The following is a 112,203-nucleotide window of genomic DNA, read 5'->3' as shown; positions in this document are numbered from 1 at the left end:
CTGTTATTTGCATAGAGGTTTGGAACTCTCTTTATTGGTCTATTAACTAATTTACCACCTGTTGATGTCATCAGGCAGGCCAAAACTCCATCCCACCAAAACCGACTGAAATTCAGAGGTAATCTGTCCTCCAGCCCCTCTGAAGAGGACAAACAGTAGAATTACAGGCTCTGGGGTCTCCTCCTAACAGTTAGTTCACAGTAAATTACAGCACAGGCGGCACAAGCGTGCTATAATGGTGGGTTTAGTAGAACACACTGGCTTATCTACAAATCACCAACTCTAAACTGCAAGCCGACAGAACAGAGGTCTCTGTCCTGCAGCCAGCAAGGACTTTGTCAGACATGCTTAGTTGGCAAGTTGGAGCTTTGATACCGTCAAAGCTTTGGTCAAATTTTAGGAAGTTCAAAATTAATTGTTGTTTCTCAGTAGTTACATACAGTACATGCACTTAAATAAGTTACTTCATAAACGTAAGAGGCATTAAGCTTACAGATGTTTACAAACGCAAACTTTGCAAGTAGAAAAGTTATATACTTGTTATAAACACTGAACAAAAATATAAAACAATTTCAAAGCTTTTACAGTTCATATAAGGAAATCAGTCAATTGAAATAAATAAATTAGGCCCTAATCTATGGGTTGATGACTGGGAATATAGATATACATCTGATGGTCACAGATACCTTTAAAAAAAGGTAGAGGTATGGATCAGAAAACCAGTCAGTATCTGGTGTGACCAACATTAGCTTCATGCAGTGCGACACATCTCCTTCGCATAGACTTGATCAGGCTGTTGATTGTGGCCTGTGGAATGTTGTCCCACTCCTCAATGGCTGTGCGAAGTTGCTGGATATTGTCTGGACCTGGAACACACTGTCGTACACATCGATCCAGAGCATCCCAAACATGCTCATTAGGTGACATGTCTGGTGCGTATACAGGCCATGGCAGAACTGGACATTTTCAGCTTCCAGGAATTATGTACAGATCCTTGCGACATGGGGCCATGCATTATCATGTGGAAACACGAGGTGATGGTGGTTAATGAATGGCACGACAATGGGCCTCAGGATCTCGTCACGGTTTCTCCGTGCATTTAAATTGACATTGATAAAAATCCAATTGTGTTCATTGTCCATAGCTTATACTTGCCTATACCATAACCCCACCGACACCATGGGGCACTCTGTTCACAACGCTGATATCAGCGAACCGCTTGCCCACATGACGCCATACGTCTGCCATCTGCCGGTACAGTTGAAACCACGATTCATCTGTGAAGAGCATGCTTCTCCAGCGTGACAGTGGCCAGTGAAGGTGAGCATTTGCCCACTGAAGTCGGTTACGATGCCGAACTGCAGTCAGGTTACGACCCTGGTGAGGATGACGAGCACGCAGATGACCTTCCCTGAGACGGCTTCTGACAGTTTGTGCAGAAATTCTTTGGTTGTGCATACCTACAGTTTCCTTAGCTGTCCGGGTGGCTGGTCTCAGACCATCCCACAGGTGAAGAAGCTGTATGTGTAGGTCCTGGGCTAGCGTAGTTACACGTGGTATGCGGTTGTGAGGCCAGTTGGACGTACCGCCAAATTCTCTAAAACGACATTGTAGGCAGTTTAGAGAAATGAACATTCAAGTCTCTGGCAACAGCTCTGGTGGACATTCCTGCAGTCAGTATGCCAATAGCACACTCCCTCAAAACTTGAGACATCTGTAGCATTGTGTTGTGTGACAAAACTGCACATTTTAGAGTAGCCTTTTATTGTCCCCAGCACAAGGTGCACCTGTGTAATGATCATGCTGTTTAATCGGCTTCTTGATATGCCACACCTGTCAGCTGGATGGTTTATCTTGGTAAAGGAGAAATTCTCACTAAAAGGTATGTAAACTAACTTCTGTGTAAAATTGTAGAGAAATAAGGTTTTTGTGCATATGGAACATTTCTGGGATCTTTTATTTCAGCTCATGAAACATGGGACCAACACTTTACATGTTGCATTTATAATTTTGTTCAGTATAGTTGCAAACTATAGCTTTGAGAAACTTGTAAAATAACACAATTTAACCTGTTATGTTCATTGGATGAGATTCGGTTTACACTATGTAATTTTGGCATAGCACCTCATAATAAGGTATGTTTCGGTTCGAACAGCTAAACACACTAGAAATTCCAAAACTGTTGATCTGCTGACAAGATAATTGAGGGAGTTAATGTATAACTTTAAAGGTGATACTTGAGGAATTGAGGGGTGAAGTGTTCAGGACAACTTTAGCCGAAGGTCAATGTAAACCTACAACATGTCACGCCTTCTAACCTCTCCTGCATTAGCAGCTCATTTTGTTGTCTGAAATGGTTAATGTTGGCTTCTTTCACCTATAAAGTAGTTCAGGGAGCTGGCAGTTCATGGGAGATGGTCAAACAATTTAGGCAAAACAATTGCAATGTGCAAAACACTATAGAATTCCCAATTCGTAAGCATTTCACTGTAAGGTCTACACCTGTTGTATTCTGCTCATGTGACAAATAAAATGTGATTCATTTGTGAGGATTGACTGGTATGTAGCCAACACACTCCCTTCTCCTTGGCCAGGGCCAAGGGGGACTTGTCTTGGAATAGGAGAACAAACGACATGATACCTCAGCTTGAGATTAGACATTTGGCATTATCAGGGAGCTTTCAGGGGATGCTCAATGAGATATTCCCTTCTTTGAAGGGAACTGGTCTCACGGACTAGCCTCTGTTTTATCCCACTCTGTTCACAAAGTTGGTGATGAGGCAGAGGACATTTATCAGGAATTCCAATATCTTATTCTGTAATTTCATCATCGCAAAGCTTTTGATATGTAGGATGCAAGTAATGCCTAAAAGCAAACACTGCACATTCTATGTTATTGTCACGTGTGCTCCCTCTCTGGACTCTAGGTCACCAGCCTGCTCGTTATGGCGCACACCTGTTACCATTGTTACGCATCATCAGACTCACCTGGACTCCATCACTTCCCTAATTACCTTCCCTATATATGCCACTCCCTTTGGTTCCTTCCCCAGGTGTTATTGTTTCTGTTCCTGTGTCATGTCTGTGTGTTGTTCGTGGTTCTTATGGTGTATTTATTTAAACACTCACTCCCTGAACTTACTTCCTGACTCTCAGCGCACATCGTTACAGTTATGTCCTCTGTTGGAGCTATAGGCTTCAATCATTCCACAATAATTTATTTTGTCTCATCCAAGAAGGCCCACTGTGCAATTACATAATGTATTAATCAGGATCATACTTAAGTTGATGTTATTAATCAAAAGTATAATCATTACTAATCTACTGTTTGGTCCTCTTGGATCTGCAAAAAAATAGAGATAGGCCGAATTGTCATTATAGGGGTAGGCCTAATTGTCAGTAAAATGTAAGACGGAGGCTACAGTGGATAGAAGGTGTTTTATGGGCTCCTGACCAATTCTGCTATTTTGTGTTTTTTTACAGTTATCTTTTTTTTAACCTTTATTTAACCAGGTAGGCTAGTTGAGAACAAGTTCTCATTTGCAACTGCAACCTGGCCAAGCTAAAGCAAAGCAGTTCGACACATCCAACAACACAGAGTTGCACATGGAATAAACAAAACATACAGTCAATAATACAGTAAAACAAAAGAAAACAAAAAGTCTATATACAGTGAGTGCAAATGAGGTAAGTTAAGGCAATAAATAGGCCATGGTGGCGAAGTAATTAGAATATAGCAATTCAACGCTGGAATGGTAGATGTGCAGAAGATGAATGTGCAAGTAGAGATACTGGGGTGCAAAGGAGCAAGATAAATAAATAAATACAGTATGGGGATGAGATAGGTAGATAGATGGGCTGTTTACAGATGGGCTATGTACAGGTGCAGTGATCTGTGAGCTGCTCTGACAGCTGGTGCTTAAAGCTAGTGAGTGAGATATGAGTCTCCAGCTTCAGAGATTTTTGCAGTTCGTTCCAGTCATTGGCAGCAGAGAACTGGAAGGAAAGATGACCAAAGGAGGAATTGGCTTTGGGGGTGACCAGTGAGATATACCTGCTGGAGCGCGTGCTATGAGTGTGTGCTGCTATGGTGACCAGTAAGCTGAGATAAGGCGGGGCTTTACCTAGCAGAGACTTGTAGATAACCTGTGGCCAGTGGGTTTGGCGACGAGTATGAAGCGAGGGCCAACCAACGAGAGCGTACAGGTCGCAATGGTGGATAGTGTATGGGGCTTTGGTGACAAAACGGATGGCACTGTGATAGACTGCATCCAGTTTGTTGAGTAGAGTGTTGGAGGCTATTTTATAGATGACATCACCGAAGTCGAGGATCGGTAGGATGGTCAGTTTTACGAGGGTATGTTTGGCAGCATGAGTGAAGGATGCTTTGTTGCGATCTAGGAAGTCGATTCTAGATTTAATTTTGGATTGGAGATGCTTAATGTGAGTCTGGAAGGAGAGTTTACAGTCTAACCAGACACCCAGGTATTTGTAGTTGTCCACGTATTCTAAGTCAGAGCCATCCAGAGTAGTGTTGCTGGACGGGCGAGCAGGTGCGGGCAGTGATCGATTGAATAGCATGCATTTAGTTTTACTTGCGTTTAAGAGCAGTTGGAGGCCACGGAAGGAGAGTTGTATGGCATTGAAGCTCATCTGGAGGTTAGTTAACAGTGTGCAAAGAGGGGCCAGAAGTATACAGAATGGTGTCGTCTGCATAGAGGTGGGTCAGAGAATCATAGAGACTGCCAGAGGTCCAGACAACAGGCCCTCCGATTTGACACACTGAACTCTAGCAGAGAAGTAGTTGGTAAACCAGGCGAGGCAATCATTTGAGAAACCAAGGCTGTCGAGTCTGTCAATAAGAATGTGGTGATTGACAGAGTCGAAAGCCTTGGCCAGGACGATGAATACGGCTGCACAGTAATGTCTTTTATCGATGGCGATTATTGTGTCGTTTAGGACCTTGAGCGTGGCTGAGGTGCACCCATGACCAGCTCTGAAACCAGAATGCATATCGGAGAAGGTACGGTGGGATTCGAAATGGTCGGTAATCTGTTTGTTAACTTGGCTTTTGAAGACTTTAGAAAGACAGGGTAGGATAGATATATGTCTGTAGCAGTTTGGGTCTAGAGTGTCACCCCCTTTGAAGAGGGGGATGACCGCGACAGCTTCCCAATCTTTGGGAATCTCAGACGATACGAAAGAGAGTTTGAACAGGCTAGTAATAGGGCTTGCAACAATTTCGGCAGATAATTTTAGAAAGAGAGGGTCCAGATTGTCTAGCCCGGCTGATTTGTATGGGTCCAGATTTTGCAGCTCTTTCAGAACATCAGCTATCTGGATTTGTGTGAAGGAGAAATGGTGGGGGCTTTGGCGGGTTGCTGTGGAGGGTGCCGGGCAATTGACCGGGGTAGGGGTAGCCAGGTGTAAAGCATGGCCAGCCGTAGAGAAATGCTTATTGAAATTCTCAATTATAGTGGATTTATTGGTGGTAACAGTGTTTCCTAGCCTCAGAGCAGTGGGCAGCTGGGAGGAGGTGCTCTTATTCTCCATGGACTTTACAGTGTCCCAGAACTTTTTTGAGTTAGTACTACAGGATGCAAATTTCTGTTTGAAAAAGCTAGCCTTAGCTTTTCTAACTGCCTGTATATTTGTTCCTAACTTCCCTGAAAAGTTGCATATCACGGGGGCTATTCAATGCTAATGCAGAACGCCACAGGATGTTTTAGTGCTGGTCAAGGGCAGACAGGTCTGGAGTGAACCAAGGACTATATCTATTCCTAGTTCTACATTTCTTGAGTGGGGCATGCTTATTTAAGATGGTGAGGAAGGCACTTTTAAAGAATAGCCAGGCATCATCTACTGACGCGATGAGGTCAATGTCATTCCAGGATACCCCGGCCAGGTCGATTAGAAAGGCCTGCTCGCAGAAGTGTTTTAGGGAGCGTTTGACAGTGATGAGGGGTGGTCGTTTGGTCACAGACCCATTACGGATGCAGGCAATGAGGCAGTGATCACTGAGATCTTGATTGAAAACAGCAGAGGTGTATTTGGAGGGTGAGTTAGTTAGGATGATATCTATGAGGGTGCCCGTGTTTACGGATTTGGGGTTGTGCCTGGTAGGTTCATTGATAATTTGTGTGAGATTGAGGGCATCAAGCTTAGATTGTAGGATGGCCGTGGTGTTAAGCATGTCCCAGTTTAGGTCACCTAGTAGCACGAGCTCAGAAGATAGATGGGGGGCAATCAATTCACATATGGTATCGAGGGCACAGCTGGGGGCAGAGGGAGGTCGATAGCAAGCGGCAACAGTGGACTTGTTTCTGGAAAGGTGAATTTTTAGAAGTAGAAGCTCGAATTGTTTGGGTACAGACTTGGATAGTAATACAGAACTCTGCAGGCTATCTTTGCAGTAGATTGCAACACCACCCCCTTTGGCAGTTCTATCTTGGCGGAAAATGTTATAGTTAGCGATGGAGATTTCAGGGTTTTGGTGGTTTTCCTAAGCCAGGTTTCAGACACGGCTAAGACATCCGGGTTGGCAGAGTGTGCTAAAGCAATGAGTAAAACAAACTTAGGGAGCAGGCTTCTAATGTTAACATGCATGAAACCAAGGCTTTTACGGTTACAGAAGTCAACAAATGAGAGCACATGGGGAGTGGGAGTGGAGCTAGGCACTGCAGGACCTGGATTAACCTCCACATCACCAGAGGAACAGAGGAGAAGTAGGATAAGGGTATGGCTAAAGGCTATACGAACTGGCCGTCTAGCACGTTCGGAACAGAGATTAAAAGGAGCAGGTTTCTGGGCACGATAGCATAGATTCAAGGCATAGTGTACAGACAAAGGTAAGGTAGGATGTGAGTGCATTGGAGGTAAACCTAGGCATTGAGTAATGATGAGAGAGATATAGTCTCTAGAGACGTTTAAACCAGGTGATGTCATTGCATATGTAGGAGGTGGAACAACAGGGTTAGTTAAGGCATATTGAGCAGGGCTAGAGGCTCTACAGTGAAATAAGACAGTAATCACTAACCAGGACCGTACAGGATGAGGCATATTGATATTAGAGAGAGGCATGCGTAGCCAAGTGAACATATGGGTCCAGTGATTGGTTGGGCTGACTGGGGACACGGAAATTCAGACAGTTAGCAGGCCGATGCTAACAAGCTAACAGTTAGTAGGCCGGGGCTAAACAAGCTAGCAGTTAGCAGACCGGGGCTGGCAAGCTAGCAGTTAGCAGATCGGGTTAGCAAGCAAGCTGTTGGCAGACCGGGGCTGGCAAGCTAGCAGTTAGCAGACCGGGGCAGGCAAGCTAGCAGTTAGCAGACCGGGGCAGCGCGCGTACGCCAGGGCAGCGTTAGCCTTTGGGGGACGTCGCGATGTGGGTAAGTCTGTTTTTGCCTCTTCGTGCGGTGACGTCGATAGACCAGTCGTGGAATTAGTAGGGTTCCAAGTAGCTCTAGGTAGCTAGCAGGCCACGGTTAGCAGAATGGGCCTTCAGCGGACATTGCGCATGAGGGGGCTGTTGGAATCCTCGGGCAGATTATGTCGGTATTCCAGTCGTAGAGGATCGGCGGGGTTCCGTGCCCCATACCGGCAGTAGAAGGGGTCCGGATATTGTAGCCCAGGAGTGGGCTTCGGTGGTAGCACAGGAGCCCTGGAAGGGCTAGCTTCAGGCTAATTGGTGCTTGCTCCTGGATGGAAACGCTAGCCAGGAGTAGTCACCCGGGATTGTGGTTAGCTAGTTGCGAAGAACCAGATGAAAATGTTCAGAGTTTGCTGTAGGAATCCAGGGATATGGGGCGAAAAAAAATATTAAAAATTATAATAGGTCCGTTATGCTCTGGTCTGAGTCACGTTGTTCGAACTGGCGAGAGCTTTCCGAGCTAAAGGTTAGCTGATGACCGCTAGCAATGGTTTGATAGCTGGTAGGTAGTTAGCTGGCTAGCTTCAGTTGAGGGATTCCAGATCCGAAGTAAATAGAAATACTTTAGAAAAAAACAGATCCACGCCACATTGGGTGAGGCGGGTTGCAGGAGAGTATTTAGAAGTTGAGGTTTAGGAAAATATTTTTAAAAGATATGCAAAGAAAAAGATGTAAAAAGACACGACAGGACAAAGATAAAGATGTCTGACTGCTACGCCATCTTGGATGTCTCTGCCATCGATCTAAAATGGCTTCTGGACATCAGAACAGCGATCACTAACCTCGATTTAGAAGAAAATGTCTACTTCAACGAGTAGTCAGCTCTGGATGTTCTGCTTACTCCGGACTAGTCCCGAATCCAGGGACTTGAAAGAGGAAGTGGGGGTGAAAGAGAGACAGGTGAGGCAGCAACCTGACAAGACTACGTCCGTGAGCAAATAGACCGTCAATACCCTCAGTTCTATTGGCCAACGTTCAGTCACTGGAAAACAAACTGGATGCCCTCTGTTCTATTGGCCAACGTTCAGTCACTGGAGAACAAACTGGATAAGCTCAGACTATCCTATCAAAAGGACCTGAAAAACTGGAATATCCTATATTTATCAGATTCGGGGCTGAACGAGGACATGGATATATAACTCGCTGGTTTTTCTATGCATTGTCAAGACCGGACAGCGTAATCGGGTAAGATAAAGGGAGGAGGGGTGTGTCTCTTTGTTAACAACAGCTGGTGTGCGATCTTTAGTTTTTGTAGATTTCTATTTACCACCACAAACCGATGATGGCAATAAGACCGCACTCAACGTGCTGCATAGGGCCGTAAGCAAACATGAAAATTCACATTCAAATCAAATTGTAATTGTCAGATGTGCAGAATACAACAGGTGTAGAAATGCTTACTTACAAGCCCTTAAACCAATAATGCAGTTTTAAGAAAAATAAGAGTAAAGAAAATATTTACTAAATAAACTTAAGTATAAAAAGTAAGACAATAAAATAACAATAACTAGGCTATAAACAGGGGGTATCAGTACCAAGTTAATGTGCGGGTGTACAGGTCAGTCGAGGTAATTGAGGTAGTATGCACCAGCATGACAATGACCCAAAACACACGGCCAAGACAACAAAGGAGTGGCTCAAGAAGAAGCACATTAAGGTCCTGGAGTGACCTAGCCAGTCTCCAGACCTTAATCCCATAGAAAATCTGTGGAGGGAGCTGAAGGTTCGAGTTGCCAAACGTCAGCTTCGAAACCTTAATGACTTGGAGAAGATCTGCAAAGAGGAGGGGGACAAAATCCCTCCTGAGATGTGTGCAAACCTGGTGGCCAACTACAAGAAACGTCTGACCTCTGTGATTGCCAACAAGGGTTTTGCCACCATGTACTAAGTCATATTTTGCAGAGGGGTCAAATACTTATTTCCTCATTAAAATGCAAATCAATTTATAACATTTTTGACATGCGTTTTTCTGGATTTGTTAGTTGTTATTCTGTCTCTCACTGTTCAAATAAACCTACCATTAAAATTATAGACTGATAATTTCTTTGTCAGTGGGCAAACGGACAAAATCAGCAAGGGATCAAATACTTTTTTCCCTCACTGTAACTAACAAGTAATCTAACAATTCCCCAACAACTACCTAATACACACAAATCTAAAGGGGTGAATGAGAATATGTACATGTAAGTATATGGATGAGCGATGGCAAGGTGCAATAGATGGTATAAAATACAATATATACATGTGATAGGAGTAATGTAAGATATGTAAACATTATTAAAGTGGTATTATTTAAAGTGGCATTGTTTAAAGTGACTAGTGATTGGGTCTCAATGTAGGCAGCAGCCTCTCTGAGTTAGTGATTGCTGTTTAACAGTCTGATGGCCTTGAGATAGAAGCTGTTTTTCAGTCTCTCGTCCCAGCTTTGATGCGTCTGTACTGACCTCGCCTTCTGGATGGTAGCGTTGTGAACAGGCAGTGGCTCGGGTGGTTGATGTCCATGATGATCTTTTTGGCCATCCTCTGACATTGGGTGCTATAGGTGTCATGGAGGGCAGGTACTTTGCCCCCGGTGATGCGTTGTGCAGACTGCACCACCCTCTGGAGAGCCTTGCGGTTGAGGGTGGTGCAGTTGCCGTACCAGGCTGTGATACAGCCCAACAAGATGCTCTCAATTGTGCATCTGTAAAAGTTTGTCAGGGTTTTAAGTGACAAGCCAAATTTCTTCAGCCTCCTAAGGTTGAAGAGGCTCTGTTGCGCCTTCTTCCCCACACTGTCTGTGTGGATAGACCATTTCAGTTTGTCTGTGATGTGTACGCCAAGGAACTTAAAACTCTCCACCTTCTCCACTGCTGTCCCTTCAATGTGGATAGGGGGGTGCTCCCTCTGCTGTTTCCTGAAGTCCACGATCATCATCTCCTTTGTTTTGTTGATGTTGAGTGAGAGGTTGTTTTCCAGACACCACAGTCTAAGTGCCCTCACCTCCTCCCTGTAGGCTGTCTCGTCGTTGTTGGTAATCAAGCCCACTACTGTTGTGACGTCTGCAAACTTGATGATTGAGTTGGAGGCGTGCATGGCCATGCAGTTGTGGGTGAACAGGAAGTACAGGAGGGGGCTGAGCACGCACCCTTGTGGGGCCCCAGTGTTGAGGGTCAGTGAAGTGGAGATGTTGTTTTCTACCTTCACCACTTGGGGGCGGTCCGTCAGAAAGTCCAGGACCCAACTGCACAGGGCGGGGTTGAAACCCAGGGCCTCCAGCTTGATGATGAGCTTGGAGGGTACTATGGTGTTGAATGCTGAGCTGTAGTCAATGAACAGCATTCTTACACAGGTAATCCTTTTTGTCCAGATGGGTTAGGGCAGTGTGCAGTGTGATGGCAATTGCGTCGTCTGTGGACCTGTTGGGGCGGTATGCAAACTGAAGTGGGTCTAGGGTGGCCAGTAAGGTGGAGGTGATATGATCCTTGACTAGCCTCTCAAAGCACTTCATGATGACCGAAGTGAGTGCTACAGGGTGGTAGTCATTTAGTCCAGTTATCTTTGCCTTCTTGGGTACAGGAACAATGGTAGCCATCTTGAAGCATGTGGGGACAACAGACTGGGATAGGGAGCGATTGAATATGTCTGTAAACACACCAGCCAGCTGGTCTGCACATGCTGAGGACGCGGCTAGGGATGCCATCTGGGCCAGCAGCCTTGCGAGGGTTAACACGTTTAAATGTTTTACTTACGTCAGCCACGGAGAAGGGGAGGGCGCAGTCCTTGTTAGCGGGCCATGACGGTGGCACTGTATTATCCCCAAAGCGGGCAAAGAAGGTGTTTCGTTTGTCTGGAAGCGTGACGTCGAGGTCCGTGACGTGGCTGGTTTTCTTTTTGTTGTTCGTGATTTCCTGTCGACCCTGCCACATATGTCTCGTATCTGAGCCGTTGAATTGCGACTCCACCTTGTCCCTGTACTGGCATTTCGCTTGTTTGATTGCTGTCAAAAGGTGTATTGGAAGCGAAGTCAGGTGCAGTAGAGCAGAGTAAAATGAACAGGCGCACTTTATTATAGTTCCAAAACGAGAGCACTAAATAAATCAAACGTGCTCAAAAAACTGAACATAAAAGTAAAGCGCATAAACTAACACCACATAACATGAAACAATTACACACAAAACATTATGGGAAACAGAGGGTTAAATACAAGTAGCTTAATTGGGGAAATGAAAACCAGGTGTGTATGGAAACAACACAAGACAAATGGATATATGGAAAATGGAGCGGCGATGGCTAGAAAGCCGGTGACGTCGATCGCCGAACGCCGCCCAAACAAGGAGAGGAGCCGACTTCAGCGGAAGTCGTGACAATTACCTTACGGAGGGAATAACCACTGTTTATATTAGTCATATTCTCAGACCTCTTTCTATGGTTAAATGCGGTGGGTCGCGCTTTCAGTTTTGCGCAAATGCCGCCATCCATCCACGGCTTCTGGTTAGGGTAGGTTTTAATAGTCACAGTGAGTACATCTCCAATGCACTTCTTTATAAATGTACTCACCAAGTCAGCGTATAGGTAGATGTTGTTCTCTGAGGCTGACCGGAACATATTCCAGTCCGTGTGATCAAAACAATCTTGAAGCGTGGCTTCCAATTGGTCGGACCAGCGTTGAATGGTTCTCGTCACTGGTACATCCTGTTTGAGTTTCTGCCGATAAGACGGTAGGAGCAAGCTGGTGTCGTGGTCAGATTTGCCAAGGGGAGGGCTTTGTATGCATTGTGGAAGTTAGAGTAGCAGTGGTCGAGGGTATTGCCCATGTGCGTAGCGCAATCAATATGCTGGTAGAATTTAGGTAGCCTTGTTCTCAGATTTGCTTTGTTAAAATTCCCAGCTACAATAAATGCAGCCTCAGGATATATGGTTTCCAGTTTGCATATAGTCCAGTGAAGTACTTTGATGGCTGTCTTGGTGTCTGCTTGAGGGGGAATGTACACAGCTGTGACTATAACTCATGAGAATTGTCTTGGTACTGTAGGTAAAATGGCTGGCATTTGATTGTAAGGAATTCTAGATCAGGTGAGCAGAAGGACTTGAGTTCCTGTATGTTATTATGATTACACCATGAGTCGTTAATCATGAAGCATACACCCGCGATGCATGGAGAAGCCCGGTGGCCTAACCGATTCCGACAACATATCCCGAGAGAGCCATGTTTCCGTGAAACAGACCGTTGCTCGAATTTCATTTACCTTTGTTGTCAAGAGACTGGACATTGGCTAGTAGTGTACTCGGGAGTGGTGGGCGGTGTGCACGTCTACGGAGCCTGACCAGGTGGCCGCTTCGTCTGCCCCTTCTGCGGCGCCGTTGTTTTGGGTCGACTACTGGAATTAGATCCATTGTCCTGGGTGGTGGTCTGAACAGAGGATCGTCTTCGGGAAAGTCGTATTCTTGGTCGTAATGTTGGTAAGTTGACGTTGTTCTTACATCCAATAGTTCTTCCCGGCAGTATGTAATAAGACTTTAGATTTCCCGGTGTAACAATGTAAGAAATAATACATTAAAAAACGAAATACTGCATAGTTTCCTAAGAACTCGAAGCGAGGTGACCATCTCTGTCGGAGCCATCATCAATGTAGACTTGGTGCTCCAGTACCACCTGCCATGCGGTAGCAGAGAGATCAGTCTATGAGGCATCTTTTTTTGTGGCTGGTGATTTTAATGGGAAACAGAAAACCATTTCACCCCATTTTTACCAGCATGTCACCTGTGAAACTAGAGGCAACAAAACTCTAGATCATCTTTACTAAGGGTTGGGGAGTAACGGATTACATGTAATCAGTTACATTAAAGGGATTACAAAAAAAAACAGTAAACAATGCGTTACCAGCAAAAATATTGCAATCTGATTGCAGATACTTTTGAAAAACTAGATGATTACTTTGAGGATTACTTTTAAATTCAGAAAGGATGTGTAAGGACCGACGCCCGAGACGAGAGCAGGTACGGGGAGTCAACATTTAATAAGGAACAGGTATGAAACAAGACAGGCACAGCGTCAGCACACGGGCAACACGACAACATTTGACAATCAATTCAGCCGCGGGGAACAGAGATGGGGAACTGACAAATATAGGGGAGGTAATAAACAGGTGATTGAGTCCAATAATACGCTGATGGGCATGATGGGGAAAGGCAGGTGTGCGTACTGATGGTGGCAAGAATGTGTAATGCTGGGAGCCTGGTGCCTTCGAGCGCCAGGGAGGGGGAGCCGGAGCAGGAGTGACAGTACCCTCCCTCTAGGGGCACCACCCGTCATCCCACCTGGGTGAGCCTGACGGCCCGGCCGAGGTACAGGTTCTGGACAAGCCGGCTGGGCATGAAATCCCAACGAACCGGCAGAGGCGTGAGAGTCTGGCGAGCCGGCTGAGGCATAGGTGCCTGACGATCCGGCTGAGGCATGAAGGCCTGTCAATCCCGCTGAGGCATGGGAGTCCGATGATCCGGAGGAGGCGTAGCAGCCTGATGAGCCGGCCGGGCGTAAAAACCTGATGATCCGGCTGATGCCTGACATGGGATGGGCGCCTCCGAGCCAACCGGGGCAAGAAACCTCTCGAGCCAGCTAGGGCTTGACAGCCAGCACTCCCCCGATGCTTCATTTGGTAGTGGCTGCATTCTGTAAGGACCGACGCCGGAGATGGGAAGCAGGTACGGGGAGTCAACATTTAATAAGGAACAGACATGAAACAAGACACGCACAGCGTCGGCACACAGGCAACACAACGACATAAGACAATCAATGCAGCTGCGGGGAACAGACAAATATAGGGGAGGTAATAAACAGGAGATTGTGTCCAGGTGAGTTCAATAATACGCTGATGCGCATGACGGGGAAAGGCAGGTGTGCGTACTGATGGTGGCAGGAGTGCGTAATGCTGGGGAGAAGGAGTGGGAGCAGGCATTGCAGGATGTTTGCGCAAAAAAAAAATCTTTGACACTTCTCTGTTTTCTCAACGACATTCAAATCAGCATTGAAAAAAGGCGCACGTTTAAGTTTGTTCCACCTGATCGAGTCTGACCACAAGTCAGACACCACTATGATGACACACCACGTGTTTGATAGATCGTGGGGAAAGAGCCGGAATAGGCTTTTGTAGGCTACAGTCCAAGCTATGTCTTCCAATGGTGCGGCTGCTTTTGGCATCCAAAGATTATCCAACTTGAATAAACGTTTGGAGGTAAGGATGACAGCAGTGGTGTAGTCTATGGCGATGTGGATATCACTTATTATTGATATCTACATAGCGCATTGATGTGAATCACACTGCTGCTCTCTCATTTAGCTATTTGCGCCTTACGGATTTTGGTTGGTGTGGATGGCTGTTCACAAATCTAAATATGTATTTGAACACAATAATGGTTGTATTCAAGAAGTTTAAACTGCCTGTCAATCATTGTTTTTTAAACTAGCGGACAGCCAGTGAAAAATGCACTCTTGCAACTGCTGCATAGTGCGGATCCCAGCCTATGGATTAAAAGTGGGGCTTTAATTGCTCAATCAAATTCCTGGGGATAATTATTTTTAATCTTCACACTCCTTGAGAACCCAAAATATGAAAGTGTCTTTCTCCAATGTTTGTAAATGTAAACAAACACTGTATAGCCTCAAAACACGGTTAAAGCATACATTTTGATATCATGGATGGTCAGTCCTTGCATCCATAGCTCTGTCTATTGCCGTGTCTTTGCCCTCTTCAGTACCTGCAAACTGAGACAAGGATATCGGTCTGTGATATCGCAAAGTGTTTCACCAGTGGGAGTCATCGGGTCAGTTGCTGGACTGATGCCATTAGTGTCATTGTAAGTGTTGACAGTCCCCTACAAGAAGGTGTATCATCAGAAGCAGAGTATACTCTGCGCATCGATGTTTTTCTTGCTGAGACGGCCGCAGTGCTTGCAGAAGTGTCCGAAGGGCACGAGAAGTTCAATTCAACTACCGTATTGCACGACTGCAAGGAGGAGGGAACTTGCTCATTCACAGAGACAGCTGGCTCGAAATCATGAAAAGAATGGTCAATCAGATTGGCTGATAGAATATGTCGAGATATCGTAATATCTCCTTGGATTGGATTCTGCACCAAGAGGCTTCTAAACGTCTTTTTCCCAAGCGGTGCTTTTGACAGATACTCGTCATGAATGACTGCTTTGCAGCTAGCGTTAGGGGAAGACAGTGTGGTCGGTGGAGAAGGCACTGTAGCCTATGACCATACCTGGTTGGTTTTCCAATCCATCAATGGGAGTAACCGATCCATCAAGTCTGCTCCCAGTAGCAGGGGTACAGTTTCGAGGCTGGTAACATACACAGGGTGAACGAGCGAGACGTCCTGGAAGTGTAGTTTCAGCATGACTCTCAATGTGAAAGGCGAGGTAGTCTGAGTGACCCCTCTAAGTGTAGTGTCGCATCGTTCCACTTTTAACCAACGTTTAGTTGGCTTCAAAGCTCTTTTGAGATCATCGAACAATGTTTGAGAGATGTGTGATATTGTCGCACCCGAATCAATTAGTGCATGACAAGTTAAGCAGTCTTCCAGGACTGTTTCCAGGTATGGTCGTTTCGATTTGTGTTTAGTGGACATATTCCCCACAAAGTGGAGTGGTCGTTCGCAACGACGTGATGTGTCATTTCTGTTCAAGGTGGAAGCAGATCGACTTTTCAGATTTTGAGTGGGCTTGGCTTTAACAAAGTGTTTGACCTTTTTCTTCGCAACCATTGTATCAGAGTCTATAGACATAGCCCATGGGCTTGTTTCTTAATCAAGCGGGCCCCTGGATAGGGTCTCGAGTGAGAGCGGGAGAGATTTGAATTTTAACGTCCTTGCTATGGGTGTTAATTCCTGCGGATCTGGTGTCCGGTAATTCCCCGTCCAGTCCTTGTGACTTATCTTTTACCCTTTTCTCAAATGTTTCTCGCTTTAGTTCTTCACGTAGTGGAACTTCTGGAGAACATTGGTCATCGTTTTGATCATGCTTCAACCCTTTGTTACCCTTGTGCTCTGACACTTTGTGTGGGTTGGGTGCAGGAGCGTAGCGAACAGGTCGATTGTAGAGGTAGTCGTTTTGATGGCGACGTACTTTACAGTTATTTCGACAGCAGTGGTTATTGGATTCGTGGTTTCGTGGTAGAAACCGTTGTTGTGCCTCATCTCTCAACGGTCCAATACCTGATAATGCACCCTCTAACTGGAGTGAGTGCTCCTGGTCAAACTTCAAAACCGAGTGGTCAGGGCTCTTAGCGTTGCGAGCTTTTGATGCCTCAAAAGCTGTGCTTGCAAGCTCTCTGAGTTGTAAGATAGGCAAGCCATTGTGGGCTGCAGGGCCCAAGTAGGTAATGAAGGTGGGATACATGTTCGACAAGAACATTTGTGTCACGATTCTCTAAAGCTGAACCCAGAAGCAGACCAGGACAAGGTGAGTAAAATGAAGGTGAGTATTTATTTACAGTCTCGAGGTGAAAATAGAATAATCCAGGAGACAGTGCGGCAGCGGAGGTGAGTTGATGAGAGTGAATAGGCAGATCCAATGATGTCACTGAAACCACCGACGGCCAGGCAAGGGAGTTGAATGTTCCGGGAGGATGACTGTAGACAGAGTAAACGGGGGTAACCGGCAAAAAGTACAGAACAACAAAACTAACTCTGGTAACATGAGGCTGACACAACATACTGTTCATTGCTAACGATCCGGCAGGGAATGGATGTCAGGTCAGGGCTTATGAAGAGAAGAGGTGATGATCAGGACCAGGTGTGCAGATGGCTGATGAGATGCAGGTGCGGGTAATCAAGAGTTCTCCCACCTAGCTTCGTCGCCTGGCAACCAGACAGGGTGTGTTCAGGAACCTCAGGAAAGAGACTCCAAAACAAAAAACAGGCAGCTCAGGCAGAAAACAGAAAACAGTTAGCCAGTGACCTATCATGTTTGCGAGTCGCAGAACCACTGAATTCTAATTTCAAAGCTGTGGAAAGTTTAGTGTAGTCATTTAGCACGTGTTGCTGTTGTAGGCGAATGAACCTCGTCACGTGTCTATTCGACGTTCGCTTCAACAGGTAAACCCTGTCAGAACCCGTAGTGTTCGAGTAGCCACCCAACGCGTCCTCTATGTCAGCTAGGAATGTCTCAGTATCATTTGGCTGACCAGGAACGGGGTCAAAGGTGGGGAAATTCTTGACGAGTTTGTCAAGGTATTCCGTGTCAAGCGGGCGGAGAGGGTTGGCTTCATCCTGTGGGGAAATTGTGGCCGAAAGGCCAAGAGGAGAAGCCGAGCTTTGGCTTTGTTGGCCAAGAGGCGCCATATTACTCAGTGCCGAATGGCCAAGAGGGGAAGACTGAGGGACACATGATGGAGGCAAAGTCTGAAACCTATCGTCTTCACACCTGTGAGTAGCGGGCTTCGGTTGCTTGGATGGATAGTCACGCTGTAGAGCGTGACCATTCTGGACTTCCTCCAGATGGTACCTAAGGGTGGTATTCTGCTGCATTGCAGAGTCTACTTGAGCACTTAGAGTCCTGATTTTGGACACGTGAGTGTCGCACTTGCTCCTTTCATTCTCAAACTTATCTGTCATGGTTTGCAGATAGAGGTCTTGAGTACGGAGCGAGAGATTCAGTGATGAGATTTCTTCCGCTTGCTTAGAAATCAAAATTTCCATCTTCATCACCCGAGTTCTCTCAACATTCAAATAGGTCAGCGACTTCAATGAGATCTGCTGATTTGTCATCCAACTTAGTCATTGTGTTCATCAAGTGATCGTCTTTGGTCTGCAGAATTTGGAGTAGAACATTGTTACCTTGAGTAACGTTCAACAAAACTGCCTGCATGTTATCAAATTGCTCTCTCCTGTTTGTAGATAACTCGACAGATTTATCTAGTTTGGAGTGGACTACATCGTATTTAGTTTTGGCTAAATAGAGTTGTTCCTGGAGACAACGATTTTGTTGAAGAGTTTGTGCTCGTTTATCGTCATGAGTATTTGCAATTACTTTTAATTGTTCAGATTTCAAACGCAGTTCCCCGACTAGCAGAATGTTTTCATTTCCTGCTTTTGTCAATAGTTGCTCAGTTCTCTCCACCTGCGCCCTCATGTTAGCCATGTCTTGCACGTGCTTCAGCTGTGCACTGTGGTATTGGACCGATGCCAACCTTTGATGGCGATACATAAGTGCTAAAGTGGAGAGAAAATCACCAAGCCTGTGTTTGATGGTTGATTTTGGAGAGCGTTCGCAATTTCGGCAGTTTTTCCGTTAATGGCATAATTAGGGTTGGTATCGCTGCTGAGGTCAGAGATCAATCCTTTTATGGGTGGAGGTTCACTAATTAGCAGAGGAGTGGTGACCACCTCCTTTGATAGGTTGCACATTATTAGAACATTTTTTAGGAAAAATGTTCCTATTCTTTTCAAAGTTTGGGTTTGGAATTCGTTGGAAGATGCAAAGACAAGTTTAATCTATTTATAGATGTTGACAAACAATCAGTACCGTACCAGTAATGTGGAAGTTGGACGTGAATGAATTTGCAAAAGCGAATTGAATTAATGAATCAATGCCAATGATTAATCCTACCTGGGTATGCTATCTGGGTATTAAACTTTAATTAACCTGAGAGGTTGCTTCATCCAGGTTAATATGAGAAGTTTAAAAGTGTCTCATTTGATTGGAAGAACATTAAGTTATGTTCAACAATTTAACTTATTAAATTGAATGAGACGATAATCCATACAATCTCCATTGATTGGATATCATAAGTGTAAACAGTAGATCAAATGTTGGGAACATTCACCACTATGGTACACTTCTCCCTAGGGCCGAAGCCACATGGGATTCCCACTGGGGCGGGACTTCTGTCAGTACTGGATTACTGAATGGGTTTGGCAAAAAGCAAATTTTACTGATTAATCAATTTAATGATAAATCAAACCTGTATAGGCTATTTGGGAATTAAACTTTAATTAACCTGAGAAGTTGCTTCATCTAGGTTAGTTTGGAAAAAGTTTACAATGTCTCATTTAGAAAACTCACCAATTTGGATATTATTTAAAAGATCCACTTGAGAATGTAAATCTGGCAATTTCACTTATTAGTTCAATTGAATAAGACATTGATATCCGTCTGGATATCATAAGTAACAACTTGAGTGTCACCTGACTAATTCTTCTTGAAGGAAAGTACTGGTGACTTCTTCAGAGGTCCCTGCTGGCACACGCTGAAATCAAGAGGAAGTACCTGGGGCGGGACTTCCGTTCCGCAAGGCGGAGGAATTTCAACGTGGCCCAGGAAAACAAAATGGCTGTTTTCCCTTTGTTAGCTTAGCATCTCATGCAAGCTAATCCTACTTTATGCCTGAAAAATGCACAACATTTTGTTGTGGGAAAGGTTTTACTCATAACATATTATGTTCAAACCCTTTTCAGCATTATTTGACGATGTTTTAACCGGAACTCGCGGCAAACAACGAAATGCACCGTGGTCTACTCGCGTGGAAACGCGCGAGAGACAGAGAGACAATTATCGCTGGTCAAACTAATATCTCCTGAATTTCAATCAGCTGGTTCTTTGTCCTCGCTCGAGAAATTAACAATGACCGAGCCTACACACGTCTGAAACGCGCGAGGCAGAAATAGCCCTGCGTTTGGCCAAACGCTCTATTTCTCAGATAGCTTTATCAGCCTTCATACAGGAATGTATAGCTTACACTACCCACTGACTACGTCAGAGCACAACACGGAGGCATTTCTCCAGAGCACACACGCACCAATAATTACTGTCTCTAACTCCCATGATGTGTATAATAAACTTGGTATATTATGTAATCTGCTTTTAAATTTTATATAGGCTGAATCAAAATGAAAGCGTCATCCTATTGTAGATTCCTCACACGGGGCACCAATTATGTATTGTCTTTGGCTATGCCGGATTAAGTGATATGACATGCTATTCTATAAAATTCTTTCTTTGTAATTAATATTACCTGATTGAGCTAATCATGTAAATGTAATTAACTAGAAAGTCGGGGCACCACGAAAGAGTGTTTATAGAGCTGTTATCTTCCGAATAAACTCTCAAAGACCTAGTAATATTTTACATCAATAGCAGTCAATATTAATCGTCACCTTATTTCAGTCTCATCTGAAAGTTGTAAATTCTTGGTAATCTTCACGAACCCTGACTAACAAGTTGAATCAGCAGTACAAAATTGGGTTTAATTATTTATTTACTAAATACCTAACTAATCACACAGAATTACATATACACAGAATGCAAATGATGTCATACAGAAAACGACCCTGGTGGACGAAGCCGACATGACGACTGGTTACACAAAGGAAAGGGGGTTGGGTTTGAGTGAAAGAGCGGGAAGACTGAGGAACAAAGGGAGAAGCTCTGCTATCGTAAATACAGTATCTTATGCATTCTAAAATTACCACCCATTTGGAAAAAGGAAATGCAATAAATATTTACTCTGAGCTGCGCTTTGGTAGGTTGGTCGTAGATGCTGGCCGTGTTGCCCAACAGAGATCTTGCTGTCCTCGGAAGAATGTCTCTGGTGGTAAATGGTATACGTTGTAGTATCGTCGTTGTGTGTTAGACTGGATCCGTCGTCCGTCCTTTCCTAGCCCATGTTTACAGCGGCCGCTGCTAACTCAACGGCTAGGAGGTATCACTTCTGTAGTGAATAAGAGTTCAAAGTTCATACCATTCGCAACCAAAGCTCACGCTGAAGTTGGCTTAGTTCTGTAGATATTATCTGAATCCTTCTGACATCGGACCGTCGCCCTAATGTACCCGGAACAGAAAGTTATTTGCCCTTTTAATGCAGAGGCTGCAGGCCTCGCGTACTCGGAACAGAACGTTATATTTTCATCAAGGGCTTATATAGTGGAGGGAGAGAAGGGTGTGTTTCATAGTTTATAATCAATGTCTCTTCACAGGGGCGGGCCACTGATTGAGCAGAGCTCTAACCTTATGAAAACCCAATTCTCTCATTTGGAAGCTAAAATTACATTTCATCTTTTCACAAATAGTTTCATATTCAAACATTTAAATTGCACAACAATTCCATGTGAATCTGATAACTAGAATGTGTAAACTTTCCCAGATACAGTTTATGTTGTTCTGTCATCAGTCATAATGTCTCAGATGACAACCGAACTGACATCATATTCATTAAGTACCAACGCATATTTTCAACTGGTTCTATTACCGAAATATGGTTCCTTTCCCCCCACTTGTTTGATGTTCCCAGACTCTCTATGTTTAACAAAGGCTATTCAAGAGTCCTTCAGTAGAGTCAGAGAGAGAGGGAAGGGAGAAAGGTATTTATGGGGGGGTCATAAACCTTACCCACAGGCCAACGTTATGACACTATTAATCTGAGAGTGGTTACATTTTTACATGAACATCCCTCAACTTTTTACCAAAACAGAGGCAGGGCGACCGTTTTATTATAGTTTCATCTGGATTTTCAATTTAAACAGCTGCATATTATCAAGATATCAAAGTGTCACCAACAAAAAGGTAAACAATAGGCCTATAGCAAATGCAGCATATGGTATTCATTTTTCACATGTAAATAGCACATTTCAGTAAGTCCTCAGTTTTGGGGTTATGCTCAGGTTATCATGACACAAGGCGAGACCCAGGAGGCAGATGTTTGGAGTCTTACAGTATTTATTAATCCAATAGGGTAAGGCAAGAGAATGGTCGTGGACAGGCAAAAGGGTCAAAACCAGTTCAGAGTCCAAAAGGTACCGAAGGGCAGGCAGAATCAAGGTCAGGGCAGGCAGGATGATCAGGCAGGTGGGAAAGTAGTCCAGAGTCAGGCAGGGGTCAAAACCAGGAAGACTATCAAAATGAGAACGGGGAAAACCACACTGGTTGACTTGACTAACATACAAGACAAACTGGCTCAGAGAGACAGGAAACACAGGGATAAATACACTGGGGAAAATAAGCGACACCTGGAGGGGGTGGAGACAACCACAGGAACAGGTGAAACAGATTAGGGCGTGACACAGGTAAAACAATTTGGCTAATCTATACTTCCATATTTCCAAGTCCTATTCTTGAAGATCAAGGGGTATAAAATGTATTGGAATGACTGGAAATCTGAGACTTTGGTTTTTAATGTAAAGATATAATTTAATCTTATTATTATATGTAGTAGGAAGCTGATGGGTTAGAAGAAGCCTACATAACCAAACCATAAAGTAAAATGGAACATCCATATATGGCCAGATATGTAAACCTTAACGTTGATTTTCCTGCAATAGATGTCGTTCAATTGGTAACATACATTTTTGTCTTCTTCTAATGCCTCTTAAGGGGAAAGTAATCTAAAAGTAACGGAATGTAATCAGATTACGTTACTGAGTTTGGGTAATCCAAAAGTTACATTACTGATTACAATTTTGGACAGGTAACTTGTAACTGTAACGGATTACATTTAGAAAGTAACTAACCAACCCTGCCTTTACTCCACACACAGAAATGCATACAAGGCCCTCCCTCATCCTCCCTTTGGCAAATCAAACCATAACTCTATCCTTCTGCTTCCTGCTTACAAGCAAAAACTCAAACAGGAAGTACCAGTGACACGCTAAATTCTGAAGTGGTCCAATGAAGTGGATGATAAGCTACAGGACTGTTTCGCTAGCACAGACTGCATCATCCGATAACATTCACTGGTTAAAAAATTTCCATATCAGGGGATGTCTTTATATGACACATGTTTCATATTCTACAGAATATAGACCATTTCCTATGAATGTTTTGTGGATATGTACCATATCCTGACAAATTCTGAATCTGTATGTGTCTTTTCAACATTTGATATAGGGATTACTCCGAATAACACACATGGACATTTCCTATGGCCGGAAATGGGCTCATTCAATATCTTGAAGTATGTGACATGCTATTTTCATGTGGACAAATACTGACAGTAGGCCTACATAGTATATTTCCTCAGCATATACAATGCACATGCTCTTGACTGAGGACCATATCAGGATTATTATATGCATTTTGATATGCCTATTAAGCACATGTTTTTTAATGCTTATTTGAATTTTGAGGACATGTTCAATAATTTGACAAATATTTAATCAATATCATTCTTTCAGACAATAGCTATACTTTTTGTATTCCTTCTGGATAAACACGCTCAAACCATAAGCTAAAACCACAGTAACTGGTAGCCTAGCAACAAGAATCACATCTGCTGTGGAGTCCAAACTGTAATTTTTACATTTTGGCGCCACAAATGAGTGTGTAAACGGTGTGTGCTCGAACTGACGACTAGAGTAACAAAGAAGTGAGAAGCTGTTCAGAAAATACCACAAAGAAGTTCACGCTGAAGTGTATAGCTAATTTGAGATGTTTTTTTTTTTATCTTAGTAACTAGAATCAAAAACTTTAGCTAATTTGGCCAGCAGCCAGTAGGGAAAGCTAGCTAGCTAGGATTGATAGTGGGGTAAAAGCTAACTGGTAGCCTAGCTAGCTAACTAATAACAAAATTGCCTTCCCATCAGGAATTTTGTTTAACCCCCTATCAAGCCTCAAGGTGACAGCTAACGTTTTAATGCGTTTAGGCGTATTTTGTATTACTAGTTAATATTAGATAGCCAGTTAACTAACTTAGCTAGCTAGGTAATTAGCAACTTAGCTAGCTAACGTTAGCTTGTTCCAGTTAGTTTTCTCATTATGAATGAAGCAGGTAATATGTGGTAATATGTGGTAATATGTGAAATGACAATATTTTTGTGCAATATTGACACAATTTTTATTAATTATTTATGCATTTTCAGTTTGGAGTGGATCACAGACCAACACTACCACCACATTGGGTCTGGACTGTGAGGGACCGCCGCTGATGACCCAATCTGCACCCATCGCATCCATCGTCCATAACAAACAGGGCAAGCAGAAGGATTTAGGGTGTGAATACAATACGTTTTTTTAGCAAAGATTGACCTACGTTTGCATCTTTACAGAAAAGATGTGTTGTGATTGGAGTTCTGGATTTCCGATGCTGCATTTTTAAACAGAGATAGCAGAGATGTGCTTTGGAAATAGCAACTTGGATTAAATATGACGATGTTTTCCTTTCAGTGCCTTGTATAGCCTACTACTGAATGTGGTGCAAATGTATGCGGTGCCTGAAAAGGTAAAATAATTTGGGTGTTGGACATTTCATGAGTCAGATTTAGCCTATTTTCTATCATACATATGAGGATGAATATTACATATCATGTTAGGATATTTATTGAAATTATACATTTAAAAAAAAAGGATACATAAATGATAAGGTAACTACAGATATGATACATTTCTGAAAATATGTGGATTTGTTCATGCCTAAACATAAACAGGCATTGAACAGGCAGAATGCCAATACAGGACAAATATGGAATCCTACTACACCGGCTCTGACACCTGTGGCAAAGCTTGCAAACTATCACGGATTACAAAGGGACACCCAGCCACCAGCTGCCCATCGATGCAAGCCTGCCAGATGAGATAAATGCCTTCTATGCTCGCTTAGAGGCAAACAACACTGAACCATACATAAGAGCACGAGCTGTTCCGGGCGACTGTGTGATATCGCTCTCCGGAGCTGATGCGAATAAGATCTTTAAACAGGTTAACATCCGCAAGGCCGCAGGGCAAGATGGAATACCAAGACTCATACTCAGAGCATGCGCTGACCAGCTGGCAAGTGTCTTTACTGACATTTTCAACCTATCCCTGACCCGGTCTAAAATATCAACTTGTTTCAAGCAGACCACCATAGTCTCCCCTGCCCAAGAATGCTGAGGTAACCTGCCCTAAATGACTATCGCCCCATAGCACTCACATCCATAGCCATGAAATGCTTTGAAAGGCTGGTCATGGCTCACATCAACACCATCATCCCAGACACTCTGGACCCACTCCAATTTGCATACTGCCCCAACAGATCCACAGATGACGCAATCTCTATTGCACTCCACACTGCCCTCACACACCTGGACAAAAGGAATACCTATGTAAGAATGCTGTTCATTGACTACAGCTCAGAATTCAACACCCCCCCAAGCTCATCACCAAGCTCAGGACCCTCAGGGGTGTGTGCTTAATCCTCTAATGTAATCCCTGTTCATCCTAGACTGCGTGGCCGCACATGACTCCAACACCATGACCAAGTTTGCTGACAACACAATGGTGGTAGGACTGATCGCCAATGATGATGAGGCAGCCTACAGAAAACGGAGGGGCGAGCACTCCCCCATCCACATCGATTGGGCTGTAGTGAAGCAGGTCGAAAGCTTCAAGTTCCTCAGTGTCCACATCACTAAGGAATTAACATGGTCCACACACACCCACACAGTTGTGAAGAGGGCACGACAGCGCCTCTTCCCCTGAGGAGGCTGATAAAATGTGTCATGGGCCCTCAAATCCTCAAAAAGGTATACAGCTGCACCATTGAGAGCATCTTGCCTGGCTGCATCACCGCTTGGTATGGAAACTGCAAGGCACCCGACCTCAATGCGCTACAGAGGGTGGTGAGTACTGCCCAGTACATCACTTGAGCCGAGCTCGCTGACATCCAGGAACTCTATACCAGGCGGTGTCAAAGGAAGGCCTTAAAATAATTCTAAGACTCCAGACACCTAAGTCATAGACTGTTCTCTCTGCTACCACACGGGAAGCGTTAGAGTATACCAAGTCTGGAACCAACAGGACCCTGAACAGCTTCTACCCCCAAGCCATAAGACTGCTAAACAAGACTGCTAAATAGCTATTCAAATTGCTTACCTGCATTGACCCTTTTTTGTACTAACTCTTGCACTGACTCTATGCACACACACTAGACTCTACCCACAAACTCACACATACTTACACTGACACCCCAACACACACACACACAAAAGACATACGTCCACACACATATAACATGCGCACACATGCATACTGATCCCACACACACACACTCACAAAAACTTTTACACTCGCCACATGCACTGCTGCTACTGCTATTATCTATTTTGTTGCCTAGTCACTTTACCCCTACCTATATGTCTATAGCTACCTCAATTACCTTTTACCCCTGCACATTGACTCGGTACTGGAAAACCCCGTATATAGCCATGTTATTTTTTACTCGTTCACTGTGTATTTATTCCTTGTTTCACTATTTCTATATATATTATTTTTTTATCTTTTACTCTGCATTGTTGGAAAAGGACCCATCAGTAAGCATTTCACTGTTAGTCTAAACCTGTTGTTTACGAAGCATGTGACAAAATAGCATTTGATTGATTGATGCCTTGAATCTGTTTTGGAGAGATAGGCATCACAAGGAGAGGTGAAGGTCAGACTGTAAAAGGAAAGTATGTTGCATTACATCGTGTCAAATAATGTGCTCACACCTCCAACTGGTTTCAGTAAAAAGAGGGTGCTTGCAAAGTCCAACTTGGCCCCTCTGACCAAAACCTTTTAGAGGTCTGTCAGCATTTGCTTTATAAAATACTATCATCATCAAGTATATATGTTCATACAGTTATCTTTTAATTTTATTTTGTAATCAAGCTTTTGTTTGTTATTGAATGTTATGTCATAATTGTAATCTTATTTTTTTTATTGAATCTTTATTTTATCAGAGTCATACTGAGACCAATGTGTCTTTCAAAGATGAGCCCTGAATTACATAAATTACAGAAAATACATCAAAATATAAATACAAGCAGAAAGAATAAACTGAAAAGAAAGAAAAATGATGATAATAAGAAATAAACACCATGCAACTTTAACAAACCCCCAAAAAAATACAGGCAGCTTCTGTACAAAGGTCATATACTGTGAGATGCATGCATTGATTCATTATCATATTGTCAGAGTGCAGTAGACAGACAGCAGAGGTGCCAGTAAATACAAGCCTGAGGCAGTGAACAGGGTTGACTGTTGACAAAATAAAGTGTCAATGTGTCCCACAACTGTACAGTACTACACCTACAGTACATGTTCTGTACTACCCCATTTTAGACACAGATCAATAGATTTATAGATTTTTTCAATATTGTGATGTTTTGTGGATTGTATGAATGATCTATTCACTCACTGGCATATTTAAAATAACAACAATGACAGAGTTACTACTTTGATTAGGCTACGTGAGAGCAATGACAAGCCTATAACCTTCTGTGTAATATCTTGGAAACCCAGAGAAAAGATCTCTTGACTAGTAGGTTATTTATCACATGCCCTGTTAAGCCTTGTTGTCACAGGAGTTGGTGGCACCTTAATTGGGGAGGGCAGGCTTGTGGTAATGGCTGGTGCGGAATTAGTCTAATTGTATCAAACACATGGGTTCCATGTGTTTGATGTCATTCCATACGCTCCTTTACAGCCATTATTATGAGCCGTCCTCCCTCAGCAGCCTCCACTGCTTGTTGTAGTCTGTCAGTGCTGTGAAGTTGACCATCTGGCAGGAGCTCTTGTGGTAGCCTAGTGACAGGTGTGATGGGGGGCTTATATACTTTTTACATAGGCCTACATGGCTTCACAATTTACAACACTACACTGAGCTTACCAACTCTGTTAATTAAATATTTAAAATCTTTCATATGAGGCAAGAGGTTATAGCTTAAATGGTCATAATCAAAACATTCATTTTGTGTGTGTTATTTAGCCTACACTAAAAGTGTCACATTGGACTACTAATTAAATATTTAATAAAATGGGTATCTAATTAAACGCAGAGTAAATCCATAAAAATGAAATATTAGGCCATATATATATATATGAGAAACCTCTGTATTTTATACGACACGCATAAATATATATATAAGTATATGTTGCATAAAATACAGAGGTTTCTCATACTGACCACGTGTGGTTGTTTTAGTGGTTATTTTGGCGCAACATTGGATACGTTGTGGGAGGCAACCGTCCGCCTAGGGAGTACACGATGCGCAGCATGAAAACGCATTCCATCTATTTTGAATTTTGTCTCGAATGCTAAAGTTGAAAGGACATATTGCGTTGCATGTTACCATTGGTTGGTTGAAGTCACGTTAGTTTTACATATTCATGAGCGGCCATATTCGTCAAGCCTGCTTTCTTTCGGTTGAGACAAAGTAAGATACTTGCATGAGCTTTGCGGCTTTCTTATATTTCTAACCCCATTCCACCGCCTGCCTGCTTTATATTGCTTTATGTGAGCTACTTTTGGTTTACTTCCTTCTGTTGTGAATTGATATATTTTGTAGCCTTTTATTTTTTTTGCTTAGGTTAGCGGATAGGCGACCTGTATTTCATGTCCTACAGCTTTGCCGTGGTCATAATTTTCCCACCGTTTAATATATATATATTTTGTCGTTTTTAAACCGTATTTAATTGAATGTATATTTCTCTATTTGATTCAGCATTTTTGCTTCATAATGGCAACCGCAACTTCAACTCCGGCCGGCCAAAGAATAAGCACCCGCTCTGCCGCCGGTAGCACTCCATTGAGCCCCACGAGGATATCCAGGTTGCAGGAGAAAGAAGACCTCTGCAATTTGAACGACCGTCTAGCCATTTATATCGACAAAGTCCGGAGTCTAGAGTCCGAAAACAGCGTTCTTCACCTGCAGATTTCTGAGAAGGAAGACGTAAGAACCCGGGAGCTTACTGGTTTAAAATCACTGTATGAAACCGAGCTCGCTGACGCTAGAAGATCTCTCGATGACACCGCCAAAGAACGCGCGAGGTTGCAGATTGAATTGGGAAAGATCAAATCCGACCATGAGCAGTTATTGCAGAAGTAAGTAACATTTTATTTACGAGAACATTTGTTGAAATTCGGCCTATGTGAAAATATGCCGATTTGTCGCCGAAGTGTTGTACACTTAAAACACAGTGAATTGCAACATTGGAGCCAAGTGGTTGCAACATCAGACAGATAACCTCGGTAAAGTTGTTTCAAATGTATCCAATTTCTTTACTGTTCACGAATGGTCTACCCAAGAGAATGTGAACAAGTAGCCTACATTGAAAACACACCGTTGGTTTGTTCCCTTTTATAACTGGTTTTAGTAGAACACTAATGTATACAAACAGTACAACTTTTATTCGTTTTTGTTTTTCTATTGAGTCCGTTTAAGTGCAAGCATGGGTGTTACTCTGACTTTTCCAAGTGCCACACCTTTTTGATAGGAATTAAGGTAGGCGCCCCTCCCCCATCCTAACGGTTGAATGGATTTCATAACGTCATTGTCTCAATCTTGAAATCTGAGCCGTTCCAAGCGACCACTGCCCAGTCAAAATACAACTCAAGTGTATACAAACTCATTGTTTGTCATTTGATTTCTATCAAAAAGTAACATGATACAATATAAACTCTTATACAACATCATTTATATAGTAGCCTACTAAAGTGGACTCCAAAATCATGACTTTTCAAATCAAATTTTGTCACATGTGCCGACTACAACAGGTGTAGACCTTACAATGCAATGCTTAATTTACAAGCCCCATCTCATTTGACATATGAGCCCTTGGTGCTGTAAATGCTTTTGGGCTTGGTCACTTCACTTTCTACTTTTCTCTCTACTAACTTCCTGCCTATAAAGTTGTAAGCTGTAAAAAATGCAGGGAATTTTGTGGTAAGGTGTAGATGGGTGTGTGTAGATGGCCCAGAGCTATTTGAGTCTGGGAGAGGATTCAGAAGTAGTCATTCCCACAACAATTATTCATAGTCATCGAAGGAAGACGGGAATGAAATGAGCCAATGATTATGATGAATGTTGTAGGAATTTACTACAGTACCACATGAACTGTCCACTATCCTTATCCACACTCTGGCTGCATGTATATGCTGTAAGTCAATGGTACGAGAGGTGGGTAGAAGTCACTTGACAAGTCTGAATGACTGTTTATGCTTGCTTCCCATGAACTTGTTTTGGTGTTAAGGGCGAACAAAGTATCAGGTACATGTGACTTTAAAATCAGTACGACAAATTTCTACCAGCTGGTTACAGTTAGAATATTAGAGGTTGAGACTCATTTGGATAGTATCCAAACACTTACAATCCTTGAGTTTGTCTAAGAATAGAAACAACCACTACATTCATATCAATTAAAAGTATGATTTCTCCCATCTCAGAGTTTACAGTAAAACCCTTTCTGTGTTTGCAAACATTGTCGCATGAAGGCGGCAGATCAAGGAGGAGTTCTTAGAAAACCAGCAAAAATAGCCTCTCTTTTTATTGATTGATTTATTTTATTTCAACATTATTTAACCAGGTAGGCTAGTTGAGAACAAGTTCTCATTTGCAACTGCGACCTGGCCAAGATAAAGCGTAGCAATTAGACACATACAACAACAGAGTTACACATGGAATAAACAAAACATACAGTCAATAATACAGTAAAACAAAAGAAAACAAAGTCTATATACAGTGAGTGCAAATGAGGTAAGTTAAGGCAATAAATAGGCCATGGTGGCGAAGTAATTACAATATAGCAATTAAACACTGGAATGGTAGATGTGCAAGTAGATATACTGGGGTGCAAAGGAGCAAGATAAATAAATACAGTATGGGGATGAGGTAGGTAGATGGGCTGTTTACAGATGGGCTATGTACAGGTGCGGTGATCTGTGAGCTGCTCTGACAGCTGGTGCTTAAAGCTAGTGAGGGAGATATGAGTCTCCAGCTTCAGAGATTTTTGCAGTTCGTTCCAGTCATTGGCAGCAGAGAACTGGAAGGAAAGACGACCAAAGGAGGAATTGGCTTTGGGGGTGACCAGTGAGATATACCTGCTGGAGCGCGTGCTACGAGTGGGTGCTGCTATGGTGACCAGTGAGCTGAGATAAGGCGGGGCTTTACCTAGCAGAGACTTGTAGATAACCTGTAGCCAGTGGGTTTGGCGACGAGTATGAAGCGAGGGCCAACCAACGAGAGCGTACAGGTCGCAATGGTGGGTAGTGTATGGGGCTTTGGTGACGAAACGGATGGCACTGTGATAGACTGCATCCAGTTTGTTGAGTAGAGTGTTGGAGGCTATTTTATAGATGACATCACCGAAGTCGAGGATCGGTAGGATGGTCAGTTTTACGAGGGTGTGTTTGGCAGCATGAGTGAAGGATGCTTTGTTGCGATATAGGAAGCCGATTTTAGATTTAATTTTGGATTGGAGATGCTTAATGTGAGTCTGGAAGGAGAATTTACAGTCTAACCAGACACCCAGGTATTTGTAGTTGTCCACGTATTCTAAGTCAGAGCCGTCCAGAGTAGTGATGCTGGACGGGTGAGCAGGTGCGGGCAGTGATAGATTGAATAGCATACATTTAGTTTTACCTGCGTTTAAGAGCAGTTAGAGGCCACGGAAGGAGAGTTGTATGGCATTGAAGCTCATCTGGAGGTTAGTTAACAGTGTCCAAAGAGGGGCCAGAAGTATACAGAATGGTGTCGTCTGCGTAGAGGTGGATCAGAGAATCACCAGCAGCAAGTGCAACATCATTGATCTATACAGAGAAGAGAGTCGGCCCGAGAATTGAACCATGTGGCACACCCATAGAGACTGCCAGAGGTCTGGACAACAGGCCCTCTGATTTGACACACTGAACTCTATCAGAGAAGTAGTTGGTAAACCAGGCGAGGCAATAATTTGAGAAACCAAGGCTGTCGAGTCTGCCAATGTGGGGAGCTGGGAGGAGGTGCTCTTATTCTCCTTGGACTTTAGTGTCCCAGAACTTTTTTGAGTTTCTTTTTACATGTTTACATGTTGCTTATGAGTGCATTTCACACTACTTTTGGATTTTAATGCTGTACTGCTTAATGTTTGTCATCGCAAATTATTATACTTAAAAAACACTTCAACCAGTAAAATGGCTCTTTGTCTGACTTTTGCTACAGACAATATAAATGAGCGTTAGCATTCTAGCTAACAACTGCTGGATCCAAAATAGTTATTTTGCAAAGATCACAACCAAATATAATCTTAGCGACTGAAGCAAGAATCAAAACATCGTAAGCGTATGAGAATCCCAAAATTCTTTTTAGAAGTAATAAAAATGTAAATCCCGGCTATGTTGAATGGGCACAGATGGCGGTGGTTGTCTTACTGCCACTGAGAGTTTGCGCGCATATCTGCGTGACGTCAGTGTGTTGTGAACTGGATAGGGGTCTATAGTCCGCAAACCACCTTGCCTCTTATTTCTTCTACTATACAAATTTGATGCTTTATCCAATTATTTGCTCATTTGCATACTCTGTTGCCAGATAAAAAAGGCTTGGTTTTTCTGGGCAGCACTAGGCTGGGGTCAGTTTGGAAGACTGACCAGATGGGCTATTTGAATATTCAGAAGTAATTAAGCTCTGTGTACTACTCCTGATCATGTGATTATACAGTCACGTGGCAGGTTTTCTTAGCCTATAAGAGGTAATTTGAACAACAATAAAGGGAATAAGTTCACACAAATACTACTATTCCATATAGATATCTATTGGGGAGTGTTAACACATGGTACTTCCTGAACAGCAGGCTACTGTTGACAAAATGCATTTACAGTACACATGGTAATGTAGTTATCTCTAAGGATGCATATTGCACGTGTTCCATTTGAAAAATATGAACAATATTCAAGGGTCTCTAGTTTCATTTTATGGACCAGGTTGCAGTTTAGAACTTAATACTAATATTGTACCTGCACCACACATGCATTTAAACTCAGCAAAAAAACAAACGTCCCTTATTTAGGACCCTGTCTTTCAAAGATAATTCGTAAAAATCCAAATTACTTGAAAGATCTTCATTGTAAAGGGTTTAAACACTGTTTCCCATGCTTGTTCAATGAACCATAAACAATTAATGAAAATGCACCTGTGAAACGGTCATTAAGACACTAACAGCTTATAGACGGTAGGCAATTAAGGTCACAGTTATGAAGATTTAGGACATTTAAGAGGCCTTTCTACTGACTCTTAAAAACACCAAAAGAAAGATGCCCAGGGTCCCTGCTCATCTGCGTGAATGTGCCTTAGGCATGCTGCAAGGAGGCATGAGGACTGCAGATGTGGCCAAGGCAATAAAATGCAATGTCCGTTCTGTGAGACTCCTAAGACGACACTACAGGGAGACAGGACGGACAGCTGATCGTCCTCGCAGTGGCAGACCACGTAACACCTGTACAGGATCGGTACATCCGAACATCACACCTGCGGGACAGGTACAGGATGGCAACAACAACTGCCCAAGTTACACCAGGAACGCACAATCCCTCCATCAGTGCTCAGACTGTCCACAATAGGCTGAAAGAGGCTGGACTGAGAGCTTGTAGGCCTGTTCTAAGGCAGGTCCTCACCAGACATCACCGGCAACAACGTCGCCTATGGGCACAAACCCTCCATCGCTGGACCAGACAAGACTGGCAAAAAGTGCTCTTCACTGACGAGTCGTGGTTTTGTCTCACTTGGGGTGATGGTCGGATTCGTGTTTATCGTCAAAAGAATGAGCGTTACACCGAGGCCTGTACTCAGGAGCAGGGTCGATTTTGGAGGTGGAGGGTCTGTCATGGTCTGCGGCGGTGTGTCACAGCATCATTGGACTGAGCTTGTCATTGCAGTCAATCTCAACACTGTGCGTTACAGGGAAGACATCCTCCTCCCTCATGTGGTACACTTCGTGCAGGCTCATTCTGATATGATCCTCCAGCATGACAATGCCACCAGCCATACTGCTCGTACTGTGCGTGATTTCCTGCAAGACAGGAATGTCAGTGTTTTGCTGTGGCCAGTGAAGAGCCCGGATCTCGATCCCATTGAGCACGTCTGGGACATGTTCGATCGGAGGGTGAGGGCTAGGGCCATCCTCCCCACAGAAATGTCTGGGATCTGCAGGTGCGTTGGTGGAAGAGTGGGGTAACATCTCACAGCAAGAATGGGCAAATCTGGTGCAGTCCATGAGGAGATGCACTGCAGTACTTAATGCAGCTGGTGGCCACACCAGATACTGACTGTTACTTTTTTGATTTTGAACCTCCCTTTGTTCGGGACCCATTATTCCATTTGTTAGTCACATGTCTGTGGAACTTGTTCAGTTTGTCTGTTGTTGAATCTTATGTTCATACAAATATTTACACATGTTAAGTTTGAAAATGAATGCAGTTGACAGTGAGAGGATTGTTTTTTGCTGAGTTTATTTTTGATGGTAGGACAAGTGTTGAGCAGACCTGCTAATTCAAGGCAGAACCAGCCTTCGATGTACCTGCACCTGGAATTTTTTGCATAGCATTCCACCACATGACCTGGAGTAATGGCATAAAAACAGTTTCTCTTATGGATCTGGTCAACCACCCCTATTCATATATAAAGGGTCAAACTGTGTATAAAGCCATCAATTAAGGGATGAGTCTGCTGATGGAGGGGTGCAAAAAATGGCTCAGAATCCAAAATGGTGGAAGGTTGAGTTAAGACACCTTAATGTCTCCCAGCCCTCCTGCCTGCTTCTGTTTGGAATAGGTTTATTGTTCCATGCCATTTGAATCAGAGGTTGGCTAACAGTGTGTCACTGTAATTGATTAAGCTTTAGCACATTGCAAAAAACACACTTATCAACATGCCACATGTTTTTGAAAACCTGCATGTTGGGGATGGAAGAGACCTAGCTTTGGTTTGAAAGGGATGATCGTTTAGGACTAAATAGACTAAGACTAAAGAGGTGAAGACGGTCAGTTAGCATAAAAGGGCAAAAATAAGCTTTTGATTTCTTTAGTGCTTGAACACCTGTGCTCCATAAAAACGATGGTGGCCATATGTTGTCATTTTGTAGTCTAGACTAACGTTAGAACGTTACTCGTTCCACTATGAAGATTTTAATGAGTTATCGCTGAAGATGACGTAGCTGGCAGTTGCACTGAAGTGTGTGCAAACACATGGTTTACTGGTTCCTCAGAACATCTGCCTAGTGGCTTTGCACAGCTATGCATATTTGCCCTCAAGACTTTGGGACGTAGCAATTTAAGAAATGCAGTTCTACTTGTGATTCGCAAAGGGAACATTCCAGAACTTCTCCTTTCACACACAACTTGGAAATGTACCACATTTTCTACAGCCTAGGCTAATCATTTTCTTTCTCCCTCTTGGCAAAGTATGGCAACACATGTGAAATCTTTAATTGAACTAGGAAGTGTTGTTGGAAGCCATTTTGATTGACTGAAGCATAAAGCACAGACTCTACACCTGTTGGAAGATTACATTGAACAACAGATGCCCATTATTTGCCAGTAATCCTGATGCAGCATGTGCGCCGTTGACTCCAGTCTCCAACGGTCTCTTGCCAACCCAGTACCCTCTAGATCTCATGAAGCATAGTTTTGGGTTTGATATATTTTTAAAACGAATTCCCCCCAAAAAACTGTGTGTGGACTTGACCTACCACTCTCATTATAGTGTAATGTTGACAAACTTCTAACAAATACCCCACATCTTGGGAAAATCAAACTAGACTAGTTGAAAGTTACATTTGCTCAAAATATAGTGTTTTGCTAAACTATTGGACTACCCTTAAAAAGATTGCAGCAAGTACTGCGTCTAAAATATATATATTTTTTACTGCATTAATTTTGCACTGTAACTGCAGTTCAACTGCAGTGTAACTGCAGTTATTCTGTAATTACTGCATCCAAAATACCACAGTCGACTGCAGTTACTGTGCTTTTACTGCAGTTTCAAAACGGCAATATTTTTTGTGTACTGTGCACTCATGTCATAGTATGGCATGTTAATGAAGACATTTTTGTTCTGCCCAGTCAATGCATGCATGAAAGTCCTCTGACACGAGTCATATTTGACCAGTTCTGAAACAGGGTCTGTCTGAAGTTTTGCTACTCTAATGAATTCTTCTCTCCAGTACTCTGGGTACTTTCAGTGGATGGCATGGGTGGGTTGGAGGTTGTGTGCTGTGGTGGCAGGACGTCTTGGATATATAATGGCTTTTCAACCCTCGGCAAAGAGTGACATGGCAGCTGCAAGATGTCCGTGTTCAGTCCCCTTCTTTGAACCAGTTGTTCAGTCCATTTCCTACAGAAAGTGGCCTTTTGTCCAGCTCTGCCAACCAAGCAAGCAAGCAGCTGCTTTGCTTGCATTTAAAACAGTAGTGCTTGGCCACCTCTCGTGTACTTTTCAACGTGTTGCATTTGTTGGGTTATGTCAGTGGAATACTCTATACTGAACAAAAATATCAACACATGTAAATTGTTGGTTTCATGAGCTGAAATAAAAGTCCCCCCCCAAAAAATTCATATGCACAAAAAAAGCTTATTTCTCTCAAATTGTGTGTACAAATTTGTTTAAATCCCTGTTAGTGAGCATTTATCCTTTTGCCAAGATAATCCATCCACCTGACAGGTGTGGCATATTAACACTGATTAAATAGCATGGTCATTACACAGGTGCACCTTGTGCTGAGGACAATAAAGCCCTGTTTCCACTGGCACTTAAAATTAGGGCCAAATTCGAGCTGGGTCAAGGGAAACCTAGGCCAGTGCAGCCCAGTTTCACGACTGGTGCCAACTCGATTTAGAATTCGGTCTAGTGACGCCATTACTATGCAACCACCAAGCTGATCACTGCTGGATGCTGACACAACGTTTATATAGCTCGTCTGGACTTGTTGCTGTTAGCTACCACATGGACAAGCCGTACTGCAGTAGTCAGACATGACAGAAATTACCACCATAGCTGGATCCTTCCTTAATTTTTGCACCACACAAACTTATAAGAAGTCAGCCCTCAAATGCTAGTTATGTTAGCTAGCAATAAGTTTAAACATGCTAGCTAGCTAACGTGAGCTAGCAGGAATTTTAATGGCCAGGTCATATTGAAAGCTAGCTATATATCAAACCTGTCATCTGGTTTGCTTGGTTAGCTCGCTAGCTAATGCCATGGCAAACAAGGTAGAAGTTATGCTAATGATGACGTCAGAGCGTACAACCTGCTTCAAAACCACAGACCGCGTGTAACCATACCTGCCCAGGACCTCCACATCCGGCTTCTTCACCTGGGGGATCGTCTGAGACCAGCCACCCGGACAGCTGACAAAACTGGGTTTGCACAACCAAAGGTTTCTGACAGTTTGTGCAGAAATTAGTCTCAGGGAAGCTCGTCGTCTTCAGCATGGTAACCTTTGATGGCCACTGGCACGCTGGAGAATCGTGCTCGTCATGGATGAATCGCGGTTTCAACTGTACCGGCAGATGGCATTGTGTGGTCGAGCGGTTTGCTAATGTCAACGTTGTGAAAAGGGGGCCCCATGGTGGCAGTGGGGTTATGGTATGGACAGGCAGAAACTGTGGACCACAAACACAATTGCATTTTATCGATGGCAATTTGAATGCACAGGGATACCGTGACAAGATCCTGAGGCCCATTGTCGTGCTATTCATTCGCCGCCATCCTCCATGTTTCAGCATAGTGCTCGGGCCCCATGTTGCAAGGATCTGTACACAATTCTTGGAAACTGAAAATGACCCAGTTCTTCCATGGCCTGCATATTCGCCAGACATGCCACCCCTTGAGCATGTTTGGGATGCTCTGTATCAATGTGTACGACAGCGTGTTCCAGGTCCCGCCAATATACAGCAAATTCGCACAACCATTGAGTAGGAGTAGGACAGCATTCCACAGGCCACAATCAACAGCCTGATCAACTCTATGCAAAGATGTCGCGCTGCATGAGGCAAATGGTCGCACCAGATACTGACTGGTTTTCTGATCCACGCACCAACTTTTAAGGTATCTGTGACCAACAGACTGTGACACCCCCCCCCCCCCCCCCCCCGACTGTTTTTCTCACAGGCCTGTGTCTTTAAGACATTTCCCCCCTGCATTCAGCTGTGTGTGAAATACCTGACACCCCCCCCCCCCGTATTCCAGTGTTTTCTACCTACGCATACCTCATGCCCCAAGTCGAGAGGGAGAATATTATTGACACTAGTCTACCCCCAAAACCGGGTCACCCAACAGCCAATCTTTTGCTTGATACTTTTTGAAAAACCCTAAAAATGCGAAGTCAGTGAAAAACCCCAACAATGCGAAGTCAGTGAGGTCGAAGAATATTTTAGATTTTAGATTTTATGAAAGCACTCCCTATTTGTAGTTGTGCTACAGGGAAAAAAGGTATGTTTACCACCGACACATGCATTTCTAACTTAACCTCTCTAGGGTATGTGGGACGAAATCGTCCCACCTACTTAACAGCCAGTGGAATCGAGTGGCGCGATATTCAAATACCTTAAATGCTATTACTTCAATTTCACAAACATATGACTATTTTACACCATTTTAAAGACGAGACGCTCCTTTATCTAACCACATTGTCCGATTTCAAAAAGGCTTTACAACGAAAGCAAAACATTAGATTATGTCAGAGTACCCAGCCAGAAATAATCACACACCCATTTTTCAAGCTAGCATATAATGTCACAAAAACCACAGCTAAATGCAGCACTAACCTTTGATCTTCATCAGATGACACTCCTAGGACATTATGTTATACAATACATGCATGTTTTGTTCAATCAAGTTCATATTTATATCAAAAACCAGCTTTTTACATTAGCAGGTGACGTTCAGAACTAGCATACCCCCCGCAAACTTCCGGTGAATTTACTAAATTACTCACGATAAACGTTCACAAAAAACATAACAATTATTTAAAGAATTATAGATACAGAACTCCTTTATGCAATCGCGGTGTCAGATTTTAAAATAGCTTTTCGGCAAAAGCACATTTTGCAATATTCTGAGTAGATAGCTCGCCGTCACGGGCTAGCTATTTTGACACCCACCAAGTTTAGCCCTCACCAAAGTCAGATTTACTATAAGAAAAATGTTATTACCTTTGCTGTTCTTCGTCAGAATGCACTCCCAGGACTTCTACTTCATCCACAAATGTTGTTTTGGTTCAAAATAATCCATAGTTATGTTCAAATATCCTCTGTTTTGTTCTTGCGTTCAAGACACTATCCGAACGGTGATGCGCGGACGCATGTTGCGACAAAACATTTCAAAATATTCAATTACCGTACTTCGAAGCATGTGAAACGCTGTTTAAAATCAATTTTTCTCGTAAAATAGCGATACTATTCCGACCGGGAGACGTCTTTTTCGTTCAAAAACTGAAAATGTAAAATGGACTCTTCACGTGCACGCGCGCCCCGTCTCATTGTTCTCAGATCGACCACTATCCAAATGCGCTACTGTTTTTCAGCCTGGGACTGCAAAGTCATCATTCAACATTCTGGCGCCTTCTGAGAGCCTATGGGAGCCTTAGAAAGTGTCACGTTACAGCAGAGATCCTCTGTTTTCAATAAAGAGGGTATAGAAGGCCAAGAAATGGTCAGAGGGCACTTCCTGTACAGAATCTTCTCAGGTTTTGGCCTGCCATATGAGTTCTGTTATACTCAGACACCATTCAAACAGTTTTAGAAACTTTAGGGTGTTTTCTATCCAAATCAAACAATATATGCATATTCTAGTTTCTGGGCAGTAGTAATAACCAGATTAAATCGGGTACGTTTTTTATCCGGATGTGAAAATACTGCCCCCTACCCGAGAGGTTAATCATTAAGGTTCCACCGTTCTCAGAACATACCATGCAGACGGGCATGAATGGATGAACAAGATGAAACAGACACTTAATTTAACCAGAAATGTCCATGTGTAACATGGATGTCATGGTTTGCCAGTCAGGCAAGAGGCCACACTGGTTGAATCCAGACACAAAACACCTGCGCTTGGCTGGAATGCTTCCCTCCCACTGACGGATATACACCTTGCCTCCCTTTTTTTAAAATCTTAATTTCAAACACACCTGGCATCCGCAAAGCTTTACACCTACGTCATGTGATGTTTGTAAAATCCTCAGTGGCTACTGGTGAAAACTCCACACCCGTTTTCCCTTGAACTCTCTACTGTTCCAGAAGCACCATTACATTGACCTTCAGACACGTATTTACTCCTATGATCCTAGTCAGTACTAGGGTTAAATATTTTCTTGTTATTTTACAAATCTTCCGTCCTTAGAGTAAATCACTTTTCTCCCGGGTTTTATTAAAAAAAAATATTTGGCCTTTATTTAACTAGGCAAGTCAGTTAAGAACTAGTTCTTATTTACAAACCCGGACGATGCTGGGCCAACTGTGCGCCGCCCTATGGGACTCCCAATCACGGCCAGTTGTGATACACCCTGGTTCGAATCCAGGTTGTCTGTAGTGACGGCTCTAGCACTGCGATGCAGTGCCTTAGACTGCTGGGCCACTCGTGTAACCCAGTATTTCCCGCCAAAAACCGGAACTGTCTTTCAAAAGTATTATTAAAGTACACAACATAAAGTATGTGGACAAACCTTCAAATGTATGGATTTGGCTATTTCAGCCACACTCGATGCTGTCAGGTGTAATAAAATCGAGCATGCAGTCTCCGTAGACAGTGGCAGTAGAATGGCCCGTACTGAAGTGCTCAGTGACTTTTAACGTGTCACTGTCATAGGATGTCACCTTTCCAACAAGTCAGTCAAACCCTGAGCGTTGATGATTCATCATGCAGAGGCTGTGGAGAAGCCAGTTTTAGACATCACGTATCATTTAACAGTTCCATTTCACGCCATGCTGTTCATATAAATAATTTATTATAATTTACCGGTTTCTCTGTTATTTATCCCAGGAAAAGGGAGTGGTTTTGGGCGTTCAACCCGTCAGTACACAGCGTGAACTCTGCAGTATTGTATATGGAGGGCACGCCCCAGAGAAGGACTGCTATGTTCGTCTCATCTGGAGCCTTCATACAGAGCGGTCTAGATATGAGCCTCAACAAATAGCCAGTAGAATAACCTCACCCTGTTTCCCCTTCTGCTACTCAGAGCAGTCAGTTGTGTGCACAGGAACTCCAGATTAATATCAAACTCCACATTCAATCTCAAACCAAATATGGCCGTCCACTGCGCTTGAATTATGGCATGAGAAATGGCAGATTTCCTTTCAGTGAAATCACAGGATAGTTTATGCAATACATTGAGATGCTGTTTACGTTTGACAGTTTGTTTATATGTAGCCTGGGTAAACACGACTAAAATCTACGCTCATTATTAACATTGTCGGCTTTAACCAGGCTAGTTTTAAATGGTTAGTTCACCTAAATGTCCAATTTACTGTGACTTTATGGTTTACCAGTAAGAAATCCTTAGATCCAATGGACTTTTGCAACCCTACTGTTTATGCTATTTCAATTGAAGACAACAGGCCTCGTGTCTGATCTGATGACATCACGACTCTCGCCATCCTAACTAACCAACTCTACAAGGGTATGGTATGCAACGTTGCCTGACGTTGCCGATATGTTTCACGTGTGTTTACTCAAAAGGCACCTTATGACGATTATTTATACAAAACAATGGACTTCAGTCATTGAAATCCCCTCTTGGCGTTTTTAATACACACACACATTTACATTTACATTTAAGTCATTTAGCAGACGCTCTTATCCAGAGCGACTTACAAATTGGTGCATTCACCTTATAATATCCAGTGGAACAACCACTTTACAATAGTGCATCTAAATCTTTTAAGGGGGGTTTAGAAGGATTACTTTATCCTATCCCAGGTATTCCTTGAAGAGGTGGGGTTTCAGGTGTCTCCGGAAGGTGGTGATTGACTCCGCTGTCCTGGCGTCGTGAGGGAGCTTGTTCCACCATTGGGGTGCCAGGCTCCCTCACACACTACCACCATGGCTGGGCCGTACTCAATGCTGCTGTGCCTCCACTTATTCCTGCAGCTTTGCCAAGAAGGAGTCTGATGCGGCTGGCGCCCAGGCCCGGCTCAGGGACATGGAGACCCAGCTGAACTCAAAGGAAGCGTTGTTGGCCACCACACTGTCAGAGAAGAGGGCCCTGGAAGCCAGCCTGGCTGATCTGCAGGGAACCGTCCAGGAGGTAAACCATCATCTGATGATGATAACGATACTTTTAATTTGTAACAGGCTTTCCTCAAAGTGATGGCAGTATGGATCAGGCAAAGATAAGTTACTGTTTACGTTGTCTTTAACTTTTTCCTATCGTCAAGATTGTGATTTGTCATGGCAGCTGTTGGTCAGCCTATTGATAACTAGCTGCACTGAAATTGCCATGTTTAAATTCAATCATCTTTATACAATTTGTTTTCAAAATGATTACATTGAATAGTTCAATTGCTGCTTGAGTGAAACTTACTGTTGACGAAGCCAACTATCGTATGTATGTATGTATGTATGTATGTATGTATGTATGTATGTATGTATGTATGTATGTATGTATGTATGTATGCATGCATGCAGCACTTGTAAGAAATGCACCTGGAAGATGAGTTGAAACAGATCTCACAGCAGCTGAGCACATTTTGATAGACATTTGGATGGAGACCTTATCTGAGGAGATTTTGCATCATTAACCAGAAGGGGGCAATCCAACTCTCCTCCATCTTAATTACATTGTTAAAAGAAGCTATAGGAGGATGGGCTCAGTGTAATGGCTGGAATGGCATTATGGAACGGAGTCTAACACATCGAACATATAAAAAAAAGTTTTAATCATTTCATTCCAGCCATGAGCCCATTCTCCTATAGCTCCTGCACACACACGTACCCAGTCTTGTTCTTTCCTAAGCCTTATTCAGTATATCGGATTTCAACTTTGCAGAATTAGAGATCCTCTTTGCCATTTACTATCTGCAACATTTTGAACATCGCACGTTACTGACAGTCTTTTATTTTGACAATTTGACTCCATCGTCTTTTCATAGTCCACAACTTCAAAACATCCAGTAGATTAGAACTCATTCACGTATTAACCCTCTTGTTCTTCTCCTACAGTTGGATGCTGGCCTGATCTCCGCCAAGAAGCAGCTGGGAGAGGAGACTCTGCTTCGCATCGACCTGGAGAACCGTTACCAGAGCCTGTCTGAGGAGCTGGAGTTCCGCAAGAACATGTTCGAGGAGGTCAGAGAACTGTCCAACACCTCCATTAGCTATATACATGTTCACATTCGTATGCCTGTTTTTATGTTCACCATTTAGTTATAGCACAGCTGTCTTTTAGTGGGAATGTTTGGTGCAGCAAATGCAAATCTCACAGTATACACCACTGCAGGTTGACGTGGACAGTTTTCAGTATAAAGACTGCTTAACAAGGGTAACTAAGGGGAAAGGTGACAATGTATATGCTGTTTTTCTGATCAGTTTGAGGTTATTTTAAATGGACATAAGATTTGCTTTAATTTAAAAAAAAATCTAAGTGACACCAAACTTTTGAACGGTAGTGTTGTAAATGACTATTATAGCTGGAAACGGCTGATTTTTAATGGAATATCTACATAGGCGTACAGAGGCTCATTATCAGCAACCATCACTCCTGTGTTCCAATGGTACGTTGTGTTAGCTAATCCAAGTTTATAATTGTAAAAGGCTACTTGATCATTAGGAAACACTTTTGCAATTATGTTAGCCCAGCTGAAAACTACTGTTCTGATTAAAGAAGCAATAAAACTGGCCGCCTTTAGACTAGTTGAGTATCTGGAGCATCAGCAATTGTGGGTTTGATTACAGGCTCAAAATGGCCAGAAACAAAGAACTTTCTTCTGAAACTTGTCAGTCAATTTTTGTTCTGAGAAATGAAGGCTATTCCATGAGAGAAATTGCCAAGAAACTGAAGGTCTGGTACAACGCTGTGTACTATTCCCTTCACTGAACAGCGCAAACTGGCACTAACCAGAATAGAAAGTGGGAGGTCTAGTTTGAGAAATGGACGCCTCACAAGTCCTCAACTGGCAGCTTCATTAAATAGTACCCGTAAAACACCAGTCTCAACGTCAACAGTGAAGAAGGCGACTCCGGGGTGCTGGCCTTCTAGGCAGAGTTGCAAAGAAAAAGCCATATCTGACTAGCCAATCAAAATACAAGATTAAGATGGGCAAAAGAACTGACGCTGGATAGAGCACGATTGGAAAGAAGTGTTATGGAGAGATGAATCTAAGTTTTAGGTGTTCGGATCACAAAGAACAACATTCGTGAGACGCAGAAAAAATGAAAATATGCTGGAGGAGTGCTTGACACCGTCTGTCAAACATGGTGGAGGCCATACCCTGCCATACCCTGTGGTATGGCATTTTGGAGCCAATTTCCTCCTACAACAGGACAATGACCCAAAGCACAGCTCCAAAATTTGCAAGAACTATTTAGGGAAGAAGCAGTCAGCTGGTATTCTGTCTATAATGGACTGGCCAGCACAGTCACCGGATCTCAACCCTATTGAGCTTTTGTGGGAGCAGCTTGACCGTATGCTACGTAAAATTTGCCCATCAAGCAAATCCAATTTGTGGGAGGTGCTTCAGGAAGCATGGGGTGAAATCTCTTCAGATTACCTCAACAAATTGACAACTGGAATGCCAAAGGTCTGCAAGGCTGTAATTGCTGCAAATGGAGGTTTCTTTGACGAAAGCGAAGTTTGAAGGACAATTATTTCAATTAAAAATCATTATTTATAACCTTGTCAACTTCTTGACTATATTTCCTATTCATTTTGCAACTAATTTCATCTGTTTTCATGGAAAACGAGTGACCCCCAAACTTTTGAACGGTAGTGTATCTTATGTGAACCAGGTATAGAAATATCGTATACAGGGCTTAACGCTTGTCCTAGACAAGTGATTTAAAAAAAAAAACATATATATATATATATATATGTATGTGTGTGTGTGTGTGTGTGTGTGTGTGTGTGTGTGTGTGTGTATATATATATATATATATGTGTGTATATATATATATGTGTGTATATATATATATATATTGCTCAAAAAAATAAAGGGAACACTAAAATAACACATCCTAGATCTGAATGAATGAAATAATCTTATTAAATACTTTTTTCTTTACATAGTTGAATGTGCTGACAACAAAATCACACAAAAATAATCAATGGAAATCCAATTTATCAACCCATGGAGGTCTGGATTTGGAGTCACACTCAAAATTAAAGTGGAAAACCACACTAAAGGCTGATCCAACTTTGATGTAATGTCCTTAAAGCAAGTGAAAATGAGGCTCAGTAGTGTGTGTGTGTCCTCCACGTGCCTGTATGACCTCCCTACAATGCCTGGACATGCTCCTGATGAGGTGGCGAATGGTCTCCTGAGGGATCTCCTCCCAGACCTGGACTAAAGCATCCGCCAACTCCTGGACAGTCTGTGGTGCAATGTGGCGTTGGTGGATGGAGCGAGACATGATGTCCCAGATGTGCTCAATTGGATTCAGGTCTGGGGAACGGGCGGGCCAGTCCATAGCATCAATGCCTTCCTCTTGCAGGAACTGCTGACACACTCCAGCCACATGGGGTCTAGCATTGTCTTGCATTAGGAGGAACCCAGGGCCAACCGCACCAGCATATGGTCTCACAAGGGGTCTGAGGATCTCATCTCGGTACCTAATGGCAGTCAGGCTACCTCTGGCGAGCACATGGAGGGCTGTGCGGCCCCCCAAAGAAATGCCACCCCACACCATGACTGACACACCGCCAAACCGGTCATGCTGGAGGATGTTGCAGGCAGTAGAACGTTCTCCACGGTGTCTCCAGACTGTCACGTCTGTCACGTGCTCAGTGTGAACCTGCTTTCATCTGTGAAGGGCACAGGGCGCCAGTGGCGAATTTGCCAATCTTGGTGTTCTCTGGCAAATGCCAAACGTCCTGCACGGTGTTGGGCTGTAAGCACAACCCCCACCTGTGGACGTCGGGCCCTCATACCAGCCTCATGGAGTCTGTTTCTGACCGTTTGAGGAGACGCATGCACATTTGTGGCCTGCTGGAGGTCATTTTGCAGGGCTCTGGCAGTGCTCCTCCTTGCACAAAGGCGGAGGTAGCGGTCCTGCTGCTGGGTTGTTGCCCTCCTACGGCCTCCTCCATGTCTTCTGATGTACTGGCCTGTCTCCTGGTAGCGCCTCCATGCTCTGGACACTACGCTGACAGACACAGCAAACCTTCTTGCCACAGTTCGCATTGATGTGCCATCCTGGATGAGCTGCACTACCTGAGCCACTTGTGTGGGTTGTAGACTCCGTCTCATGCTACCACTAGAGTGAAAGCACCGCCAGCATTCAAAAGTGACCAAAACATCAGCCAGGAAGCATAGGAACTGAGAAGTGGTCTGTGGTTACCACCTGCAGAACCACTCCTTTATTGGGGGTGTCTTGCTAATTGCCTATAATTTCCACCTGTTGTCTATTCCATTTGCACAACAGCATGTGAAATTTATTGTCAATCAGTGTTGCTTCCTAAGTGGACAGTTTGATTTCACAGAAGTGTGATTGACTTGGAGTTACATTGTGTTGTTAAAGTGTTCCCTTTATTTTTTTGAGCAGTATATATAGACGGACAACAAGAATATATATTTGAGTTGTCCGAATGTGGTTTGTTTTACTTGTCCAATGTCAAACAATCACTCTGATCAGACTTGACTCTGTGTCCTCTGGACGCAACAATTGAGTATGCGATGTTGAGTACGGCACAATGTTATGGTAAAACAAGCCACCCCTCACATGTGGTCAGTCTCAACATGCCTGTAGCGTTATATTGCTAAGCACATCCTTCAGAGTGCCATATGGTCACACACCTTTCCCTGAAAGTGCGTGCACTACCTTGAACCAGAGCCATGTATTTAGAGTTGGGCTAACTTTTAGAATATGGTTCTAATTATAGACATTGTTACATATCTTTTTGTATTTTTATGTTCCCCATGTAATGTTAATGGGGAGCTAACATGGCTGCCATAGAATGTTGTAGTGTCATTTAACTGCATCATAATGCAGAAACCTCAATGTCCCTACTCTCTAAATTCATGGCTCTGCCGTGGACCATCTTTTGTTTTTGTCTTTGTCCAATACTGACTGAACTTTTGAGGCACCAAGTTGTAGGGTTTACTTAAGCAATAAGTATACCACAAACCCCAAAGGTTTGATTTATAAACTGGTTACCAACGTAATTAGAGCAGTAAAAATACATGTATTGTCGTACGTGGTATATGGTCTGATATACCACTGCTTTCAGCATTGAGTTTGAACCACCCAGTTTATACTATGACAGTATTAACAGGGCAACAGTCCTTTCTTGGACAAAGTTGGTCTTCAAAGAAGGCTTGACTTGAGTTATTTACAATAACTTGAAGACTAAAATTAGAATAATGGTAATAATTATTACTCTGAAGGTATGAATTGATTAACACTAATCAAAAAACTTTACTTTTCACGATCATTATGTTTGTAAAGTGAAGACCTGGAGATCATGAACATGGCTGTGTTTGTTGGCTCATTTGTTGGGCTGCTCTTTATTTAACTAGGCAAGTCAGTTAAGAACAAACTCTTACTTACAATGACGGCCAAACCCTCCCCTAACCCGAACGACGCCCTATGGGACTTCCGATCACAGCCGGTTGTGATACAGCCCGGGATCGAACCCGGGTCTGTAGTGACGCCTCTAGCACTGTGATGCAGTGCCTAAGAGCGCTGCGCCACTCAGGTTCCCTTTGGGTTGTTTCTTATTGCTTCCTCTGAGATGCAGAGGCTGAGATCTAAAAAGTGTTGTCTTCTCCTTTTCATGAAGGTGAGTTTGTTAGGTAACGTTCAGGCTACATTAGCTCTTTTTAAAGTCACATGTCTTCGTCTGAGACTGTTTTTAGTGTATGGGCTCTTCTGTCACAATTCCCATACTGAATAGGTACTATTTCCTTTAAAAAGGGTCTTCTGAGGAATGGAGGAACCCACAGCAGGGCAGACGCATCGCTACAATGACCCCTAAACCCCCCCCCCCCCCCGTCTGTGTTGTAGGAGATCAAGGAGACACGGAGGAGACACGAGACGCGTCTGGTGGAGGTGGACTCTGGCCGGGCTGTGGAGTACGAGTTCAAACTGGCCCAGGCCCTGACTGAGATGAGGGGGCAGCACGACGAGCAGGTCAAACTGTACAAGGACGAGATGGAGAACACTTACGTGGCCAAGGTGAGACAGAAAACACACACACACCTACCTGTTAACTTGTCGCCAAGGTGCAAGGCAGAAACACAACATCCTTGATGCAGACTGGAGGTCCCATTTATTGTTTGGTCATATACCAAGGCTTTTAGGAGATTCTGTTCCTGACTTGCTGTGGAATTGACCATAAAGTAAACCTCATTCCAGTGGGTCTCGCCATGCTGGGGTGACCTATTGGGAACATTGCATGTAAATCTGTATCAAACTTACTAGTTGTTGGATACCAATAAAGTCACGTCATCAAGCGCAGTGTTACACAGCAAATCTAAAAAGACCCATTTCTGGTGTTGCACTTCCTCTCTGGCTGGTCAGGAAGCCCTCTCTGTGACGTTCACTTCCTCTTTGTGAGGCGTTGCACTATCCATCCTTCCGTATGTGTGAAATGAACATTGTTTGTACCCACATAACCCATTTTAACTCTGCTCTGTCCTCCTGTGTACCCGGGGGCAGCTGGAGAACGTGCGCCTGTCGTCGGAGATGAACAGCTCGTCGGCCAGCATGGCCCGTGAGGAGCTCCGGGAGTCGTGCCTGCGTGTGGAGAGCCTAGCCGCCCAGCTGGCCAGCATGCAGAAAGAGGTGAGACCTCATCAATCAAATGTATTGGAAAGGTGTTTTTACATGATTTGAGGTGACGGTTGTACCATTATTACTATCTACTGACAATGGTTATGATGCTATCCAATTACTTTTTAGAGGTTGATGATTTGGACTAGAGTCTGATACTTAAACTAGCCAGAATGCAAAAAGGGGTGAGATGATATGGAGGATACAGGAGTAATGTTACACAGGAATAAAACAGGAATAACAATGTTCAGGTGAAAGGAGGTACTACCTGAACACATAATGTGTTTAACTTGTGTGTCCCACTGAACACAACCCTAACCTGTAAAATATCTCTCCTCTAGACCCGTGGATGGCAGGACCGGATCCACGAGCTGGAGTCAGCCCTGGCCCAGGAGAGGGACACCAGCCGCAGGATGCTGGGGGAGAAGGAGCGGGAGATCGCGGAGATCCGGTCCAAGATGCAGCTGCAGCTGGATGAGTACGAGCAGCTGCTGGATGTCAAATTGGCCTTGGACATGGAGATCAATGCCTACAGGAAGCTACTGGAGGGAGAGGAGGAGAGGTGAGGGTGAAGAGAGACACATACAGAGATCAATGCCTACAGGAAACTACTGGAGGGAGGAGAGTGACTCATACATGTACTTATGCTGACTCATGCAACAGTCACACTTGTATACACACATAAAGTTCTGCATGAATGTGGATGTAAAAATTGACTTTAGGGTGAGCACAAATACAGAGAGGGGGGGAGGGGAGACAACACATAATTCAGATACAATCAGTGTCATCTTCTCTTTGGAGTGGAGCGCTTCAACGTTTGGCTCCTCTCCTGTTCTGGGTCAGGTCCCAGGCTGATTTGTTGAGTTTAAAAGTTGTGTAGGTAGTGTTCCAACTGGCCAGACATGTACACATGCGTACACGTCTATGTAGATTCTTCATGCAGGAGAAATGTTAACTTCCTAGCTTGTCGTCTAGCTGTTACCGAGAATATAATGGTGTTAATTTGATGAATCTCTCATACCCAATCTCTCTCTCCCTTCACTAGACTGAAGCTGTCCCCCAGCCCGTCGTCCCGTGTCACCGTCTCCCGTGCCCAGTCCAGCTCTCGCAGCGTGCGTACCGCCCGGGGAAAGAGAAAACGTGTGGATGTGGAAGAGCAGGAGGCCAGCAGCTCCGTCTCCATCGCCCACTCTGCCTCGACCACCGGCCCGGTGTGCATTGATGAGCTCGACACTGACGGGAAGTTCATCCGCCTGCACAACACCGCCAATGAGGTGAGGGTGGCAGATGAGTGGGATGCACACACTCGCACTGTGCTATCGAATGTTCTCGCATACATTTGAATGTTTGCATTTGTTCTCAAACATTAGTGTGCGCTCAGACAAATGTTGCTTTTGTTTGACAGCAGAACTTCACCGGTAATGTAACCTTTAACTAGGCGAGTCAGTTAAGAACAAATTGTTATTTAATAATGAAGGCTGTGTTCCAGATCGTCTATAAACCATTTGTGCGTCCGATTGCAATATCCTATCGATGCTGTCACTGACATTTGAAACGCTTATCCAGGTGTGAGAGGGTGCATGACTTTGCAGATTGTCTGGAACACATCCATAGTGTTGAGTATGTGTGGTGCAGACATGACAAGGTGCTCAACTGCATCTAAGCCTAACAACTCCCACTCGCTGCGGGGACCCCATTTCTTTCTCCAGCATTTCTGGTGACCCCTCCTCCCTCCCCAAATCTAATGTCACAACCTTAAAATTAAGAGAACCAGTATACATTTTCAATTTTATTTAGAATCATCTTTTTCAATAACATTTAATTTTGTCTCATACAATCTGTATTATTGTTGTTCCACTGCAATTCCCCAACCCTGACTGCAAATACTACAGCTTAAACCACAGCCTGTGGTATTATCACTTTAACGCTGAGTGTATAGTTTATCAACCTCATGGCTCCCTTCAAAAAGAGATTAATGTCAGTGGTACCGTAAATAAAGGGTACATATAGTTATTATAGTGAACTCTGTTTACTTGTGTCCTCTTCCCCAGAACCAAGCCATGGTGGGCTATGAGCTGACCAGGACCATCGGAGAAGTCTCTGCCACCTACAAGTTTACCCCCAAATATGTCCTGAAGGCAGGCCAGAAAGTCACGGTAAGACTGCATTTTCTGCTAGTTAATACACAGGAAAGCAGATATTATGTTGCTTCACTGTGGTATAACACTGTAAAGCAGAGTTAGAAAAATCTATGTTGAGGAGGAACAACAAGCAGATATTTGATAGTGGCTGTATGGTCAGATTTCTTGGACATGGACTAAAGAGCACTTTCTATGGAGAATATCTCATTTTAGAATTGTAGCCTGTTTAGTTACTTTACATCACATTCCCGTAACCTTGTAACTTGTGTTTTCTCTCTCTCCCAGGTGTGGGCGTCCAATGCGGGTGTGGCCTCCAACCCTCCCACAGACTTGGTGTGGAAGAGCCAGGTGTCCTGGGGCACAGGGGAGGATGTCCAGGTGCTGCTGCTGAACCCTCAGGGAGAGGTACAGAGCCTTTAATCCACCTTATGTAGCATTTATACAAGTCTTATAAAGGACGTATGGAGGCCTGAGTTGTTAAGTTGTCTCTTTAAAGTGGGCCCCATATGATATTTCTGTCTTTGGCCCCGTCTATAAACAACCCCTAGTCTGCTGTAATAGTTATTTTTTTACCAGCAGGTGGTGCCCTGTTCCACCTTTTACTGCTGTTGTCAGAGCAGTATTCTAATCAGCTTTCCTTAGTCCCCTGGATCAGATGTTATGGGGCATAACGCACCTACGTTCCATAGGGCGCACTGTAGAATTGTTTTACTTTTTTTTTTACGGAATCGAATAAAGTATTTCTTGCTGGACATGTTCCTGTTCGTTTCAGTCAATTTTCTTCCGTTGGGTGCCTAATGAACACAACCTTGGTTTCTTCCTGTTTCTAGGAGGTGGCCAGGAGGAGCACCTCGTACAAGACGGCCATGGAGGAAGATGAGGATGAGGATGACGAGGGAGTGGAGGTCATTGAGGAAGATCTCTTCCACCAGCAGGTAAATGGACTTTATTGATAACATAGCTATTTTCAGCAATTAAATATTTATTTGGATTAGAACTGTGAGTAATTATGGACTGAAAGAAAATAACTGAGAAAAAGCCCACGCAAAACTGTTGTAAAAATCGCCATGTTTGATAGTAGTTTTAGACTGACCGAGAATATACTGTGGTATTGGCATCCAAGTTTTTTCAACAAAATATTTTTTGTTTATTGTGTAGATAGACTGAAATGTGATTGTTTTCTGGCTTTCCAGGGAGACCCACGTGCCGCCAAGAGGGGTTGCTCCATAATGTGATCTTACCAGTACACCCCCACCCCTTCACAACCCCCCCCCCTCTCAACCAGTCTCAGCTGCCAACCGAACTACCACAGAACTATTTTGTATCTTTTTAGTGTATTATAAGAACCGTGTGAATTTCTATTCTGCTCTTTTTAGTTTGAAATTCCTCATTTCTCAAGATTGTAGAACTTTTTTTTTCTCTATACATTATTTTTTATGTGTAATCTTAAAATGAACCATCACTACTTGCATTTTTTCGGAACCAAATAATGTTTTCTAGTCCCGGTAGTTTCTTTTGTAGAGTATTACTTTGGACAGCTCTGTGCAGGAGAGGCAGCTTGCAGAATGAATCTGTACCTCGAGGTGCTGTGACTTTGTTTTGTTTTTACATCTGATTTTCGATAAATATAACATTTTAACGGCCTCTTTTATAGAAGGTAATTTTATTCGTGTTTTTTTTCCCTCTCGCTCAGATACTAGTTAGACAGCCAGGTTGTTGCATACTTCGGAATGTAGTTAATGTTTGTGAAACTCTAAAGAATAAAGCTTTCCAATTTGAAAGAAGCACGCAGCTTTTCTAAATGGTCCTGCATTCATCTACTTATGGATGACCACTTTTGGTATTGCAGGTATTGGCAGTTTGTCTGAACGTTACACACTACATCACAAGGTGTCAGTGTTCCATTAGCTAGGTTTCCATCCAATAGGTGACAGATTTTCACGCAAATATTCTAAAGTCAGCATAGAAAAAATGTGGCAATTTTCCCACCAGACCTGTTTCCATCAAACTGACTTGCTGTGGATAAAAGGCTGTGCGTGACGATGTGTTTGTATCGAACAAAAGAAAACATGCGTTTCCATAGCATTCAACTCTTAAGATGGTTTTATATCATTGGAAGTAGGCTACATCGCGTGACTCCCAAGTTTACTGCGACGTGATGGTTTTTATACAAATATTTGCGCATAAAAGCATTTCAACCGCAATTATCACAATTTCACTGACAAAATATCTCGCCTTGCCTAGCATATTTTATTGTCGACATTGGGGCGTTTTACTGACACATTTGCTGTTTCCTTAAGGCCTGTCATAACTTTTTATGCATCCGGTCATTCATCTGCATGGAATGGTTTGATGGAAACCTGGTTACTGAGAAGAATGTCCTGTCTCTGCTATGCTCTTCATATATTTGACTTGATATTCTACAGCCAATACTGTTTTACAAGACAATGCTGTATACTACCAGTTGACTCTGTGGGAAAATTGTTTTCATTTTATTTAATTGTATCACATCAGCTTTGATGCAGAAATGGTTAACTTGAACCTGCTGTCTTGGTCAGACTTTCTTCCAGGAGCCCTTTTTTAATAATAAACCACTAATTGCTGGATTCATGTCTGGTACAGGTTTAATGTCCATATAATAGCTTGGCATTAGCTTAATGTATCATAAGGGTTAGTATTATCTGTATTAAACTCAGCCAGCAGCCAAGTAATAGTTAAAGATGGCTGTTTTGGCATTATTCCTCAAACCAATGGGTCTGTAATCATGATTGTACTCTTAAGAAGTATCAATTGAAGATTTATCAATTTTGAATTTAGCATGACTGTATACTCATGTTAACTTATGAATCTGAATGCAAAAATGCTTTGTTTTATGCTGTACTAGACATACCTTTTCAGAAACTGAAATTTCCTTGCCAATATTTCTTAAGCCATTGGGCGTCGGTCATATGCATACATTTAAGATTTTAAAAACATTTTTTTTGCTCCATCAGATTTGTTGTCATATGCATGCATCGTTTGACTTTCTGTAACCTTCACATTTTAATGAAAAAATAAATTGATTTTGTTGTATTTCCATTAGACAGGAATATTAACTTTTTAATCTTTGCCCATATTCAAAGCGTATCGCATAGGATTACTAATCTAGGATCAGTTTTACATGTTTAGTCAGTCATCTTGATCCTACATCGGCACTCCTTTTGAGATGCTTTGTCAATAAAGGGGCCCTGATCTGTTTGGTTATTCTGAAGCAATTGGGTCATGCCTAGAAGGATTCTGCTTTTGTCAAATTAAAGTCAATTTGACTTTTTGTAGCAGGTTAGAACTTACGCAGCAAGTTAGGATGATTAATGTAGCGGGTTAGGAGAATTAGGAAAAGGGTTAGGTCAAATGCAAAAAAACAACTTTAATTTGACAAGCTGGATCCCATCTAGCCAAGACCAAGCAACTGGGGTGCATTAACTAGGACGCAAACGGTAGACATGGGGAGGGATAAAACAGAACTTATCCAATCAGAAACTAGTTTCTGTTCCAAAACATTGTCAGTTGCAAAACGTTTTTCTAGGTTGTGCACCGATGAATACACTTATACTTTAATGGAAATGTAATAACATTTAGAACAGCTCCGGAGTCCTTAAGTTCATTTTTATTGGAAACAGCCGAATTTTAAAATAACTGTAGAGAGAAGACATTTTATCAAACTGCCACCCCTACACACACACACACATATAACGGAAGTTTATTCCACTTCAAAAAGCTCAATGTGTAGCCTAGTGAAGCCTGACATTTGATCAAATGAAGATGCTGAAGAGTTAAGTGCACCATGTACTCAATATGATAAAAAATACTTTAGGTTAATGCATCTGGTATAACAAGAAGTTCTCTAGACAGAATGTCAGTGTTTTTGGCCCGTCTAATCAGCCTGACTAGGCTAGACAACCATTTCTAGGAAGATAACTATTACAGAAGAATACTTTACAAGGCAGCGACAACAAAATCCTTGAACAAAAGAATAACACCATTAACACAATGACATATTTGAAATGACTAATGGCCACTCATGAGTCAAAGATGGGATGTTTAATAAACACAGCTATTTGTAAGTGAAGTGAATGACTAACACAAAAAATATTAACATATACTACAGTCAATCAGTTCTCAACTGAAACCATATTGTATTTTTCACACAAAAAAACTACTTTGTAGCCAAAATATAACTTAATTCAAAATGTCCCTTTGATATGTTAAGGTCGACCTCAATGTACTTATCTAAGGGGGGGACTTGCAAAGAAAGACAGCCGCTAGTATAGGCCTACATCAACCTACGCCCTGTTTAACACTCCACAAAGCCTGTCTTTTAAGTTGGATCGTGTTCAGCAGGGCACATCGTAGTGAAACGTTTTAAATACTTTTGAAAACAGAATGAAAAATGAGTGTCTTACTGGATAAGTCCAGGTAGTCCCTCACTGTTTCAGTAAGTTTTCTGTTTGGTGCATAATGAACATGGCCCTGGTTTGAGGCACAGAGACCCATACATGTAGGTAAAGGTAAGAGTTTAATACTATGTAAAATACTGAAGTAGTTGAAGTACTTATTTACACTCTGGGCTTTGACTTGTTGATTGGTAGAATGTGACTAATATAGTAATACTATACACAGGTTTATGTTGGTATGTTATATGAACTGGACATAATGTTTTCTGCACTTCACAGGAATCACCAATCACAGCATACGGTCACAGTGGCAAACTTTTCCTGGCTGTCCTTCAGTCCAAATGCTTTATGACCAACTACACACTCCACCCCATCTATATCACCAAATGTACCTGTCCATCCCTGTGACATTGTGGTGGGATGTAATGCTGCATTTTGAGTCCAAAATGGATGCTTCACCGAAGAGGTCTCTGTTGTACAGTAACTCTACCGCCTTAGTAAATGTGTGTTTAAACCATTCCTAGGTGCCCATTAATGACATTTGGTGGCAATTCCACACTCGTGTGGGCACTTCAAAGTTCAGCACTGGAGGGCACCAGAAGCAAATACTGTTCCGGCGCCTATGGAACTATCCCCATTCTTCCTCAGTGTTTCTCCTTCATGGCTTTTGAAGAGGGCTGCTCAGACAATAGTCTCTTTGGAAGGCCATTTTTCACGAGATGGGCCTCGTGAAGAGGGTGGAGCAGACGGTTCACCATGTGACCTGGGGAGGAGAAGCACCACCCTCTGATTGGTCTGCCGCCATTCGTTGTACAGCCGACAGTGATACCTGAGCGACACCTGTGGTAGAGAGAGGCCAAATCATGTTTAAATACTGTATATACTGTGCCCATTACTGTAATGCATTATGCAAGCCCAAACAAGTGGAAGAGGAAGATGTTGGGGCGGCAGGTAGCCTAGTGCTTAGGGCGTTGAGCCAGAAACCGAAAGGTTGTTGAATCAAATCCCCGAGCTGACAAGGTAAAAATCTGTCATTCTGCCCCTGAACAAGGCAGTTAACCTACTGTTCCCCGGTAGGCCGTCATTGTAAATAAGAATTTGTTCTTAACTGACTTGCCTAGTTAAATAAAGGTTAAATGTAGAACAAAATTGCCCCTAGACCAGAGATGGGCGGCTGGCAGGCAGCATGCGACCGCCCCTTTTGAAGGCCCTCTGATCAATGTTTTTGAAACGCAGTGTCAAGCTAGAATAGTACAATACACAAGGTGAAATTTGGTTTTGCGTCAGCAGTATCTCTGTCAGTCACTCAATTAGCCAATGTCAGCTAACTTCTTTCAGATTGGTAAATTAGTCTAGCAGCCAGCTATCTGGGGGGGTACAAAGACCCAAGCAACTGCAGCCCCTCATGATGAGTTCAGATTTTTTGTGATCCTCACCCCCATCAAAGTTTCCCATCTCTGCCCTAGACACTGGTCTGACGTTGGTTTTGTGTTGAGCAATGTCTATATCTGACTAAAAGTGCTAAATTCCCAGGGTTCCATTCCTATTTCCTGCATAGTACCCTGAAAAGAGGATCCTACAGTGTACACAATAGGAATGGAGGATCCAGAGAGTCAACTAATGTTTATACTTGTTAGATTGTTTTTTACCAGTCAAATGGCTTTTATGTGTCCTCCCTATGAGATATTTGTGAATAATGCGATTTATTTGTGCAAGGGTTTTGCGTCACAGACACATCGAAGTGAGAACGAATTTGCGCAAAATGCACAAGAAACGCCCAAAATCAGTCTGACCTCTGCTGAGATGTACTGGCTGCCACCCTCCATCCCCCCTATACTCACCAGGGTCCAGAAGAGGTAGATGGTGAAGAGGGCCACGGTGAGGGTGATGAGGCCCACGGCCTCCAGGCGGCTGGAAAAGTGCAGGTGGTCCACGGCCCCCCGCAGACACAGCCAACCCGAGATTGTGGCCAGAGGCGTGATGAGCAGGAAGCACACCATGTCGCCGAACAGCGTCCGTTTTTCCTGGCGCAGGCCCGGGTTACGCACCCACTAGAGACGGAGAGAGGAGAGAATTTCACGTTTGCTGACAACAGAAACATCAATCAATGGGCAAGTCAGTGGCACATTTTCCTTTGTGCTGAAATCAAAATGAAATAAAGTTCAACAGGCTACGGTGTGAAATAGGCTTGTTGAAGTCTTTATAGACGGGTTGGCTGACAACGTCATGAAAATGATGCGAGTGCATCGACACTAAATGTGCAATGTGATAGGTATTTTAACATAGCTTTTTTGGTGTGTTTAAAAAATAGCATTTGATTGATTAAGAAAATATTTTGTCTGTCGTCTTTCTCAAATGAAGGGGATGATGACGCAATCTTTGCGAGAGGGAGGGAATCTGATTTCATTGTTCCTCAGCTCGCGACTCACACTTAATTCGGGATAAATGGAGTTAGCCTACCCAGGAGGATTCATTAATATAGAAATGTACCTGGATAAAATATGAGCCACTTCCTTGGTATTGGTTATCCCGAGTTGAACTCAATTGACCAAAGTTACCTCGCTAATTCCTCAAACCAGGTATGTACTGTAGTATAGGACTCTGGTAACCACCCTTGGGTTTTCGAGGTCTTGTTACAGTAAATTCTAGATTTGCTCAGCTAACACCATTAACGTTATATTGTTTTATGGTCTTCCAGCTAACAGGAACTGGAGGTGCAGTGTATTGCTAGCAGAAAACTGCTAACTGAGTTTGATAGCAATATGTTAAGAGAGAGGAGAGTAACTGGATTTACTCTAAAACAGGATGCCGGTCAGGTCTTCGGGGGCTGGGCTTGGTTGGGTTAGAGCCAACCAAATGATGCCTTGCTGGTTTAGCTACGACCCTCATGGTCTGCATACAGCTTCTATTCCAAAGCAACATGCGCTTTGATAGACAGCTAGCGTGGATTGCCAACTACCCAACAATATCTTTGGTTTCAGTATATTAAAGATGCACTCCAGGATCTTAAACGCAACAAATTAGTAACCTATAGTTCAACATTTGTATGATTTTAAGGACGTAACATATCATACGAAATGGACAACATATTGCACAATTTGATGACATAGTACACAAAAAACAGGGAACACTTGGCTCGTGAGCATCATTTTCAAAACTAATGGATGAAATTATACAAATGTTCAAGAGTACATCTTTAACTAAAGCCCATTCTTCAAATATTTGGAAAGTAGACTTCTCCTGAACATAACGAGAAATTCAACCGCAAACCAACCCACAATGTCTGTGGTTTGTCAATATTAAAAGTCTATGACTCCAAGAATATAAAATAAAATCCTGGTGCATCCTCAAAACCCCATGGAACAGAGCTCTCTTTATGATCCAGACGATGAGGCACGATATATAGATGAGATATTATATTCATGAGGAATCAGACCTGGGTTCAAATATGATTTTAAATATTTTCAGTTTCTTCAGCTGTGCTTGATTGAGCTCACCTAGCACAGTGGAACCAATAGAACTGTCCCAAAATCGCAAATCCCACCAATTCGGCACACCAGACAGGCTTAAGCAAACGATCAAAGTATTTGAATGTTTTGGAATAGTAGTTGAACCCAGGTCTGATGAGAAATTCTACCATGGTATGCATGGTACGGGTGTAATTGCCACCAAACAACCACTTTGCACCACCGCTATCCAATGATATATTAAATATGGAGGCAGTGTCCTGATGCACAAAGAATGGAGGAGATGCTAGGGGGTAATAACATGTTAGCTAGAGGTTATTGTGGAGACGAGGACACACACATACATAGGAACACACATTATTATTGTGGTCGAATTCATTCCACAAAAATATGGGGTGAAATCTTCTTCAAATAGATGGGGAAAAGAGGGATAAAGAAATTCAGAAATACAACCAATATTGGCAGTGAGCTTACTTATTACCACGAGAACCAAAACTCATTTGGAGTTCATTTATTCATTCACTTGCAGTATTCATTTACAGAGGACAGATGACTAGGTGTTTTTGCTGTGTGTTGACAATTATTTTGCGATTTAAGAGCTTTCGGGAAACTCACCCCTGAAAAACATGCACTTTTAACTGTTACATTGCTAATAAGAGACACAGTAACACCAGTGTGATGATATAATCCACAGTAACATGGAGGATTGGCTGACAACTAGTGTAACTGCTGAGAATGTAGAGGAAGTGGGGTGTGTGAAGTGTCATGGAATGTTTACCAGAAGCCCAAAGTGTCTTCAACCCCCTTCACTTCATATTCCATCTGTGCATATAGACCAAACTTCACACCACACACACACACACACACACCACAGCTTATAACTAACTATAAATGACAGATTTACTAGACTGTGTTCTTCCTAAAAGATAGCAAGAGCCAACAAAATCCTTCGGCATGTTGTTTTGATGTAACATGAAAATAACATGGAAAAACAGGACAGGCCTAAGGCCTGGTTTTAAGCCCAGCGCGGACAAACATATATGTGTTTGTTGGGATTATGTGGACAGATGGGGACAGAAGGGCCATGCACAGCGAGAAGGGCCATGCACAGTATATGTGTATGGGTAGCATGTCATTATGACAATGGTTTATTTACATGCTGCATTTTGTGTGTGCATGTGTGTACTTATGCTTCTGTATACTGTACCTCCATCAGTGGCCGGTTCTTCCTCTGTACAGTGAACTGGTAGTGGCAGAGCTCACAAGCGCTGGTGCCAGAAGCAGAGAGCCAGTGCTCCAGACAGCTCCGGTGGATGGTACCCAGGGTCCCTGCACACTCACAGGGGGAGAGCAGCTCCTCCTGACCCCCTCCGTCATGACAGATCCGACACATGGGCCGCTCAGGCAGAGGGCTTCGGCGATATAGAACGAGGTGAGGAAAAGAGGAACAGAAAGAAATTGTCTTTAGACACGCTGATGTTTTCACAGGCTGGTGTTTTCTGTTCCCCTTGAAGCTTGGGACCGCAGGTGGAAAAATGTGCCATTCCACCCTTGAGCAAGGAAGTTAACTCCCAACAACAACTGCTCCCTGTGCGCTGATGACGTGGACGTCCATTAAGGCAGCACCCCGCACCTCTCCGATTTAGAGGGGTTGGGTTAAATGCAGAAGACACAGCTGAATGCATTCAGTTGTGCAACTGACTAGGTATTCCCCTTCTCCCTTTCTGCGAACAATAACAGATGACTAGGGATCCTACTTCCCCCTTTCTGAGAACAATAACAACTGACTAGGGATCCTACTTCCCCCTTTCTGAGAACAATAGCATCTGACTAAGTATCCGGGCAGGTAGCCTAGTGGTTACAGCGTTGTGCCAGTAACCGGAAGGTTGCTGGATCGAATCCCCGAGCTGACAAAGTAAAAATCTGTCGTTCTGCCACTGAGCAAGGCAGTTAACCCACTGTTCCCCGGGTGCTGAAGACATGGATGTCGATTAAGGCAGCCCCCGCACCTCTCTGATTCAGAGAGGGTTAAATGCGGAAGACACATTTCAGTTGAAGGCATTCAGTTGTACAACTGACTAGGTATCCCCCTTTCCCTTCCCCCTTTCTGAGAACAATAACAACTAAGTATCCCTCTTCCCTCCCTTTCTGAGAACAATAACAACTAAAATTGGACATCACAATTCATTGACTAGAGGTTTTCAAAAATATCAGGTCAATATTTCAGTGGATAGAAAACTAGCTGGTTAAATAACAAAACCCTGGGAAGGTGTTGGTGTAATTTGATGCTGTCACACATTGTTAGAATACCCTGTCTATTCTGTCTCTGTACTATGCATACATACAGTACATCTCTTAGATTACAGACTCAAATCAAACACTTTCTGGATTAAAACAACATATGCAAGGAGGATTATTACTTTAATTTACTATATGGACTGTAATCTATGATTCCATGATTCACCAATCTCCTATATGGCATCTAATCCTCTAATCTGGATGATGATTATGTTGGGTTGTTGATCGCCTTGATTTCATCAGGAAACTAAGGCGATGTCTTTGACGGAATGAATGAGCCCCTCACTCAACAAACCTCCCCTTGAACATAAACACTCGTCGCTGCCAATAACTAACACAGCAGAATGAACATCATCTTGTCAGACAAAATAATGAATAATAAGATTTTGCTAGAGCAAAACAACTTTGGAGTCGTCGTCAGTTTGAAGTAATAAAAGCCTTTAAATCTAATCTGGAAATAGTTTTTCATGTTGATCATCAACAGAAGAAACATGACGACAACATCACTGGATACGAAAACAACTAATAAACAACTATGGCGTAATGTTTGTTGATTTAGTTTATATTAGACATATATGACAAAAAGGCATATTTATAACCTGGTCCCAGATCTGTTTGTGTTGTCTTGCCAAAGACCAGTCATAGAGTTGGAAAGACGGCACAAGTAGACCTGGGACTAGGATAGCACATACCCTTCAATCAGTATTTATTAAATAATACATTGTACGTTGTAGCTACCATGGCAATTTATTCTGTAATAGGTAGCAAATGAAGTTGATCCAAATTATATAATGTATGCTACCAGCTCTACTGTATACCAATCTATGCTAGCTACCGCTTTGCTACTATGCTATCTATCTCTAAGCCACCATATGCTAGCTAGCTCTATGCCACAGGCTGATTATTCAGAGGGCTTTTGGGGGGGGGGGGCTAACAGTTGTGACCCAGTCTGCATGACTGCAGCTGTTGCTGCTAAAGCCCCCCTTTGTCTCCCGTAGTGTGTGTGAGTGACAGAGTCCTGTCAGGCGTACATGCTAATCAAGGTGCTAAAATTAGACTCTGCACCATCCGGCCAGAACAGCACATTTTTTGTGTTTCAAATGTACAGACATTTACCCCACAGGGCCAGTTAGTGTGATTGGTATGTAAGTTATGTAGCTGTCTGAAGCCATAGTTACTCATCTATAGGATCTATATAGTCCTCTTTCACTGCACTGAGAACAAGAAGGACATTCCAGACAGATAGAGGGGGGGGGGGGGGGGAATCCTTTTGAGAGGCACTTGATTTGTTACCATTCAGAAATCATGTTTGGTTATATTTGGGTATATATTTAAAACTAGCTTCACTTTACCTCTGACCCCCACCAACCCCTCCCCTCCACACTCGTACAAAACTCTATTCCATCCATGTTTGGCAGGTCCATACCTCTGTTTGGCGTACGCTCCCACGATAGGTGACAGCAGCTGCCCATCCTTGGCAGACACTTGCATGTAGTACTGCGGCTCTCCATTGGCCAGACTACTCTGCTCTTCCATTGCTTTTCCTGGGAGGTCAGGCTCTGTCGGGTAGTCCAAGCTACCCATTGGATCAAAGTCCCTGTCGCTCAAGCAGCTCCCTGTGTGGGCAGAGTCAGAACGCTCTGGCAGCACCTCCGGTAACAGAGTGCAGCGACTGGTCGTCATGGCAGCAGACGGTTATCTTTCATTGGCGTCTGGCTTGGTTACTGAGCATCATCTGTCTGGAGTAGAGGAGGGGAGAGATACAGTGATATTGACAAGGGTTTCAAGCATCATAAAGTGTGTGTGTTGATGCTTCATACATACAGGTGGCACAATGGGATTGAATACAGTATCTTCTTTTGGTGTGAAATCCTGAAGGTCAGACTCAATGCTTTGAATCTGCCACTACACCAGCATTTCGCTACACCCGCAATAACATATGCTAAATATGTGTGTGACCAATAAAAAATTTGATTTGCTGACTAGGCCTATCTGCCTTTGTTAAAAGCTGTATTTTGTGGTGTAGTAATTACAAAGACACGAAGTTAGTAAAGTTCACCTGAGAACATTCAGTCAACTATAGTCCATAGTCAAGTAGAATCCTTTCCATTGCCTGTGTTATATCAATATTGTTAGACATGCCAGTCAATGTTTGACCTACTGTAATATGCAGGGCCTCCCTACCATGTTTCTTTTAGCATTATACTAAAGGCCATCTCTCTTGAGGTTCTGGAGATCTATATAGGTTATTAGTATAAAACCACTCTCAAATGATGGAGGCTTTACGAACCTGTATAGATCTCCTTGCTTCCCTGTGACAGAGGATAGATTAAAAACTATACAGAAGAAAAATGAATAGTAGTCTGTACAACCTAAGTTTCTTTACTACTCCAAACAGAGTAACACCAACATAATATACCACACTCAAAATAATCAAAAGGCAGTGTCTTAATATATTCTATGTTTTTGATTGAATGTATTGACAGATAGATGTTTGGGATCTGTCAATGTTTTCTCATAATGCTTACTCGCTTAAAAATGTACAAATCCCTCTAGCTTGTGTTGATATTTACCACAAAATTGAACAGGCGAACAGACAGCGATCACATTCCAACTGCCAGACTAAACGCAGATGTCTGTCTATTCAGTGCGCCGGCATTAACCGTGTCCTAGTTCAGCTATTCCAGACCGCACCGAACAACTAGGGAAATTGAAAACAGACAAGAGGGTGGCTGCGACAACACAACTAAACAATGCTGTCAACACAAAACTAATTCGCATCAATGCAGCTGAGGTCATATGTCTGGTGTTCAGGTAAACATTCTGTCAACGCTGCAGATTGGAGGAAGGCCACACTGACAACAATACTTAGTGTTGCAGGCTAAAGATGTTGTGGTTGGTTGAGCAATGATTAAATAGAACTCACCATATTTGTATCTAAGCATACAACGTAACCACACTAAACACATCCATATGAAAGCATGTCAATTAAATGACATTAAACAAGACACATTATAAACACAAAGATTTGAATTGTAAACATTTGAAGCTACCCAAGCATGCAACCGAACCCTATTGAAATGTATCCGTATGACAGCATAGCAATTAATCAACATTAAACAAGACATGTAAATAACACAAGGGTTTTAACTGTACACTAGCAGCGAACGATAAACAATGGCATCTTTATATCCGTATACAGCTGAGACAGTAGAGCCCTTCAGCTGGTTTTCCCCGAGAGTTTTCGCTAAAGAGCCTTAGAGAAGACGTAATATTACTAGCCACGTTGTTAACACGTCCACAGAGGACGTTCCTTTCAGATAATGATCTTTTGCCCTGGAACTAAGCACTATAATTCTGGCACTCCCTATTACAGTACAAAGAGATGTGAATGACATGCTATTGGATACAGATAGAGCTTTCAGTACTGTACGTTCAACCATGCCAATGAACTCTTCCTGACTAGGACCAGCGAAACAACAGGATAGTGACTTTTTCAATTCTTCACAATGCCTATCAGATTACACAACAACCATTTGTGAACGGGTGTAAAAATATAAATGACGGAGAAGTGGTAGGGACGAGACCTGGGTTCAAATACTATTTGAAATCTTTCAAATACTTTGAGCGTTTGCTTTAAGCCTGTCTGAAGTGTCAAGTGGTTGGGGTTTTCACTTTCTGGACATTTCCATTGGTTCCATTGTGCTAGGCAAGTTCAATCAAGAACAGCTAAAGTATTTGAAATGATTTAGAATAGTATTTGGTACAGACATAAGATAGGGAAGGGCAAGAACACAGTTGTTTCACGTGTTTGGATACAGAGGAAGCGGAGCCTCCTTGGCACTCTGTGTGGGTGTTGCGTATTTGTTCAACTGTCGTGAAAAATGTCAAACCACTTCCTGTTGCGTCATTCATGCAACCTGGTGTACAGACAACCCATGGAAACGTAGGCCTACTGTAGACCCTTATAGATGCTTTGAGTGGGTGTGGAGATAGATAGTGGTTGTGAGATGTACTGTAAATATGCCTAAATTGCAAACCTGCAACTAAGGTTGCAAATGCAGATAACAAAACTTCATTGACTGATTTGTTTTACACACACACACCTTGAATGGTAACTTCTTCACCCCAGTGTGCCCCTCACTCCACCTTTTTGGGTAGCCATTTTCCAGGTCAGGACCAATGTGCTTTGAAAAGTTGTGGTTTGGCACTGGGTGACCTCACATGTTGTTGTTGACCTCATCGTCGAGGCAACTCATGCCAGGGCGGACTACAGCAGCTCTCGTTACTGCCATAAACTACATTTCAAAGCCACGGTGCAGCAACAGAATGTTTCACCCGTGACAACCTGTGATCTCCAACCATGTCACAAGGTTCGACCAATTGAGGCAAGAGCCTAACTATGACCGTAGCAGGACACAGTAATAATGACTAGTCAGACCTCCAAAACAGGAACATTAATCATTGTTGGTTGACTTTCATGAACACTTTACTCATGGTACTTTCTATAGATTTTTGTCATTCTTTGTAAATCAGTCACTCAATGTAAAACTATTTGACTCAAGTACCCATGGTGGAGAAAAGGATGTAAACATATTCTGAGTCATGCTTTTGGGAAAGACCGTCAAAGTGCATTAGAAAATGTGGTTAAAAAAAATGGACTCTCCTGCCTAAAACCTGTACACCAGAATAAAGTTAGACAAGGACAGTGATACACAGTGAACGTTAAGGACATCTGCATGTGAGAATATCCTATAAGTTGTGAATGATGACCCATGTCGACATGCTGTAGGCTGTAAGTTTCGAAATACTGCAAATAACTACTCAGAGAGCTGTTAAGCACTGGGTGTGGACATCACAGTTTAAAATTCACTGACATAGCTAAGCTAACTTCTTAATATTAGACCATGCTAACTCGCTTAGTGCGATGACAGCTTTGAATCTGACTGGACTTCAAAAACATGAGCATGAAATGCAATTCTTGTAAGTGAATAGGACCTAGTCACACAGTGAAAGCACTGTTGTGCCTAGATAAGCCTGGGTGTCGTTGATAAGCGAGGTGGAGATTCCTCTGAAGTTTTATTTATCCCTTACTGCCTCCTAGACCCTCACTCACTCACCTACTCTACTTAAACCTATGGAGTCACTGGCTTCATGCCAGTATCCACACTAACACACAGACTAGCACTAACACACAGACTAGCATTTGCATGGCAAATACATTGGTTCATTCTAAGTAGTGTTCTAGTGTGGATACTAGGAACAGTCATGGGGCTTATACATAGTGTGGATACTGGGAACAGTCATGGGCCTTATACTGTGGATACTGGGAACAGTCATGGGGCTTATACATAGTGTATACTGGGAACAGTCACGGGGCTTATACATAGTGTGGATACTGGGAACAGTCACGGGGGCTTATACATAGTGTGGATACTGAGACACAGTCATAGGCTTATTCAGGAGCATTCAATGTTACAGAATGTCGTAGAAAATGTATTGTGTAGAACATACATGCCTCTCTGTCAACTAGAATAAAGAGCTATGTTTCTGCTATGTTTTTTACATGTTGCAGCCCACAGAATAAGCCACTCCAGGCCTGCATGTCACCCTGCGAAGAGGCCCAGAGTCTAGTGTGTTGAGGTTCATATCGGCTATCCTCCCTATTCACTACAATATTTGGAGGCTCTGGAACGGTGAGATAAAGTGATAAATGAGGTTATACTGTAAGCCTTTCCCAGTCAATCCCACTATGGCATAGTGTTGCTGTCTCTATCTCCCATTAGATGACTTGTCAGTGTGCTACAGTATGTGTTACAGTGTGTTAAATGAGCTTTGGGCTGGCTCCAGTGGACGAGAGCGTCATTCCAACAGATTGTGACCCAGCGCCATCAAATGATGAGCTGTTCAGTGGACAGGATGCCACTCCTGTCCTGCATTCAAGTCACAGCTGTGGCTCTGTGTGTAACAGTTGGCAGCCACTTCTGCTGCTGAAGCCTTCGGACCAGGCACTTAACTCTCATCAGTGATTTACTCACAAGCTGTGGTCAAGCCTAGCCTGGTTAAACGGGACTGAACGCTCACGTCAGTCTGCTTCAACCAGGCTAGATCAAGCCTTGATAGGGTGAAGTATTGAACAATGAAAGAATGTGGCTGGAAGAATGTAATGGAAGAATGTGGCTCATGGTCAAGTGTATAACGTTTTGTTGGGTTGTAGATTGATTCATACTGTTTTGTCTAGGCCCTTGGTCAGTCAAGTCCCTCAGTTGTAAGATACAGTAGTCTAAGTGTATACATTGTTATAGAGTTGGTGACAACCAATATCCAACACCTTCAAGTTAAATGTTACTTATTCAATGAAACAGTGTCTTATGTCCATATCAATAGATAAAACATAATAGATCTCTATTGTTAATATTGTTTTTAGGTTTGACCAACAACATAGTTAAAGTGCGTCATAACATTGTGGTATGTCTTTTATTGAGGAACCATTGTGCAAAGGCCTATTAACTCGTTTCCCATCTTTCAGAGGTCAATCTCTCTGCAGCAACAACGGCTAAATTTACACTGTGTTTGGTCTTTCTAGTCGCCGATCCTTTTAAGATAAAGGACAGAGAGGAAAGACTGTGTGTTTTATCAAACTGTGACTCACAGTTATCGGATTAGCTTGAATTCTTCCAGCAAAATGTGGTGTAACTAGGAATTCCCCAATTTTGGCATCACAATGGATAAACAATGGCTTCATTCCATGCAGATTTTCTCAGCCCTCCCCAAAACAAATCATTCAGTGGGCTACATGTGAATCAGCCCTCAACTGAAACAGAGTATAGTGTAGCACGATAGCATTCTAAGCTAGCTAGTCCTGACCCCAATCACAGTTATATATTTTTTTTAAATGTAACCTTTATTTAACTAGGCAAGTCAGTTAAGAACAAATTCTTATTTACAATGACGACCTACCAAAAGGCCTCCTGCTGGGACAGGGGCTGGGATTAAAAATATATATTTTTTTTATAAAATATAAATATAGGACAAAACACACATCACGACAAGAGAGACCTAAGACAACAACATAGTATGGCAGCAACACATGACAATACAGCATGGTAGCAACACAACATGGTAGTAGCACAAAACATGGTACAACCATTATTGGGCACAGACAACAGCACAAAGGGCAAGAAGGTAGAGACAACAATACATCACTCAAAGCAGCCACAACTGTCAGTAAGAGTGTCCATGATTGAGTCTTTGAATGAAGAGATTGAGATAAAACTGTCCAGTTTGAGTGTTTGTTGCAGCTCGTTCCATTCGACCCAGGTATGTGTGTGTTTTGGAGACCTTTAACAGAATGTGACTGGCAGAATGGGTGTTGTATGTGGAGGATGAGGGCTGCAGTAGATATCTCAGATAGGGGTGAGTGAGTTACAGTACTTGTGAATCAGTCCTCAACTGAAACAGTGTATAGTGTAGCACGATAGCATTCCACGCTAGCTAGGCCTGACCCAAATCACACAGTTAGAGTACTTGTGAATCAGCCCCCAACTGAAACAGTAAACTGAGTAGACTATAGGATAGCACGATAGCATTCCACGCTAGCTAGCCATGCTGTTTGGCTTCAACTTGAGGTCTCTCCCCCTCTCGCATTTTCCGAGCCCTAGCACTGTGGGAAAGGGACCAGAGAGACTTAAATATAGCTTGTTTGACAGACTGCTTTCCACCACCCCGCTGACCACAGCCGGTAACCTCTAGCCAGTCTTAATTCCATCCTTAAGGACGCAGAGTCGTAGACCCTCCTTCCCCTTCCCCTTCTTGTCCTTCCCTTCTCAGTGTCCTTTGGGACAAAGTGTGGTTTATTCAAACAGCTAGAGGAAGGGGCACTTAGGAAGTAGGCCAGTTTGGTGAGAACTAGCTCTGCAAAAGACTGCACTTCTGGCTTCTCATAGTGCTAGTGTGGTCCTCCCTAAGCTTGCATGACCGCATATATCACCCCCACCCAATAGTTGTGGTGTTTTAAATCTTTTCAAATGTCTCATTTTTAAGACTTATTGGCTTATAATACTGTATGTGAAAACTGCATTTAAACACCTTTCTGGTTTTGGTAGTAAAAGGTTTAAAACAATAACTGATATAGTGTACTGATGCCAGACACAATGTATTAAGGTGGTTTCCGTAGGTGGTGGTAATTTTATAGACCTCAAGAGATGTGTAGGAGGCTCATTTCTTTCAATTTGTTTATTCATTTTCACTCAGCCAAGTGAAACGCACCACAAAGGCTTTTCACATTAGACCATAATAATTGTTTCAAAGACAGTGGACATGCATTGGCCAGTGCCAAACCACACACACGAGAACTTCCAACTCTTGTATAGGGTGCCAGCAGACAAATTCATTCCCAAACATCTCTATACACATGGTTAACATTTTTGCGTTTTCAAGCGTTTAACTCATTTTTTATTGAGAATATCCAATTTCAAATGCCTGTGAGCATCCACTGTCTCTAGGCCGGCACAATTATCTAGACTGTTCCCACACTTAAACAGCCTTTGGGTATTTAACTACACTACAGCATTCCTCTTCAAATAGTGTCTGACCATAACATAGCTGCATACTTTTCTGAGATAAAACCCCATAGCGACTCGTTTATGGTTAATCTACTGCAATAAGGAAGTTAATGGATATAAATAGCCAATGTGAGACTGAGTACAAAGGGGCTTTGACTGTGTGTGCCAGGGACAGTGCCCACCCAGCTCTGCGTGTGCTGCCAACCGACCATAGTGGCATGGCTGGAAAAGGACTCCATGCTGCCTTGTGCATGGCATGCTGCTCCCGGGGCACTATATTAGAGCAAAAATCTGCCCTTTTGTTTTTCAGATGCCCTTTTAACTCCAACTTCTCAACAGAAATCCCACATGTATAAATAGGCTACAGTATATCTCTTCGGTTATAGTGGGAAAGGGCTAGACAGGGCTAGCGTTTAGTACAGAACTGCTCAAAGTATGGCTTAAACTGTGGCCTAGCTAACCTCCTAAAACAAAAATTGGCATCCTATATCTTTCCACAACATGAGCAAAACCACTGTATCTAGAGAGGCATGGCTGCTGTGTAGTATCTGTATTTTAATTTGTATTTATTATGGATCCCCATTAGTTCCTACCAAGGCAGCAGCTATTCTTCCCGGGGTCCAGCAAAATGAACTGCCTTATACAATTTTAAAAACATTACAATACATTCACAACAGATATTGTGCCCTCATGGCCCCTACTCCACTATCACATCTCTACAATACAAAATCCATGTGTACGTGTGTGTATATTGCGGGCTTCCGAGTGGCGCAGCTGTCTAAGACACTGCATCTCAGTGATAGAGGGGTCAAGACAGACCCTGGTTCGATTCCAGGCTATATCACAACCAGCCGTGATTGGAACCCCATAGAGCAGCGCACAATTGGCCCATTGTCGTCTGGGTTTGGCCGGGGTAGGCAGACATTGTAAATAAGAATTTGTTCTTAACTGACTTGCCTAGTTAAATAAAAAAATGTATTGTGTGGATGCCTGTTTGTGTTGCTTCACAGTCTCCGCTGTTCCATAAGGTGTATTACGCTCAGTTTTTTTAAATCAAATTTTACTGCTTACATCAGTTACTTGATGTGGAATATCTTTTTTTTTTGTGCTGTTAGTGTCACACTTTATTATGGACAGACTTCTCCCCAATATGATTTGACCATGACAGTTTACAATCCAGGGTTACTTGCTCATTTTCCACATTATTTATTACAAGATTTAGTTGAGGTTTAGTGAATGATTTGTCCCAAATACAATGCATTTAGTTTTAGAAATATTGAGGACCAACTTATTCCTTGCCACCCATTCTGAAACAAACTGCAGCTCTTTGTTAAGTGTTGCAGTCATTTCAGTCGCTGTAGTAGCTGACGTATATAGTGTTGAGTCATCCGCATACATAGACACAATGGCTTTACTCAAAGCCAATGGCATGTCATTTTCATAAAGATTGAAAAAAGTAAGGGGCCTAGACTGCTGCCCTGGGGAATTCCTGATTCTACCTGGATTATGTTGGAGAGGCTTCCATTAAAGAACACCCTCTGTGTTCTGTTAGACAGGTAACTCTTTATCCACAATATAGCAGGAGGTGTAAAGCCATAACACATACGTTTTTCCAGCAGCAGACTATGATCGATAATGTCAAAAGCCACACTGAAGTCTAACAAAAAAAGATTATGGGGGCTGTTATCATCAATTTATCTCAGCCAATCATCAGTCATTTGTGTAAGTGCTGTGCTTGTTGAATGTCCTTCCCTATAAGCGTGCTGAAAGTCTGTTGTCAATTTGTTTACTGTAAAATAGCATTGTATCTGGTCAAACACAATTTTTTCCAAAAGTTTACTAAGGGTTGGTAACAGGCTGCTTGGTCGACTATTTGAGCCAGTAAAGGGGGCATTACTATTCTTAGGTAGCGGAATGACTTTTGCTTCTCTCCAGGCCTGGAGGCACACACACTTTCTAGTAGGCTTAAATTTTAAATATGTCAAATAGGAGTGGCAATATTGTCCGCTATTATCCTCAGTTATTTTCCATCCAAGTTGTCAGACCCCAGTGGCTTTGTTGATAGACAACAATAATTGTTTCACCTCTTCCATACTCACTTTACGTAACTCAAAATTAAAATGCTTGTCTTTCATAATTTGGTCAGATATACTTGGATGTGTAGTGTCAGTGTTTGTTGCTGGCATGTCATGCCTAAGTTTGCTAATCTTGCTAATGAATGATCATTAAAGTAGTTGGCAATATCAGTCAATTTTGTGACGAATGTACCATATGAATCAAAGTTTGCGTTTTCCCCCTAAAATGTAATTGAAGGTGCTCCAAAGCTTTACTATCATTCTTTGTCATTTATCTTTGTTTCATAGTGTAGTTTATTTCGTTTAGTCACATGATTTCTCAATTTACAATATGTTTGCAAATCGGTTGTGCAGACAGACTTATTTACCATACCTTATGCCTCATCACTCTCAACCATACCATTTTTTTAATTCCTCACCAATCCACATGGATTTAACAGTTTTATAGTCATTTTCTTAATGTGTGCATGCTTATCAGTAACTGGAATAAGGAATTGCATAAATGTGTCAAGTGCCGCGTCTGTTTGCTCCTCATTACACACCACGGACCGACAAATATTATTTAGATCAACAACATAGGAATCACTAAAAAACATATTGTATGACCTCTTATACACTATATTAGGCCCAGCCTTTGGTTTTCCTAGATATGGCTACTATATTGTGATCACAACATCCGATGGATCTGGATACTGCTTTCAAGCACATTTCTGCAGCCTTAGTAAAGATGTGATCAATACGTGTTGATGATTTTATTCCTGTGCTGTTTGTAACTACCCTGGTAGGTTGACTGACAACCTGAACCAGGTTGCAGGCACTGGTTACAGTTTGAAGCTTTTTGTTTTTGATTGGGCAGCTTGATGAAAGCAAGTCAATATTTAAATCACCCAGAAAATATACCTCTCTGTTGATATCAAATACATTATCAAGCATTTCACACGTTATCCAGATACTGACTTATCACTTGGTGGTCTATAGCAGCTTCCCACCAGAATGGGCTTTCGGTGCGGCAGATGAACCTGTAGCCATATTACATCAACAGTATTTAACATGAGATCCTCTCTAATCTTTACAAGAATGTGGTTCTGAATATAAACAGCAACACCTCCACCACTGGCATTTCTGTCTTTCCTGTAAATGTTATAACCTTGTATTGCTACCACTGTATCATCTAAGGTATTATCTAAATGAGTTTCAGAGATTATCAGAATATGCATGTCATCTGTTACTAGCACATTATCTGTGTTTAGGCCCTGGCTGACACATATAATCTATGAGTTGACATACATACCATTGGCATGAAGGCCTGATTGTCTGTGAGGGGTTTTCTAACTGCCAGTGATGTCACTGTGCTTTGTGCAATTAATAGAAGGCGTCGAACTGTCGTGGGTCTGAACAGACAAGGGGAGGGGAAACCAACATGGATTCAGCCCGTAGGGGCTAGTGCCTTTAGCTTGGAGGGATTACCCCTGTCAATCAGAGGATATTACTGTATCACCACAGAATTAGTTAATGTAATAATAACTTGTATAGCGCGTCATTGTCAGTTTAATGTGAAACTGCAGGGGATTAGTTTGGCAGTGTGCCAGCTGTCAAGTAGTAGATCAAGTCTGAGATAAACAACATCAACAACGACATGTCATGATTTGTTTACTCTTCTGGGCCAATCAGAGGAGTGACGAGGAGTGACAAGCTATCCCATTGCTTAGCAACAAGCTCTTTGGCGAAATAGGGATTTTGAATGATCAGTTAAATCCAATAGAAATCTAGAGATACTACTTAACCAAAACCACTGTACAGATGTTTTCTGGGGTAAAAAACAACATTGGCCTTGTGCTGGAAGGGTGCCCATTTAGATTGATTCAAATAACTACTACTACTACTACTGACTGTCTATTTGAACACACACACACACACACACACACACACACACACACACACACACACACACACACACAAACACACACTGAGAATACACACTGAGAATACTATTTTGGTGCATCTGGGAAATAGAGCCATATCCAATTCTCCTCCCAATTCACATCACTATTTTATCCCTCCATCTTACCAAGGCACGTACAGATGTACAATAGCTATAACACACTAAGGAAACTGACACTTCAGAGAAACCTTGGGAGTGATTGTCCTCTGCACAGCCTCCACTTCAGATGGGTACTTTTCCCTTTTCATGATGGCTGACAGCCATCGAGAATTGGCACAATGCCTGCTACAACAGTGGATTGTGAGACCTGGTAGCCACAGCACTGATCAATCGATATTTTCACAGTGCACACATTGTAGGACACTAACACTATGCCGTCCTCCCACATACTGCACTGTAAATCTACTTTGTTGCTCCCTGGAGCTGTGTTCTGTGAGCATGGTTGGTGTCAATGCCATTGCTATTCGGTCAATTCAGGAAGTTAACTGAAATTCATTTTTTCCACTAAGGAAAATTATAATTTTTGTTGACTTCCTGAATTTGATTAGAATTGACCTCAACACTGTCTGTGAGTGACCCCTTGCCTCAATTTAACAGCCCATTTTCTGTGAAACATAATGAATCTTTCAGTCTAGTGTCCTTATGGCATGGACCAATGACCATATTGACCCTCTCGAAAAAATAGATCCCCTATCTATCGGGAGATAAATAACCAGATAAGCACATATGTCTGTGTCTCTCAATAACTCCAGTAGAAACTTCAGTATTAGTTATGATATACAGGTAACTGCCAAAATAATGGAAACATTTGAGTAAATGAGGGATACAAAGTACATTAAAAGCAGGTGCTTCCACACAGGTGTGGTTCCTGAGTTAATTAAGCAATAACATACCATCATGCTTAGGGTCATGTATAAAAATGCTGGGCAGACTATTATTTTGGCTACCATGGCTGTGCCCCCATAGGATGACAATGCCCCCATCCACAGGGCATGAGTGGTCACTGAATGGTTTTATGAGCATGAAAACCATATGCCGATGTCTCAGCCAAAAGATCTCAGCCCAATTGAACACTTATGGGAGATTCTAGAGTGGCGGCTGAAACAGCACTTTCCACCACCATCAACAACAAAACACCAAATTATGGAATTTATTGTGGAACAATGGTGTCACATCCCTCCAATAGAGTTCCAGACACTTGTAGAATCTATGCCACGGTGCATTAAAGCTGTTCAGGCTTGTGGTGGCCCAACGCCCTATTAAGACACCAAGTTGGTGTTTCCTTTATTTTGGCAGTTACCTGTTGCTAAATATCCATAGTGTGTGCGCGGTCTGTGCACTCAACGAGAAATTGAAAAGGGTAATTTGACCATTTTGCTGTAATAGGAACACTTTAAAAGAGTGTGTTAAAGCTTAAAATAAAATATTTTCATTTATTTTCAATTTAAAATATAATATTGTCATGTTTTTCAGTCTGTATGGCATCATTGGCTTGGCTGTCCAATTGAAGAAGCCTACACGGGGACAACAATAATGCAACAGCTGAACGCAATGACAACTGTACGAGAAATGCACTGACTAATTAACTAACGTTCTGGAGCAAATGTGCCCTCGGTCTCATGACAGCATTTTTTGGATTATCAGAGGCAAGTCCCAAAGAGAGAGCTGCCAAGAAGACTCAAAGAGCAGATACCGTTTTGAGAAATGGAATGCACTGTACATGTTAGATAAATGAAAGTAGCCTCGCAATTTATCAGACTATTTACAAAAATCACACGCTTCACGGTGACTATTGACATTGTTCATAAAGACAAGTAATAACATACACAGTACACGTATCCAACACGCTCTGTTGTCAAAAGACTGTTAGATTGTAACACTGTAACTAACATTAGCTTTATGCATTGTGAACCCCATTGCATTGTTTTGACAGCAGGGTGTGTGGGTGTATTGAGCCAGACACAAAACGAAATGTTAATTTTGTTAATTCATGTGCCACACCTTACACCATTTGTACTTACTAATATCTAAACTTTACATACCTTAATTGCGAGATCCCAAGTCTTTAAATGATGATTATACACACTGCGACGCAGGATGATCAAATAATCGTTTGGTTTAATGTCAGTGATCCACGCCAACTTCCCCCAGTCAGCTGGTAAGTCAAGCCGTCTAGCCAGTCAGACATACAATAACGGTCTCCCCCATCCAATCAGATTATTGCAGAAACAAAACTTGCCACCAATGGGAGGGTCCTCGGCGGAATGATGATCTCGGGTACCGTGGCACATCCTGGTGGTCTATCCAGGAACTTTCACTTTCAAATCAATTACCGGTACTTGGTTATTATTCATCCAATGTAAGGTTGTCTTTTTGATATTTAAAATTTCATGACAAAAGATAATCATCACCATAAGCATGCATTTCACTTAAGAAAATGATAGGCCTATATTTATTTCAGTCAAATAAAAAATAGCCTACATATTATTTTTTATTTAACCTTTATTTAACTAGGCAAGTCAGTTAAGAACAAATTCTTATTTAAAACAACGGCCTACCCCGGGTCAATTGTGCGCCGCCCTATAGTACTCCCAATCATGGCCGGATGTGATACAGCCTGGAATTGAACCAGGGACTGTAGTGACACCTCTTGCACTGAGATTAAGTGCCTTAGACTGCTGCGCCACTCGGGAGCCAGTAGGCCTAACTGTATATTTAAAGATGGAATGCTTAGTTGCTACTTTAATTTTTGGACCTATAAAATAATGATATATATATATATATATATATCCATTACGTTTTTAAGAATATAACTTATAAATGCCTAATGAGCTTTGTTCAACTGTCACACTCCATGAGAACCCAAAATACAAGCTTGTTTTACTCCAATAATTGTAAACAATGTAAATGCAAACAAATACTGAATAGCTTCAAAAAATGGTTAAAACTATAATTTTGATATCATGCATGGTCTGACCTTGCATCCATAGCTCTGTCCATGAATTTGAGCGTGGTTATAGTGCCCATCACTCAGCTCTTTACCAAAACACAGGTGGGGTGACCTGGATTCTATCTTTAAGTAGGCTATACTATTGCAAAGTCATTTTATTGTTGTTCTTCATCCACTTCAGCCAACCGTTTCTCCAGGAGTGAAGTGCTAACTCTGTGCATCATTAGAAACTGTCCATTCAGATGGAAGACTGGGATGTCGTATTTGTATCTGTCCCACCAAACTTTGTTCTCCGGCAGTGTGATATCTACCTGCAGAAAAATATACTGTAAAATAACAAATAAGAGAAGACATTCATTAGTAAATTGACCTTTTCATAATACACTGAGTATACCAAACATTAGGAACACCTTCCTAATATGGAGTTGTCCCCCCCCCCCCTTTGCCCTCAGAACAGCCTCAATTCGTCAGGGCATGGACTCTCCAAGGTGTCCAGCATTCCAGAGATGCTGGCACATGGTAACTACAATGCTTCCCACAGTTGTGTCAAGTTGGCTGGATGTCCTTTGGGTGGTGGACCATTCTCGATATATACACAGGAAACTGTTGAGCGTAAAAAGCCCAGCAGCGTTGCAGTTCTTGACACAAACCGGTGCACAAGGTACCTACTATCATACCCTGTTCAAAGGAACTCCAATCTTTTGTCTTGCCCATTCACACTCTGAATGGCACAAATACACAGTCCATGTCTCAACTGTCTCAAGGCTTACAAAGCCTTCTTTAACCTGTCTACTGCCTTTCATCTACGCTGTTTTAAGTGGATTTAACATATCAATAAGGGATCATTGCTTTCACCTGGAATCACCTGGTCAGTCTATGTCATGGAAAGAGCAGGTGTTCTTAATGTTTTGTACACTCAGTGCATTCGGAATGTATTCAGACCACTTTACTTTTTCCACATTTTGTTACGGTACAGCCTTACTCTAAAATGGATTAAATTGTTTTCTTTCCTCTTCAATCTAAACACAATACCCCATAATGACAAAGCAAAAACAGGTATTTTGAAATGTTTGCAAATGTATAACCCCCCTGAAAATATCACATTTAAATAGGTATTCAGACCCTTTACTCAGTACTTTGTTGAAGCACCTTTGGCAGCAATTACAGCATCGAGTCTTCTTGGGTATGACGCTACAAGCTTGGCACACCTGTATTTGGGGAGTTTCTCCCATTCTTCTCTGCAGATCCTCTCAAGCTCTGTTTGGTTGGATGGGGAGCGTCACTACACAGCTATTTTCAAGTGTCTCCAGAGAGGTTCAATCGGGTTCAAGTCTGGGCTCTGGCTGGGCCACTCAAGGACATTCAGAGACTTGTCCCAAAGCGACTGCTGCATTGTCTTGGCTGTGTGCTTAGGGTCGTTGTCCTGTTGGAAGGTGAACCTTCACCCCAGTCTAAGGGCCTGTGCGCTCTGGAGCAGGTTTTCATCAAGGATCTCTCTGTACTTTGATCCGTTTATCTTTCCCTCGATCCTGACTAGTGTCCCAGTCCCTGCCGCTGAAAAACACCCCACACCGTAGGGATGGTGTCAGGTTTCCTCCAGACATGACGCTTGGCATTCAGGCCAAAAAGTTCAACCTTGGTTTCATCAGACCAGATAATCTTGTTTCTTATGGTCTGAGAGTCCTTTAGATGACCTTTGGCTATCTCTAAGCAGGCTGTCATGTGCCTTTTACTGAGGAGCGGCTTCCGTCAGGCCACTTACCATAAAGGTCTGATTGGTGGAGTGCTGCAGAGATGGTTGTCCTTCTGGAAGGTTCTCACATCTCCACAGAGGAACTCTAGAGCTCTGTCAAAGTGACTATTGGGTTCTTGGTCACCTCCCTGACCAAGGCCCTTCTCCCCCGATTGATTGGTTTGGCAGGGCAGCCAGCTCTAGGAAGAGACTTGGTGGTTCCAAACTTCTTCCATTTAAGAATGATGTAGGCCACTGTGTTTTTGGGGACCTTCAATTCTGCAGGAATATTTTGGTACCTTTCCCCAGATCTGTGCCTCGACACAATCCTGTCTCAGAGCTCTAAGGACAATTCCTTCGACCTCATGGCCTGGGTTTTTGCGTTGACATGTACTGCCAACTGTGGGACCTTATATAGACAGGTGTGTGCCTTTCCAAATCATGTCCAATCAATTTAATTTACCACAGGTGGACTCCAACCAAGTTGTAGAAACATCTCAAGGATGATCAATGGAAACAGGATGCACCTGAACTCAATTTCGTGTCTCATAGCAAAGTGTCTGAATACTTATGTAAATGTACTTTGTCATTATGGGGTATTGTATGTAGATTGATGAGGGGGAAAAAACTATTTAATCCATTTTTGAATAAGGCTGTAACGTAACAAAATGTGGAAAAAGTCAAGGGGTCTGAATACCTTCCGAATGCACTGTATGTGCCATTTAGCAGACACTTTTATTCAACTGTTCAGCAAACTGAGAAACATAACCTCACCCTGTGTTTGTATGGTTCAAGGACTTCTTTTGCTTCATCACACAATGGGCATGGATCCTGGAAAATGGTTAAATATGTATATCAATAGTGCTAACTAATGTATTCCGTGTCAAGGAAAACCTTGAGAGGGACCACTAATATGAATATTATCTGATAATTTACATTACTCAACAGTTCACATTACCTTGGTAAAAAGCGTTAAAGTAGGTAAGTACTTTTGGGAGAAGAGTCTTCTAAGCAGATGAGCAGAACTCTTTGTCCTGTGGAGAGTCCTTGGCAAGACCAAATGCATTGTCTGTCTGCAAAGTAGACAATTACTGCATCAGACATGTAGGCTTGGCATTACTTTATACTACTACTTTATATGCTCTCTGTTACTGGGAGTTGCATTTTTCTACTCACTTATTTCTGAGTGAATGTGTGTTGTCTATCCAGAGCTGAAGGTTGGTAGGCTGCTTCTTAACCAGATGGAAGAAAATGAGCTATGGTCCAGCATTGAATGTCTTGTAATGCTTGTTAATGCTTTATAACTTAAGCTTGATGCCTTGTATGTAATCCATTCATTTTCCAAAGTAATTAAATACACTTGTATTTAGGATTCCATTCTCAGACATTTCTTGATTGCCTATTAGTGTAACTCAAATATATTGTTCTTCCATATTGCTAAATCATCTTTATGGAGTCAGATAAACATTTTAATTGGCTAATTGCTTAGTCTTTTTACTAGTCACATGTGAGGTATTTATAATATCATATATACTGTATATACACAAAATATTACGGCTACAGATATTCAGATATTCTTGTATTTCAAAAACATTTCGATTGCTATAATAACCCATCTTTGCATTGTGAAGGGTGACCAGAGTATTAAGACAGCCATATTTCATCTCCATTTTCTCCACATATAAACTCTAAAGCACTCGGTAAATCTGTCAGAAATCAACTAATTTTTAAAAACAGTAGCGCCGATTGCGTAGGATGTCGCTCTCCTGTTTGGTTGCAATATTTATTTTTAGCGTAGACCTGTGTCTTGAGGTAGTAAATAAACCTACCTCTGTATCTATGTTCATTTTTCTATATGAAATTGTTTTATGCAGTATAAAAATGTATGCACGTCAAAAGCCTGGCAGTATTTGAGTTATTTGTGTAAAAGATTAGAGTTTATGAAATATCTCACCTTTGAGCGGACGAGCAGGCGTGACAAAACAGGGAAAAGGAACGCAAATGTATGTGATACCTATTGGTTGACTGTCATTTTACTTCCTGTTCAAGAGAGTGCCACTATTGGACAATTTTCTGTCCATCAAATAAAGTTAAACCTACACGCGGCAGTATTGTGGAAACGTGTACAATCTGCGGTTACAAAGTTTCCATTCATAAAATGACAAATGACAGTCAGATGGGTGCCCCCATTTGTTAAACAATAGCAAGTATTTAGCCTTTTGTTGTTTGTATAATGACAAACCTTAATTTGCAGTGCATTTCTTTTCCAATCAATATTGATAATGGACATAATTTGGAAATGGGTATTACTTGTAGTATATAGTATTAACAAATAATACTATTTTACAGTGATGACCTATATCCTAGATATTCATACTGTATGTAAACCTCCTCAAAACAATCCTGGTATTGAAAATATGTCAGCTGAAGACTCACTGTCTGCACTGAAATATATAATAATAATAAAGACCTTTTGAATGTTGACAACTAAGCGAGGTCAAGCCCCATCATTTGACACACTCACACACACACACACACACACACACATACACTTTTACCTTATTACACATGTACTACACTTAGTAAACAAATGTCAAAGAGCCAGTATCCTAATAACTCCTCATAATGTAAGTTATTATGTAACCAGACCAGTTTTTATGCAGTTATTTTGGGATTGAATGATCAAGGTGTGCCACACTGAATCCAACCTCAACTTAAGTACAACAATCTGAAACAAATACCTAATGATTTGGTGCGGCTAATCCACTAGTATCGAGAACCTGACTAGGCGACAATGACCAGTCAGGTTGTGTTTTCGAGACTATTAATCCACAGCGTGGAGTTTGTTTGGCTGCTGAGAGCGTGCAGCCACTGCCAGTGGCACATGGACAAGACCGCGCAGCTCTCAAACTGTGTGAGCAAGTGATTTAGCTGTTTTAAAAGGAGGAGAGTAATATAACATAATGTATGTTGTGTTGATGAAACATTTCAAGCCTTTCCACCTTCATCATCACCTGTATCCATTATGTTACTAGGACAACGGACAGTTGTCATTTGATTGTGCCTGTCAGGAATCCCGCTTCCTGAGTCTGTTTCTGCCTGAGATGACTGTTTTTGTTTAAGTGTTGTCTAAGGTTCCTGAACGCACCCTGTCTGGTTGCCAGGCAACGAGGTTAGGCGGGAGATCTATTTATTACCTGCACCTGCATCTCATCAACCTTCTGCACACCTGGTCCTGATCTTCACCTCTTCTTAAACCCTGAGCTGACATCCATTCCCTGCCGGATCGTTAGCAACGAACAGTATGTTGTGCCAGCGTATCAGCCTCATGTTTCCTGAGATAGTTTTGTTGTTTTGTGCTTGTTACTGGTTACTCACTCCCGTTTACTCTGTCTACAGTCATTCTCCTGGAACATTCAACTCCCTTGCCTGGCCGTCGGTGGATACAGTGACTTCATTGGATCAACCCATTTACTCTCATCAACTCACCTCCACTGCCGCTCCGTCTCCTGGATCACTCAAATTACACATCAAGACTACCAATAAATACTCACCTTCATTTTACTCACCTTGTCCTGGTCTGCTTCTGGGTTCTGTCTTAGAGAAGCGTGACAGTGCCTTTATAGACTACACATGTAGCCATAGACTATTCCTTCGTGCAATATGGAATAATTCTCATCAATGACTAATTTACGCCCAGGTGTGCATGGACAGTTATTTCAAAAGTTAAGAACATGTGTTGTGAGAAGTGAGGCGGACATCTTTTTTTCCTTAAAGTTGACATAATATATGTCCACAAGTGCAGCACTTATGAACGTCTTTTAGCAGTATGCGGTTTGGTTGTGTGTCTCCTGTAAGCCTGTTTGCCAAACAGAATATTTAGGCTACTAATGAAAGGTCTCTTTGACCGGAACGTTACATGTTTATTCATGTTCTCTCTGCACTGTGTGCTGGAGCACCCATTCTAGTTTTCACTTTTCCCAACCTGACACTTCAGGTGTGCAACATGTTTTATTTCTACTCTCTTATTTCTGAGTGAAAGTGTGTTGTCTATCCAGAGCTGAAGGTTTGAGGGCTGCTTCTTAACCAGATGGAAGAATAAGATGAGCTATGTTCCAGCAGAGAGAAAATGCCGCAACACAGGATGTGGAAAAGTCAGTGCTGTCCATACTGTAAGGCTCTGTGCTAAACTGTACTGCCATCTATAGGATTTTAATAGCAACAGCACATGAAACTCAGTATCATGAATGCAAGATTATAAATGTGACACATTTTCAATTTATGTTTTGTGGCAGGCTTTAAATCTGAAGAAGGACTCACTGCTTTCCACAAGGACATGAGGTATGCTAATGGTTGAGTGTTCACACAAGTCCCTCTATATTCCACACTGTAGGTGGAAGACCTACACACATTCTTGGATGCCGTCTGACACTGGGCAAACAACCTATAACGTGAGGATGCCTTCAAGGACCTAGTCACACAATTTGAGGAGATGGGCGAACACCCTGTCGTCTTGGCTTTCTCAATCTTGTAGATCATAATTAGGCAAATATAATATAGGAACCTACTTGTTATGGGAGAACACTGGAAAAATGTTGAAATAAAATTCTCTGAATTTATATTTCTCACATTCTCACAAATGCACATTGATTGTAATGTTGATTTCAGTGTATCTGGTTGAAGATGTTGGTAATAGAGATAACTGTTCTCTGTCTTGTCCTCTCTGTCCATGTCATGTGGCATCAGAACTGCTTGAGGCCAATACAGCAGAATGTCATGTTGCCTCGTGAGTCACCCGTATCGTTTGACAGTGAAGACACGTCATGTAAGTTACTACTTCAGTGAAACAGACAGACACAGAGAGAGAGCCGAGAGAGAATGGTCCAAAGACACTACTTTGGACCATGCTACTAATGAATGTCTTGACAAAGGTCTCTTTGACTGTACTAATGTGCTGGAGTACTACAAAATGAATCATCCTGGGTCGTGTTCAGTAGGACACACCGTAGACAAACTGTAAACAAACAAAAAATATTTCTTAATTGGACAAGCCCCCCCAAAATATAATTTGATGCATAGTGAACATGACCCTCCTTAAACAGTATCCAGAAACAGCTTATCTCACTGAATGTGGCCATAATTCACTATAGATGGGGTCTGCACATCAACACTGTTACATTATGGGAAATGTCGTCAAATCTTAGCCCAAAGAAGAGGAGGAGCCTATTAATTAGTATGCAAGTTCCTCCCTCTTGCTGTTCTAACTTTGCTAAAGATGGCTATTTTCTCAGTATACTGTCTTGCTCAGGGTGTCCATCATTCTTCCAGGTGCATCAACAGAATGTCAAGCAGAGGACAGATAACTGTTTTCCAGCAGACAAAACATACTTCAGGATGAAACGACGTTGGTGGAAGAATCCGTGATCGTCGCTTTGCTTCACGCAACGAATGACTCTGTGGAGATGAATGGGAGCTACTATGAACCAGCTCCTTAGGAGAAACTACAAGAAGAAAAAGGATTTGTCCCATAATTTGGCACTTTTATGATAATTAATTGGTTCTGCTTGTTTTACAAATACACTGTTTGGAACCGTTGACACTAAAATACAGGGCAAATAAAGACCACCTGCTCCACAGAAATTCATACTATCTTGTGTGAGCCTTATTGACAGTAGGCCTAAAGAATACATTGTTTCTGAGGTTTGGCAAATGGCAGCGACGAATGACACCATGAATGCACTTATTGAAAAACAACATTGTGCTGCACTGTTTGATTCAGTTTGATTCAATTTGATTCAATTGGCTACAAATTGTTGCTAGCCAGACTCAGTAACATTGGTCTCAATGTGTCCTCCATCTTTAGTAACACTATACGTGATTTTATTTGATATAAGATATTAAATAAAGTAATCAATTGTAGTTCCTTAGAGCCTTATGTTACAACTAGTTATTTTAATGTAATAGTTTCTATCTGCCACTGAGGGGGGCATATACACTCAAACAGAAGCAGGAAGAGAGTTAAAGACAGCTATAGCTATTAGGAAGTTCAGTCATTCTCTTTGGTGTCTTGGTCCTTGACACACACATTGTACATTGGTACCATATAACATACACAACATACACATTCCCAGAAATGGCTTCTCATCTCTCCCTCTCCCTCCTCCTCCTCATCTTCTCCAGAGTCTCAGGTAAGGGTAACATGTTTCTATGAAGTGCTGAAGTTGAGGTCAGGGACAGGGACTGGACACATGCTGAAACTCTGAAGACAGGAACAGTAGCTTGTCTTATCAATAACACTTCCAGTATTATGTGTGTTATAGTCCAGATGGAATGGGATTTTATTGCTGTGAGAATTTGCTTGAATTCCAATCTAATGTGTTTTCTGTTGTGTCTACAGATGCTTATCGTGTGTCTGTACAGACAGGAGGCTCCACCACCATCCCATGTCCTTATACTCATTTGAAATACTGGTGTAAAGGAGAGTCTTTTAATAGTTGCTCCCCTATTCTACGCACTGAACCTCCTAAAAGCACAGATAAGGCCTCAATCTCTGATGACGTCAACCAGCAAACTATCACTCTGACCATGACTGATCTGGAGCCAGAGGACTCTGGACGTTACTGGTGTGCTGTGGAGATCAGTGGTGGACCAGATGTCCGGACAGAATGGATCGACCTATCTGTCACTCCAGGTAAGATCCCTGCCACTCTTCCATTTGATTACATGACTGGTGTTCTGGTTTCATTTACTGATCACTATTATTGTTGAAGTTGACATGAGGAATGTTGGTATATGTCTACTTTCTGTTCTCTATCCATCATATCATCATTATGATATTTGTTACAAAAAAACAATTGATCTCTCAGGACCTTCTTTGGTGTCTGTACCTCTGTGTTCAGGTACTCCAGAACTCTATGTGGACCGACAGCAGGTGACTGGAGTTGAAGTAGGGAGTGTCATTGTAAATTGTTACTGTAGTTACACTGGAAATAGGAAGAGGTGGTGCAGGATTGGTGTCAGTGTCTTCTGTGTGGAGAGGAATTCAGTGGCTCTTGAGGGAACATCAGTGACCCTACAGCTGACCACTGATGCCACCAGAAGAAATGTCTTAATGGTGACTATGAGTTGACTGAAGATGGAAAACACTGTCTGGTACAGGTGTGAAGTGGGAGACCTTATGATGCCTGTTCACATCACTGTCAGACGACAAAAACTACCACACAAAGTACCTCCACTATGACCAGTGAGTAGAGAGCAATCAGATACTGTAGAATTAAGTATTAACCTGGTTTTATCCAGTCTTGCTGGCTGATCATATAAAACAAATTTAATTGTAACATGGTTCAAAGCTTTTGGGAATACTTAGCGGTCCTACCAACAATACAAAGTCAAAATTCCCATGTTGGTGTAAATTAAATAAGCTGGACAACAAGGTCATAGCTTAGCCACAATGTCTTGTACCAGTTCAGTCTACCCTGTGTCTCTCTGGTACACCAGTCATAATACCATTGTTGTTTTTACCTCACAGCAACCCAAGCTCCAACCACTGAACAATCCTCTTTCTCTCCAACTGCTGAGCCTGTTCAGACTGACAACACAGTCCAAGGACTGAGGGGGGCAAGGAGAAGGACACCATGAGGTAATTATCACTCAATCAGCTGGATTTAACACTTACTCTTCCAAATGGATGACAATAGAAATATCAAGAAAGGTAACATTTTCTGTTTTTCACACTAGAATGTAGGGTCCAAAAACACCCTCCTTAAACGTTTTCACACCGAGTATAGGCCTAGACACTGTTAGAGACATTTACCACTTCCTCATATCTCTGTGGATGTAGAAGTAGCAGACTTCTATTCTTGTATGGCCAAGTTTTACACATAAAAGGTGTGAAGAGCTGAACAAATGTTTCCATTTCGTCATAGCAGCAGAAAAAACAAAAAAGTAAAAAGAAAAGTAATGATAATCTATTTCTCTGTGATGTTTTATGGACTGTATTTTACAATAAACTTGTCTTTCACCATCAGTTCCATACATCTAAAAGTCCTACTGATTCCTCTGGGCATGTTGGTGGTGGTGATGGCTGGTGTCCTAGTCACATGGAAGATGTGGAGAAAGCATAGTAAGTATTCATTCTATAATGACTGTAATTTAAAAGGAATACGTTTGATTTTGTAGATATTTTCATGAGACAATCATTATTAAAGTTACCTGTGTACCATTATTAAAGTGACCAGTGATTCCATGTCTATGTACATAGGGCAGCAGCCTCTAAGTTGCAGGGTTGTGTAACTGGCAGGTAGCCATCTAGTGACACTGACTAAGTTCAGGTCAGTCTGATGACCTTGAGATAGAAGCTGTTTTTCAATCTCTCAGTCCCAGCTTTGATGCACCTGTACTGACCTCGCCTTCTGGATGATATCGGGTGAACAGGCAGTGGCTCAGGTGGTTGATGTCCTTGATGATCTTTATGGCCTTCCTGTGACATTGGGTGCAGTAGGTGTCCTGGAGGGCTGGCAGTGTTCCCCTGGTGATGCGTTGGGCAGACCGCAATACCCTCTGGAGAGCCCTGCGCTTGCAGGCAGTGCAGTTGCCATACCAGGAGCTGATACAGCCTGACAGGATGCTCTCAATTGTGCATCTGTAAAAGTTGGTGAGGGTCTTATGGGCCAAGCTGAATTTCTTCAGCCTCCTGAGGTTGAAGATGCACTGTTGTGCCTTATTCACAACACTGTCTGTGTGGGTGGACCATTTCAGATTGTCAGCGATGTGTATGCCGAGGAACTTGAAGCTTTTCACCTTCTCCACTGCAGCCCTGTCGATGTGGATGGGGGCGTGTTCCCTCTGCTGTCTCCTGAAGTCCACAATCAGCTCCTTCGTTTTGTAAATGTTCAGGGAGAGGTTATCTACCGATTATCCGCCAGGACCTTACCTCTTCCCTATAGGCTGTCTCGTCATTGTTGGTAATCAGGCCTACTACTGTTGTGTCATCTGCAAACTTGATGATTGAGTTGGAGGCGTGCATGGCCACACGGTCATGGGTGAACAGGTTGTACAGGAGGGGGCTGAGCACACACCCTGGTGGGGCCCCTGTTTTGAGGATCAGCGTAGTGGAGGTGTTGTTTCCTATCTTCACCACCTGGGTGTCCAGGACTCAGTTGCACAGGGGAAAGTCAATGCTTATTTATTTTGTTTAGGAGACGTTGAGATTACTTGTAAAGGAGGGTTTTGTGGTCCATGCTTTGTCAGTCATTGGTTTATAGGGTTTAGACACTGAAAATGTGTTATGCTGTAAACATTCCTGAGTGTTAATGTCTTAATGTATCTCTTCCCCATTTCAGCTATTCTGCAACAAATGGTTGAAGTGTTTCCAAGCTGTAGCCTACATTATATCATCACAAATTGTCCCTCTTCACCTCTCTCTGTGTTTGTCCCTCCTCTCTCCTAGGCAGAACCAGATGATAATGTGGTCTACAGCTCACTAGCCCAACACCACACAGGTCAGTGTTGACTTATCTCCTCTCATGTACCTACACAGATGATGCTAATCTCTCAACAAAGAAACAGACAAGACCATACAATACTACTGTATGTGTACAATACATCACTCTTTAGTTACACACTTGTTTATCCTTATCATACAGAGAAGCTGACTACATTGTTATCATTATTTCTATAACATGCCTGTATTGTGCACCAAACTACTTTCTGTCCAGCAGAGGGAAGCAACACAGCAGTGACTGACTGAGTGAAGATCTTGGTCCTAAAGAGTCCTTATCCTGGAAGGACATCCCACTCCCCCTCCTGTGTCACAACATGAGTCATGACTATCTATCTGCCTCCAACATGCTTCTTCCCACACCTCCTAACCCACCTGTCTCCTTGTTGTGTCCATAAACTACTGAAGACAGTCTGCTGTGCTTGTTTTGATTATCACCACATATGTTATATTAGTTAATGTATGTACCTCCAACCTACTCCAATGCTCTTTTCCCTTGTCACTTTTTCCCCACAACACCATCTTATTGATCTCATGTATCTAGTCAAATGTAACTGATCATGATCAAATATGAAAATTAAATGCACAAGCTGTGTAACAAAATGAATAGCTCATGATGAATGCAAAATGGATTGAAATTCGTATTGGTGTATTAATAGTGGGTTAGAACTAGTCCATAAAATGTAATTATTTCTATCTGCCACTGAGGGGGGCATATGCACTCACCATGACTGCTCTGGAGCCAGAGGACTCTGGAAATTACTGGTGTGTTGTGAAGATCAATGGTGGACAAAATGTCTGGACAGAACAGTTTGACCTATCTGTCACACCAGGTAAGATCGCTGCAACTCTTCCATATGATTACATGACTGGTGTTCTGCTATCACTATTATTGTTGAAGATGACATGAGGAATGTTGGTATATGTCTACTTTCTGTTCTCTATCCATCATATCACTATAGTAATATAAAACATATATATTTCATTAATATTGATGTTTTATTCAGATTTTTCAGCTAACTGTTACACACAGTTTACATCATTGTCACATCATAGTCAACATAGCTACTTGAACTAATGCATTTGTAAATGTTACGGGTGTGTACTGGAGGCAAAGTCAGTTTTTTGGGCTACCTGTACTTTACTTTACTATTTATATTTCTGGCAACTTTTGCTTCACTACATTCCTAAAGAGAATTATGTACTTTTTACCTCGTACATTTTCCCTGACCCCCAAAAGTACTTGTTGCATTTTGACAGGAAAATGGTCCTATTCACACACTTATCAAGAGAACATCCCTGGTCATCTCTACTGCGTCTGATCTGGCGGACTCACTAAACACAAATGCTTTGTTTGTAAATTATGTCTGAGTGTTAGTGTGCCCCTGGCTATCCGTCAATATTTTTGTATTTTTTTTATTGTGCGTCTGGTTTGCTTAATATCAGGAACTTTAAATTATTTATACTTTTACTTTTGATACTTAAGTACATTTTAGCTTTTCCATTTACTTTTGATGCTTCCGTATATTTAAAACCAAATACTTTGACTTTTACTCAAGTAGTATTTTACTGGGTGACTTTCACTTTTACTTGAGTCATTTTATATCAAGGTATCTTTACTTTTACTCAAGTATGACAATTGACTACTTTTTCCAACACTGATGGTTTGTAGAAGTAGCAGAATTCTATTCTTGTATGGGCAAGTTTCACACATGAAAGGTGTGAAGAGCTGAACAAATATTTTCCATTTAGTCATAGCAGCACAAAAAGGATCATACAAAAATGGTATTATCTTAGATGTTTTATGGACAATATTTGACAATAAACAGTCTTTCACCATCAGTTCCATAGATCTAACAGTCCTACTGATTCCTCTGGGCATGTTGGTGGTGGTGATATCTGGTTTCCCAGTCACATGAAGCAGTGGACGCATCAATTCAGTCTACAAGTGTAGACCTAATGACAGTCACAAATTGTCATTACAATCCACGTAGGTGTTTTGTAACCGATGTTTCTTTCCATTCATCAAATTGCAGGTGCGCAGTGCACTGTTTGGATGCTGGAATGATTTTGTGATTGGAGGAACGTTAGCAGGCCGCCTACAGGAGCACCTTATTGAAGTGATTGTTTGACATTCAGATGGAAACATCATGACTGGTTGTATTTCTGCCACATTAAAAGGTAATGCATGTTAAAAGTGATTTGACAAATCTTTACTAGTCCTAGACTACTAGGCCCACAGAGATCAAATATGAATAGAATAGGGATTGTATATGTAATTCTATGATTAAACCTTGGTTTAAAAAATACACAATTTGTACAGTAGCTCTATTTGTTCTTCTGAAATATGAACACAGAAATACTGGACATTTTTAACTCTTATTATGATGACGATATGACAAAATTACAATCATGGTCTTGAATTGGACTTGCATTTTTCTGGTCTCAGTCTTGTCTCGGTCCCCTCGTCCCGCTCCAGGTCTCAAACACAACACTGCTGGTATCACTATTATTGTTGAAGTTGACATGAGGAATGTTGGTATATGTCTACTTTCTGTTCTCTATACATCATATCATCATTATGATATTTGTGGTCAGTTATAAAAAAAAACACTAGATCACTCAGGACCTTCTATGGTGTCTGTACCTCTGTGTTCAGGTACTCCAGAACTGTGGACCAACAGGAGGTGACTGGAGTTGAAGGAGGGAGTGTCATTGTACATTGTTACTATAGTGACATTGGACGTATGTGGTCCGGGATTGGTGGCAGTGTCTCCTGTGTGGAGAGGAATTCTGGGAATATAGATGGAACATCAGTGACCCTACAGCAGACCACTGATGCCACCAGAAGAAAAGTCTTAACGTTGACTATGAGTGGTCTGAAGATGAAGAACAATGTTTTTCACATGAGAGTTTAGGGCACAAAAACACCCAAACACACTTCCTCAGACTCTGTTATAGAGACATTTACCACTTCCTCATATCTCTGTGGTTGTAGAAGTAGCAGCATTCTATTCTTGGATGGTCACTTTCCACATAAAAGGTGTGAAGAGCTGAAAAAGTATTTCCATTTTGTCATAGCAGCACAAACATATACAGATGACAAAAATTATGAAAAATAATGAACTTGCTAAAATAATACACTTACTTGGCCAATAACAATATATAACTTCAAATCAAGGACTAAGGCAAAACAGCCCACATTTACACTAGTCCTCCTTAATAGAGTTTATAAGAGTTGTAAACTCACTGAGGGGCACTAGAACCTCTAGGTGAAGAATAATTTGCAGACTATTCCATGTCTCTGGTGCACAATAGGAAAAGGCAGTCTTGCCTAACTGGGTAACGGCCCTGGGGACTTTACGTAGCAAGCACCTAGTAGACCGTGTCTGGTAACTGCTGGTGGTGAAGGAGGACAGGCTATAAAGGTAGTGGGGGAGTTTACCTAGAAAGGCTTTGTATATGAACACATACCAACGTAGCTATCTGCTCATGTAACCATGTGACCGCAAGAAGCCCAAACAGATGACTAAAACATAATCACTTTAAACCCTGTATCTTTATATTATGCTTGGTAGTACAGTGCAAAAGATTTCCAAAATAAAAATTTGCTGGTCTTTTTACAGTATTTTATGTCAAACAATGAAAAAAATATGTATTATTTTCCTAAGAAAAATGTAGGAGACAAATAAAATCACCTGTGGTCCAAATTCGATCCACAGGCCACCTGTTAGGGAACCCTGCACTACTAAGAAGCTATGGTATGATAATGACACAATGAAAGCAGAATTACTTGATCTGAAGTGTAGAAGTAGCCTATGAAGAATAATATTGCCATTTTTGAGTAAAAGTAAAGGTACCTTAATAGAAAAAATACTCAAGTAAAAGTGAAAGTCATCCAGTAAAATACTATTCAAGTAAAAGTCTAAAAGTATTTTGTTTTAAATGAATATATACTTATGTATCAAAAGTAAATGTAACTGCTAAATTATACTTAGGTTTCAAATTCCTTATATTAAGCAAATCAGATGGCACCATTTTCATGTTTTTTTATTTATGGATAGCCAGGGGCATGCTATCACTGATGCAGTAAAAAATCATTTCAAACATAGAATAATGAATTAAGCTTTATGCAACATATTTTTTTATGCAAACCCATTACAGCTCTTTGTATCTCCACAGCAACACTCAGACATCATTTACAGACGAAGCTGTGTGTTTAGTGAGTCTGCCAGATCAGAGGCAGGGGATGACCAGGGATGTTCTCTTGATACGTGCATGAATTGGAAAAGATTTCTGTCCTGCTAAGCAAGAACAAGTACATTTGGGTGCCAGGGAAAATGTATATAGATAAAAATACATTATTTTATTTAGGAATTTAGTGAACTAAAATTAAAAGTAAAAAAATATAACTAGTAAAGTTAAGTACAGATACTCCCCAAAACGACTTAACTTTACACCACTGGGCACTGTCCGATAGTAGGCTAACTCACTCCGAAATTAAGATTGCCTTGCTACAACAGGGTAGGGATCTGAAGACGAAGAACACACCGTTCTCTATTAATGAGCGATTCCCCCATGAAATAGCGGAGAGATGAAGTGCCCTATGCCCCACTTTCAAAATGCTCAGCACTGAGAAGCACAATGTTCTTCTGGCGGTCGATAAGTTGTATTAAATAAAAACTAATTGTTCACGCTTTCGAAAGACTTCAATTTGGCTGTGATTGAAACCTCATGCTGAAGTAGTCCTGATACACATTGCACCGTACCACACATTACAATCCTAGATTATTATTCATGTATTTTTTAATGCATGATGGTTTTCATTTTTTACTAATGCAATACAGAACCTTGGACTATGTGGACTTTAAAATTAGGTTTAGATTTATGGGAAGGCGAAAATGGGTAAGGCTGACTTTTTTGTTAATTTATTTTGAAGACAGATGGGTTTATTATGACTTGAATGCTGTTAGGCGCTGCCGTTTTGGCCGATGTGATTCGGAACGAATAGAATTTAAGATAAAAGAATATTGACAGCTCTGTGGTGCTACAGTAGGATAGGATGAAGTATTGATAGAGGAGGATGGTTAATAACCTGTCTAGGTTCTCTACTGGAGTAGGACTATATGATCCTATAACAATTGGTATCACTATCTTTTTAACACCATGTAAACAATAAATCTCCATCTCAAACATGCAGATATTATTGTTCAGATACACACCGGCAAATGGGTTGGGTGTTGTCATCAGGGTCTGTTAACTCTGCTAGCGAGCGGCTGGCAGGTTAACCCCAGGTTAAACATGCATGTAATGGACAATAACAACTGTTCTTGCGATATTATATAGAAGGACCATTCTCTTTTTACATTATTTTCATTTTACGAACAATTGGATCCAATTAATTGAACAGACTGGGCTGGTATGCCTTTGCTGTGATTATCTTAATATGAACATGAATCTATAATATTGTGCTGTTATTATGTTCTAATATTATTATTATTATTATTAGGCTATATATTATTTCATTATATTTTCTCTTTTTACCTCGTTCTCATTTAAGAAGCACCCTCATAGACATGCAATAGACCTGTTGGGCTTTGAATGTGTGATTGAAGGGTGGCAGTATTGAGTTAGGTTCTCATGGGACTGGCAACATTTCCCTCTGGGCTATGCTAAACGGCGGCCAACGGTTTGCTTCGGACACAAAGGCGTGTCATGGTTCAGGATGGTGGTCTAATGGTCTCAAGGACAACAGACCTTCCAGATGTGGGGGGATTTTATAGCGGGTGTAATATTGGAGGACTACACAGTTGCAGCTACAGTAATGCTTAACAGTGCAAATATTATGGTACAGCTATATGGACACTCAATCATCAGGTTAATTTTTAATGGTAAGTTTACAAACATTTATTATGGTAAATATAACTGAAACTTGGGTATCATTATGGTAAGTGGGGAAGCAGTATTGCCAGTTACAATTGTAATGGCTTAGCAGATGATAGAAAAAATACAAGACATTTGTACCTGGCTAAAAGATAAATAATATAATATCTAATGTTTACAGGAGACTCACTCTACAACTACAGATGAGGATGTGTGGAAAAAAGGACAGGGAGGGAGAAATATATTTCTGTCATGAAAAAATAAACTTGAAAGGGGTGATGATATTAATTAATAATTATTTTGATCCGAATGTGCAAGCTGTCAAAACAGATCCTGAAGGAAATTGGATCCTTTTAATTATGCTATTGGACTATAAACAGATTTGGCTAATGAATCTATATGGTCCAAATAATGATGATCCACACAAATGACTGTATTATTATGGTGGGAGATTATAATACAGTGCAAAGTACCTCAATGGACCGTATCGGAAATCACACTACAAACTATTACCCTCATGCACTTCGGGAAATTACGAATATCATGGACACATTAGAACTAGTCAATTATAAATCCTGACCTGGTGAGATATACACGGAGGAGGCTTAATCAAGCTGTTCGTCTTGACTACTTTCTTCTGTCTTTCTCTCTGGCTCCAAAAGTAAAACAGGTTCTGATAGGGGGCAGAATGAGGTCAGACCATTAAATAATTGGCTTCCACATGACTCTTACAGAAATTCAACTTGAGCGAGGAATTGGAAATGTAATCAAAGTTTACTGGATGACAAACTGTTTTTAAGCTCAACAAATAGATTTATTACTGTCTTTTTCCTGCATAACATAGGTACAGCAGATCCCCCTTATTGTATGTTACACTTTCACGTGTGCCTCCAGAGGTCATGCAATTCAATACTCATCTTTAAATTTAAAAAAATGTTGGTCAAAAGAGTTCATATTAAGAAAGGAAATTGAGGAAATAACAGGACAGATGGATAATAAGGGAAAAAACAAAAATAAATGGAGTAACTTATTCAGCAAGTAACAAAACTAATATATTACAACAATAAAGCAAACTGGATGGAAAATGGGAAAAAAAGTTACCAAATGATTTTTGAATCTTAAACATAGAAATGCTACCAATAATACTTTACAGAAACGTTTTACAAATGGAGCCATCTATGATTAATGAAATTATATTTTGAAAGAGGAAGCAAAATACTGCAAGAATATGTCATCTTTTCAATCTCATCCATTTCCACTAACTGAAGTTAACTGTAAGGATTTTTTTTCCCTGGTGTCAAATTAACACTGGACAGAAAGACTCATGCGATGGCCAAATTGCAGAGGAGGAACTTCTTGGTGCAATGCAGCCTTTAGGCTAATGAAACCTCCAGGGCTGGTTTGCATACCAGTTGAGATATATCAACCTTTTTTCGATGTACTCAAAGTTCCATGATTAGTATGGACCAGGACCCAGGAGATGGGTATACAGATCCAGTCCACCTAAAACACTGGAGACCTCTTACACTTCAGTGTTGTGATGCAAAAATCCTAGCTAAATGCATAGCGCAAAGAATTAAAAAGGTGTTATTCATCCTGATTTGTAACGCCAGACACTGGTAGTCAAGAAGCAAGTACAGGGAGTGAATATTTAATAGATAAACAGACATGAAAAAACAGGAACAGCTTCTGGACAGGAGAAACAAAACAACATCAATGCTGACACAGGAATAAAACTGATGAAGTGACAAATACAGGGGAATGAATTAAGAAGGTGGTTGAGTCCAGGTGAGTTTGATGAGGCGCTGGTGCGTGTAATGACGGTGACAGGTCTGCGTAATAATGAGTGAACCGTTGACCTCGCACCGGAGAGGGGGAGCAGGTGTAGATGTGACATGATCAGACAGGTTTTTTTTTACATGGAAGATACAATGGAGATAATATAGTAAAGTACTTGAAACAACAGAACACTATGAAAAACCTAGGATGCCAGGTCTGGTATTCATAGAATAATTTGAAAAGGCTTTTGATAAAGTACGAATTGATTTATAAATTCCTGGACTATTTTAATTTTTGGATAATCTCTTATACAATGGGTTAGAGTTATGAAATGCAACTCCAGGTGTAAAATTTATAAATAATGTCTACTTTTTAGAAAGTACTCAACTGTAAAGAGGAGCAAAAGAAGGTTGTTGTCACGTCCTGACCAGTGAAAAGGGTCATTTGCCACGGTGGAGTGGTCAGGGCGTGGCAGGGGGGTTGTTCTATGTGTGTTGGGGTGTTTGTTTGTTTCTGGGGGATGTGTTCTAGTTTGCATTTTCTATGTTTCATTTTCCAGGTTTGACCGAGTATGGTTTCCAATCAGAGGCAGGGGTCTTTCGTTGTCTCTGATTGGAAGCCATACTTAGGCAGCCTGTTTTCCTTTGGGTTTTGTGGCTGGTTGTTTTCCGTATTAGTTTGGTTATTTTTCTAAGCGTTCTCTTTCATTAAAGGGAAGAATGAGCACTATACATGCTGCGCCTTGGTCTGTTCAAAACGACGCCTGTGACAGAACCACCCACCAAAAGAAGACCAAGCAGCGTGGGAGGAGGTACATCGAGTCGTGGACCTGGGAGGAAATCCTGGATGGGGCAGGACCGTGGACAAGGCCGGGAGAGTATCGCCGCCCGCCGGAGGAGATAGAGGCAGCGAAGGCGGAACGGCGTTACTGGGAGGAACGGCTGGAACGGCAGGAGGAGGCTGAGAGGCAGCCCCCCCCCAAAAAATTGGGGGGCATACGGGTAGTTTGGCTAGGTCAGAGGGGAGCCCTGACCTAACTTCCCGGGCGTACAGGAGAGAGCCGTGGAGCATACCGGAGCCAAGAAAGGAGTCATGCGCCGAGTTCAATGCGAGATTCCTGGAAATGGTGCTGGCGGAAAGGGCACTGCGGAGCGAGCGTGAAGAGGGGCGAGAAATGCATTACGGTGTAGTGCCCACTATCTCGCCCATCCGCACGCAGTCCGGTGCGGTCTGTACGGACTCCGCAGCATTGCCGTGCTAGAGTTGGCACCCAGCCAGGAAGGAGTGTGCCTGCTCAGCGCATCTGGCCGCCAGTGCGTCTCCTCGGCCCAGTTTATCCTGCGCCTGCTCTACGCACGGCAGCCCTCATTTCCCAGCACAGACCAGTTCGCTCTGTGCCAGCGCTCCGCCCGTGCCGGGCTACACTGACCATCCAGCCAGGACGGAGTGTGCCAGCCCTGAGCTCCAGACCTCCGGTGCGCCTCCACGGCCCAGTGTGCCCTGTGCCTGCTCTGCGCACCCAGTCTCCTGTGCGTCTCCCCAGTCTGGTGAGACCGGTTCCAGCTCCCCGTAGGAAGCCTCCAGCAATGATCAACGGTTCGAAGCCTCCAGCAATAATCCAGGGCATGAAGCCTCCAGTGATGATCCATGGCCCGGAGCCTGTAGGGTTAATCCATGGCACGAAGCCTCCAGTGATGATCCATGGCCCGGAGCCTGTAGGGATGATCCATGGCATGAAGCCTCCAGTGATGATCCATGGCCCGGAGCCTGTAGGGATGATCCATGGCACAAAGCCTCCAGTGATAACCCATGGCCCGGAGCCTCCAGTGATGATCCATGGCAAGGAACCTACAGCGACGCTCCTCAGCCCAGAGCCTCCAGCGACGCCTCTCAGCCCGGGGCCTCCAGCAACGGTCTGCAGCCCATAGTCTTCAGCGACGGTCTGCAGCCCAGAGTCTTCAGCGACGGTCTGCAGCCCAGAGTCTTCAGCGACGGTCGGCAGCCCAGAGTCTTCAGAAATCCAGGGCTTAGAAATCCAAGGCTTAAAAACAACGGTATAATTTACAATGATGAGTCAAGTTTCCTCTTAAATACATAATTTGGATCCCTGCACAGCCTCACAGAGGATCTAGATCATTTTTTTAACCTCTGGATTACAACCAAACTATGATAAGTGTACCGTTATTCATATCCCTAAATAAATAATTGAATGCCTGATTAATTCCTTATCATATCCCAGTTTACCTACTTACTTATGGCCCTGCCTACGCCAAACGATATGTTTTTAAAATTATATGAGCAAAAACATATTTCACTTTATTTGGAATGGCAAGATTAAATTAAACGTGTTTATTTATATAATAAACATGAGTTCGGAGGGCTAAAATTATTAAAGCATTAAACCTCTCACTAAAGCATCAGTCATACAAAAGTTATACTTAAAGCCGAACTGGTTCTCAAGTAGATTAGTAAGAATGGCTCACCCATTGTTGAAAATGGACTTTTCCCTTTTATCCAGACTACAACCTCTCACTTTCAGTTAATTCAGTTAAAAATATTGCCCTTTCTAAAACAAACCATACAACGCTGGTTGCAATTCCAGATTCATCCTCCAGAAAAGACAGAACAAATATTTTAACAAATATTATGGTTAAACTCAAATATACTAATTAATAGAGAAAAAAATACTTTGTTTATGGAATAAATTAATTATCTTTATTAATGAAATTATGAATAGGAATGGTGGAGTTATGTCACACATGCAGCTAACAAAAATATACAACCAACTGATTACAGCATTACTGCAAAAATGGAAGAGGCAAGTGGAAGGGGGAGAAGATAGGGATCCTATTCCATGGAAGAAGGCTTATTCCCAAACTGAACTGATACACAAAACAACTCTTGATTCAAAACTTAAACTTTAAACTATTCTACAAAAATCTTGCCAGCTAATGAATGTTATGTATATGGGGCATACAAACATCTCATATCTGCAGATTTTGCTGCAAAGACACAGAATCATAAGATCACTTATTCTGGTATTGCCGCTATGAAGGTGGTTTCTGGTCACAGGTTCAGGAGTGGCTGAAAAATCACAACATTTACCTGAAACTAATCCTACAGGTAGGACTGTTGGAAGATTTGGATGGGAGCTTGTCTTATCAATAACACTTCATATATTATATGTGTAGTAGTCCAGATGGAATGTGACTTTTCTGCTGTGAGAATTTGCTTGAATTCCAATCTAATGTGTTTTCTGTTGTTGTGTCTACAGGTGCTTATCGTGTGTCTGTGAAGACAGGAGGCTCCACCACCATCCCATGTCGCTATGATCTGAAATACAAAAATAATGTGAAATACTTGTGTAAAGTAGGTCACTTGCAAATATGCTCCCCTAATGAACAAACTGACCCTTTCAAGAGCACAGATAAGGCCTCAATCTCTGATGACATCAACAAGCAAACCTTCACTGTGACCATGACTGATCTGGAGCCAGTGGACTCTGGACGTTACTGGTGTGCTGTGGAGATCAATGGTGGATCATATGTCATGATAGAAAGAATCCAACTATCTGTCACTCCAGGTAAGATCCCTGAAACTCTTCCATATGATTACATGACTGGTGTTCTGGTTTCATTTACTGCTATCACTATTATTGTTGAAGTTGACATGAGGAATGTTGGTATATGTTTACTTTCTGTTCTCTATCCATCATATCATCATTATGATATTCGTGATCAGTTGCATATTCTAGTTTCTGGGCAGTAGTAATAACCAGATTAAAATCGGGTACGTTTTTTATCCGGATGTGAAAATACTGCCCCCTACCCTAGAGAGGTTAACTTGGCTTTCGATGATTTTCGAAAGATGAGATGAGATAAGATGAGCATCCACATTCCGCCTGCAGTTTGGTCCATTCAACACGGCTTCAACAATTATGACAGGCTCGGGTTCGTTCCCTAGCCTATGCACCAATTGACTACAATCTGGGTTTCTGTTTGTAATTCAACTATTGATATGTTTTGCCTGGAAAGATACGGTCGTTAGTGTTTGTTTAAGATATAAACTGAACTTACTAAATGAAATGAGAGTTTGACTGTGTGATAATAGGTTGCTTCTTGTGTAAATATTTTTTGTCAGGATTTTAATGATTTGTATCATTAATAGCTTGTTGAAGTTAAATTGAAAGACTAATTCATCCAAAAGAATAGCGAGGCGATTTCGATGTAATACATTGTCTGTTGCCTAAATGGTCTGCTGAAATTACATATTGAGAATGGAATCGTATTTAAATAACTGAGTCGCAGAAGAGACAGTTACCTAAATCTAATGAATCCTAATAATAAGCGCATGTTCAATAAAGTACATATAACCATTGAGGAAGCTTAAAATGAATGATTGGAGAAAGTACAATGGAATTATCATTATTATTAGGTTTTGTTTGTAGTCAACGTCTGGGGTTCTGAATCAATGTAGTATAATGAATGCTGACCAAGTGTTTGTGTTTTTTCTGGGAAAAGGAGTGTTTCATTGTCTCTCTTTGGAATGTTTCCTGGGGCTATAATCTTGGAGGGAGCGAGTGAGAGAGGCATATTTCTACCAAATTGAAAAGGCCTGGAAATGTTTTGTTTGTTTTCAACTAGGGTTAGCAAATACCCACACACAACAAATAGTGTTTAACTATTTGTTGGTGTTTTTAAAATACTATGTTTGGATTCGTATGTTAGGGGCGAAAATCTGATATCAACTTTGGAGGGGACAATTACATGAAATTTTCTCAAGAGCAATTCCTGAGGGGGACACCAAAAGTAGTGCCGTAACACATAGCCTATATTGTAATATGGTAAATGTATATTGAGGAACCAAAGAAATAAGGTGTTTGCCGTACTCCTAACTACCGGTACCCAAAACTACACAACTAATCACAACAGCAATACCATTGCCTTTAACAAATCTTAGTTCAGTCACCAGTTTAAGTTGAGAGTGGGGGTATCCATGGCATTTTCCAATTATGTTCCTATTTTACAAGTAAAAAAAATTGAGAACCTTTCATAATGTTGCCAAACAAAGACTCAACAAACTTACCTGAGACTCCCTGTCTCTGCCAGTCTGTCCCTGCCTATCTGTCCCCAACTCTGCTGTCTGTGTGCCATCTGTTGCCTGCTCTGCCTAATGACATCATTGTGAAACATTTCCATTAGAATTTCATTTCTTTCTTATGAACATTTTATCAACTAGTCTTTGAGATATTAGGGTACTAGGGTTCTTACTATGCGTTTTGGTGTATTGAAAAATACTCCGTCTTTTATTTTTCTGCCATTTTTCTATCTGGCTGGCTGGCTGGCTGGCTACACACACACACAGTGTGTAGGTTATTTACAGTAAGAGATGGGCTTCTATCATCTTCTATCATTCTATTTGGGCTTCGATCTAAAAGGTAGCTAGCAAATGTGAAACGGATTAAAATGACAAGAGTTGACAGCTGTATGAGTTCACCATTTACACAACATATGCTGCAACCTTTTGTAATTTTAATAGTTTGTTTCATATTGGCTGGCTTCCAACAATAGCTGAATTTGCAAAGCTAGCGAGCACCAATTCAGTTTCAGTGGTGTTTGCTATAATCTTTGCTACCCGGGTTAAATAAAGGTGAAATAAAATAAATAAATAAAAGTTCCCTTGCGACAAATTAGCTTTTGCAACGAGACCATTAAATATATTTAAGACAATAGTAGAAGAGAGTGTAGTTCTGTTCAGTTTGGACTTCAGTTTATCGCTAACCTTATCACAGGGACTTTGAAGCACTAACTTACATCATCTGCATGCTGATCTTGGAATAAATTGACGATAGCAAAGATTCCATCTTTGACGACGCCACATAAATGGAATAGGTACTAGCTAGCTTAATAGTTAATATTTGCGTGCTATCTCTGCATATTCAGCTAGTGTGTGTGCGCGATTGACTAGATTAACCTCACGTCAGTTACGTTCATTGAGTGCCTTTCAGACGGTAGATAGGACCCCTCTGTTACCTTGCCAACTAAGGAACTGGCAGTGGATCAAACCATTGTGAGGCAAAGGGTGGGGGGGTCGCAATCTTTTGAAACGTAAAAACGCGCTATTAAGTGTCTATAATCAGCACAATTGCTTTCATTACGTATTATTAATATTATTTAAATTACATTGTTATGTTTCAATGATATATTGGGGGGGACAAATCATATTTTTCCCAGGATGGGGGGGTCGTGTCCCCCCCGTCCCCCCCGGGATTTCCGCCCCTGTCGTGTGTACTATTTCTTTTGGGTTTGGTGAGATTTCCATTTGCTGTAGGGCTGCGATATCTTAAAGGGGCATGCACACACATGGAATTTTAGAAGTTTATTTTCTGAGTTTTAATTAAACAAGTGAATTAATTTGATAAGGGAATGTTCTGGGAACCTGGGATACAACATGTAGAAAATGTTTGACGTTTTTCTTTAAAAATGTGTCTAATATAGTAAGAAACACTTCTTTAAAGGGGTGGTATGACTTTTGACCTTTATCAGGGTTTTCCTTTGTGGTCTGATCAGCCTCATTGGAAAGCCATTTGGATGGAGAATTTAACCTGTTAGGGCTAGGGGGCAGTATTTGCACGGCTGGATAAAAAAATGTACCCGATTTAATCTGGTTACTAATCCTACCCAGTAACTAGAATATGCATATACTTATTATATATGGATAGAAAACACCCTAAAGTTTCTAAAACTGTTTGAATGGTGTCTGTGAGTATAACAGAACTCATTTGGCAGGCAAAACCCTGAGACATTTTCTGACAGGAAGTGGATACCTGATGTGTTGTATTACCTTTAAACCTCTGCCATTGAAAAACACAGGGGCTGAGGAATATTTTGGCACTTCCTATTGCTTCCACTAGATGTCACCAGCCTTTACAAAGTGTTTTGAGTCTTCTGGAGGGAGATCTGACCGAACAAGAGCCATGGAACAATGATGGCCCATTAGACACCTGGCGCGCGAGTTCATGTTGGGTACCCTCGTTCCAATACGTTATAAAAGAGAATGCATTCGTCCACCTTGAATATTATTCATGTTCTGGTTAAAAAAGGCCCTAATGATTTATGCTATACAACGTTTGACATGTTTGAATGAACGTAAATATATTTTTTCCCCTCGTTCATGAAGTGAAGTCCGGCGGGCTTAGATCATGTGCTAACAAGACGGAGATTTTTGGACATAAATGATGAGCTTTTTTGAACAAAATTACATTCGTTATGGACCTGTGATACCTGGAAGTGACATCTGATGAAGAGAATCAAAGGTAATGGATTATTTACATAGTATTTTCGATTTTAGATCTCCCCAACATGGCGGCTAGTCTGTATCGCAACGCGTATTTTTCTGGGCGCAGTGCTCAGATTATTGCAAAGTGTGATTTCCCAGTAAGGTTATTTTTAAATCTGGCAAGTTGATTGCGTTCAAGAGATGTAAATCTATAATTCTTTAAATGACAATATAATATTTTACCAATGTTTTCTAATTTTAATTATTTAATTTGTGGTGCTGACTTGAATGCCGGTTATTGGAGGGAAACGATTTCCTGAACATCAACGCCACAGTAAAACGCTGTTTTTGGATATAAATATGAACTTGATAGAACTAAAAATGCATGCATTGTCTAACACAATGTCCTAGGAGTGTCATCTGTTGGAGATTGTAAAAGGTTAGTGCATAATTTTAGCTGATTTTATGGTTTTGGTGACGCCTGTCTTTGAATTGGCACAACATTACACACAACTCTTGTAAATGTACTGTCCTAACATACTCTAAATTTATGCTTTCGCCGTAAAACCTTTTTGAAATCGTAAAACGTGGTTAGATTAAGGAGATGTTTATCTTTCAAAGGGTGTAAAATAGTTGTATGTTTGAAAAATGTGAATTTTGACATTTATTTGGATTCAAATTTGCCGCTCTTGAAATGCACCTGCTGTTGATGGAGTGCATCACGGGTGGGACGCTTGCGTCCCACCTAGCCCATAGAGGTTAATCAAATATGTAATGATCTTAGAGATTACTTTCATAGACATGTTGATTTTTCTAAGATCCATGAGTGCAGACAGGGAGACAGTGAGACATTTAGTCAATATTTGGAAACAGAAACCATATTTGATACTGAATGTTATGAGAAAGAGCGACAGACAGATAGAAGGAGGGGCAGACGGAGAAGTCCTCCCCCGCACGGCTGAGACCTTGATGGTTTGGGAGTAGCAGGAGGAGAGCAAGATAGAGAGCAGATGGTTAGAATCTCATAATAAGCCAGGATTGAGAGGAGATAGAAGTGACACAGAATGGGTAGATAACAGTTACTGAGTGGAGACCAGAATATGTTTAACTTCTCTAGGGCCAGTGGGACGATTTCGTCCCACCTACGTAACAGCCAGTGGAATCCCGTGGCGCGTTATTCAAATACCTTAGAAATGCTATTACTTCAATTTCTCAAACATATGACTATTTTACACCATTTTAAAGACAAGACTCTCGTTAACCTGTTAGGGCTAGGGGGCAGCATTGACACGGCTGGATAAAAAACATACCCGATTTAATCTGGTTACCACTCCTACTCAGTAACTAGAATATGCATATACTTATTACATATGGATAGAAAACACCCTAAATTTTCTAAAACTGTTTGAATGGTGTCTGTGAGTATAACAGAACTCAAATGGCAGGTCAAAACCTGAGAGATTCCTTTACAGGAAGTGGCCTGTCTGACCATTTCTGGAACTTCTTTGCCATCTCTATCATTTACTAAGGATCTCTGCTCTAACGTGACACTTCCCACGTCGTCCATAGGCTCTCATAGCCCGGGAAAAAAGAGAATGTCGTCATTCCAGCCCCAGGCTGAAACACATTATCGCCTTTCTCAAGTGGCCCATCAAGAGACACTAGCTTATGCGCGTGACCCCGACCGCCCCCGCCTTTGGGATTTTTTCCTCTGTTTGCCGAAAAGGAGATTCCCTGTCGGAATTTTATCGCTTTTCTACGAGAAAAATGACGTAAAAATTGATTTTAAACAGTGGTTGACATGCTTCGACGTACGGCAATGGAATACTTTGAATTTTATTGTCAGGAATTGCGCCAAGCGCGCGACACTTCTTTACTATTTCGGATAGTGTCTGGAACGCACGAACAAAACGCCGCTATTCGGATATAACGATGGATTATTTTGGACCAAACCAACATTTGTTATTGAAGTAGACGTCCTGGGTGTGCATTCTGACGAAGACAACAAAAGGTAATGACATTTTTATAATAGTAAATATGATTATGGTGAGTGCTAAACTTGCCGGGTGTCTAAATAGCGAGCCCGTGATGCCTGGGCTATGTACTTAGAATATTGCAAAATGTGCTTTCACCAAAAAGCTATTTTAAAATCGGACATATCGAGTGCATAGAGGAGGTCTGTATCTATAATTCTTAAAATAATTGTTATGCTTTTTGTGAACGTTTATCGTGAGTAATTTAGTAAAATGTTAGCGAATTCCCCGTAAGTTTGCGGGGGGTATGCTAGTTCTGAACGTCACATGCTAATGTAAAAAGCTGGTTTTTGATATAAATATGAACTTGATTGAACAAAACATGCATGTATTGTATAACATAATGTCCTAGGGTTGTCATCTGATGAAGATCATCAAAGGTGAGTGCTGCATTTAGCTGTCTTCTGGGTTTTGGTGACATTATATGCTGGCTTGAAAAATGGGTGTCTGATTATTTCTGGCTTGGTACTCTGCTGACATAATCTAATGTTTTGCTTTCGTTGTAAAGCCTTTTTGAAATCGGACAGTGTGGTTAGATTAACGAGAGTCTTATCTTTAAATGGCTGTAAAATAGTCATATGTTTGAGAAATTGAAGTAATAGGATTTTGAAGATTTTGAAAATCGCGCCACAGGCTGGCAGTGGATGTTACGTAGGTGGGACGAATTCGTCCCGCCGGTCCCATAGAGGTTAATCTAACCACACTGTCCGATTTCAAAAAGGCTTTACAACGAAAGCAAAACATTAGATTATGCTGCACTAACCTTTGATGATCTTCATCAGATGACAATCTTCGGACATTATGTTATACAATACATGCATGTTTTGTTCAATCAAGTTCATATTTATATAAAAAACCAGCTTTTCACATTAGCAGGTGACGTTCAGAACTAGCATACCCCCCGCAAACTTCCGGTGAATTTACTAAATTACTCACGATAAACGTTCACAAAAAACATAACAATTATTTTAAGAATTATAGATACAGAACTCCTCTATGCACTCGCTATGTCCGATTTTAAAATAGCTTTTCGGTGAAAGCACATTTTGCAATATTCTAAGTAGATAGCCCGGCATCACAGGGCTAGCTATTTAGACACCCACCAAGTTTAGCCCTCACCAAAGTCAGATTTACTATAAGAAAAATGTTATTACCTTTGCTGTTCTTCGTCAGAATGCACTCCCAGGACTTCTACTTCAATAACAAATGTTGGTTTGGTTCAAAATAATCCATAGTTATGTTCAAATATCCTCTGTTTTGTTCGTGCGTTCAAGACACTATCCGAAGTGTAAAGAAGGGTGACGCCCACGACGCGTTTCGTGACAAAAAAAATCTAAATATTCCATTACCGTACTTCGAGGCATGTCAACCGCTGTTTAAAATCAATTTTTATGCCATTTTTCTCGTAAAAAAGCGATAATATTCCGACCGGGAATCTGTGTTTTAGTACAAAGAGAGAGAAAATAAAAACATGGGGTCGCCTCGTGCACGTGCCTCAGTCTCATAGTACTCTGACCGACCACTATCCAAACGCGCTAATGTTTTTCAGCCAGAGGCTGCCTCGACATCATTCAGCTTTTTCCCGGGTTCTGAGAGGCTATGGGAGCCGTAGGAAGTGTCACGTTACAGCAAAGATCCTAAGTTTTCAATAAAAAGAGTCAAGAAGCTCAAGGAATGGTCAGAGAGGGCACTTCCTGTACAGAATCTTCTCAGGTTTTTGCCTGACATATGAGTTCTGTTATACTCACAGACACCATTCAAACAGTTTTAGAAATTTTAGGGTGTTTTCTATCCAAAGCCAATAATTATATGCATATTCTAGTTTCTGGGCAGTAGTAATAACCAGATTAAATCGAGTACATTTTTTATCCGGCCGTGTAAATACTGCCCCCTAGCCCTAACAGGTTAGTAAATTCGCTAGGAAGAGATATGATGATTTTGTTGAACGTAGTTGTTACCCTAACTAAAAGGAGAATGAAAGCTTAGTTGGTTTCTGGAACTAAGGTGTTAGACCCTGAACCATTGCCCAGAAACTATTCTGCACAGCAGGCAGAAATAGTAGCATTGACTAGAGCCTGCGAAATAAGAAAGAAGAGAAAGGTTACTATTTACACAGACAGCACATATGCATTTAAAACCATACAAAGCAGCACAGATAAATATTAAGATAAAACAATTGACAGAGAATTGTTACAGGATAGCCAAGAACGAACGCCCCAGGAGGAATTGGATATGTGGAAAATGAAAGGGGCAATCCTACAAGATAAGGTCTGACATAAGGATAATTTACTAATCTTACCAAAGACACTGTTTAATATTGACACATGGGCAATATTGACACATGGGCGGAGCCATGGGAAGGCCCATACCAGGTTCTGTTAAACCACCGCCTTTGCCATTAGAATAGCTGAGAGAGTCACTTGGGTCCATGTTACCCACTGCAAAAAGGTATGTACACATACAAGCACTGCTGATCACACACAGAGTTAGGAGAAGAACCGAGTACCAACAGGGTCCGGGGATTACCTCCTTAACGAAGATTCCCTATCCCGACCGTTCATCACTGTGTGTGCTCATAGAGGTGTGAGTATGGGGTGGCACCTAGCAGACTGACTAAGGGCAGGAGAGGGTTGGCGGTTTTTGGGAATATTAATGACTCTTAGCTGCATCAAAGTCTTGGTAATCTTTCTGATACATTCAGATCCACCACGTTCCGGTACTAATTATATGACGGCGTTATCATTGATAAGAAGTAAAATACAAACAATATAAAATACTGACCATGAAGGACGAGTTACTTACAGAATAAGGGGTCAAAGAAGGTCAAGATGTAGGATCTAAGGTAAACATTAAACAATTCCCTCGGAAAGCAAATAACTTCACAGGGATTGAGTTGGCCAGATTGAAGTACTCGGCCAACCCACCTCGGTTCACTTTAACTCCTGATGAGTACCAGTGTTATAGATACAAGAATGGCACCAAGAACTTAGGTGATTTTAATGGCTGTAAGGCAATCGTTAATGTGACTGACTTAGGTTTGGAAGTTCAGGAGAAAATTCTTAACCTCACAGCACCTATAACTGATGTATGGTGGGCTTGTACCAGCATAGGACGCATACGATAGACACTACCAAAAGGGTGGTTAGGAACTTGCGCCCCGATGTTATAGGTCCAACCAGGTCGAGTTAGTCATCAGAGGCCAGTTATAGGAGGCTGAAGTAGGCACAGGAGGCGTTTTGACCAGGATGGGAGTAGCTTTGTCTAGATGGATGCAATTGGCATCCCCAGGGAAGTTCCAGATGAATACAAAGCTATGAATCAAATAAGTGATGTCTTTACCACTCCGTTCTTTTGGGGGTTGACAATAAATAAAAATGTGGATTCGATTAATTACATCTATTATAATCAACAGGGATTCATGAATGAAACTGGGGATGCAGTAAAGGGGTTCTCTGACCAATTATCCGCCACTTCCCTCATGACCTGGCAAAATAGGCTGGCTCTCGAACAGAAGGTTGGGGATGAAATATACTTGAAGTTGTATGGAAGGAATCTGGAAAGGGTGGGCGGGGTATGGGTTCCTGGGGGTCTGGTTTGACACTTGAATGACATGAGTGGAGCATATTAACAGAGTACTTGTCAAAGGAAAGAAAATATTGAATGTGATGTGTTGCTTGTCAGGAATGGAGTGGGGGGGGCAGATATAATGGCGTTGAAAATTATATATATTGCGCTGTTAAGGTCATCAATGGATTATGGAAGTATAGCATATGGATCAGCAGCTCAAACATCTTTAAAAAAGCTTGATGTTAGGCCCAAGCCCCTAAGAACATGTTTTGGAGCACTTAGGACCCCTCCGGTGGCAGCGATGCAGGTAGAGTTGGGAGAGATGCCATTAAAGTTAATAAGAACAGTGGTTAAAAATAAGTGGCAAGAGTTGAGGAACAGGAAGAGAAAGGGAAGACACCTGTATAAGATCCAGGAAAAGGTGGGGGCAGGGTGGTCCTCAGACCGAGAGAGAAGGGAGGAAAGTGTAGTCACAAAGCTGAGACTGGGTGTGGACTACTTTTGTAAAATAATGTTTTTTTTCCGCCAATTAAAAAAATATATACATTGTTTTTTATTCTGATTTTTCGGGTGGTGCTACAGCTATGTCTACGCACTCTCCTCCTCTCACCTTTTCTCTTTGCTTGTGGACTTCAGTGCAATACATTTATAAAACCAAATGCTTACCTTGACTTGGAAGAGGTCCAATGTTGGATAGCCATAGCCACGTAGCTAACATAGAATCCCACTCTGTTTGAGTTGGGTGTTTGAGTAGACTAAACTAGCTAGCTGCATTTGCTAGCTAAGTGAAAGTTTTAAAAAATCTCTCTCTCTCTTCCTTCTCCTTAATTTGTTTAAGAAATTGTTTTGTTCAAAACTGTTCAACTATTTATTTTCTCTCTATTTGAGTCAACTACACACCATATTTTATGGACTGCAGTGCTAGCTTGCTGTAGCTTATGCTTTCAGTACTATTCATTCTTGGATTCATTCTTGGATCCTTTGATAGGGTGGACCACATGTCAGTTCATGCTAGAAGAGCTCTCATAGGTTGAAGGACATGCTCCAGAAGTTGTCATAATTAATGTGTCAGTCTATGAAATGGGGAGAGAACCATGAGCCCCCAAACCACCACACAAAGTACCAACACTATGACCAGTGAGTAGAGAGCAATCAGATACTGTAGAATTAAGTATTAACCTGGTTTTATCCAGTCCAACTGCTGAGCCTGTTCAGACTGACAACACAGTCCAAGGACCTGAGGGGGACAAGGAGAAGGACCCAATGAGGTAATTGTCACTCATTCTGTTGTATTTCACACTTACTCTTCCAAATGGATGACAACAGAAATATGAAGAAAGGTAACATTTTCTGTTGTTAACACTAGAGTTAAGGGCACTAACACATCCTCCTGAAATGTTTTCACACAGAGTATAGGCCAAGACACTGTTATAGAGACATTTACCACTTCCTCTCACCTCTGTGGTTTGTTGAAGTAGCAGCATTCTGTTCTTGTATGGCCAAGTTTCACACATATAAGGTGTGAAGGGCAGAACAAATATTTCCTTTTAGTTATAGGAGCACAAAAGGGTAATAAAAAAATCTTAATATCTTAGATGTGCTAAAGACAATATTTTACAATAAACATAGTCTTTCACCATCAGTTCCATAGATCTAACAGTCCTACTGATTCCTCTGGGCATGTTGTTGGTGATATCTGGTGTCCTAGTCACATGAAGATGAGGACGCATCAATTCGGTCTACAAGTCTAGACCTAATGACAGTCACAGACTGTCATTACAATACACTTAGGTGTTTTATAACCTATGTCACTGTTTGGATGCTGGAATTATTTTGTGATTGTGGGAATGTTCGTTGGTAGCCTGCACAAGCGCCTTTTTGAAGTGATTGTTTGACAATCAGACGAAAAGATCACCATAATTTGCAAATAAATTCATAAAAAATCCTACAATGTGATTTTCTGGATTTTTTTCCCTCATTTTGTCTGTCATAGTTGACGTGTACCTATGATGAAAATTACAGGCCTCTTTCATCTTTTTAAGTGGGAGAACTTGCACAATTGGTGGCTGACTAAATACTTTTTTGCCCCACTGTAGATGGAACATTAGTGACCCTACAGCTGACCACTGATGCCACCAGAAGAAAAGTCTTAAAATTGACTATGAGTGATCAGAAGATGAAGATCAATGTTTTTCACAGTAGAGTTTAGGGCACAAAAACACCCTCCTTAAACGTTCTCACACCAAGTATAGGCCAACACACTTCCTCAGACTCTGCTATAGAGACATTTACCATCATAGAGACAGAGACATTTACCACTTCCTCATACCTCTGTGGTTGTAGAAGTAGCAGCATTCTATTCTTGGATGGTCACTTTTCACACATAAAAGGTGTGAAGAGCTGAACAAATATTTTCCATTTTGTCACAGCAGCACAAAAAACATAATAAAAAAAATATATAATGAAAAAATGTATTTATCTGTGATATTTTATGGACTGTATTTTGCAATAAACATAGTCGTTCATCATCAGTTCCATAGATCTAACAGTCCTACTGATTCCTCTGGGCAGGTTGGTGGTGGTGATATCTGGTGTCCTAGTCACATGGAAGATGCCTACACTACCACCTTCAATGATCCACACTCAATGATCACACTCACCTTGTGCAGTCAAAATCATCACTGCCGCTGCAAACTATTAAATGCCTCTTGAAAAAGGAAGTCTTCCCTTAACAATTCCCATGAAGAAAATGTCTCTGGTGAGACAAACGAACATATTACTTCTGCCCAAATGCATTGTTTCTGAGTTGTGTGTGTTTGCAAGCACTATATATGATTGAATTGTTAATGATTGCGCATACATTAAATACATCTATTAAAAATGTAACACCCAAAATGTGGAAATCAACATATGTTCACCCCTACAAAAGGACGGAGACCCTTCAGATGTGAATAACTATTGCCCTATTTCCAAGCTACCTATCCTGGTCAGTCTTTGAATCCCTAGTGAACTCAGCTAAATAAATTCCTACTTGAAAACAACCTCCTGTGTGGGGTTCAGTCCGGCATAGTTGGCGACAAACAGCTGCTCAAAAAAATAAAGGGAACACTAAAATAACACATCCTAGATCTGAATGAATGAAATAATCTTAATAAATACTTTTTTCTTTACATAGTTGAATGTGCTGACAACAGAATCACACAAAAATAATCAATGGAAATCCAATTTATCAACCCATGGAGGTCTGGATTTGGAGTCACACTCAAAATATAAATGGAAAAACACACTACAGGCTGATCCAACTTTGATGTAATGTCCTTAAAACAAGTCAAAATGAGGCTCAGTAGTGTGTGTGGCCTCCACGTGCCTGTATGAACTCCCTACAACGCCTGGGCATGCTCCTGATGAGGTGGCGGATGGTCTCCTGAGGGATCTCCTCCCAGACCTGGACTAAAGCATCCGCCAACTCCTGG

The 112,203-nt window shown here is 41.9% G+C and overlaps 3 protein-coding genes, 1 long non-coding RNA gene and 1 pseudogene across 7 annotated transcripts; 3 read left to right on the top strand and 2 right to left on the bottom strand.

Annotated features, from left to right (window-relative positions):
- Window positions 1–28,397: 28,397 nt before the first annotated feature.
- Window positions 28,398–54,311, top strand: lmnb1 (lamin B1). Of its 2 annotated transcripts, none has more exons than XM_014144025.3 (12): window positions 28,398–28,575; window positions 28,864–29,243; window positions 42,253–42,409; window positions 43,324–43,449; window positions 48,322–48,492; window positions 48,976–49,101; window positions 49,431–49,651; window positions 50,135–50,363; window positions 51,141–51,245; window positions 51,516–51,635; window positions 52,061–52,165; window positions 52,424–54,311. In XM_014144025.3, the coding sequence occupies exons 2-12, from the start codon at window positions 28,879–28,881 to the stop codon at window positions 52,463–52,465; spliced, it is 1,767 nt and encodes a 588-aa protein (XP_013999500.3). In that variant the 5' UTR covers window positions 28,398–28,575; window positions 28,864–28,878; the 3' UTR covers window positions 52,466–54,311. The 2 variants fall into 2 exon arrangements, with proteins under 2 accessions (XP_013999500.3, XP_013999495.3); XM_014144020.3 differs by having other exon boundaries at window positions 28,534–28,655.
- A 642-nt stretch (window positions 54,312–54,953) lies between these two features.
- marchf3 (membrane associated ring-CH-type finger 3) lies at window positions 54,954–76,105 on the bottom strand. Of its 3 annotated transcripts, XM_045720474.2 has the most exons (6): window positions 64,585–64,740; window positions 64,002–64,129; window positions 62,855–63,167; window positions 60,338–60,542; window positions 57,505–57,714; window positions 55,296–56,503 (listed from the first exon to the last, which is right to left on the bottom strand). In XM_045720474.2, exons 3-6 carry the CDS (start codon window positions 63,109–63,111, stop codon window positions 56,345–56,347), a joined length of 831 nt encoding a protein of 276 aa, XP_045576430.1. In that variant the 5' UTR covers window positions 63,112–63,167; window positions 64,002–64,129; window positions 64,585–64,740; the 3' UTR covers window positions 55,296–56,344.
- Window positions 76,106–76,506: 401 nt separating this feature from the next.
- Window positions 76,507–80,596, bottom strand: c01h5orf63 (chromosome 01 C5orf63 homolog). The gene is given in 5 exon segments (NM_001140697.2): window positions 76,507–77,285; window positions 79,466–79,522; window positions 79,650–79,764; window positions 79,868–79,923; window positions 80,521–80,596. Coding segments are annotated over 5 exon segments (417 nt in total). The 5' UTR covers window positions 80,539–80,596; the 3' UTR covers window positions 76,507–77,114.
- A 4,228-nt stretch (window positions 80,597–84,824) lies between these two features.
- Window positions 84,825–85,931, top strand: LOC145850337 (CMRF35-like molecule 5; annotated as a pseudogene).
- Window positions 85,932–86,090: 159 nt separating this feature from the next.
- LOC106571194 (uncharacterized) lies at window positions 86,091–88,602 on the top strand. Its single transcript, XR_014378940.1, has 4 exons — window positions 86,091–86,330; window positions 86,719–86,813; window positions 88,140–88,191; window positions 88,411–88,602. It is a non-coding gene; the product is annotated as an uncharacterized LOC106571194 (long non-coding RNA).
- Window positions 88,603–112,203: the final 23,601 nt, after the last annotated feature.

Source organism: Salmo salar, chromosome 01, assembly GCF_965601325.2.
Source record: "Salmo salar chromosome 01, fSalSal1, whole genome shotgun sequence".
Taxonomy (NCBI): domain Eukaryota; kingdom Metazoa; phylum Chordata; class Actinopteri; order Salmoniformes; family Salmonidae; genus Salmo; species Salmo salar.
Note: the sequence above shows the minus strand (reverse complement) of the source record. Positions and strands in the feature narration are given on the sequence as shown.

Excerpts from the sequence above, each read along its gene's own strand:
- lmnb1 (XM_014144025.3), top strand. The coding sequence starts at position 28,879 with ATGGCAACCGCAACTTCAACTCCGGCCGGCCAAAGAATAAGCACCCGC. Across the intron at positions 29,244-42,252 it reads CATGAGCAGTTATTGCAGAA|CTTTGCCAAGAAGGAGTCTG; the intron begins GTAAGTAACATT and ends TTATTCCTGCAG. Across the intron at positions 49,652-50,134 it reads CTGGAGGGAGAGGAGGAGAG|ACTGAAGCTGTCCCCCAGCC; the intron begins GTGAGGGTGAAG and ends TCCCTTCACTAG.
- marchf3 (XM_045720474.2), bottom strand. The coding sequence starts at position 63,111 with ATGACGACCAGTCGCTGCACTCTGTTACCGGAGGTGCTGCCAGAGCGT. Across the intron at positions 60,543-62,854 it reads GGAGCGTACGCCAAACAGAG|CCCTCTGCCTGAGCGGCCCA; the intron begins GTATGGACCTGC and ends ATATCGCCGAAG. Across the intron at positions 56,504-57,504 it reads TCTACCTCTTCTGGACCCTG|GTGTCGCTCAGGTATCACTG; the intron begins GTGAGTATAGGG and ends TCTCTACCACAG.